The following is a 125689-nucleotide window of genomic DNA, read 5'->3' as shown; positions in this document are numbered from 1 at the left end:
GGCATAATGTGCGGTTGCCAGAACCTTCTTGCCTTCTTTCCAGTGCGCTAATAGCTCGCTGTTACATTGATTTGGTCATGGAAAAAGCCAGGGTTTCCCAGGAGACATTTTCCAACTTGACAATGCCAGGAAGCATATTGCCCGTGCTACTGTGATCAGCTGCATGACCTAAATTTGCTACCATGGCCTGCATCGTCTCCCTAATTGCCTCCCATCTGGGAAGCCTTTGGCAATTGCAAAGCAGCTGCTAGCAGTGGATCTTAATGACTTGTGTGCCTTCAGCGTGGCAGAACATTCTTCTTCATGGCGCTCGTACATGATGCTGAATGACTCAAAGTGCCTTGAAATTTTGTTACCAGTTTTTCATCATTTGCACATCATTAACAACATGTCTGGAGCCTGTGGTTTCCATAATTCCACAACTTCCAATGTTGAGCAGTGTAGATATAATTGGGCCAATTTATTGATGCTACTTTTTAGATTAACCAGTTCTACTGTAACTTGGCCCAACTTTAGTGTCTAGTCTAAGTTTGCACCATCTCTTAGCTGTAACATACCATAATGCTGCTCACTGTTGGTGTTTTGAGGACACTCGTGTTGCATGGACATCCCCTCTGGATCCACAGATGTCTCCATCCAAAACATAAAGTCCAGCAATGCAGAGACCGTGCCATAAGACTTACCTTATTTTATCCATGATGGAATAAACAGTAGCAAAACATGCAGGAGCCTTGAACTGGCCTTCATCTTCTGGCAGGTTATTCCTGTAGCTATATGTTGGCTTTTCTTCTTTAATGGGCATCACATTGTGGAGTAACTTTGCTGGATGCATCGCCATTTAGACCAGACTGAGCATGTTGAGAAATAATACAGATTTTGATAGCAATTTAAGCCAGATGTCTTACAGACAGAACTTGGTATATGATCGATCTAAGAGATGAGATGAAATGTGAGCTGTAGATTTATATTAGTAAGTACACCCACAACTAGCCTTGGCAGCATCAATACTGAGCAAGATGACGAAGGTGAAAAAAAAATTCAGCTATAATGGAAAGTCTATTGAGCATTCTGCCACATAAAAATGTCCCAAACTTTTTGCTGATTCCATAACTGCAATTCAAAGCCTGTAACCCTGAAGCTTTATGGCGAGGGTTTCCGTGATGCAGGAACTGCATGCATTAGATCAAGCGTAATGCCAAGCATCAGATGGTGGTGTAAAGCAGCCGCTGAACTCTGGAGCAGAGAAAACATGTTCTCTAGACTGACGAATCCTACATCTCTATTTGCCATATAAACCTATAAAAAAACAAGTGCACTGAAGGCCAATGTGTAAACCTTTATTAAGTCTCACGGTGGCTTATAAATTATACATACCAAAATTAGTCTCAGGAGGGAAAAAGACCAGGTAATATTGACCGTACAGAAGGTACAAGACCTGTATAATCGACAAAGGGAACAATACATCAATGATTCACAAAACAGTTGCTGACTAGTGATGAGCGAGTGTACTCGTTGCTCGGCTATTCCCGAGCACGCTCAGGTTTGTCTCCCGAGTATTTATGAATGTTCGGAGATTTAGTTTTCATCGCTGCAGCTGAATGATTTACGGCTAATAGCCAACTTGAATACATGTGAGGATTCCCTGGCAAACCCCACATGTACTTAGGTTGGCTAGTAGCCGTAAATCATTCAGCTGCTGCGATGAAAACTAAATGTTGGAACACTAACATACTCGGAGACCACCCGAGCGTGCTCGGGAAAACCGAGCAATGAGTATACTCGCTCATCACTACTGCTGACAAAATATCCCTTTAAAATTGAGTGACATGATCTCGGGGATAGGAGCGCACCAACGAGAGGACCACTTTATTGGTAACATTTACATTCATCTATGCACTTAACGGTTTGCTCTTAATACAGTACGTACCTTGCCTCACATCGGGCTATATCTATGACCAATTATTTATATTGCTTAGATTTGCACTTTATATAATATATATTTGTTCTATAGCTTGCTCAGTACATTTAGATCACTCAATTTAAAAGGGATATTTTGACAGTAACTCTTTTGTGCATCATCGATGTATTGTTCCCTTTGTGCAGTCAATACTAGTTAGGGGTATGGCCTTTTTTTCACTTTTTGAGTCTCATTTTTTAATATGCTATTGTGAGACTTGGAGGTTGTACACTACTTTTTTACCCTTCGCCACGACAGCACCCCACATGAGAGAGAGGGATCCGCCCATAGGAACAGGAAACCTACAGAATAAAAGGAGGCGGTCCCCTCTCCTCCTCAGTTTAGGTTTCCTGTTCCTACAGGGACCCGGCTTACCTACAGATGAAGAGGATCCCTGGGCCATGCACCCGCCTGCGCCGGTTTCTGTGGGAACGGCAGGGGCTGCGGTACCAGAAGCAGCGGCGGGGGAGCCCCTGCTTGCAGCCTCCCCCCTCGTCTGGCCAAACATCCACGGTCCGGGTCCGGTCACCGTAGGTCCGGCCGGCACTGTGAGGACGCGCGCGCTGCAGCGGCCGGCTTAATAGCCTCCGGCGGCCGCATGGTGAGTGAGAGCGGCGCGTCTAACCCGGAAGTCGCGGGAGCACTTCCGGGTTGGTCCGGGGAGGCAGGAGAATGGGCGGCAGTTTTAAAAATGCAGCGCTAGCGTCGGGCCGGTGTGTGTGAAATGGCTTCACCGGCCGACGAAGCGCACCTGCCCGCAGTGCAACAGCGCTCTCCCAGCAGGGAGAGAAGCACGAGGAGCAGCACAAAGAGTGGTGGCCGACCTCCAGAGAAGAGTTCTACCACCAAACGAATTCCGCCTCCAGAACCGGTACCTGTCAGCTTCACTGGGTGAGTTTTTGAAAGAGTCTCTTCCTATATGCTGATATATGTTCCTCCTGTATCCTTCCTCTAGACTAAGAAAAGGACACACAAATCTAAGCATAAAGAGTGTGCTTTATGTACGCAGCCCCTCCCGGATGATTATGCCAAAAAACTGTGTGCAGAGTGTATCATGCAAACTCTACGGCAGGAAAATATCATGACTCCCTCAGATGTCAGAGCTATTATCCGAGAAGAGATGCAGGGTTTGGCGCAGACAAGTAGCGCCAGTACCCGTCAGCCTAGCAGGTCCCGGTCTCCGGTTAGTTCGGAGTCAGAGGGTGTATGTATTTCTTCAGACGAAGAGGGATCTCAGCCGAGCTCATCCGAGACTGAAGGGGGACTTTGTCTTCCCAACAGTAATGTGGACAATTTAATAAAATCTGTCAGGAGCACGATGGGGTGCCCAGATGGGAAAGAAAAGAAATCAGCACAGGACATAATGTTTGCGGGGTTAGGACAGAGGAAACGTAGGTCCTTCCCCGTCATACAAACCATCAAAGATATTGTTAAAAAGGAGTGGGACAAGCAGAATAGAGGGTTTTTACCATCATCCTCTAAAAGGCGCTATCCCTTCAGCGATGAAGACCTAAACACCTGGTCAAAGGTGCCAAAAGTTGATGCTGCGGTAGCCTCCACAACCAAACAGTCGGTCCTACCAGTGGAGGATTCAGGGGTCCTGACAGACCCGCTGGACCGTAAAGCAGAAGCTTTACTAAAGAGGTCATGGGAAGTCAATACGGGGGCGTTCAGGCCCGCCATATCTAGTACCTGTACTGCAAGATCTCTACTAGTATGGACGGAGCAATTGGAGGAACAGATTAGAGGCAAAACTTCGAGGGAATCTATCCTGCTGAAATTGCCTCAAATTAAAGAAGCAGTAGCATTCCTAGCTGATGCCTCAGTGGACTCGCTACGTCTTGCAGCCAGGTCAGCCGGCCTAGTCAACACAGCCCGGCGTGCACTCTGGCTAAAGAATTGGAAGGGGGACGCACAAGCTAAAGCGAAACTTTGTGCGATTCCCTGTCAGGGTGAGTTCCTTTTTGGGAAGACGCTGGATGAACTCCTGAATAAAGCAGGTGAAAGGAAGAAAGGCTTCCCTAACCAGTATCTTCCATCCTACAGGAGAGCCTTCAGGAGACGCCCCTTTACTAGGAACAAGCCGCTTGAACAAAGAGAGCGATGGGAGTCGAAGGACCCAAAGCAAAAAGGTGCCTTTTTTAGCGGGTCCCATAATCCGAGACGTAAATACCGCTAACCAGGAAGTAGGCGGCAGATTAAAATTTTTTCTTCCCCAATGGGAACAGATAACATCCAGCCAGTGGATTCTGGACATTGTGCAATACGGCCTTAAATTAGAATTTGATCGAATCCCTTGGGATTCCTTCATAATAACATCTCCAAAAGGTCAGGACCAACAGAGGGCTCTAGAAATAGAGATCCTATCTCTTCTATCTAAGAAAGTCCTGATTGAAGTTCCCCAGGATCAAAAAGGGAAAGGGTTCTACTCCCCTTTATTCCTGATTAATAAACCAGATGGTTCATTTAGAACCATCATAAATCTTAAAAAATTAAATTCTTTCCTGCGTAATCATACCTTCAAAATGGAATCCATTAGTTCTACCATAAAACTCTTATTCCCTAGGTGTGTCATGGCCGGAATAGACTTAAAGGACGCCTATTACCATCTTCCCATACATGCCGAACATCAGCAGTACCTAAGGGTAGCAGTCACCCTGGAGGGAAAGGTTCGTCACTTTCAATATGTTGCAATGCCATTTGGGCTTTCTATGGCTCCCCGCGTCTTCACTAAAGTGATACTAGAAGTGATGGCTCATCTACGCCAACGAGATACCTTGATAATACCCTACCTAGATGACTTTCTAGTGGTAGGAAGCTCTGCACTTCAATGTAAAACTCGTTTATCTAATACGATCTCGTCCCTACAGGAGTTAGGTTGGATCGTCAACTTCGAAAAATCTCGGCTGAATCCAGAAACCGTTCAGACATTTCTAGGAATCCAGCTAGACTCCGTAAGTCAGAAATGCTTTCTTCCTCAGTCAAAGAGGTTGACTATACAATCAAAGGTATCAGACGCAATACGCAAACCCTACATGACACTAAGGAAGGCCATGTCCTTACTGGGGTCATTATCATCATGTATCCCTGCTGTACCTTGGGCACAATTCCATACCCGTCAATTGCAGTACGAAGTATTGTCGGCTCAGGGGAAAGACGGTTATCTAGAAAGTAGAATAACTCTTTCCAGTAATGTCTTAGAATCGCTATCCTGGTGGCTAGACATGGACCACCTATCACGGGGTGTGCCATGGATAATAGACCCGTCTAAAATAATTACCACCGACGCCAGCCCTATTGGGTGGGGAGCACATATGGAAGACAATCTGGCCCAAAATACTTGGGATCAGACAGAATTAATATGTTCCTCCAACTGGAAGGAGTTAAAAGCAATAGAATGTGCCTTATATCATTTTCTTCCGCAGATTCATGGAACAAATGTAAGAATTTACTCAGACAATTCCACCGCAGTGGCATACTTGAACCGTCAGGGTGGTACAAAGTCAGGAAGTCTGATGACCATAGCTGCAAACATCTTTCAGCTGGCAGAGGCTCATCTAACATCCTTAACAGCCCTGCACATCAAAGGTGTAGAGAACATCAGGGCAGACTACCTCAGCAGAAACGAGTTGCGTCAAGGAGAATGGACCTTAAACAAATCCATATTCAGAAGGATAACAGAAGCATGGGGGATACCACAAATCGACCTATTTGCCACAAGAGACAACCGGCAAGTACAAAGGTTCGCTTCCCTGAACACCAGGGATCACCCAGATATGTTGGACTCTCTCCACCATCCTTGGCGGTTCAGACTGGCATATGCCTTTCCTCCAATGTCTCTGATTCCTCTAGTGATCAGAAAGATCAGGAGGGAACAGGCAAGAGTAATCCTCATTGCACCATTCTGGCCGAAAAGACCATGGTTCTCTTGTCTCCAGACCATGTGCCTATGCGATCCTTGGATCCTCCCATCAGACAAGGAGCTGCTGTACCAAGGCCCCTTTTTCCACCCGCAAGTGAAAGGTCTTCACTTGACGGCGTGGAATTTGAGAGGCAACTATTAAGTTCCAGAGGGTTCTCAACAGAACTAGTAAACACCCTCTTATTGAGCAGGAAAAGATCTACCACCCTAATATATAGTAGGGTATGGAATAAATTTTTAGACTTCTACACGGTACCGTTCACTAAGCAAGTTCCACTCACACCTATCCTAGAGTTCTTGCAAAAAGGCCGAGAGTTAGGACTATCTGTAAATACCTTAAGAGTTCAGGTCTCGGCATTAGGAGCCCTATATGGATGCAATATAGCAGCTAATAGGTGGATCTCCAGATTCATAAAATCTTGTGAACGTAGTAAACCGGTCCATATTCCCCGTCTACCTCCGTGGGATTTAAATCTAGTATTAGAGGCCTTAACAAGCTCTCCATTTGAACCATTAGATTCAATACCTTTAAAAATCCTAACATATAAAGTAGCCTTACTAGTAGCCCTAACCTCAGCTAGACGGGTTAGTGACATCCAGGCCCTATCAGTAGACCCACCTTTCTTACTGATATTTCATGATCGGATAGTCCTGAAACCAGACCCCTCATACCTCCCTAAGGTAGCGTCCACCTACCACAGGTCACAAGAAATATTTCTCCCTTCCTTTTTTGATTCACCTGTAACTCCAGAACATCATAAGTTCCACACCTTAGATGTCAGAAGAGCCATCCTGACTTATATAGAAAGGTGTCAGACATGGAGGGAGAGTAGGGCTCTGTTTATCTCCTTTCAGGGCCACAAGAAAGGACATGGGGTCACGAGAGCTACCATATCTCGGTGGATCAGAGAGGCTATCTGCTTGGCCTATACGTCAAAAGGCGAGATTCCTCCAGTGGGTATAAAAGCGCACTCAACACGAGCCATGGCTTCCTCCTGGGCGGAACAAGCAGATGTACCGATCCATTTAATATGTAAGGCTGCAACTTGGTCTACACCTTCTACCTTCTACAACCATTATAGACTTGATCTGTCCACGTCTTCTGATCTGACCTTTGGTAGAGCTGTTCTTAATACAGTAATCCCACCCAAATAATGACTCTCTGAAAATCTCTCATGTGGGGTGCTGTCGTGGCGAAGGGTGAAAAGCCGGATTACGTACCGGTAATGCTCTTTTAATGAGTCCACGACAGCACCCATGTATTACCCTCCCTAAATTATGCACAGCTCTTTCCTTTAAGGTCACAAATAATGGTTGTATAGAGTTAAGAAATTTATGTGACTGAATAAGAATGAATACTAACACTTTTGCGGTTCCCCTTTTTATACTCTGTAACTAAACTGAGGAGGAGAGGGGACCGCCTCCTTTTATTCTGTAGGTTTCCTGTTCCTATGGGCGGATCCCTCTCTCTCATGTGGGGTGCTGTCGTGGACTCATTAAAAGAGCATTACCGGTACGTAATCCGGCTTATCATTGATGGCCTATCCTTAAGATTGGTCATCAATGTTTTCTCAGTCGAAGTCCGGCACCCCTGTCGATCAGTTGTTCTTTGTGTCAGCGGCCTCCGGCCAGAAGTGCTCAATTGCGTGACTACTCCATCTTCTGATAGTGGCCGCGGCCGGGTACTGCACATCCGCCTCCTATTGATTGGAATAGGATGGGTCATCAATGATAAATTAGTGGACAACCTTTTCATTGTAGGTTTAAATTTACTTTCTCCTTCGCCTCATTGGGGGACACAGGACCATGGGTGTTATGCTGCTGCCACTAGGAGGACACTAAGCAAATACACAAAAAAGTTAACTCCTCCGCAGTATACACCCTCTGCTGGCTCTCTCGTGAACCAGTTCTTGCTTAGTGTCTGTAGGAGGCACTAGGGTTTTGTTATTTTATTTTTTTGTTCGGATTGCAGGGGCGACCGGGCCTTTTTCGATCTCCCAAAATCAAAAACGTGGGAACGGGGAGTGTCGCCTCCCCGTACCCCCTCCTGCAACCTCCGCATCTGCCTGGGCTCTCATAGGGGAGATGGATCCTTTAATGGGTCCGCTCTCCGGGTGTCGCCCTCACGTACCCTCTTCCGGAGCTAGACCTTCACCCAGAAAAGCTGCCGACCGCGGCCCCTCATGCCCGGCTTCCCATCAAAGTTAGGCTAGGTTCCCATTGCGTTAATGGGACCGTGCTAACGGACAGCGTTGCATGGCGAAATTAACGCCGTGCAACGTGTCCGTTAGCGCGCCCATTAACAGCAATGGGGACGCGCATCACTAGCGTGTGCCATTTTCAGCACGCGCTAGCGATGTGCCGGTGTTTTGTGGCGTGCCGTGGACGCTGCTTGCAGCGTCCGAGGCGCGCCCGAGGTCCGTTCCCCGCTCTCGCAGATCGGAGATCTGCGAGAGCGGGGACTTTTAACGTGACCCCTTTTAAAACATTGCGTTAGCGCAATCCGCTAGCACTAGGCGCTAAATGGATTGCTCTAATGCAATCTGAACCTAGCCTTACTGCAGCGAAGGCTCCCTTGCAGCATCTATGTGCCACTGCACCACCACTGTCATAAAGCAGCTGGTGCCAGGAGGCAAATGGGCTCTCCATCTGCCTATCAAAGGGATGGTGGGTTGAGGAAGAGTGAAGTGGCACAGACCCTTCCCTTGTGGACACAGCACTCCCGACTCATTGTGAGTACCTGGAGGTGGGGGATTGCACCTCCGCCGTGGCGCACCAGCAAAATACAGCCGCTGACCGCGGCCGTCACCGCTGCCTCAACTGAAGTGACCGAGGGCAAGGTCGCCCATGTATATCCATGATCTGGCCCAGCAAAACTTCCACACTCAGATTCTATTTTAACAACCGTATCTTTACTGTTATACACTTTCCTTAACACAGCGGAACACAATAATAGACAGTACAAAATATGCCTATTCACAGAGATAACGTGTAATAACAAACTGTCCCTCACTTTCCCTATCCACACGTTACCAGTTCCTTGGTTCCAAGAGGTTATCTTCCCACGTCGCAGGCCTGTCTGTCACTGCAGGGGGACGCTCAAGCCGAAGAGAAAAACAGGGATTAAACAAAACTCCATCCTTCAGGTCCAGACTGTAGTCCTTGGGGTTCAACAGGTAAGGGTGGAATATTCGGCCTCTCAACAGAGGACCCGCTTACAGTTCATGGGCTCCAGGGTCTGTGTAGATGTCACCGTTGGGTGCTCCGCAGTGTGGGAGCTGGGAACAATCTGGATGTCAGCTTCCAAGAGATAGCGGTCATCCAAGCAATCTTCTATATCGCCTCTACAGGAGGACGCCAGCACACACCGACCTTTCTCTGCACACACCAGTTTCCCGGGCTCTCTTTTTCCCTCCCCTTCCTGTTCACATGACATCACAGGGGAAAGTTCTGCCAATACAGTTTGTTTCAATGTAATCACATTCGGCATAGGTATAACTTCTGGCCACACGGGGGCAGTGTCTGTCACAGATTCTATGTCAATGATAATAGAACAGTCACAGCCGGCCAGCTCACTACACTACTGTGCTAGTTTCCGCTACTGCAGCCATTACCGCTGGCCGCGGCCACTAATTTGGTCCCTGGCTTCTGGCTGCGGTTGGCCCAACAACCACCCATAGTCCTGGCTGGCTCCGCCCCCTTCCCTTGCGCTTCTGTCCGGGCCTGTACAAAATGGGTGGGGACTCACAATGCATATTCTTCCTGGCCTCCCCTGCCTTTTCTACGCCCACTGTCTGGTGCTTCACGCAATTCACGCGAAGCGCCAATTCTATCGGACATTACTTCATGGCGCGTCCTAGGCAGGAAGCTTATGGGGGATGCCATTACCCTCTTCAGACCTGCGGCACAAGCACTTCTCTGGGGGCACGCAGGACCTGGTTAATATAGCCACATACCGCTGCAGGTGCACGCTGCTGAACCCCTCCGCCGCAGGTTCACATTACCCATATACTGCCCACATCCCTGCAGCCTTTCAACAGCCTTTTGCAGCTTCCCTCGGAAATTTGCACTATGTCTCAATCAAAAGCTAAAGAAGGCGGATAAGACGCACACAGTGATCTATGCCTCATGTACCTCATGCAATGTTTCCCTACCTCGGAAACACCATAAACCTCTCTGTACAGACTGTGAAGCTTCAGGCTCTCAGGAGCCCCCCACTACTGTTGAACTCAATGGTGCCAGCCCCCCTGAGTGGACTTCTTCTTTGACACAGTCCATGGCTTCGTGGTTCCTCCTCAAGCCAGGGCATCCCCTTACCTCCTGTACAGAGTCCCTCAGCCGTACAAGAGTTTTCTTCAGACGGGCTGGATGGCGACGGAGGGTACATATTCCTCTAGGAAGCATACCCGTGACACATCCCCACGGAACTCCGATGCCTCTGCATCCGCTAGCTCTATGTCTCTTTCCCCTTCACCAGGGGTTTACAGAGAGCATGACTCAAAATACGAGTCATATGTGGCCCCAGACCTGGACTTGAGTTCCAGGAGTCTATAGATTCCTTCATTGAGGCAGTTAATCACGCTCTGAAATTAGGTGAAGAATCCAGTACTAGTCAGGATCACCCAGTGTCCATTAAATGAACAAAGCGGCCTCACAGGGTTTCTGCTAACCACCCTCAGTTTACGGACATTAAGAGGCATAGAAGTCACCCAGATAAAGCCGCTAGAAGCACGGTACCCTTTCGCACCTACTCTAAGACAGTAGATCCACCTATATCGAGACTCGCTTCAAAAACTCTTCTGTCTCTGGCGGACGGATCTTCCATTAAAAATCCCACTGATAGATTAACAACCTGGCCAGGTCGGCTGCCAGAGCCACGCTATTTCCTTCATTCGCCACCACTTGGGTAGCTAGAGCTATGGCAGCCTGGTCTGAGGCCATGGTAAAAACCAGTAGGGACAATAGCCTGATGCCCGATGTGTCCAATCTTGCCTACCAGATCGCCCGGGCAGGGGATTACGTAGTTCATGCCTCCCTAGATGGGGCTAATTGTGCCGCACTTGCGCCCGCCAATGCTGTGACCATCAGGAGAGCATTGTGGCTCCGAGAATGGCGGGTAGACTCTTTCAAAGAAATATTTGACTTCCCTGCCATACCAGTACGGGCGTTTGTTCGGAGATAAACTCGATCAGATTATCTCAGATGCTACTGGTGGAAAAAGCAAATTCCTCCCTCAGCGTAGGCCTAGTCACCCCTTTCGGAATCAATCCCAGGCCCGCTTCTGACCTTTTCGCAGTACAACAGATTGGTCATCCACAGCCGCTTCTGCTAGCTTGTTGCGCCACCCATGAGGGGCAGGGGTTCGCAACCTTCCTTCAGACCTTCTAGCTCCTGGAGAAACAGATCTCCCTGATCCAGACCCAAAAGTGCCCCTTCCCGCAAATTCTCTTCTCAATGACTTTTTGCCATGTCCGGAGGACACAGGCTGGGTAGGCGTCCATCTGATTTTGTTTTGCCAAGTCTGGTTAATGGTTGTTCACGACCAATGGGTCAGAGATCTCGTGTCTTCCAGATACAAGATCGAATTCCCATCCTCCCTTCAACACGTTTCTTCCAGTCTCATCTTCCAAAGTCCAAGGGGCACGCAGTCTCCTTTTACCAGGCCTTACAAGCCCTCCGCAACAGCTCAGTCATCATTCCAGTTCCTCCCACGGAAAGGTTCAATGGCTTTTACTCGAACCTGTTCATGGTCCCAAAGAAGGACGGAACCATGAGTCCCATGCTAGACCTAAAGTTGTTGAACAAATTAGTCTCAGTGCGCCACTTCAGGATGCAATCCCTCCGTTCTGTCATCGCTTCTCTGTAGAAAGGGGAATACCTTGAGTCAATCGACATCAGACACATATCTCCACATCCCAATCTTTGAAAGTCATCAAAGATTCCCACGCTTTGCGGTCGGAGACTAATATTTTCAGTTCACTGCTCTGCCCTTCGGGCTTGCCACCGCCCCCAGAGTATTCACAAAAGTCATGGCAGGGGATGATCTTGGGCACTTCCCTAGGGTTGGTAATTCTCACTCCAGAAAAGATTTCCTCTCTAACCCGGGTAACCCAATTGCTGTCTCTGGCCCACTCTTCACTCCCTGCGGTTCGCCATGCAGGTCCGAGCGATAAGGCTAGCTCTTCATCAATTCAATCAACTTTTGGCTGGATGTCCCATCTGGATCCCATCAGACAACGCCACGGCTGTGGCGTACATCAATCGCCAGGGAGGCATGCAAAGCAGAAGAGCGATGATCGAAGTGACGCACATTCTACAATGGGCCGAGACAAATCAATCACTCATCTCCGCAGTTCATATTCTGGAAGTAGAGAATTGGGTGGCGGACTTTCTCAGCTGCCAGGGCATAGCCTCAGGAGAGTGGTCTCTTCACATGGAAGTCTTTCATCAGATTTGCCAGCGTTGGGGCACTCAAGATGTGGACCTCATGGCTTCCAGGCTGAATGCCAAGGTTCCGGCATTCGTAGCCCGATCAAACGATCTGTTAGCCATCGGCTCGGATGCTCTAGTACTTCCATGGAGCCAATTTTGCCTCTCTTACATCTTTCCACCACTTCCACTGATCCCAAGGGTCATCCGGAAAATCAAAGCGGAAGGCTTTCCGGTGATCCTCGCCGCTCTAGAATGGACTCACCGAGCTTGGTATGCGGAGCTAGTACATCTAGTTGCTAATGTTCCCTGGCGGTTACTGGATCGTCTAGATCTACTCTCCCAGGGACCAATTTGCCACCAGAATTCGAGAGTCCTGAGTTTAACGGCCTGGCCATTGAATCCTGGATCTTAGCCCAGGCCGGGTTCTCGCGTCAAGTGGCATCTACCATGATCAACGCTAGGAAACCTGTTTCCATGCGTATTTACCATCGCGTTTAGAAAACGTTTTTCTCATGGTGCAAAGATGAGGGTCATTCCCTGTTGGTGTTTTCCATCCCCTCCATTGTGGAGTTTCTTCAAGCGGGATTGGATTCAGGCATAGCGCTGGCCTCTCTCAAGTGCCAGATCTCTGCTCTATCCGTCCTTTTCCAGTGACTGATAGCTTCCAAGATACAGGTTAATACCTTCATGCAGGGAGTTTCGCATCTTGTCCCTCCATATAAGATGCCTTTAGAACCTTGGGACCTTAACTTGGTCCTCAGTGCTTTACAAGAGACCCCCTTCGAGCCAATACAGGATGTTTCTCTCTCTCTCTCCTTTCATGGAAGGTTGCATTTCTTGTGGCAATAACATCCATCAGACAGGTCTCGGAACTGGTGGCTTTGTCGTGCAAACACTCCTTTTCTGATTTTCCATGAGGACAAGGTGCTCAGGATGTCCCCGTCCTTCTTGCCTAAAGTCATCTCGGCTTTTCATCTGAATGAAGACATTATTCTGCCCTCATTCTGTCTGGCTCCAGCCCAATATACTGAGAAAGCTCTTCACACTTTGGACCTGGTGAGAGCTCTCAGAAAGTACATTTCCAGAACAGCGTCTTCCTGCAAATCTGATGCCATTTTTGTGCTTTCGGAGGGACACAGAAAAGGTTTGCCTGCCTCTTAGGCCACGATAGCCAGATGGATTCGTTCAGCGATCCAAGAAGCTTACCGTGTCAAAGGTCAGCCTATTCCCGTGGGGATTAAGACACACTCCACTCGGTCAGTGGGGGCCTCCTGGCCCATTCGGCACCAGGCATCTGCACAGCAAGTGTGTAAGGCTGCAACTTGGTCCAGTCTTCACACGTTCACTAAACATTACAACATTTATTCTCAAGCCTCTTCAGATGTAGCCCTCAGCAGACATATTCTGCAATTGGCAGTTTCGCATCTGAAGGCTTCATTTAATCACTTAATCCTTTAAGCATTGGGTGCGCTAGGTTTCACCTGTTGCAATGTTTTCCCACCCAGGGATTGCTTTAGGACGTCCCATGGTCCTATGTCCCCCAATGAGGCGAAGGAGAAACAGGGATTTTTGTGTGTACTCACCATAAAATCTTTTTCTCCGAGCCAATCATTGGGGGACACAGCAACCACCCTGTTAGCCCGTTGGCTTGTAGTCTGTGTTGGTTTTGACATACTGCAATTCTGTTTTTGAGCTCCTACTGCTTTGGCACCAAATTGGTTCACGAGAGAGCCAACAGAGGGTGTATACTGCGGAGGAGGAGTTAACGTTTTTGTGTATTTGCTTAGTGTCCTCCTAGTGGCAACAGCATAACACCCATGGTCCTGTGTTCCCCAATGATTGACCCGGAGAAAAGGGTTTAACGGTGAGTACACACAAAAATCCCTGTTTTAGACTACGTTCTCATATTACGTTTTTGTGAGTTTTTCACTTTGCGTATTTTTGAAAAAAAAATGCAAGTAGCCGGTTTTACTTAATGGGTGCAGAAAATCTGCAACATCAAAAACTCACCAATTGCTCATCGTGGGAGCTTGGCCTTACACTACACACTGGGTTCACGGCACTTATTTCTACAGATTTATGTGCTTAATTACTTATTTAGAATTTTAATTTAATTTATTTTTTTTTTAAATGTGGGCATTGGTGAAGTAAATAAATACGGCTTCCGCTGCAGCTTAAACATCCTATTTTACATTACATTGAAATGTATTTTTCATTTTGAGTTCCAGTTCTAGAATTATTGATTATTTTATAGAACTGTAAAGCCGTGAATGTAGCTGATTTCTATAATTCTGCTCAGTGTCATTATAACTGTAATACTTGGGTTAGAAGCGCTTTGATGTACTGCATGCACAGCTGCGTTGGTTCCCGCCGCTGTCCTTGGTCCAGCTAGTAGCATTGAGCCACGTTTACCAACACTAGACCTGTATAAGTACAGAGTCACTTCTTCCTAAGACTCCTCTATCACTGACCCTCCTCCCTACCACCATGGCCGGACTGAATATAGTAGTAGGCTTCTTTGTTTCAGTCATCGCCTTATCTCAACTTGTTCGTTGGATAAGTAAAAAACTGCTGCCAGTCTGGATTTATGGATGCACCGTCAGTGAGTTTGCCAGTTCTCTGCAGCTATGTGCCTGCTATATGGAAGTCCGCATGCTGTCAGAGATTGGTATGTGGGGTGGTGGATTCGGCCCAGATGTGGTGTCAACACTTCTCTTCTTGCTGTTTTTGGTGCATGGATTCACTTTTGATGGGTCATCGGCCAATTCTTCCGTCTCTCTTCAGGAGTTCTTGCTGAAGGATAGCCCATTAGTAGACACAATAATCAAGTTAGTGGCTCAGATTGGGGGCATGGAGGTTGCCAGATTTTTAACCAGCCACTACTGGAGACTGGAGCTGACTGAATTTCACACAATACAGATGATGATGATGGATGATTGCAGCTCCTCTTTACAAACCACGGTGGCTCAGGGAATTTTCGTTGAAGCACTGAGCGCCTTCTGCTATCACATACTGCTACTTCACTTCCAAAACACAAGGTTGATTTACAGATCACCAATTCTTGCCCTGACTGTCACTTTACTGGCATATGCAGGTAAGTTGTCACTCACCTCTTTACTGATTTATTATTTTGATTATTGTATTGTTTAACATCAGATTATTGGAGAGAGGGGCCTATCTAGCTGCTTATAGTCCTGGCATTGCCTGATTACCCACCAACCTAAAGATCCCTTGTAACCATTATATCAAAGTCAGCAGAACCAACCAAATTCAGCAGGATCTCCTGAACTTCTGAAGAGTATATGAGTCTCCGGACTCTACCCTGTCAGATGTTGTTGGGGGTGAAAAAGACATGAAGGATGTTGAGTTTAAATGCCTGATACTTCTGTTCTTGTGTGAAATAAGACTGGAAACCCTGCACGTTACTCCACTCCTCCCCAAATAAAGTATGCACATGTACAAAGGGTCCAACACCTACCTAGCGTCTATGGCTCCTAAAGTCCATATTTGTCCACAGGATGAAAAATGGGATGAGTGTAGGAAAAGTGCCAGAGATCACAAGTTCTCATTCCTACTAATTGTCTCATTAAAATGAACGCAGTTAGTCTCATTTTCTATTAAACAGGTTGTTGGTGTCACTACTTATGAGCTGATAACTGGACATACACAGAAAAGTAGCCTAAATTGGGGAATGCATAAACCTAAAAGGAGGTTGCAGTCTTTATTAAGAGCTGTCATGAGATATCTTGGCACCATGTTGTAGAATGACATCCTAGCTTTCTAAGAAATGTGCTTTAGAGGATGAAGATTATACAAATGTTGGATTGTGATCTGCTTGAGATGTTTAGATGCATTTCGAGTTTCATATATGCTGTAGATTCCAAGTTCTTTTCTGATGACTTTTATCTATACTGTACTGATTATTTATTTATACTGCATTTTTATAGGAAGTCAAAGTTCTGATTTCCTGGTACAGAGCCCCAAATTCCCTGCAGGCAAAGGATGTTTATTTATGATAAAATTTAGGCAGTCTGCTATAGGAAAAACCTCACTGCGTATCAATTTTTATAGATTTTTATAGATAATGTTGCTGTAGAGTTCAGGTCCTCTTCCTCTCTGGAGAGGCAATTTGCATATTAAATTTCCCAGAGTAGCATTTCACGTCAAATAACATTGTCATGCCAGAGCCAGGATGTCACTCTCCACAAGGAGAAATGTTACCCCTTATCCTCGGTCCAAAGCCTCTCACCTAGCCAAATTGGTTCTCATATTTGGTACTGATGAGGGGCAACACCCAAAAAACACTGTCTGCAAATTGAGATTCTGATTTGGCTTTTGTACGAAGTCACATTTCAATGGGTCAAAAATGACGGTAAGATTGCTGCTTCCAACAAGTGGCGCTATAGAGTTCAGGTCCTCTCTGAAGAAGCAATTTGGATATCGATGACTTTGAAAGCAATATTAAGTGCATACATTTTTCATTGAATAGTCAGTCAGGGTTGCCAGCTTGACTTTATATTTTTTTCTAGACAGCTTACCATAAAATCAGACTATATTATTTTTGGACATATTAGTAAACTATATTAAATCTTTATGATTGATACATGTCTACAAGCCCATAATTCTGAGAACACATCTCTATTTTGAAACATTGTAACATATCCCACATGTTCATTCTTGGGGATGATTGGACCCTGTTAAAAACAACTTGCTTAGGTTGCTTAGGATAAAATATTTATATATCTATATCTCCATTTTCACACTGGTTACTGGGGCTGTTTTAGACTCCTACCTTGGTTCTTGAGTTATAGCCTTTTCAGAAGGCTCATTATCCATACAGTCAGGAATGCAATGACAGGTGTCACCTCTATACACAGCTGATAGCATATGATCCACCCCCCCATGCAGACAAGGATGGGAATAAGGAGCCACGCAGACAAGGATTAAGTATGAGAAGTCATGCAGATGAGGATGGGAATAAGGAGCCATGCAGGCAAGGATGGGTATAAGGGACCATGCATACTATGCTAAAACTGACCTGTCATTATGATTCTCCAGGTCGTTACGAGTTCATAGACACCAAACATGTCAAGGTTCTTTTTTATCTAAGGGTTGGAAACAAAAAATTCCAAACTTTGTTTAAAAATAATAGATAAAAATTGCGCCATTTTCCGATCCCCGTAGCTTCTCCATTTTTCATGATCTGGGCTTGGGTGAGGGCTTATTTTTTTGTATGCCGAGCTGACGTTTTTAATACCATTTCGGTGCAGACACATTCTTTTAATGGCCATTGTTGCATTTTAATGCAATGTCGCGGTGACCCAAAAAAATAATTCTGGCGTTTTGACTTTTTCTCGCTACTCCATTTAGCGATCAGGTTAATCCTTTATTTTTATTGATCGATCGGGTGATTCTGAAAGCGGCGATTCCAAATATGTGCATGGTTGATTTTTTTTTTTTTATTTGAACCTTTATTTTTTTTAGGTTTTTAAAAACTTTTTTTTTTTTTTAACTTTTGGCATGCTTCAATAGTCTCCATGGGAGACTAGAAGCTGCCATAACCCAATCGTCTCTGCTACATACAGGCGATGATCCGATCGCCTGTATGTAACAGAATTACTCACTGCTATCAGTGCCGACCACCGGGCAGCGCTCATAGCAATCCGGAAATGACAGTGTGTACTGTGTAATGGCTGTGTCTGACCGTGCAGGGACATGGTCTGATCATACCACAGCTCATGAGCTGGGGGGCCTACTGGTCTCAACCCTAACCCCTACTGGTAAAAGCTGTACACTGTGGCCCACTTGGATAATCAGCTTGTATTCATACCTGTTGGGAGTTTTTACCCCTCTTGCTGTGTCTACTTCCCCCTAACTGTAATAATTTCTTTTGTGTAAGTTAGGGTTTTACAAGGGTCACACAGGGCTAGCCTTCGGTGGGTGGGGGCACCAATTGCATTTCAAGCAAGAGTGCCAACCTTCGCAGCAAGACAGGGTTGTCCATAGGGAAAAATCAGGATGATGATAATTCTGCATTATTTTATACCTTTCCTGTCTTTTATTTACAGTTTAATTTTAATTTCGGATATTTGGGCCCATCTGATGCCCCTTTTCCTTCAGCCAGAGTGGTGTTTGTGCCCAATTGGCTAATCTACTGCACTTTTAGTTTATTTTGGATTTTAATATGTTCAATAAAAGTTAATTTTTATGGTATTAGTTTTGTGATAAGCCTTCTTTCTACTAACGCCACCTATACAAATTTTCGTTAAAGGGAACCTGTCACCCCGAAAATCGCGGGTGAGGTAAGCCCACCGGCATCAGGGGCTTATCTGCAGCATTCTGTAATGCTGTAGATAAGCCCCCGATGTTACCTGAAAAAGGAGAAAAAGACGTTATATTATACTCACCCAGGGGCGGTCCCGCTGCTGGTCAGGTCGGATGGGTGTCTCTGGTCCGCTGCGGCGCCTCCCATCTTCATTACAAGACGTCCTCTTCTGATCTTCAGCCGCGGCTCCGGCGCAGGCGTACTTTGCTCTGCCCTCTTGAGTGCAGAGGATAGTACTGCAGTGCGCAGGCGCCGGAAAGGTCAGAGGCCCGGCGCCTGCGCACTGCAGTACTTTGTCTGCCCTCAACAGGGCATAGCAAAGTACGCCTGCGCCGGAGCAGTGGCTGAAGATCAGAAGAGGACGTCTTGTAATGAAGATAGGAGGCGCTGCAGCGGACCAGAGACGCCCATCCGACCTGACCAGCAGCGGGACCGCCCCTGGGTGAGTATAATATAACGTCTTTTTGTCCTTTTTCAGGTAACATCGGGGGCTTATCTACAGCATTACAGAATGCGGCAGATAAGGCCCTGATGCCGGTGGGCTTACCTCACCCGTGATTTTCGGGGTGACAGGTTCCCTTTAAACCCAAAGAGTGATATGATTAAAGTCTAGCAGGCTTGCAAAGATGGTGGCTGGGCCACAACCCCATAATATCTGTATCACAGCTGATAATAAACGTCCTCTTAGTGAAATGGGCAGAAAATGGCGCCATTTTGAACAACCAATCTTTGAAGGCAACACCGTGGCAAAGGATCTAGAATTACTAAGATGACTGTTTTTCACTGGATTTCTTCTTTAAAAGGGGTCATTCACGGCTGAGATGGGAGTATCTGTCTTTGTGTGGCAATAACTGCAGTAAATAGCTGAGCATGCTGCGCCTACCCTATCTTTCACATCTATTGAAGTTATGGAGGAGCTCAGCCCACTTAGGTAGTCCCATCTCAGTCATGAATGGCTGCTATGGGAATAGATATATAACTGGTAAAATAATTCCTCTCACATAATGACGGTTTTATTCTTAAATAATTTACTTCTCATTGTGTTTAATTCTTTTCTTAGGTGGTCAGTACACTGCAGCTTACTTCAACCCAATCCTGGCTTATGCCTTGACCTTCAACTGTCCTGGGAGGACGTTACAGGAGTACTCTCTTGTTTATTTTGCTGGTTCTATAATTGGTGAGAAGAGGATTTTATTTTTAAAGTGTAGTTAGAAATTTAGTGACAGTGGTGATTGTGTATTTCTATGTAAGTTCCATTTATTAGAATATTTGATAACATACCGTATATTGCCTATTGGCCATAGATTGATTTCATTTATTGCGTTGAACCAGCGGTATATTTTTTTATTAAGATGCTAGTCCACCGTGGATATTACGACACAGACCATTAGACCACCAGAAATACTACATATGATTCCACTGGACCTTAAGACATATTAAACCAAGACTGGTAATTGGATGTTCATGGATGGACTCTTGATTGCTGGTGTTGGAGGCAAATATACGGGGCCACCAGAGAATAATGAGTTGATCACCTAATTTTTAGGTATGGACACTTATTACTTGAACATCCTTGGCTAGATCTACACCAGGACTCTGCCAGGGCTCTGGCAGTGCTCCTCCTGTTCCTCCTTGCACAAAGGCTGAGTTAGCGGTCCTGCTGCTGGGTTGTTGCCCTCCTGCGGCCCCCTCCACGTCTCCTGGTGTACAGGCCTGTCTCCGGGTAGCACCTCCAGCCTCTGGACACTACGCTGACAGTCACAGCAAACCTTCTTGCCACAGCTCGCATTGATGTGCCATCCTGGATGAGCTGCACTACCTGAGCCACTTGTGTGCGTTGTAGAGTCCGTCTCATGCTACCACGCGTGTGAAAGCACAACCAACATTCAAAAGTGTCCAAAACATCAGCCAGAAAGCATTGGTACTGAGATGTGGTCTGTGGTCCCCACCTGCAGAACCACTCCTTTTTTGATTGTATCTTGGTAATTGCCAGTAATTTCCATCTGTTATCTATTCCATCTGCACAACAGCATGTGAAATTGATTGTCAATCAGTGTTGCTTCCCAAGTGGACAGTTTGATTTCACAGAAGTTTGACTGACTTGGAGCTATAGTGTTGCCTTTATTTTTTTTTTAGCAGAGCAGTGTGTGTATATATATATATATATGTGTGTGTATGTATATATATATATATATATATATATATATATGTGTGTGTATATACAGTTAGGTCCATATATATTTGGACAGAGACAACATTTTTCTAATTTTGGTTATAGACATTACTACAATGAATTTTAAACAAAACAATTCAGATGCAGTTGAAGTACAGACTTCTAGCTTTCATTTGAGGGTATCCACATTAAAATTGGATGAAGGGTTTAGGAGTTTCATATCCTTAACATGTGCCACCCTGTTTTTAAAGGGACCAAAAGTAATTGGACAATTGACTCCAAGGCTATTTTATGGACAGGTGTGGGCAATCCCTTTGTTATGTCATTGTCAATTAAGCAGATAAAAGGCCTGGAATTGATTTGAGGTGTGGTGCTTGCATTTGGAAGGTTTTGCTGTGAAGTAAACATGCGGTAAAGGAGCTCTCCATGCAGGTGAAACAAGCCATCCTTAAGCTGCGAAAACAGAAAAAAACCATCAGAGATATTGCCACAATATTAGGAGTGGCAAAATCTACAGTTTGGTACATCCTGAGAAAGAAAGCACTGGTGAACTCATCAATGCAAAAAGTCCTGGGCCCCCACGGAAGACAACAGTGGTGGATGATAGCAGAATAATCTCCATGGTGAAGAGAAACCCCTTCACAACAGCCAACCAAGTGAACAACACTCTCCAGGAGGTAGGTGCATCAATATCCAAATCTACCATAAAGAGATGACTGCATGACAGTAAATACAGAGGGTTCACTGCACGGTGCAAGCCACTCATAAGCATCAAGAAGAAAAAGGCTAGACTGGACTTTGCTAAAAAACATCTAAAAAAGCCAGCACAGTCCTGGAAGAACATTTTTTGGACAGATTAAACCAACATCAACTTCTACCAGAATGATGGAAAGAGAAAAGTATGGCGAAGGCGTGGTACAGCTCATGATCCAAAGCATACCACATCATCTGTAAAACACGGCGGAGGTAGTGTGATGGCTTGGGCATGCATGGCTGCCAGTGGTACTGGGTCACTAGTGTTTATTGATGATGTGACACAGGACAGAAGCAGCCGAATGAATTCTGAGGTATTCAGAGCCATACTGTGTGCTCAGATCCAGCCAAATGCAGCCAAACTGATTGGTCGTCGTTTCATACTACAGATGGACAATGACCCAAAACATAAAGCCAAAGCAACCCAGGAGTTTATTAAAGCAAAGAAGAGGAATATTCTTGAATGGCCAAGTCAGTCACCTGATCTCAACCCAATTGAGCATGCATTTCACTTGTTAAAGACTAAACTTCAGAGAGAAAGGCCCACAAACAAACAGCAACTAAAACCACCGCAGTGAAGGCCTGGCAGATCATCAAAAAGGAGGAAGCACAGCATCTGGTGAGGTCCATGAGTTCAAGACTACAGGCAGTCATTGCCAACAAAGGGTTTTCAACCCAAGTACTAAAAATTAACATTTTATTTAAAATTATTGAATCTGTCCAATTACTTTTGGTCCCTTTAAAAACAGGGTGGCACATGTTAAGGAGCTGAAACTCCTAAACCCTTCATCCAATTTTAATGTAGATACCCTCAAATGAAAGCTGAAGGTCTGAACTTCAACTGCATCTGAATTGTTTTGTTTAAAATTCATTGTGGTAATGTCTATAACCAAAATTAGAAAAATGTTGTCTCTGTCCAAATATATATGGACCTAACTGTATACACACACACATATACATTCATTCCCAGTGAACAGCATACATTAGGCCGGTATCTGCCACTACACTATTGCCTTCAAATTCAATGGTGACGACTCCGTCACACAATCGCAGGAACCTGGTAGGTTATTGTCATGGCATTCAGGGGCCCTTCAGGTGGCCAAATTGGTTCTTTGCTGTGTGGCACATGGATTCCTATGTACACCATTAGGTATTTTTTTGCGCTACAAAGCAACAGTGTTAACGGCTTAGGCTACTTTCACACATCAGGTTTTTTCATTCTGGCTGATTCCGGCTCTTTTGTGAAAAAACTGAACCGGCGAAAATAAAAACCGGAACCGGTTTTTCCCCATTGACTTGTATTAGCGCCGGATTGCGCCGCATGGCCCAACGTTCCGTCCGGTTTTTTTTTCCGGATTCGGCGAAAATTTCGATTCCGGCGTCTGGAAAAAACGTCTGCAGTAACATTTTTTGTCTGCGGCGAAAAAGCCGAAAGGGCTGGATCTGGCTCTTCCGGCTTTTCAGCCTGATCCAGTTTTTTAATCTGAGCATGCTCAGAACCTCAGGACACCTATATAAAAAAAAATGCCATTGAGGCCCTCACTCATTTCTAGCCATACTGCAAGAGAGCCAACACCCTGCCACACCCTGCCTTCCAGCAAGAGCCTAGCCTGCCTTCTAGCTAGAGCCTGCCTGCAAGAGCCTGCCTGCCTGCAAGAGCCTGCCTGCCAGCTAGAGCCTGCCTGCCTGCCAGCAAGAGCCTAGCCTGCCTTCCTTCAAGAGCCTGCCTGCCTGCCAGCTAGTCTGCCTGCCAGCAAGAGCTTAGCCTGCCTTCCAGCAAGAGCCTAGCCTGCCTTCCAGCAAGAGCCTGCCTGCCTTCCAGCAAGAGCCTGCCTGCCTGCCTTCCAGCAAGAGCCTGCCTGCCTTCCAGCAAGAGCCTGCCTGCCTTCCAGCAAGAGCCTGCCTGCCTTCCAGCAAGAGCCTGCCTGCCTGCCAGCAAGAGCCTGCCTGCCTGCCAGCTAGAGCCTGCCCGCCTGCCAGCAAGAGCCTAGCCTGCCTTCCTGTCAGAACCTGCCTGCCAGCTAGAGCCTGCCTGCCAGCAAGAGCATGCCTGCCTGCAAGAGCCTGCCTGCCTGCTATCAGTCATGTCTTCTTCTGGGAGCTCTCCCTCTCGTCGACTGCACTGAGGTAAATATATGTTTTTTATATAATTTCTCTCTCTCTCTTGCTCTCTCGCTCTCTCTCTCGCGCTCTTGCTCTTGCTCTCTCACCCTCTCGCTCTTGCTCTCTCTGTCTAGCTCTCTTTCTGTCTAGCTCTCTCTGTCTATATAAATATATATATATATATATATATATATATCAGGGCCGGACTGGCAATTCTGGCAAATGCTAGAAGGACCTGTCTGGTTATGGGCTGCCTTGTCTGCTCCGTTGTTAACAGAATCAGTGTTCTCAAGACAGCCATACTGTTAACAGTTGTGATGGGATGGAGCACAAAGTCGCTGACTCTCTCACTTACCCCAGCAGGCCACAGGCATTATTAGAAATACTGGTCTTGTAGTAGATCTTGCTTTCCTCCATCCAGGGTAATATTAGTAATATATCCCCATCTGGTGCTTGGAAACGGGGACAACATGGGCCTGTGTGATTGCAAATGCCATGGCTGAATTTCAGTCCCAGTCCGTACCTAATATATATATTAATGTATTTCACCATCTTTCATTTTTGTAGGAAGCTGCTGCTGCAGCAGAAGAGGTTCTTCCAGAAGAAGACCGAAGGGGTGGAGAAAGACCTGGAGCGGGATCACAATTGGTATGTTTCTTTCATGCATCGCGGAACCACAAACTACACACTACACCCAACAGATAAAAACAAAAGATCCTTACAGAAAGAATAATGCACACAACACATAGAAACAGATCATTGGACACATCACTCAACATAAACAAAATGATCATTATAGATATCAAAATGTACACAACACATAAAAAGGCAAACTACAAGCACATCATTTTTATGTTATTTTTCTTCTAGAGTTCAGATTCTGGTGCTCGATCCAGAGGTCCTCCGAGTGGCTCCCAGGGTCGTCGGCATGAGAGTCGTGGCGGCCGTCATGGTTTAAGCAGCATTTTTTTTTTTAGTTTTGTTTTTAGAATTTTCTTTATGTTGTTTTGAAACTAATTTTATTTTTTTGGCCTTTTTTTAGAACCGGCTTCACAGCGTGCTCCTGATTCAGACGGTGAGGAGGTCGACCTCAATATTAACCTCCTTATTGATCTGATCCGAGACAGGGAGGCGCTGTGGAACATGGGTGACCGCCGCCATGCTGATGTCATAGTGAACCGTTGACTTTGGGAGCAAATATGCCAACAGCTTATAGAGAAGTGGGAGGACCTCGATGTTCGGGCCCAGAATCAAGAACGTAAGTATACACAGTTCAGTTATGTTGATGCATTCTAAATATTGTATCTTAACCAATTTGTGTTTCTCCTTTTTTTTTTTTTTTACAGGTGAGAGGATTGTGAAGCGGTGGTGGTCTATCAGGGATCGCTTTAAGAAGGAGTTCAACAAAGAGATGTGGGCCCCAAGTGGTTCTGGAGGATGCAAGAGCAGATACAAATATGCCCAAGCCCTGTCGTTCCTCAGGACAACGATGGTGACCCAAAGGTAAATATTACCCACTACATGTAATAACCAATGTTTTACATGTCTAACCCTCTTTTGCTGTCTCAGCCAGGGCCGTGCAATATCAGTATATTAATTATATTTTTTCTCTTTGTTCCACAGCACTGTTGGGAGCACTCAGCCTGCAGCTGAGTTGAACCCTTCTCGGGCGATCCCTCAGGAGTCCTCCACCGAGGGACACTTCGACAGTCCCGGCCCCTCTGCACCTTCCCACTCTGCACCTTCCCAGCCTTCTCACCCATCTGATCCCTCGGTCACATCCACCAACGCAGGAGCATCCTGGCCCGTTCCATTGCATGAATCTGCTGGTGAGGATATAGCTTTTCCTGTGCCCTACCCCTCTAGTGCTGCCACCTCTAGTACACCTGTGGCTTCGGGGCGCCAGCGACAGAGGGGTCGGGTACAGAGCTATGCGCCCGAGTTCTTGCACCTGAACGCATCATTTCAGAACTGTCTCAAAGTTTTGTCCGAGCAAATGGCTGCAGGTTTCAATTTAATAAATAAAAGCATACTCGAGTTGCATACACTTCTGCTAACGATGCGTTCAGAGGCAAGTCAGTCACCGAACCACACTTATTTCCGGTCGGTACTCGAGCAAATGGAGAAGCTATCTACTGATCAGCAGATGCAAGTAATGGAAGCCTGCCAGTCTACTCTAGCACTCATTGCCTCCAAAACCGCCACACTTGCCACCCCTCCTGCACCTGCCCCCCTTCAGCCACTGTCCCTCACTATAGCCACTACCATCCTCCTGACTCATACCAGCAACCTGCCCATGCCCCGTCCCAGCAACCTCACCATTACCCACATCGTGCCCCGTCCCACCATCCAGACCACTACTAGCATCCTGCCCGTGCCCCGTCCCAGCATCCAGACAACTACCAGCATCTTGTCCGTGCCCCTTCCCTCCATCCAGACCAGTATGAACATCCCTCCCCATACCAGTTCCCAACATCTTCCGCGTCTCCTCTCCGTGCCCACTACCACCAGTCTCCTTCCCCGTCATGTCCCAACCCTCTTCTCCATCCATCACCGCTTCTGCCTCCCAATCCTCCCAAACCATCAGCTACACCCCTCCATCATACTAAATTCCAAACCCAACTCCCAGTTTCCTGTCCACCCGTTCACTTGCTTTCTCCACCCCTTCACCACTACCTATTGATCCTTCACCACCACCACCACATTCCTCTCTCCACACTCCCACTGTCGAAGTCCTCATCTGACAGACCCTCCAGCATTATCTCTACCCTGACTTATTCAAACCTCTAAGTTTTTGGCGCAGCCAAATAAAGTTTATTTTTGTGTTGCCAAAGAGAAGTTTATTTTTGTTTTGTTAAAAAAAATTTGTAATAAAACTGTGTTTTTAAGGCAAATTTGTATTTTCTTTATAAGGTATAGTTAACCATTGGGTTAAACAAGGTTTATTGGTTAGAGGTAAAATACTTTTGGTAGAACCCAAACAGGTACACAAGTTGGGTAAAAGAAGGTACCGTATATACTCGAGTATAAGCCGAGATTTTCATCCCAAATTTTTGGGCTGAAAGTGCCCCTCTCGGCTTATACTCGAGTCACGGTCGGCGGTGGGGTCGGCGGGTGAGGGGGTGAGGGCGCTGAGGCATACTTACCTAGTCCCAGCGATCCTGGCGCTCCCCCTGCCGTCCCACGGTCTTCGGTGCTGCAGTTCTTCCTCTATCAGCGGTCACGTGGGACCGCTCATTAGGGAAATGAATAGGCGGCTCCACCTCACATAGGGGTGGAGCCGCCTATTCATTTCTCTAATCAGCGGTAACGGTGCCCGCTGATAGAGGAAGAAGCTGCGGCACCGAAGACAGCTGTCCGGGGGAAGGAGCCGGACGCCAGGACCAGGTAAGTATGTAATATTCACCTGTCCACGATCCAGCCGCTGGGCGCCGCTCCATCTTCCCGGCGTCTCTGCGCTCTGACTGTTCAGGTCAGAGGGCGCGATGACGCATATAGTGTGCGCACCACCCTCTGCCTGATCAGTCAGAGCGGAGACGCCGGAACGAGACGCCGGGAGCTGCAAGCAAGAGAGGTGAGTATGTGTTTTTTTTTTTTACTGCAGCAGCAGCGACAATGGCAGAGCTTTCTATGGGGCAATATGAACGGTGCAAGAGCACTATATGGGGCAGAGCTTTCTATGGGGCAGTATGAACAGTGCAAGAGCACTATATGGGGCAGAGCTTTCTATGGGGCAGTATGAACGGTGCAAGAGCACTATATGGGGCAGAGCTTTCTATGGGGCAATATGAACGGTGCAAGAGCACTATATGGGGCAGAGCTTTCTATGGGGCAATATGAACGGTGCAAGAGCACTATATGGGGCAGAGCTTTATGTGGGGCAATATGAACGGTGCAAGAGCACTATATGGGGCAGAGCTTTCTATGGGGCAATATGAACGGTGCAAGAGCACTATATGGGGCAGAGCTTTCTATGGGGCAATATGAACGGTGCAAGAGCACTATATGGGGCAGAGCTTTCTATGGGGCAATATGAACGGTGCAAAAGCACTATATGGGGCAGAGCTTTCTATGGGGCAATATGAACGGTGCAAGAGCACTATATGGGGCAGAGCTTTCTATGGGGCAATATGAACGGTGCAAGATCACTATATGGGGCAGAGCTTTCTATGGGGCAATATGAACGGTGCAAGAGCACTATATGGGGCAGAGCTATAGGGCAATAATGAACGGTGCAGAGCACTATATGGGGCACAGCTATAGGGCAATAATGAACGGTGCAGAGCACTATATGGGGCACAGCTATAGGGCAATAATGAACGGCGCAGAGCACTATATGGCACAGCTATGGGGAAATAATGATCTATTTTTATTATTGAAATTCACCGGTAGCTGCTGCATTTCCACCCTAGGCTTATACTCAAGTCAATAAGGTTTCCCAGTTTTTTGTGGCAAAATTAGGGGGGTCGTCTTATACTCGGGTCGGCTTATACTCGAGTATATACGGTAATATACTTTGGGTAGAACCCAAACAGGTACACAACTTGGGTAATTAAAGGTTTAATACTTTGGTGTGATCACAAACAGGTACACAACTTGGGAACAATATGGTAAAATACGGTTACAAGGTCAAAGACAAATTGTTCAAACGCTATCATCCTGCCAGTCTATTCTTCCTTCCGGTGAAATAAAGTATTCTGCGAATTGGTCCCTAATTCAGGAAACTGCCACAGAAATTCTATAACGTAATGTTGTTATAATCAGACAAGGTGGTTTCTTCAGAGTGGTCCTCAATGGAAATCTGTTCTTTGGATATCACATAATTGTGCAGGACAACACATGCTTTCACCACCTAGTCAACAGTGTCTGTATTCAAGTTTATAGATGTCAGTAGAACTCTCCATTTGGCAGTCAAAATCCCAAAAGCGCACTCCACCATTCTCCGTGCACGTGTGAGGCGGTAGTTAAAAATTCTTTTAGTTTCGGTTAATTCACGGCTGGAGTAGGGTTTCAAAAGATGTTTTGACAGCTGGAAGGATTCATCCCAAACACAAACAAAAGGCATTGGTGGCCCAGAGGTTTGAGGCAGTGGTTTTGGGTGTGGGGGGGGGGGAATGGGCGGGATTGAATGGTGTTTCCATAGAAATGACGCCCCATTGCAGACAGCTTGAAAACTTGGGAATCACTTGAGCGGCCATATGCCCCAATATCCACCGCTACAAATTTGTAATCCGCATCGGCGATGGCAATCAGCACAATGGAAAAGTACTTTTTATAGTTAAAATATTCTGATCCAGAACCAGCCGGTTTCACGATACAGATATGTTTCCTGTCCACTGCGCCCAAGCAATTGGGAAACTGACACACTTGGAATTTCTCAGCTACTTCCAACCAACTCTCCATTGTGAGATGTGGTATAAATTCATCGTGCAAAGAGTCCCACAGTGCACGGCAAGTTTGCTTTACAATTCCAGAGATGGTGGAAATTCCCAGTCTGAACTGGAAATGTAGTGATGCAAGGGATTCTCCAGTAGCAAGGAATCTGTGTACAAAAGCAAGGCAGAAATTACTACAAAATCAAATTACAGTCAATGAAACTGTGCTACAGGAGTACATACAATAAAAATGGCTTACCGAAGAGTGACCATCAGACGCTCAGCCGGTGAAATAGAGAATCTGCCATATGTATCACTCCTTCGGATGAGATGTTCAATTCGGTCCACCAATAGATCAAAGTTCTCCGCTTTCATCCGCACATATGAGAAAAATGTATCTCGGTCACCTCGTAGCTCCATGTACAGTGTAGAAAACACCCCACATGTCATTCTCTGTGCGGTGATGGGGTGGATCCACAAACAGCGTCGGTGCAGACGCATGATGCGTTGTCTCTTTCGCTCCTTCTCCAGAACAATTGCTTTCAAGCGATTCGCCTCCACAATGAAATCCACATTGTTCTGCAGAATATTCGCAATAACTACATCCATCTTTCTCTCCAAACACTTGCTCCTCTCCAACCTGTCACAGATGGGCTGCACGAAGACTGTATATATAGTTTTCAGGGGGCCAATCACATTTTGGAGCCTCCCACAGGCGTTCTTAAAAACCGGATCCGTCAAAAAACGGATGAAACGGATGCCAACCTGATGGGACATATCCGGTTTACCGCCGGATCCGGACATCGGATTTCACAAATTTCGCCAGTTCCGACATTGAGGCGCGATGCTGGAATCGGCATAGCGTGAAAAACCTGAAGTGCGAAAGTAGCCTTAGTCACCGAGCTGCCCTACACTGCATAAATCTGGGGCTTATAGGCATCACCACTTTTCAAACATAAATATGGCATAATATTAACAAATTCACTATAACATCTTTAATTTTGAAGCATGTGTTGACTATTTTCACACTTACTTAACTGTTTGGTTTCTGTGAATATTATACTTGATGTTTTATGAGCGTAAGATTTCTACCACAATAATGGACAATGTATTGTGACACGGACAACTACGGACGCTCTTTATATTCTAGTTCAACTCTTTTTATATGGTTCTTTTCTAGGAATGGTTTTGGCCCTTTTCCTGTATCTAGGACACATCCCGCGTCTCTTCCAAAAGAACCTGATCTACAACCAAAAGAGCAAATTCAGAACCCCAAAGGCAAAAAGTGTTAAGTCAACCGTTCCAAAGAATGTCCCGTCTTCACCAAAAGGCTCGGAGAAAAAAGCTGGAAAAAAAGTGAAGACGGTCACTAAAGAGAAGAATAACTAATCGTACTAGAATATGGAAATCTGAATTTACAATATTTTTCAAAGAGTCAAAAAATGAACAAATCTCATATAGCTACTTATATTGCAGTTCTCTGGGTAATGTAAACGTGCATGGCTACTAAAATATTTAATGCAGCACAAATGATGTGAAACTCATGGGATGGTGAACTACGGGTAACGGCTAGTAATCAGTTAGGATGGTTGCATACTTCTAGGACCCCAATGCAAATTTTGTATTTCTGTGAATGACTGCTATTCCTCCACTGCACTGCTCATTCATACCTTTGCACCTCTATAGCTACACTACTCGACTGTCTTCCTTGAGTTATGACAATCTGGGCTCTATAAGGACTTTGGGGCTTCCACAAGTTTTTCCAAGGGTCCAAAAGTAATGATTGATACTTCTGACAATTTTTCCCAAAATGATGCGGCATTAGGTTGTGGCTACACAGCGATCTTGGTTGCGACACAGATTGTGTAGCCAAACAGCACTCTGTGCCACTGCTATATTGCAGCGTAATGCAAGTGAATGTGGCAAATTATTATTATTATTATTATTATTATAGCGCCATTTATTCCATGGTGCTTTACATGTGAGGAGGGGTGTACATAGTAAAAACAAGTACAATAATCTTAAACAATACAAGTCACTCACTACTGGTACAGGAGGAGAGAGGACCCTGCCCGCGAGGGCTCACAATCTACAAATTATGATCCCAGAGACCTGTTTCATTGCCAAAGTTGCTGCGTAGCTCCAGCCTTATATAAGTTATCCCACTAGGACAACTTCTCATGCCCCATGCTTGACCCCAATAAATAAAAAATTCTATACTCCCCTCCGTGCTGGCGCCTTTACTGTGGTGTCGGCACTTGCTCTCCCCAGGGCTCCTGTGCTGTTGTTGTGACACGTGACACTGGTACCCAATCGGTGCTGGCGTCACTGTTCCCGCCTCCTATCTGATTGAACCTGAAGAGGAAGTCAGGGCTGCAGCTGATCTCAGACTTCCTGTTCATGTTCAATCCATACGAAAGCGGAGACAATGACGTTGGTGCTAATTGAGCCCCGGCATTACAACAGCACGGGAGACCCAGAGAGAGTGATTGCCGACGGGGTTGCCCAAGTAGTGAACAACCCCTTTAATGTTGCAATTTAAGAACTTGCAGGCATCAACAGTTGCACCATGCTGATCAGACCTCTAAAGATTTTATACCTTTGTAACTCACTACGTTGTCATTTTTATTTCATCCCCGACTCTACGTATAGCTTATATGATGTGTTATTAAGAAAATTAAACATGATGACATATTCTACTCTTTCGAATCATCTTTTAAAAGAGATAGAATGTTATTATCCAGTGTGACTTAAAAAAAAAAAAAAAAAGGAATCAGATTACATAATTATAAATTGTCTTAATTCCACATAAATGAACATTATAGCACAAAATAATAATGGTGAGCAACCAGTCACTCTGACCCTTTATTTTCCTATATGCCTAAAGGAGTTTTCCCACATTCAAAGTACACTATAATTAATAGATCTTAGAATAAATATAATTTCTATAACTGGATGTGTTAAAAATATTGTCCCGATGCTGAGATAATCTAATAACTGTGCACCTGCTGTGTACTGTGTAATGGCTGTGTCTGGCTGTACAGGAACATGTTCTGATCATACCACAGCTCCTGCGAAGACTTTAAAGAAAGTATACAGACAGGACAGCCGGGGATCACAGCTGACCTTTTTCTATGAAGTTAAACAAGTTTTCAAACAGGCAGGGAAATGTTTTTCCTTACACAAACCAGCAGCTGTGATTCCCTGCTGTCCTGTCTGTGTCCTCTCTTTTGCTTCTCCCCTGCCCAGGAGCTGTAGAATGATCAGACCATGTTCCTGCACAGTCAGACACGGCCATTCCACAGTACACAGCAGGGGCACATTTATAAGATTATCCCAGCACAGGAACATTTTATTTAAACACATCCAATTGTGGAACTTATTACTATTCCACGGTCTATTGATTAAAGGGTACTTTGTTAGTGGGACAACCCCTCTGAGAAAAATAGGGTATTTAATCTGGTGATCAACTCATGATTTATTTTTTGTTTTTTTTCTTCAACTTTTACAATGATATCGAAATTATTCTGGTTGAAATTGTGTGCATTTTACCAGGAAATTTGATTTGCAGCAAAATTATTCTCTACCAATTGAATTTTCCTTATTATACTGCGAGGTATCTTCAGGTCCAGAACACAAGAGTATAATAAACATAGAGTTTAAAAAATATATATATATTTTCATCTCACTGCTCACTGGTCCTGCCATCCCAGCAGGACACTCTGGGCCTATTCTTTTCCCTTTACCATATTGCAGGCATTCTCTTCAAACGCTTCACTCCAGGCCCTGGCTTTAAGTAAGCTTCGTCAGTCATTGCGCGCCGGTCTGTTACTTGGGTGATGCTCGCCATAAAGTTGTGACTTCACGGTGTCCCCCATATCATAGAGCACAAAGTGATATCAGAGGCCTAGGTGAGCTGGAAGCCAGGACCTAGAGTGAAAAGGTTGAAAGGAATGCGTGTAATGGGGAGGGAAAATGAAGAGGTACAGAGGTCGAGATAGCAGGTAAGGGAAGTGGTGAGGTATTTAGATTTTTTCTCTCTGTTTGCATGGCCCTCAATGGTTCAGCAAAATAGTGGCAGCATTTGGCCACTATTTCCGAAAAATGAATTGCAAAAAAAATCAGCGTTCTGGAAAATGCAAATTTTTGTAAAATTCAAGGAGTGTTCAAAAAAATTATTTCATCTCATTTTTAAAATAATACCTCCTAATCGATAAGCCATTTTAGCATCCTCTTCAATATTTTTATTTTTTATTAGGAACTTTGCCTGGTACTCAGTACTGTAAAAAACTGAAAACCAACACAATTTACAGATTCAAACCTCTAGGTGGATCTGTGCTTAAAATGGTTGTCGTATGATGTCTACTCCTTTTTCTAAATGAAGCTGGAATGGTGATCTGCCATGACTCTGGCTTATATTAACTGCAGCCATGAATTGTTGTAGTCTAAGGCTACTTTCACATTTGCGTTGTGTGATGTTGCGTCGGAGATGCAACGCACAACGCAAACAAAAACGCAACAAAACGCATGGTAAAACGCAGCGTTTTGCGACGCTTGCGTCCTTTTTTGCCGAATTTTGGACGCAAAAAAAATGCAACTTGCTGCGTCCTCTGCGCCCTACGCTTGCGGCAAAAAAAACGCATGCATCGCAAAATGCAGCACAACGCATGTCCATGCGCCCCCCATGTTAAATATAGGGGCGCATGACGCATGCGTCGCCGCAGTTGCGCCCGACGCAACGCAAATGTGAACGTAGCCTCAGCAAGTCGCTGCCCATAAGCATCCACATTCATCACTGCATGGTTGCAATCCATTGCTGTCTCTGCATGGATGAGCTGAGTGCATCAAGGCAGGAGAAAGGGAAACCAACCTAAATGGTAACTAGGGTATATTGGAAATAAACTAAACCACAGAAAAACAAAACCCTAAAAGCATTTTTTATTCATAAATATTTCAAAAGACCAAATGATCAACACTAGACAAATACATAAATTACCATCACCAAACTGAAATTGGGTATAAAGATAATGGTACACAAACCTAATGTGGCCCTAATAAAGTCCTACACACGCTGTACCTTCCTGGCAGTGGAGGCTGGCACCCTAAGTTCGACACGGTGCCCCCACTCCGCGACGGCTGTCCCTTCTATCCCTGAAGGCCCTGTCAGCTACCCAACCCAAAACCCACCACCATGCACATAAATAGCTAATTCCTTTGGCTATAAAAATGTATAAAATAGCCTCTCCTAAGATAGAAATAGAAATAAACCCTCTAGTATTTACTAGAGTTTATTGGGAGTTGCCAAACAGTGTCCATTCAAAGGACTACAAATTGCCCTCATATTAAAGGCTCATGCTGTAACTGTCATTAGCATGACTAAAATTGGCTCACAATTTACTAAAGAGTAGATCTGGATGTTAATTTGAAATTAGAGGACAATATATACATAGTCATTTTGGATTTACTCTTTTTGTTTTAGTCATGCTAATGACAGTTACAGCATGAGTCTTTAATAGGAGTGTCCTTTGAATGGACACTGTTTGGCAACTCCCAATAAAAATTGTTTTAACACAAGAAAACAATATGAAAAATAAGAGATCAAACTGGAACATGTGACTGCTCATCAATCATTGCTTACTGGTTTTCTTCAGTGCCCCAGAGACTTTGACTGTATTAGCATAGAGCATATGTGATCACTTGCGTCTCATAGCAGCGGTCTGCTCATTAGGGAAATGGAGGTTCAGTTCGCCTCAATATGTCAATTAGGAAGAGTCTCTGTGGTTGAAACCATTCTTCATCTAACCTTTATCACCTAAGTGGATGGGTGATAAATACCCTTTTAGTGCAGTCTTAAAAATTAAAGCCGCTACAGTCAATAACTACAACATGTCTCAACTTTCAGAGTCTTTGCCGTATCTTGTTCCTGTGTACGGCCCATTGCTGTAACTTTTCACTACGTCTATGACGTTTTTGTTGGGAAATATTTTTAGCTTTAATTGTCCTTTGCCTATTTTGCTTGATAAACAATTGTTCAGTATACTGAAGTTCTGGGGTGACCAGCCTGCGACATAAACGTTCCTCATCCTTTTGGAGTCCTGGCTTCAGATTGTAACCAAGAATTTTGTGTATTCCAGCCTGAAATGGTCTTAGGGAGTTGTCTTTTATTTTTGCTGGGTCGTCTACTTGACCCTGTAGACAGATCTCAGATTGCGCTGCTCTCCTCCTCTGAAGTTCCTGCACCTCACTCTGCATCCTGTCTTGCCCAAATTTGTCTACCATCTCCCAAAAAGACTTATTGAAGTAAACATACAGCTGCCAATCAAGCTGGTTCCAAGTTTTAACTTTATCCTGAGTCTCTTCAGAAAGGACTTTTCGGTTGGAGTCATTCCTGCTATTTAGAGGAAAAGACAGGACATCGTCAAAGCTCCAACAAAGGGCATCTTTCAAAAGAATCAATGATTCGTCAAAGTACTCTGTGATCAGGACCAAGTTAAACATGGTTTCTATAGTTTTTTGAGCCAGCTTGAAGTGTTTAGGAGTTTCAGGCTCATGTTGGTCAAGGCCAAGATCAAAGGCCATAAGGTTTTTGCCATAACCGCTGTTTCTACTTGTTTGGTTGTAATAATTGTAAGGATTATTCAAGTATTCTTGTAAGCTGTGAGCATTAACAAAAATGTCTACATTCTTGTAATATGAAAATGATGACTCCATGAGAGACACGGGATTTCTCATTAAGGTGAAATAAAAAGTGTCCTTGGGCATCACTTTTTCCACCTGTAATAAATTAAAAAATAGAGATCAGTAGAGATCAAATTGATATAGGTAGAAATTATGTATGTTGTACCCATATGGGGTGGCATGTCCCCCTTGTGAATGCCACCTAAACCATGATTTGTTGATAAGAATAGGAAGGAACTGGCATAAGGCCCAAATTGGAATACAACAGACTGTTTTTTTATAAATGGTAGTGCAGTTTTTCTTTTGCCAATTCATTGTGTCTCTTGAATTCATTCCAATGTTTATAGGTACTAGATACACCTGAAATGTGAGTTTCCAAAGTGCATCATAACCAAACTAGGTTTGTGCAGAAGAGGTGCCCAAAACAACAAACCCCTTCTCAGGCATGACAGTGTTCACTATTGTCTGAAGCTGGACAGATTTTCTGCTCTTTCCTCCTGCATTCATTCTGCACATATTATTATCAAGGTATTCACACAATTGCATTATCTATCACAAATCACAATAAATGCATACCTATTGTTAATATACAGACTATGCCCAACATAACATTTCTTTCTTGTACCTTTGTGTCTTTTTTCATATTTATATGCCCCTCTGTGCATCCAGCTTCACATAGCAGAAGGAATGTCCTATTCGTACACTGCTGAAACTCACATTTTCCAGTGGAACCCTGCTTCTCCTCAGTACTGCAAACTCCTTCCTCTGTCTCCAGGGTGTTGGTGACTAACCTCACCTCTCTGAGTTGTTGACTCGGCTGCATCCAACACAGATATTTGTAATGTTATCAAGCTAATCTAAGTGTAATATTCACTTTATTTATACGTGCACGGTGTGCTCCTGCAAACAAATCTACCTGGCCGATATTATCTTCTGCCAGCTCCATGAGTACGACTGCCTGTGTGTTTATACATCATTGTTCTGTTAGCTGTTTCTCAGCAGAGCTTGCTGTCCTGCACTCCTCCACATTGGAGCTTGTAATAATTCAGGTAATCAGAGATGACTCCAGCAGATGTCTGCCATATACATAGCAGCATTTGCAGTTTCACATCACATCTGTTGCATGCGCGTTGTGACTAGAGCTTTACACCCCCTTGACATTAACTCAAGCAGCTTCATCCTGTAGTAACCTGGTATTGCTATCCAACAGTCTTGAAGAGGTTCTAAGAGGTCCTCCTGAGCACTTGTTGAATGCTTTACATTTACTCGAAACCATTTCAATTGGGCTGTGGTCATTGTGGGGGTTATGTCATGTGACGCAGCACTTCATCACTTTCCTTCTTAGTCACATAGCTTTTACATATCCTAATTGTGTTGTTTTGGTCATTATTCCATTGTAGTACAAATGATGGCCCCACAAATGACATGCCAAACCAGATGGTATGGCATGTCATTACAGAATGCTATGGTAGCCATGCTGGAAAAGTGGACCTTGAATTTGGGATAAATCATCAACAGTGTCACTGAAAAAGAACGCCCGCAACAACAAACTTCCCCCTCAATGCTTCATGGTGGGCACCACACATATATCAGCCATCTTTTTACTTTTTTGCATCTTATAAAGGCATGACAGGTGGTACCAAAAAACTACAATTTTGAGGCTCATTTGACAGCATTTCTAATAATGCCTGTATGGACCAGTATAAACTAGAAGAACTTTGTAAGATAGCTTCAACTCGACTGAAGAGGTATGTGTGAAGATTCTAAAAGAAGTTTTATTCTCAGGCTGAATTCTTGTCTTATGTTCAATAGTAACAGCAGTAGCTGCAGCAATTGCAGTAGGTAAAAAGACAATTCTCAACCAGAGATGTAAATAGATCAACCTAGCAAGATGGACGACTAACACTGAGGAGGAAGAGGGGAGGGGTTACTTAAATCAGAGCTGGACTACAGGGAGAGAGATGGAGCAAACTTCTAAAATGCAAATCTCACTGTATAGCAGAATGCCACGAACAATGCAATGGCAATACAATGAAAATACAATATTATATGATTCTCAGTCGTGGGACATGACAATTTATGAGCGCTGTTATCTGATGGGCTACCAAATATTGGTTTCTGAGGCGGGTAACTGATTAACTTATTCTCTGCATCAAATGTAATTCTTGTTCTTCTTTTACAGGATAAGTCATCATAAGAAACAGTTTCATTATTGGAATTAATGTTTTTTTTTATAACTACACTTGAGGATGCCATCAAGGTTCTTTGCATTTTCCAGACTGACTGACCTTTATATCTTAAAGTAATGATGGACTGTTTATAATAATAATCTTTATATAGCGCTAACATTTACCGCAGCGCTTTACAGGTTGCAGACATTATCATCCTTTTGTTCGATGGGGCTCACAATCTAAATTCCCTATCAGTATGTCTTTGGAATGTGGGAGGAAACCGGAGTACCCAGAGGAAACCCACGCAAACACGGGGAGAACATACAAACTCCTTGCAGATGTTGTCCAAGGTGGGATTAGAACCCAGGAGTCCAGCGCTGCAAGGCTACAGTGCTATTTACTGAGCCACTGTGCTTAGTAGAGTGGTTCTTTCCACAGTCTGATTTAGAACAGTTGTGGAATGGGGCTCAGCAATGTATGGAACTGTGTCCCAACCATGCAAAACCCCTGGTGGTCGAAAACCCTTTCTGAAGGCAGATGATTCCACAAATAAGCTCTAGACAAGTCGTACCTGTTCATTGGAAGTCATTTCAAATGGCTACCTGATAAAGCTGCTTGAGAGAATGGCAAGGGTGTGTAAAGCAGTCATCAAAATAAAGTGGGGGCACTTTAAGGAACCCAAGGTTTAACATAAATCCTGCTTTTATTCACATGTTTCTTTAATCTATGCTTCCTTATATATGTTCGTTTGTGGTTTTTCTCCCATCAGTCTGAATCTACAATATTCACATTTCTGTAAGACCAAGTAAAACCATTGCCTGAAGAGGTTTTTCAAAGCTGTAAGTGTATACTATTAGAAGACCACATTGTTATTTTGTGAATAATGTGGAAAATATACAGTTTGTGTAGTTACTGACGTGGTGTTTATTTTTTATTTTTATATTTTTATTAAATATATTTTGTTTATGGTTTACACCTGTAAAACATATTTTTACTTTTTTTAGGTCCCACTAGGAGACTTCAGCATGTTACCACTTGCATGATATACTGCAATATTTCTGAGGTCATGGGGTAATAGAGAAAGCCTCCAATCTCTGCACACAACTCACATGCTGCCGACAGCATTGACCAATTTTTTAAGATTGAATTGGTTGAGACCATTGTCTCCTGTCCCAGATAGTATAGCAGTAACCCAGCTTTCAGTCCTTGCGGGACTCCTGAAGCAATCCCATAGGCATAGGTCTTCTGCCCCTGTAATCACCATGATGTACATGTCTGCTATTTTCTAAGACATGCATCATGTCTTTCACCATATGTCAGCAATGGGTGAAAAGGGGACATAATAAGCTGATTCCTTTGATCTTTGAGACTTAAATGGATAAATTTGTGCATCCAAGGACACTTTTATTATCATACATAATGGCTCTTTGTTTTATCAAGGGGTTAATAGATTGGAGAGTTGTCTGGTACCACAAACAACTAATTGTGGGGATACCAGGCGCTGGACCTCCACTGATCTGATATTGATGACTTATCCAAAGGATACAGTGGTGATTGAAATGCTGTGAACCTTTCACAATTTTTCATATTTCTGCATAAATTTTACCTAAATTTATAGCTGATTTTCACTACAAGTACATATACCGTATTTTTCGGACTATAAGACGCACCGGACTATAAGGCGCACCCAGGTTTTAGAGGTGGAAAATAGGGAAAAAAATATTTGAAGCTAAAAAATGTGGTAAAATATTTAATAACATAAATGACATACTATTATATGTGGTGTTATTATATATAATAGTATGTTATTATGTTGGAAGCTGCGGGACCAGTGTGGTGTCTGTAAAGCACTATATGAAGATGCTGGAGGGTGAGTATAAGAATGGAGGCACAGGGCTTATATTTAAAGCACCACTCCAGCACTGCAAAATAACACTGGAGTGCTGCTTTAAAATCCCATGGGAGAACTATAACTCCCAGCATGTCCTGCAGATCCTATGACATGCTGGGAGTTATAGTTCACCAAAGGAGTGGCAGAGTGCTTTATTGTGTTTTGTAAAGACTAACCTCTTAATTGTGGCAGCCAGCCACACTGTGGTGAGGTTAAAGCTGGAGCGTCCCATGACTGCACACAGAGCAGCTGCAGATTCTAGTGGAGACTGGAGAGCCTGAAGGACCTGTGATGATGTCAGGAAGAGGGAGGGCTCTTAGCTGCCATGTGATGCTCCAGCCCGCCCACTCCTGACATCATCACAGGTCCTCCTGCACAGAACTCAGCGTCCAGCCCAGGCATGGCAGGCAGGTATGCAGCCATCTCCTCTCTCCCTTGGCCCCTGCTGCTGCCTCCTCTCCCCCAGACACACAGACCTGCCCAGCTGCTGCAGGAATCAGCGCTGGAGAAGCCATGTGTGTCCCTGCTTAAGCATTTGCTGCTCCCGGCTCACTGCTCAGCTGATAGGTGGGCGGGGAGCCGCTAATGAATATTCACTGAACTTAATCATTGGGAGCACATGGTTTCTCCAGCTCTGATTCTGGGCAGCAGGGACATCTTGAAGTGGGATAACAGTGGGATCCCACTCACTGCTGCCCCCCTCCCCACATGCTACATCCGTACCATAAGACGCACCCACACTTTCCTCCCAAATTTGGAGGAAAAAAAGTGCGTCTTATGGTCGGAAAATACGGTACATTAGAGAACCAAATAAAGCAAACGGGTCAAAAATACTAGACTTATTTTTTTTTAAGTGTGGAAAATGATCCAATATCAAATATCTGTGAGTGGGAAAATTATGTGAACCTTTTGGATTAGCAGATAATTTGAAGCTAAATTAGATTCTGGTGTTTTCAATCAAAGGGATAGCAATCGGGTGAGTGGGTGACCTGTTTTAATTTAAAAAAAACAAGGATGTATTTAAGACTGAACTTCACAACACATTTGTGGACGTGGTTTGTGACATAAAAAGGAGATATGCAAGGACCTCAGATGAAGAGTTGTTGATGCTGTCAATGCTGTAAAAGATTACAAATTCATCTCTAAATAGATTGGACATCACCAATTTATAGTCCAACATATTGTGTACAAATGAAGGAAATTCAAGATTATTATTACATTCCCCAGGAGTGGTGGATCAACAAAGATCACTCCCAGAGCAAGTTATATAATAATCTGAAGGATCACAAAGGAACCCAAGCAATCTCTAAACAACTAATGGCCTCTCTGTCATATTGGCTGATATTAATAATCACGAGTTCACCATCAGGAAGACACTGAACAGCAATGGTGTGAATGGCAGCATTGCAAGGAGACAGCCACTACTCTCCAAAAAGAACATTGCTACCTGTCTGCAATTTGCTACAGTAAGACAAGCCTAAAAGATATTGAAACAATATTTAGTGGATGGATGAAAGCAACATAGAGCTTTTTGGTTTAAGTAATAAGTGTTATGTTTTGGAAAACACTTCATTATTGCATAAAAATCTAATACCATCTGTGAAATATCGTGATGGTAGGCAGGAAAGAAGCTGCGGCAAAATCGCAAATTTTGCTGCTTTTTTCTCATGCTACATTTGTCTCTTGTGCATGCCGATAAAGATTAGTGCAAAAAAAATCGCATTCTGTTTAATCAGGTTTTATCATGAAAAATGCTGCAAAACCTGATACCTGCATTTTTTATGTGCTTTTAAGCATTTTTTTTTCCACCACCTATTACTTTCAATAAGTGAAAATGCAGAAAAACTGCTGAAAGAAGTGACATTCTCTATTGTGCAAAAAAACATGCAAAGCACAAAATACTAATGATAGAAAAACCAAGTTGAGATTTCTGAAATCTCAATGTGTGAAATTGTGATGCGTGATGTGCGAAAAGTAAATACTGGCCAACCAAGGTGTGAAATTGAACAATACCTGATCAAGTCAAGGGCCAACCAAAGTGTGAAAGTAAGCAGTCCTACAAACTCAATGCACTGCCAGGGTCTGAGGTAAACTATTCCAAACAAATTAACCCCCCCCCCAATGATACATTTGCCATTCTGTATTTTTTCATGAACTCATGAACTTTTTTGATCAGAATAGTCACTATTTTTCAGTCATAAAAATATTTTTACACTAAATAATTTGATCAAATTGCCCTTTTTTTTCTTCCAAAAATGGTTTTATGGTTGCACATATGTCTTGCATTGGTGACCTGTGTTCATGCTTCTGTGCTGATAGCAAAGCTGAACTTTGGGATCTTGAAAAATGCAGCAAAAAAGGCAGTAAAACCTGGCTTTTTGTAAGCAGCTTTTTTACTGCCAATAGAGCAGATTTAGCCTGCAGAAAAAAGCACAACGTTCCCTATGGTCCAGTCCGGGTCATCGGGAGCGTACATGATTACCCGGAAATTCCCAGTTGTTAGTAGAACATACTATATCTGGAGCTTAGTTCATTTGTCATTATCACTATAGATTCAGAGTGAGCGTACCTCTGTGAGATGGAAGCGCATATGATGACACATTATATCGTATTTAGGCCGGGTTTTCGTTGTGTAGCCTTCCACAAAGTAAGCCGTGAAATAGTAGGGATAAAAGAGCTGGGGTTGGTAATTAGCTGGTAGAGCAAACGTTAAGTTGTGTGATTCCCCAAACCGAAAGAGAATGTTCATGATGGTGCTACTGGCTGTTTTATGGGTTTTCAGGAAAAATATGTGTGTGTGAGGCTGGCAAGATCGCTCCTCTTTTCTTTCCATCTTTAATAGTCTCTTTTCACCCTCTGGCACTTGTTCCGGTGACTGCACCACAATCTTCTGTATAACACTGACATTCTTCTCATTAACAGGACCAGTTTTCTCAGGGTACCTGTAATAAATAATGCATATTTAGTAATTTTTATATAAAGGTTCAGAAGCAGAAATTTGTGGACAGTGCCCAGTTTTGAGGCCTAAAATAACTAAAAAATAAATAATATATATATCTATATATCTATAGATCTGTATATATATATCTGTTCCATAATTAAAGTGTCTGGAGAAACTGCAAGAAAAAAGTAGGAATGCATGGCCCTGCTCAAATCAATGGGCAGATAAGCCAAGGCTTCCAGATGGAAGGCAACATTTTTTTAGCGACTCTCTTTATTTTAGCTAACAGAGGAGAGGAATTTTTTAAAATCTACTATATAATTGTCTAAGGGTCACTTCCGTCTGTCCGTCTGTCTTTCTGTCTGTCTGTCTGTCACGGATATTCATTGGTCGCGGCCTCTGTCTGTCATGGAAATCCAAGTCGCTGATTGGTCGTGGCAAAACGCCCACGACCATTGTTACAACCAATCAGCGACGGTCACAGTCCGGCAGCAAAATGGCCGCTCCTTCCTCCCCGCAGTCAGTGCCGGCTCCATACTCCCCTCCAGTCAGCCCTCACACAGGGTTAATGGCAGTGTTAATGGACCACGTTATGCCGCGGTGTAACGCACTCCATTAACGCAGCTATTAACCCTGTGTGACCAACTTTTTTACTATTGAGGCTGCTTATGCAGCCTCAATAGTAAAAAGATCTAATGTTAAAAATACTAAAAATAAAAAAAAAGGTTATTCTCACCCTCCGACGTGGCGCTGTCCTCGGCAGTGCAAGTGGCAGGTTCCGGTGCTAAGGATGCTATGTGAGAAGGACTTTCCATGACATCATGGTCATGTGACCGTAACGTCATCACAGGTCCTGCGCTCATACCAACCCTGGGACCGGAAGCTGCCGTGTGCACCACACACAGGTGCCAGGACTTTAAGGAGCCTACGGAAGGTGAGTATATGTTTGTTTTTTATTTTAAGTCTTTTTTAACCACGCATATAGTGCCCACATTGCTTTATACTACGTGGGCTGTGTTACATACTGCGTGGGCTGTGTTATATACTACATGGCTGCTATGTACTATGTGGGCAGTGTTATATACTATGTGGGCAATGTTATATACTGTGTGGGCTGCGTTATATACTACATGGCTGCTATATACTATGTGGGCAGTGTTATATACTATGTGGGCAATGTTTTATACTGTGTGGGCTGCGTTATATACTACATGGCTGCTATATACTATGTGGCCAGTGTTATATACTATGTGGGCAATGTTATATACTGCGTGGGCTGCATTATATACTACATGGCTGCTATATACTATGTGGGCAGTGTTATATACTGTGTGGACTGTGTTATATACTACATGGCTGCTATATACTACGTGGGCAGTGTTATATACTATGTGGGCAGTGTTATATACTGTGTGGGCTGCGTTATATACTACATGGCTGCTACATACTACGTCGGCAGTGTTATATACTGTGTGGGCTGCGTTATGTACTACATGGCTGCTATATACTACGTGGGAAGTGTTATATACTATGTGGGCAGTGTTATATACTGTGTGGGCTGCGTTATATACTGCATGGCTGCTATATACTACGTGGGCAGTGTTATATACTGTGTGGGCTGCATAATATACTACATGGCTGCTATATACTATGTGGACAGTGTTATATACTGTGTGGGCTGTGTTATATACTACATGTCAACTCGCACGAGTCTCACACCTCAGTACCCAACACACCGCCAATAGATATATCTATCTATCTATAGATCTATCTACCTATAGCTATATTTATCTATCGATATACCGTATATACTCGAGTATAAGCCGAGACCCCATTGAGACATAAGTAGGTTAAATGTTTTTGAATATCCATTTTTAATCAGTAGCCCTATATAATGCTCCATGCAGTTCATGATGGGCCCCATAAGATGCTCCATATAAAAATATGCCCCATATAATGCTGCACAAAGGTTAATAATGGCCCCATAAGATGCTCCATAGAATAATATGCCCCTTATAATCCTCCATAAAGGTTGATGGCCCCATAAGATGCTCCATAGCATAATATGCCCCATATGCCGCTACATAAAGGTTGATGGCCCCATAGGATGCTCCATAGCATAATATGCCCATATGCTGCTGCTGGGCGCCAAGTGCGAGGGTCCTGAGCAGGCAGGGACACCGATGCGCTATGGGGGCTAGGTCAGGAGTCACCACTGGCTCAGTCCCCCAGCACTTGCGACATTCACCTGTTCCCATTCCACCGCCATGCACCGCTGTGTCTTCCGGGTCTCTGCAGTGACTGTTCAGGCAGAGGGCACGCACTGAACATGTCATCGCACCCTCTGACCTGAACGTCACAGCCAGAGGATGTGGAAGACAGTGCGGCGGTGGAACGGGGACAGGTGAATATCGCATGGCTTACCCTCCCCCACCTACTCATCTCATCCTGGCGTGGTCTCTCTGCAGGTCCCTGCTTCTCTGCGCCTGTGTTGAGCAGTCACATTACTGCTCATTAAAGTAATGAATATGTGCACCACACCTATGGGAGTGGAGTTGCGTCCATATTCATTACTTTAATGAGTGGTACTACGTGAACGCCGAACACAGGAAGAGCTGCAGGCACCTTCTGAGAGGTAGGAAGGTGCAGAGACCGCGCCAGGAAGGTGCAGAGACCGCGCCGGGAGGGTGAGTATGATGTGACAGCTGCCACTCCTTCCGCTCCCCCTCCAACCCCTGGGACAATGACTCGAGTATAAGCCGAGAAGGGCACTTTCAGCCTAAATAAATTGGCTGAAAATCTCAGTTTATACTCGAGTATACATGGTATCTATCCATCTATAGATATATCTATCTCTAGATAGATATATCTATAGATGGCTAGATATATCTATAGATAGATGGATAGATATTAGATAGATATATCTATAGATAGATAATACCAAGGTTTTTTTTTCACCATTTAAATATTAAACAACCTATACATGTTTGGTATCTACAAACTCGTAATGACCTGGAGAATCATAATAGCAGGTCAGTTTTAGCATTTGATGAATATGGTAAAAAAAATCCAAAAACCGGCTGTGGAGTTGCAATTGTTTTGCAATTTCACCACTCTTGGAATTTTTTTCTCATTTTGAGTACATGCTATGGTAAAACCAATGGTGTTGTTCAAAAGTACAACTCATCTCACAAAACACAAGCTCTCAGAGGCCATATTGACAGAAAAATAAAAAAGTTATGGCTCTGGGAAGAAGGGGAGCGAAAAACAGAAACACAAAAAACGAAAAAGGGCTGCGGCGCGATGGGGTTAATACCCTGTCTTGACTTATTCTTGTTGCTTTTTATACCTAAAGGCGGCTTCCAAATCAAATTGAGATAAAGTGAGAAAATATACCTTGCAATAAATTCACACTGAAAAAATGTTATCAGAATATGTTTGAATGAACAATGCAATTATTAGGACCACGCAGCAAAAATAGAAAATCTGATGAGCGTGAGGTAGTAAAACATGTAGGTAGAAAAATCTTCATGAACGATATTCAGAAATAATGGTTCTCTTTTATGTGACGGCATTCTTTTTTTATTTTTTTTTCAAATAATTTTCAAAAATTAACCATAGCGCTATTTAACACCCATAGAGATGCACAACGAAAGTGAAAAGGGTTATCTGGTGAAAACGAGTTGATAAGTGATAACTTACTGATCTATTTTGGACTGAACTCTGGGACCTTCACCAATCGGCAGAACTGGGAACGTTTATCCCAGTTAGATTAGAGCGACACTGTACATGCTCTACCGCAGCTCCAATCATTTCCTATGGTGCTACCGAGCGCTGTGCTTTTTTTTTACGAAAACCAAATAGAGGATGAATGGAGCAGTGCTTTGGCATCCGACCTGCCAGTCCATTTTATAATGGGGATACAAGTCTGCCAATGGGAATAAAAAATCCTGTTCTGCAATTGGTGCAGGTCCCAGCGGTCAGACGCCACATCAATTAACAATCCATGGGATAGGTGATCATTTGTTTTTAGCAGACAACCCCTGTAACTTTGTGTTGCTTAATAACACTAGATAATACTACCGATAATAAATAATACAGCCATATGGCTGTGAAAGATCAATTATAATAGTCTAATAGATAAAACAATACATAGAAGAAGATTTTTGAAACAAAAATCATTAAATTCTCTAATCTAAATTCAATTTTCTCAAACCACTCACCTTGTCAGATTCAGGAATAAAATCACAATGGAAATAATTCCAGAGACGATAAACACAATATATAATTGCCTCAGATGTTTGATTATTCTTTTCCTGGAGGTGAGATAAAAAGTTACGGTAATTCAAATCCAAGGAAGGTAGATGACCTGATATGAGGTGGGTGGGTTACAGTGGGGCAAAAAAGTATTTAGTCAGTCAGCAATAGTGCAAGTTCCACCACTTAAAAAGATGAGAGGCGTCTGTAATTTACATCATAGGTAGACCTCAACTATGGGAGACAAACTGAGAAAAAAAATCCAGAAAATCACATTGTCTGTTTTTTTTATCATTTTTTTTGCATATTATGGTAGAAAATAAGTATTTGGTCAGAAACAAACAATCAAGATTTCTGGCTCTCACAGACCTGTAACTTCTTCTTTAAGAGTCTCCTCTTTCCTCCACTCATTACCTGTAGTAATGGCACCTGTTTAAACTTGTTATCAGTATAAAAAGACACCTGTGCACACCCTCAAACAGTCTGACTCCAAACTCCACTATGGTGAAGACCAAAGAGCTATCAAAGGACAACAGAAACAAAATTGTAGCCCTGCACCAGGCTGGGAAGACTGAATCTGCAATAGCCAACCAGCTTGGAGTGAAGAAATCAACAGTGGGAGCAATAATTAGAAAATAGAAGACATACAAGACCACTGATAATCTCCCTCGATCTGGGGCTCCACGCAAAATCCCACCCCGTGGGGTCAGAATGATCACAAGAACGGTGAGCAAAAATGCCAGAACCACGCGGGGGGACCTAGTGAATGAACTGCAGAGAGCTGGGACCAATGTAACAAGGCCTACCATAAGTAACACACTACGCCACCATGGACTCAGATCCTGCAGTGCCAGACGTGTCTCACTGCTTAAGCCAGTACATGTCCGGGCTCGTCTGAAGTTTGCTAGAGAGCATTTGGATGATCCAGAGGAGTTTTGGGAGAATGTCCTATGGTCTGATGAAACCAAACTGGAACTGTTTGGTAGAAACACAACTTGTCGTGTTTGGAGATAAAAGAATACTGAGTTGCATCCATCAAACACCATACCTACTGTAAAGCATGGTGGTGGAAACATCATGCTTTGGGGCTGTTTCTCTGCAAAGGGGCCAGGACGACTGATCCGGGTACATGAAAGAATGAATGGGGCCATGTATTGTGAGATTTTGAGTGCAAACCTCCTTCCATCAGCAAGGGCATTGAAGATGAAACGTGGCTGGGTCTTTCAACATGACAATGATCCAAAGCACACCGCCAGGGCAAAGAAGGAGTGGCTTCGTAAGAAGCATTTCAAGGTCCTGGAGTGGCCTAGCCAGTCTCCAGATCTCAACCCTATAGAAAACCTTTGGAGGGAGTTGAAAGTCCGTGTTGCCAAGTGAAAAGCCAAAAACATCACTGCTCTAGAGGAGATCTGCATGGAGGAATGGGCCAACATACCAACAACAGTGTGTGGTAACCTTGTGAAGACTTACAGAAAACGTTTGAACTCTGTCATTGCCAACAAAGGATATATTAAAAAGTATTGAGATGAAATTTTGTTTCTGACCAAATACTTATTTTCCACCATAATATGCAAATAAAATGTTAAAAAAACAGACAATGTGATTTTCTGGATTTTTTTTTCTCAGTTTGTCTCCCATAGTTGAGGTCTACCTATGATGTAAATTACAGACGCCTCTCATCTTTTTAAGTGGTGGAACTTGCACTATTGCTGACTGACTAAATACTTTTTTGCCCCACTGTATATGGTGACTGTTGGGAGCTGGATTATCTAGTGTCTAGTGGGGTATGTTTGTAATGCCGGGCGGTAGCCGTAGATGAGGTACTCCTCTTCCATGCTGCGGCATGCTACATGAAGACGGGAGTCCTGAATGGATGTTCGTGGTGGTATTACTAATGTGGACAACTTCAGGTTCAGCTCTGCCCCAATTTGTGCAGCGCCGAAACCATTTATACCCACGATGAGGAAACCAGACAAGTTTATAAAAATAAAGTCCTTTTTACTGACAATAAATCTTATGTACAGAAGTAGTAGGAAATAAGCTTGCTGTTTTCTTCTGCATACTACAGAGGCACATTCTTATCGATCCTGGATGATGGCACATTACTTGTGGTGAACATTGCAGATGATCAACAGGACAAATTAGGTAACTGCCACATGGGTCAATGTCTTTTGCTGTGACCACTGCATCCAAACTGCACTCTAGGGCCCCATGGGTCAATGTGTTTTGCTGCGGCCACTGCACTCATGTGAAACAGTGTAAGGGAGCTCTCACTAGCTACCACGTTATTGACGTACCCCAGCCTGGCTGACTCTGGCTTCCTTGATGACTTTTCTCCAGGTCTGCTAACACCACTGCTTCCTTTAGGTTTTCTAGTAGCTTAAGGTACCGTCACATTAAGCGACGCTGCAGCGATATAGACAACGAGCCGATCGCTGCAGCGTCGCTGTTTAGGTCGCTAGGAGACGTCAAACACCGGCAACAGCTGAACAATGCAGGAGCGATTCAGTGACGTAACGACGACTCGCTTATCGTTCTCGCTGGTTGTTCTCTCCATGAAAAAACATTGCAGGCATCGTTGCTTTTGCTGTCAAACATGATGAATCACACCGACCTAACGACCAAATAAAGTTCTGGACTTCTAGCTCCGACCAGCGATGTCACAGCAGGATCCTGATCGCTGCTGCGTGTCAAACACAACGAGATCGCTATCCAGGATGCTGCAACGTCACGGATCGCTGTCGTTCTCGTTGGAAAGTTGCTCAGTGTGAAGGTATCTCCAGCTTGCCTGCTATGAGAAACTGCCACCACTGAAGATCTCTTGCTGAAACTTGCTCCTTTTTCTTGTCTCTTCCCACACACACACCCAAAGATGATAGTCTTCTTCTGAGTGTGTCCTCTATTCTCTCTTGCTCATTAATGACTCGATCACCACAAGAACTAACACACGGGTCCCTATTACTTCCCCTCAACTATAGGCCGGCCCTATAGTTAACCCTGACCGCCTAGCAGGAACTTCCACCTCTAGGAGAAAAACACATACAATAGAGTAGATTTTCATATATTTAAAACAGGGGTCTTCAGAGGGGTGTTACGCCATCTTCTCCAACCTTTACAGGTTGATTAATCTTGTTGTGTTTGTTGGGAATTATTGGTAGATATTAATGTCAAAAGTTTATTCCAGCTTTGGTGACTTCTGTATCTGCAGATGACAGTGATGTCACAACTACAAATACCTTCCGGGACACACTCTACAGTTATAGTGCACTTATTATAATCACTAGAATAATACAGGAGCAGACAAGAAGAATTTCATTGAGCCATTCGCAAATCAGTTTTAAAAACAGATCTGTGTCTCCGGTTTGTGAGACTCTGAGCTTGTCCTATTCTCATCTGTTCTGATGATCAGACTCGGCCATTAAAGTCTATGAATATTCATGAGAAATGGATGACAGATTGAAGACAGACTTTGTACTTCAGTGTTACATTTGGGTTCCTTTTGTTTTTAACTGATACATTAAAAGGCAGTGAAGTAAAATATAATATATATATTATATATTACATTATTTATACTGTATAATATAAAATATAAGTCTACCTGCTTCAGTGAATAAAAGATGAACACAAAAAAAAGGAAGCAACTGTGATGACACCTCAGATCCATTTCTCTCAGATGGTAACAATCACACGGACTTGTGAATCTAAACTCAGACCGAGTGTATAAAAAAATAGTCCAACTTTGCGCGAGTCCAAAATGGAAGATGGATGTGAAAATTGTTGGCTCTCTTGCTTATTAGTCTACATACATCTGAATTAATCCTATGGATCCTCACTCAAAGAGGATCACTACTGCTAGTCTAGTGAAAAGTGGCAACAGTATAGAAAAAATGAGCAATTGTTGATAACATAATATAGTTCCGCAGTAGTCCTAAAAGGGAACCTGAATTGTTAAACAGGCAAACTGATCTGCCAGCAGCAGTTTATGTAAAGGAGGTCAGAAAATAGCAGATTAATAAAAAGTTTTGTGTAAAAAAATTCAGTAACATTTATAAAGTATTGATTGAAATCTCTGTTGATTTTTGACTTAGGAGTCCAGCGGGCGATCTTATCAGTAATTATTAGCTATCTATGAATACATGCTCACATAGTGAAGGTTGTCAATCATTGAGTGACAACGCTCATGGACTTCTTAGCCAAGAAGCAGCAGAGATTTCAAGACACTATTAATAAGTTAGGACACGTTCACATGGCAATATTGTGGATAGAAGTTAAAGCTAGGAGTTGAACAGAGAAATTTATAATGGAAAGGCTTAGTTCACACAGGTGTGTTCTTGGTCTGAGTGCCATCCGTAAATAATATTCAAGTCTTTCCATGGGCGTGGAGTGCAGTGAATATTCATTTCTCTTTAGTACAGGCGCAGGAGTTAGGAAACAGCCGCTGGCTCCTGCCTCCTGTGACCCACTCCTCCACCGCTGCCGCTCCCCCACCTCCCCACCTCATCCAGAGCAGGTACATCAGGACTATAAGATGCACCTCCCATTTTCCTAGACATTTTTGTAGGAAAAACCTGCGTCTTATAGTCCGAAAAATACGGTAGGACTAAGTGGTGGAAAATGATGTTCAACAGAGAAGATTGTCTCTGTCTGCATCATTATAGTCAATGGACTTGTTAGTGCATACGCTGTTTTCCAGGGCTTTAAACGTAGGTCCAGAAAGTGCCCCTGATGTGCAAAAAGGCTCACCAAAAATACGGAAAGGAGGATTTCAGTGAAAGGTGTGCCGCAAAAGCTTCCAAGATATTTCATTCTTGTCATTGCATAATAGAAATATGGTTTTACAAGTGAGGTACATACAATTTTTGCTAGTAGAACTGGTAAAAAAATGTGACCCTAAAGCTATGATTTCGAAAGAAACCTCTAGGGCACGAAAGCAACTCCCAATGACAACCAAAGTGAAACACATTTGACATAATACTTGATTAAAAAAAGTCTCCATGAGTCCAAGCATTATAGTTGTATCATATCAAAGCAGTCTATCAATTGTCACTGTCAAAGTTTCCCTGTAGTCACATGGAGCATTATGAGGCTCTACCATGACAGGGCAAGATCAGGGTCTGTAGGGCCCTCTCCCAATGTTGTTGACTAAAGGGGAGGAAGAATAACTCTGGAAAACTGAACATTGGAAGTGACACAGCTAAAGTACCATAACTATCCTGGTCATCACAGCAATTTTCCCACTCTCAACTCTTGCACTTTAAAGAGGATCTGTCAGTAGGATCAACCCTTCTAAGCTGTCTACATGGGCATGTAGGTCATAGGAAGCTGAATAAAATGATAGCTTAATATCTGTGATCCAGAGAAATCTGTATTTTTCTTATATGTTAATATAATTAAATTTAATTATTAGGACCAGGCGGACCTTAAAGGTACAGGCCGTCTCTTCTCTCTTCATTGATCCTATATTGTTATCTTTTGCACTTCATGCGCAATACGTGCTGCGTTATATTTTCCCTGCTTTGATTATTCATTACCATACATATTTGTTTTTACACTTTGTGCACTGTATGTGGTGCATTATATCTATTTACCTATTTTTACCTATGCACTTTAATTACCTCACTATTGTGTATATTTACCTTCTAATAACCATGTTAAGTGTTTTGTACTAACTTTGATATATATTACTTCCTCCCCCTTTTTTACTTCTATATTTTTTCATTTTTTCTTTTTCTTTTTTTCTTTTTCGCTTTTTCATACTTCACAGTCACAAGCACATATGTAGCCTTCTGGCACAATTTTCATTTTTATTTATTATGCATTCTTTATTTTTTATACCGGTATATATGTTTTTTATTGGTTTATTTCTCTAAATAAATTTAAAATTAAATGAAGAGGGGCTCTGTGTATATGATCATAAATGTATTTCATATTGTGTCGTTTATGTGATCACAATTGATTGGATATACGGTATATGTTTTTTTTTTTCCATATTTTCCCTTTTTTTGGTCTGCTACATATAATATATATATATATATATATATACATATATATATATATATACATATATATATATATATATAATCTTTTATGGGTATGTTCATAGGATATATACAGTGGGGCAAAAAAGTATTTAGTCAGTCAGCAATAGTGCAAGTTCCACCACTTAAAAAGATGAGAGGCGTCTGTAATTTACATCATAGGTAGACCTCAACTATGGGAGACAAACTGAGAAAAAAAAATCCAGACAACCACATTGTCTGTTTTTTTAACATTTTATTTGCATATTATGGTGGAAAATAAGTATTTGGTCAGAAACAAAATTTCATCTCAATACTTTGTAATATATCCTTTGTTGGCAATGACAGAGGTCAAACGTTTTCTGTAAGTCTTCACAAGGTTGCCACACACTGTTGTTGGTATGTTGGCCCATTCCTCCATGCAGATCTCCTCTAGAGCAGTGATGTTTTTGGCTTTTCGCTTGGCAACACGGACTTTCAACTCCCTCCAAAGGTTTTCTATAGGGTTGAGATCTGGAGACTGGCTAGGCCACTCCAGGACCTTGAAATGCTTCTTACGAAGCCACTCCTTCGTTGCCCTGGCAGTGTGCTTTGGATCATTGTCATGTTGAAAGACCCAGCCACGTTTCATCTACAATGCCCTTGCTGATGGAAGGAGGTTTGCACTTAAAATCTCCCGATACATGGCCCCATTCATTATTTCATGTACCCGGATCAGTCGTCCTGGCTCCTTTGCAGAGAAACAGCCCCAAAGCATGATGTTTCCACCACCATGCTTTACAGTAGGTATGGTGTTTGATGGATGCAACTCAGTATTCTTTTTCCTCCAAACACGACAAGTTGTGTTTCTACCAAACGGTTCCAGTTTGGTTTCATCAGACCATAGGACATTCTCCCAAAACTCCTCTGGATCATCCAAATGCTCTCTAGCAAACTTCAGACGGGCCCGGACATGTACTGGCTTAAGTAGTGGGACACGTCTGGCACTGCAGGATCTGAGTCCATGGTGGCGTAGTGTGTTACCTATGGTAGGCCTTGTTACATTGGTCCCAGCTCTCTGCAGTTCATTCACTAGGTCCCCCCGCGTGGTTCTGGGATTTTTGCTCACCGTTCTTGTGATCATTCTGACTCCACGGGGTGGGATTTTGCGTGGAGCCCCAGATCGAGGGAGATTATCAGTGGTCTTGTATGTCTTCCATTTTCTAATTATTGCTCCCACTGTTGATTTCTTCACTCCAAGCTGGTTGGCTATTGCAGATTCAGTCTTCCCAGCCTGGTGCAGGGCTACAATTTTGTTTCTGGTGTCCTTTGACAGCTCTTTGGTCTTCACCATAGTGGAGTTTGGAGTCAGAATGTTTGAGGGTGTGCACAGGTGTCTTTTTATACTGATAACAAGTTTAAACAGGTGCCATTACTACAGGTAATGAGTAGAGGAAAGAGGAGACTCATAAAGAAGAAGTTACAGGTCTGTGAGAGCCAGAAATCTTGATTGTTTGTTTCTGACCAAATACTTATTTTCCACCATAATATGCAAAAAAAATGATTAAAAAAACAGACAATGTGATTTTCTGGATTTTTTTTTCTCAGTTTGTCTCCCATAGTGGAGGTCTACCTATGATGTAAATTACAGACGCCTCTCATCTTTTTAAGTGGTGGAACTTGCACTATTGCTGACTGACTAAATACTTTTTTGCCCCACTGTATATTTTTTATGTGTATTCCTAATACGGGCACACTCTTTGTTATAGTACTACCGTTTGCCAAATTTTGATTAAATAAAGGCGTTTTTATTGAAATATTTATTTGTCCAGTACTTTCCATTGTCCGCTGATTTGGGTATCATTGCTTTGGTATCCATGCAAATGTGTTTGTAAGGAGACAAACTTCAATTCTGCTGTACTGTATTAGATCTGCTGTTCTGTGTTAGTTTTTACCTCCTTTCAGATCTGTGTGTGATTATGACGGCAAAGTGTCAGTCATTACATGTCACACTGATAACACCCCCTTTCTTTAAGCTCTGGAAGCAGATTCTTGTGGAGATCTGTATCTGGCCCATAGATGTTAAAGGAGTTATCAACTACTTGGACAACCCCTTTCCAGTCCCTATGTTTCCCCCCTTTTAAAATAACAACACCTATACTCATCTCTGGTGCCGGCGTTCCAGCAGTATCAGCATCGGTTGTCCTGTGGTTCGTGTGACAATGTTATATTAGGTGACCCCTGCAGCCAATCAGTGGCCGCTTCACTCTTCCCACCTTAGGTTAAATCAGGTTTTTATTTTTAGATTCTGTCTCTCACAGTTGAAGTGTATCTACGATAAAAATTACAGCCCTCTCCATTCACTGTAGGTGGGAAAACTTTCAAAATCAGCCGTGTATCAAATACTTATTGTCCCTATTGTATTTCCTTTATCCTGGTATATATGTTCCCCTATATACAGCTCTGGAAAAAATTAAGAGATGACCACATCAAATCCCTGTCATGGGTGGATCGCTCCCACGTAAGGGCACTGGGGTACTCGGTACCGGGTCCTTCTATTCCCTCAGCGAGGATGTCACGGTGGCCCGACCCGGACTGTGGCCCTATGAGGGGCGTCCAATAAAAAGGCAGAGTTCGTAGATAACGGTAGTGTTCGTGACGCCACCTGTGGTATTCGGTCAGAGTGACCGACGCTGCTCAAGGGTCCGCTGGGGTGATGTTATGGCAGCTATATGGTGTATCTTCCCACAGGTGAAGTATTTCCCCAGGGCTTCGCAGAAGTGTAGATGGTGATGGTGGATGATGTAAGGCGCGGCGAATAACGAGGACACAATGGGTGCAGTCTCTTTACCTTTACTGAAGGCTTCAGCATCCACAGTCCAGAGTGCTGGATGACAAGGTAGGCAGAGTCCGGCCGGTCTGATGGCAATTCCAGAGTCCCCTTATCCAGGCGGAAATCAGTAGCCTTCCTTCTAGCGCTCGTGCGTTGTAGTACCCCTCTGCTGAGCAACTCGGTAAGGTCCTCACAACTTTTGTGGATGTTATGTCATATCACGGTGATGGCCTGAGGCTATTTTATAGGGACCCTAGAGACGCCCCTCCTCCACAATTGCCACCGTGTCTGCTTGGGTGTTTAGGTCGGACAGCCAACTTGGAATTGACTGCCCTGCCGGTCTCTGAAGTAAAGTAGAGTCTATTACTCCCTCGGTGTTCCGGCCACCGGCCCGCGCTCCAGAAGGAGGCAGCCTCTCGTAGGACAGGACTCCTTCTGGTTTTTGTTCTCTTTTTGCTGTGACTTCGTGGCTCACTCCCTACAACACAATTCTCTTCATGTCCTTTCTTAGGATACTGCCGCATGGGTTGCAGGCGCAGCTCCATGTCTTTCTGTCTTATTGAGCCTCTGATGTTCTTCCTTTCCCCTCGGTCTGCCTGACAGGTATTCCCTGGGCCGAGCCCAGTCTGCTTCGCCTTCCTTACTCCTACTCCCTCCAGTCAGCTTCTCTCTTCTCCTAGGTGTTACTTGGGCAAAGCTCAGTCTGCTTCTCTCTAACTTCCTGCCCAACCCACCAGTTTTACCCTGATGTGAGGAGTGGCCTAGTAGATAGAACCTTTTGCTCCCCCTGGTGGACTGGAGTGCGAAGTGTGCTGTGTGTTTTGTGATATCTGGCAGGGTGAACTCCTTTGGTGCCATCAGATGTAACATCACTCCCCCTGGTGGAAGAACGACATTACTGCAACAACCTAGACTCTGGGGCGCTGCACCAACCCCCCCCATTAAATCCAGCACTCTCGGGCTGGGAAAAAAACACAACAATTACAGGTTAACAAAAGACATGCAAAATTTTTGAAATGCTATAAAACAAATTAATTTAACAGTGCTTCCCTTTATGGGAGGTGAGAACACTTGAACGTTGCAAGCCAGGACATATTTACATTGCGCATTTGACTTTTAAAGGCAAATTGAAAAACAATTACTATCTAACTATGAAACATAATTACCCATACAGGTATTCTATTCACTAAGTGCAATTACCCTCTAAGGGTATACTATCATTGACCCTTAAAGTGCAAATCAACATTTTATTTATTCTTCTTTCTACATATGCAGGACTATCTGTCTACCCCCACGGGCATACTGCATCTTTCTTACTAAAACCTCAATTTTATTTAAAGTACATCATTAAACATTCTATCACTATCTAGCTACATACTATCAGCTATATAAACATTATTACTATTTAACTTCTCAAAGCAACACTATCAAGGTGCAACAAGTAAACATTCCCTTTAAGAGGAAACTCAAATCTTCTCTGAGGTAGTGCAAACAATCAACAAGTCAGTTATAAACTTTAAGCCCATAGAAACTTTCACGTCGTCATCAGGAACAGTTTCTTCGCAAAGTCTTCTTTCTTGTAAAACCAGTAGAGAGCACCTTTAAGAAGCTGCAAACTATTTACAAGCAAGTTCTAATCATGCACAGTTCATGATTTCAATGTTCCTTTGTGTAACAGTGATGAAAACTTGAAACAATAGGGATCCCGGGTAAACAAAGGGATCCTTTTAAATGTTAACCCTGGAAGGGTTTTGAAGCAGCAGGGAAAGAACAGTTTAAAAGAACTATATACAGTTTCGGTTTTCCGAGGTTTACTCAAGTTCTGAAGGTAGCAATAGTCGAGGTAGCCCAGCCGGATACTGGCGGCTACCAGATGCTACGTAGGGGGCTCCCTCACTCCAGACGGGGGTCTGCGTACCCACAGTCTTCTGTTTAGGCACAGCTGGAGCGCAAACCATCACTGAAGTCATCTCTTTAGCCACCACAGTGGTAGTAGTGGCAACAGTACAGGTGGTGGTCCTGACAAAGGTGCACGTCGGGGTGACAATGGTGGTTTTCGTGACAGCGGACGTCTGGACACAAGGTGGCACTGTCACCACGGGAGTCGATTGGGCTGGGGCCTTGGCCTGGTGCACGACAGGGTCCCTCTTTTTATGCACGTTTAGAGCAAACCAGCCCTTCTCACCAAAGTGCCTGGTATAGGTAATGGTGTCTCCCGGGTAAAGGTCCCGATCAGGGTGTCCCTCCCGGAGATGCGACTCCACATCTCGGCGGTTAACGAATACCTCCACGTACAGTCCAGGCTCCTTAATAAAGCCCAAACCTCCAAGGAGTCTGAAAGTCACGACTTTGCCCTGCTTATGTGGGGCCTGGTGGGTGCTGCGGTCCTTGCGGGCATTGGCCTTGACTGCTAGGTCCTTCTGGTCAAAAGCCGGACGGTGGGCCTGGTATTCCACCTCCTGCTCCTCCCACTTTTGGGCAAGTTTGGCCTGGTATTCCTCCCAACTGAGGACTTCCACCATCTTCCCCTCCTGCTGTTTGGCCCCGGGGAACCCCATGAAATCTGGCCCGGGGTTCACCCAGCGGTATACAGTCCACTCTGTGTAGATCTCACCTGGCAGGGTGGTGGGCGGTAATCGGGGCCTTCAGGAAGTGCTCCATACCCGTGGCCTGGTCCCAGGGCTCTAGGCGCTGGAGGCGGTGAGTACTGCGGGAAGGTGGCGCTGCGACAGGGCCCACTAGCAGGTCCTCAGTCACCGGGGCAGGGTCAGCATCCTTACCTGCCACCTCGGTGTCCTGGGTTTCAACTGGCTCCACCGGCAGCGGACTCCGCGATGGTGTTGGCAGCGGCTCCGGTAGCGATGTGAGGAGCAATGTCAGCGCCGGTGAATCTCCTGCAGGTGCCACCAGGTATGGAGCCTCGGTCGTCACCTGCAGCTGCAGGAGTTGATCTATCAGCTCCTCCATTCCAAGCTGCAGGAAGTCAATATCCTCAGTGGAGGTTTGGCTGCGGTGCCCTTCCAGGTAGCTGGGGGAGTCCTCTACTCCGACTCCATGCTCTGGCTCCGGGGTGCTGTCTATGGCGTCCTCCATGTGGCTCACTTCCTTGTCCTTTTCCCGCTCTCTCCTCCGTGGGCGGTTCCTGCTTCGTTGTCTCCGCCCACTATTGAGGATTAGTAGGCGGATCTCGGCTGCTGACGGACACGTCCTCAAGGTACAGAAATATTTAGACTGGGCGGCCATTGTTTTTCGCACTTCTCAGTTCATTGATGCCCACAACTCCACGCCCTTCTTCTTCTTCTGCGCTCCTCGTGGCGCTGTAATGGCGGCAGTTTTGGCAGGAATTTTTGGCAGTAACTTGCAATACACAGTCCTTTCAGCAGAAGCAGTTCAAACACAATTCTGGCAAAGTTCTAAGGCATACATGACCTGATTCTTCAGGCTTAAGTAGATCCTGTTCGTGACGCCAAAGTTGGATCGCCCCCACGTAAGGGCAATGGGGTACTCGGTACCGGGTCCTTCAATTCCCTCAGCAAGGATGTCACAGTGGCCCGACCCGGACCGTGGCCCTATGAGGGGCGCCCAATAAAAAGGCAGAGTTCGTAGATAACAGTAGTGTTCGTGACGCCACCTGTGGTATTCAGTCAGAGTGACCGACACTGCTCAGGGGTCCGCTGGGGTGATGTTATGGCAGCTAGATGGTGTACCTTCCCACAGGTGAAGTATTTCCCCAGGGCTTCCCAGAAGTGTAGATGGTGATGGTGGATGATGTAAGGCGCGGCGAATAACGAGGACACAATGCAGTCTCTTTACCTTTACTGAAGGCTTCAGCATCCACAGTCCAGAGTGCCGGATGACAGGGTTGGCAGGGTCTGGCCGGTCTGATGGCAATTCCAGAGTCCCCTTATCCAGGTGAAAATCAGTAGCCTACCTTCTAGCGCTCGTGCGTTGTAGTACCCTCCTGCTGAGCAACTCGGTAAGGTCCTCACAACTTTTGTGGATGTTATGTCTTTCTCTCTCTCTGTCCCCCAGATGGATAGGACAAACCCGTATGACAGTGATGGCCTGAGGCTATTTTATAGGGACCCTAGAGACGCCCCTCCTCCACAATTGCCACCGTGTCTGCTTGGGTGTTTAGGTCGGACAGCCAACTTGGAATTGACTGCCCTGCCGGTCTCTGAAGTAAAGTAGAGTCTATTACTCCCTCGGTGTTCCGGCCACCGGCCCGCGCTCCAGAAGGAGGCAGCCTCTCGTAGGACAGGACTCCTTCTGGTTTTTGTTCTCTTTTTGCTGTGACTTCGTGGCTCACTCCCTACAACACAATTCTCTTCATGTCCTTTCTTAGGATACTGCCGCATGAGTTGCAGGCGCAGCTCCGTGTCTTTCTGTCTTACTGAGCCTCTGATGTTCTTCCTTTCCCCTCTGTCTGCCTGACAGGTATTCCCTGGGCCGAGCCCAGTCTGCTTCGCCTTCCTTACTCCTACTCCCTCCAGTCAGCTTCTCTCTTCTCCTAGGTGCTACTTGGGCAAAGCTCAGTCTGCTTCTCTCTAACTTCCTATCCAACCCACCAGTTTTACCATGATGTGAGGAGTGGCCTAGTAGATAGAACCTTTTGCTCCCCCTGGTGGACTGGAGTGCGAAGTGTGCTGTGTGTTTTGTGATATCTGGCAGGGTGAACTCCTTTGGTGCCATCAGATGTAACATCACTCCCCCTGGTGGAAGAACGACATTACTGCAACGACCAGGACTCTGGGGCGCTGCATGGGCAGCCCAATCTCCAGACCTGAACCCCATTGAAAACCAAACCTCTGGAACGTAACAAGAGGCTGATGGATAGTCACAAGCCAGCAATCAAAGAAGAACGGCTTACATTTTTGCACCAGAAGCAGTGTGAAAGGCTGGTGGAAAGCATGCCAAGACGCATGAAAGCTGTGATTAAAAATCATGGTTATTCCACAAAATATTGATTACTGATCTTTTCTTGAGTTAAAACATTAGTATAGTGTTTTTTTAAATGATTATGAACTTGTTGCGCATTTTTTAAAATTTTGACCATGTTATCAGAAGACATGTTATCAGAAGTTTATAGAATAAAATAACAATTTACATTTTACTGGAGCTGCAGGAGTTCTAAACATGTGAGTAATGATTTTTTTTATCAACTTCACTTCACTCAGACAATTTTTTTTTTTTAAATCCTGGACAGCCCCTTTATGGAATAATGCAGTGGAGCGCTCCCCTTTACCACTAACTAATGACTGCTGTGTAACTGCATGTATACTTGGAGGTCAGCAGTCACTATTGAGGGGACAGAAACATCACCCCCATAATGGCTGCAGAAGACATATAATTACGTATTCTTTGTTACTTGCTATTACACAAATGCCACAATGTTTTTTTCTGCTATTTTTTTTCTGTAATTACTAGTGTTGAGCGATACCTTCCGATATCCGAAAGTATCGGTATCGGTTTGGATCGGCCGATATTCAAAAAATATCGGATATCGCCGATACCGATACCCGATCCCAATGCAAGTCAATGGGACCAAAATATCGGAATTAAAATAAACCCTTTCTTTCCTTGTAGGTTCATTCTACATGAAGGAAAACAACTAAGAATAATGTAGGATGTATGGGGGAGGTGGCGGAGACATTAAAGGCAATGAGGATTAGTCCAATCAAATAGAATAGCATGATTTTTTTTTTTTTAAAGACGTTCGGATTGAAAAAGATATTGACTATGTAAATTTTTTTTTATTTTGTCAGATATTGATGTTTCACTATTCCACGACCTTCCCCTTCTTTTTTTTGGAGTTGGCTAACTCGACCGCACCACGACGGGGCAAGCATAGGCGTCTCAGTGAAGTTGACACAACCCGGAAACAGCTGACGGTGCTGAAACCAGGCTTGGCACGAGGGAGTACCTGTGACAAGAACACTGCCGAGAACCAGCTGGCGGTGCTGGAACCCGGATGCGTTGCCCCAGTGTGCAAGAGCCAATGGCACGACCGAGGACCAGCTGACGGTGCTGGAACCCGGTTACTAAGCTGTAGGTGCCCGCGCTTAAAAGCACTACCAAGGACCGCCTGGCGTTGGCGGAACTCGGATACCCAGGAGGAGGCACCTAAGCCAAAGGCTCGGCCCGGAAATAGCTGACGGTGCTGGAACCAGGTGGTGGACCCGAAGGCCCACAGGAGAGGAGAGAACAGCTAGGCCGCGAGGCAGCCGCAGTTACCGAACCCCAACAGTCCTACAGGGGGAGCTGGGCCTACTGGCACTACAGAACCAGCCTTGACTACCAGTTCACGCAGCCCACATAGGAAGCTCCTAAACTGGAGGCACCCTGGAGTTGGCTAACTCGACCGCACCACGACGGGGCAAGCATAGGCGTCTCAGTGAAGTTGACACAACCCGGAAACAGCTGACGGTGCTGAAACCAGGCTTGGCACGAGGGAGTACCTGTGACAAGAACACTGCCGAGAACCAGCTGGCGGTGCTGGAACCCAGATGCGTTGCCTTGCCTATTAAAGATTGTCTTCCTAGAGCCCCAACTAGCGGTGTTGGAGCAAAGGGTAAGCAGGGGGAGATGAGTGTAGGCCGAAGCCTGCACTGGAGGCAGCTTTGTGTCTGCGTTGCGTTTGCAGGACACTTTGCCGGCTGCACACTGGGGGAACAGCTGGCGTTGCTGAACCCCACTAACACAATGGCATGTGTTTTTCTCTGTGCAGCTAGCACTTGCGGGCAAAAACTAGCGATGTTAGAGCCCGTGTTGAAGCAGGAGGAGGAGGAGAGGAGCAGAGTGTAGGCCGAAGCCTAGTTGAACCAATTTCAAAGGAAACCTTTAACCCCCCCTCAGGTGTTACAAAGTACAAGAGACACACCTTGTGCAGTATTAATGCTGCACAAGTGAAAGGTTGCTCTATTAATTTGTCTACTTGCACACGCTGAATGAAAGACATACACAATTTACCCCATTCTACAGTCAAACTGTAGTGGATGCGTGACTTGGTTTTTTGATGAGATGCAGCACAGGTGTCCAAAATAACGCCTTGGTGCTTGGCGCAGCTTCCTGAGCGTTGTTATTTGCTGTACAGGAGTCTGCGCTCTTGTGTTATCCCTTGGCAATGCCCTGTTAGCGCTGCCCATCTTATGACATCATTTCATGTTGGCCGGTGCGGTTAACGATGGCCATAAATCCCAGACCCACAGTGTCTTTTCATAAAGCCACACTGCGGTGCTGGGATTCGTGGCCTTGAGCAGTAAATATTTTGGCCGCTCACACACGTCCTTACACCTGCTTCAGACTGGGCGGCCTCTGCTGATCCCTTCTCGCATGCCGCGGCCATGAGGCTGCACAGTCTGAAGAAGGTGGAAGGAGATGAGTTAAGACAGGCGAAGATATGCACTGCTCGTGCCCATCAATCACACCCTCGCAGTCAAAATAATTAAGACAACGAGGAGCATTTTATTCAGGCAGGGCGGACGAACAGGCGCAAGTAGCCAACCAATGATGTCAGAAGACGGGAAGCGCTACCAAGGGGGGTGCTGCGTATCATTAGAAAGGAAAGTCACACCTCAGGGACAGTGGAATGGTCTCAAAGAGACACATTTTGTACGTGTTGAGTTCCACGTGGGCAAGGAGAAAACATCAGCCACCTTGTACAAATGCAGCAGTACTGCTGTACAAGGTGGCTGTTATACATAGAAACACCTGGGGGTGGGGGCCAGGCTCCCTTCAATTTCAGTTCATGTGCCTGCATGGCGTTTGCAGGTCACGTTGCAAGCTACACAGCAGGGGAACAGCTGGCGTTGCTGAACCCCACTAACACATTGGCTGGCGTTTTTCTCTGTGCAGATCGCATGTCCGGGCAAAAACTGGCGGTGTTTGAGCCCAGGGTCAGCAGGAGGAGGAGAGGAGCAAAGTGTAGGCCGAAGCCTGCACTGGTGGCAGCTTTTGGTCGGTTGTGCCAGCGTGGCTTGTGCTGGACACGATGCCGGCTACACAGCGGGGGAACAGCTGGCGGTGCTGAACCCCACTAACACATTGGCTGTTGTTTTTCTCTGTGCAGCTAGCATTTCCGGGCAAAAACTAGCGGTGTTTGAGCCCAGGGTCAGCAGGAGGAGGAGAGGAGCAAAGTGTAGGCCGAAGCCTGCACTGGTGGCAGCTTTTGGTCGGTTGTGCCAGCGTGGCTTTTGCTGGACACGATGCCGGCTACACAGCGGGGGAACAGCTGGCGGTGCTGAACCCCACTAACACATTGGCTGGTGTTTTTCTCTGTGCAGCTAGCATTTCCGGGCAAAAACTAGCGTTGTTAGAGCCCAGGGTCAGCAGGAGGAGGAGAGGAGCAGAGTGTAGGCCGAAGCCTAGTTGAACCAATTTCAAAGGTTACCTTTAACCCCCCCTCAGGTGTTACAAAGTACAAGAGCCACTCCTTCTGCAGCATTAATGCTGCACAAGTAAAAGGTTGCTCTATTAATTTGTCTACTTGCACAAGCTGAATGCAACACGTACACTATTTAGCCCATTATACTGTTAAACAGTAGTGGAGGCGTGACTTGTCTTTTTAAAGAAAAGCAGCACAGGTGTCGAAAACAACACCTTTTTGCATGGGCGCAGCTTCCTGAGCGTTGTTAGTTGCTGTACAGGAGTCTGCGCTCTTGTGATCCTTTGGCCATGCGCTGTGAGCGCTTCCTGTCTTATGACCTCATTTCATGTTGGCCGTTGCGGTTAGCGGTGGACATGAATCCCAGACCCACAGTGTGTTTTCAAAAAATCACACTGCGTGGCTGGGATTCGTGGCCTTGTGCAGTAAATATGTTTGACGCTCACACATGTCCTTACACCTGCTTCAGACTGGGCGGCCTCATCTGATCCCTTATCGCCTGCCGCGGCCATGAGGACAACCAGTCTGAAGAAGGCGGAAGGAGATGAGTGAACACAGGCAAACATATGCACTGCACATGCCCATCAATCACACCCTCGCTGTCCAAAAAAATAAGACACCGAGGGGCGTTGTTTCGAGCAGGGGAGATGCACAGGCGCAGCCAGCTAACCAATGATGTCAAAAGACGGGCAGCGCTAACAAGGGTGGTGCTGCGTGTCATTACAAAGGAAAGTCACACCTCAGGGACATTGTAATGGTCTCTAATGAGACACATTTTGTACGTGTTGAGTTCCACGTGGGCAAGGAGAAAAAGTCAGCCACCTTGTACAAATGCAGCAGTACTGCTGTACAAGGTGGCTGTTATACATAGAAACACCTGGGGGTGGGGGGCAGGCTCCCTTCAATTTCAGTTCATGTGCCTGCGTGGCGTTTGCAGGTCACGTTGCAAGCTACACAGCAGGGGAACAGCTGGCGTTGCTGAACCACACTGACACATTGACTGGTGTTTTTCTCTGTGCAGATTGCATGTCCGGGCAAAAACTAGCGGTGTTAGAGCCCAGGGTCAGCAGGAGGAGGAGGAGAGGAGCAATGTGTAGGCCGAAGCCTGCACTGGTGGCAGCTTTTGGTCGGTTGTGCCAGTGTGGCTTGTGCTGGACACGATGCCGGCTACACAGCGGGGGAACAGCCGGCGGTGCTGAACCCCACTAACACATTGGCTGGTGTTTTTCTCTGTGCAGCTAGCATTTCCGGGCAAAAACTAGCGGTGTTTGAGCCCAGGGTCAGCAGGAGGAGGAGAGGAGCAAAGTGTAGGCCGAAGCCTGCACTGGTGGCAGCTTTTGGTCGGTTGTGCCAGCGTGGCTTTTGCTGGACACGATGCCGGCTACACAGCGGGGGAACAGCTGGCGGTGCTGAACACCACTAACACATTGGCTGGTGTTTTTCTCTGTGCAGCTAGCATTTCCGGGCAAAAACTAGCGTTGTTAGAGCCCAGGGTCAGCAGGAGGAGGAGAGGAGCAGAGTGTAGGCCGAAGCCTAGTTGAACCAATTTCAAAGGTTACCTTTAACCCCCCCTCAGGTGTTACAAAGTACAAGAGCCACTCCTTCTGCAGCATTAATGCTGCACAAGTAAAAGGTTGCTCTATTAATTTGTCTACTTGCACACGCTGAATGCAACACGTACACTATTTAGCCCATTATACTGTTAAACAGTAGTGGAGGCGTGACTTGTCTTTTTAAAGAAAAGCAGCACAGGTGTCGAAAACAACACCTTTTTGCATGGGCGCAGCTTCCTGAGCGTTGTTAGTTGCTGTACAGGAGTCTGCGCTCTTGTGATCCTTTGGCCATGCGCTGTGAGCGCTTCCTGTCTTATGACCTCATTTCATGTTGGCCGTTGCGGTTAGCGGTGGACATGAATCCCAGACCCACAGTGTGTTTTTAAAAAATCACACTGCGGTGCTGGGATTCGTGCCCTGGTGCACTAAATATGTTTGCCGCTCACACATGTCCTTACACCTGCTTCAGACTGGGCGGCCTCATCTGATCCCTTATCGCATGCCGCGGCCATGAGGACACCCAGTCTGAAGAAGGCGGAAGGAGGTGACTTAAAACAGGCGAACATATGCACTGCACATGCCCATCAATAACACCCTCGCATCCAAAATATGAGACAACGAGGGGCGTTGTGTCGGGCAGGGCGGACGCACAGGCACAGGCAGCCAACCAATGATGTCAGAAGACGGGCAGCGCTAACAATGGGGGTGCTGCGTGTCATTAAAAAGGAAAGTCACACCTCAGGGACATTAGCATTGGTCTCTAATGAGACACATTTTGGACGTGTTGAGTTCCACGTGGGCAAGGAGAAAACATCAGCCACCTTGTACAAATGCAGCAGTACTGCTGTACAAGGTGGCTGTTATACATAGAAACACCTGGGGGTGGGTGGCAGGCTCCCTTCAATTTCAGTTCATGTGCCTGCGTGGCGTTTGCAGGTCACGTTGCAAGCTACACAGCAGGGGAACAGCTGGCGTTGCTGAACCCCACTGACACATTGACTGGTGTTTTTCTCTGTGCAGATTGCATGTCCGGGCAAAAACTAGCGGTGTTAGAGCCCAGGGTCAGCAGGAGGAGGAGGAGAGGAGCAAAGTGTAGGCCGAAGCCTGCACTGGTGGCAGCTTTTGGTCGGTTGTGCCAGCGTGGCTTGTGCTGGACACGATGCCGGCTACACAGCGGGGGAACAGCTGGCGGTGCTGAACCCCACTAACACATTGGCTGGTGTTTTTCTCTGTGCAGCTAGCATTTCCGGGCAAAAACTAGCGGTGTTTGAGCCCAGGGTCAGCAGGAGGAGGAGAGGAGCAAAGTGTAGGCCGAAGCCTGCACTGGTGGCAGCTTTTGGTCGGTTGTGCCAGCGTGGCTTTTGCTGGACACGATGCCGGCTACACAGCGGGGGAACAGCTGGCGGTGCTGAACCCCACTAACACATTGGCTGGTGTTTTTCTCTGTGCAGCTAGCATTTCCGGGCAAAAACTAGCGTTGTTAGAGCCCAGGGTCAGCAGGAGGAGGAGAGGAGCAGAGTGTAGGCCGAAGCCTAGTTGAACCAATTTCAAAGGTTACCTTTAACCCCCCCTCAGGTGTTACAAAGTACAAGAGCCACTCCTTCTGCAGCATTAATGCTGCACAAGTAAAAGGTTGCTCTATTAATTTGTCTACTTGCACAAGCTGAATGCAACACGTACACTATTTAGCCCATTATACTGTTAAACAGTAGTGGAGGCGTGACTTGTCTTTTTAAAGAAAAGCAGCACAGGTGTCGAAAACAACACCTTTTTGCATGGGCGCAGCTTCCTGAGAGTTGTTAGTTGCTGTACAGGAGTCTGCGCTCTTGTGATCCTTTGGCCATGCGCTGTGAGCGCTTCCTGTCTTATGACCTCATTTCATGTTGGCCGTTGCGGTTAGCGGTGGACATGAATCCCAGACCCACAGTGTGTTTTCAAAAAATCACACTGCGTGGCTGGGATTCGTGGCCTTGTGCAGTAAATATGTTTGACGCTCACACATGTCCTTACACCTGCTTCAGACTGGGCGGCCTCATCTGATCCCTTATCGCCTGCCGCGGCCATGAGGACACCCAGTCTGAAGAAGGCGGAAGGAGATGAGTGAACACAGGCAAACATATGCACTGCACATGCCCATCAATCACACCCTCGCTGTCCAAAAAAATAAGACACCGAGGGGCGTTGTTTCGAGCAGGGGAGATGTACAGGCGCAGCCAGCTAACCAATGATGTCAAAAGACGGGCAGCGCTAACAAGGGTGGTGCTGCGTGTCATTACAAAGGAAAGTCACACCTCAGGGACATTGTAATGGTCTCTAATGAGACACATTTTGTACGTGTTGAGTTCCACGTGGGCAAGGAGAAAAAGTCAGCCACCTTGTACAAATGCAGCAGTACTGCTGTACAAGGTGGCTGTTATACATAGAAACACCTGGGGGTGGGGGGCAGGCTCCCTTCAATTTCAGTTCATGTGCCTGCGTGGCGTTTGCAGGTCACGTTGCAAGCTACACAGCAGGGGAACAGCTGGCGTTGCTGAACCCCACTGACACATTGACTGGTGTTTTTCTCTGTGCAGATTGCATGTCCGGGCAAAAACTAGCGGTGTTAGAGCCCAGGGTCAGCAGGACGGGAGGAGAGGAGCAAAGTGTAGGCCGAAGCCTGCACTGGTGGCAGCTTTTGGTCGGTTGTGCCAGCGTGGCTTGTGCTGGACACGATGCAAGCTACACAGCAGGGAAACAGCTGGCGTTGCTGAACCCCACTAACACATTGGCTGGTGTTTTTCTCTGTGCAGCTAGCAGTTCCGGGCAAAAACTAGCGGTGTTAGAGCCCAGGGTCAGCAGGAGGAGGAGGAGAGGAGCAAAGTGTAGGCCGAAGCCTGCACTGGTGGCAGCTTTTGGTCGGTTGTGCCAGCGTGGCTTTTGCTGGACACGATGCAAGCTACACAGCAGGGAAACAGCTGGCGTTGCTGAACCCCACTAACACATTGGCTGGCGTTTTTCTCTGTGCAGCTAGCATTTCCGGGCAAAAACTAGCGTTGTTAGAACCCAGGGTCAGCAGGAGGAGGAGAGGAGCAGAGTGTAGGCCGAAGCCTAGTTGAACCAATTTCAAAGGTTACCTTTAACCCCCCCTCAGGTGTTACAAAGTACAAGAGCCACTCCTTCTGCAGCATTAATGCTGCACAAGTAAAAGGTTGCTCTATTAATTTGTCTACTTGCACACGCTGAATGCAACACGTACACTATTTAGCCCATTATACTGTTAAACAGTAGTGGAGGCGTGACTTGTCTTTTTAAAGAAAAGCAGCACAGGTGTCGAAAACAACACCTTTTTGCATGGGCGCAGCGTCCTGAGCGTTGTTAGTTGCTGTACAGGAGTCTGCGCTCTTGTGATCCTTTGGCCATGCGCTGTGAGCGCTTCCTGTCTTATGACCTCATTTCATGTTGGCCGTTGCGGTTAGCGGTGGACATGAATCCCAGACCCACAGTGTGTTTTTAAAAAATCACACTGCGGTGCTGGGATTTGTGCCCTGGTGCACTAAATATGTTTGCCGCTCACACATGTCCTTACACCTGCTTCAGACTGGGCGGCCTCATCTGATCCCTTCTCGCATGCCGCGGCCATGAGGCTGCACAGTCTGAAGAAGGCGGAAGGAGATGAGTTAAGACAGGCGAAGATATGCACTGCTCGTGCCCATCAATCACACCCTCGCAGTCAAAATAATTAAGACAACGAGGAGCATTTTATTCAGGCAGGGCGGACGCACAGGCGCAACTAGCCAACCGATGATGTCAGAAGATGGGAAGCGCTACCAAGGGGGGTGCTGCGTATCATTAGAAAGGAAAGTCACACCTCAGGGACAGTGGAATGGTCTCAAAGAGACACATTTTGTACGTGTTGAGTTCCACGTGGGCAAGGATAAAAAGTCAGCCACCTTGTACAAATGCAGCAGTACTACTGTACAAGGTGGCTGTTATACATAGAAACACCTGGGGGAGAGGGGGCCAGGCTCCCATTAATTTCAGTTCATGTGCCTGCGTGGCGTTTGCAGGACACGTTGCCAGCTACACAGCAGGGGAACAGCTGGCGTTGCTGAACCCCACTAACACATTGGCTGGTGTTTTTCTCTGTGCAGCTAGCAGTTCCGGGCAAAAACTAGCGGTGTTTGAGCCCAGGGTCAGCAGGAGGAGGAGAGGAGCAAAGTGTAGGCCGAAGCCTGCACTGGTGGAAGCTTTTGGTCGGTTGTGCCAGCGTGGCTTGTGCTGGACACGATGCCGACTACACAGCAGGGGAACAGCTGGCGGTGCTGAACCCCACTGACACATCACCTAGTGTTTTTTCTGTGTAGACAACACTTCCAGGTGTCAACTGACAGTGTTGAAACCCAGGGAATCAAAGAGGAGCAGAGTGTAGGCCGAAGCCTGCAGTGGAGCAAGTTGAAAGGGAACCTTTAACCCCCCCCCCCCCAGGCATTTGTTGCTGAAAGAGCCATCTTGTACAGCAGTAATACTGCACATGGAAAATGGTGGCTCCGAAAATTATGCTCCTTGCAAACGCTGAAGTACACACTCATATAATGTGTCCCCTCACACCGTCAAACCATCCCGGAAGTGGGACTTTCCTTTGTAATGTGACACAGCACAGCCGTCATTCCAACCCCCTTGGTGCCGTGCGCCACCTCCTCAACGTTGTTTGGTTCTGTCACGGAGCCCGCGCTGTAATGTTATCCCTTGGCCATGCACAGTTAGCGGTGCCCGTCTTCTGACATCATTTAGGTGTCAGGCTGGCAGTGCCTGTGCGTCAAAGCTGCCCGAGATCCAACCTTGCAGTGTCATCAAATGTAATCCCACTGCGGGCCAGGGATCCATGGGCATGCGCAGTGCATATCATCGCCTCTCACTCACCTCCTTCATGCTTCTTCAGACTGTGCGGCGTCACGGCCGTGGCATGCTATTAGGGATCAGCTGACGCCGCCTAGTCTGAAGAAGCATGAAGAAGGGGAATGAGAGGGTAGTATATGCACTGCGCATGGCCATGGATACCAGGCCCACTGTGGGATCACATTAGACGACACTGCGAGGTGGGATTTCGGGCAGCGTGGACGCACAGGCGCAGCCAGGACGACAACAAATGACGTCAGAGGACGGGCAGCGCAAACTGTGCATGGCCAAGGGATAACATAACAGTGCAGGGTCCATGACGGAATCAAACAACGCTAAGGAGGCAGCGCACGGTGCCAAGGGGGTAGCAATGACGGCTGTGCTGCGTCACATTACAAAGGAAAGTCCCACCTCTGGGACGGTTGGACGGTGTGAGGGGACACATTACATGAGTGTGTAGTTCAGCGTTTCCAAGGAGCATAATTTCAAGAGCGACCTTTCCCTTGTGCAGTATTAGTGCTGCACATGGTGGCTCTTTCAGTAACAAACGCCTGGGGGGGGGAGGGGGACAGGTCCCCTTACATTTTAGTTGTGCCAGAGTGGTGGTCGCATGACACGTTGCCGGATACACAGCTGGGGATCAGCTGACGTTACTGAACCCCAATAACAGAGGAGCGACTGTTGACTGTGCACACAGCACTTCCAGGCACCAACTGGCGGTGTTAGAGCCCAGGGACAGCAGGAGGAGCAGATTGGAGGTATTACCGCACACACAGCTGGGGATCAGCTGACGTTACTGAACCCCAATAACAGAGGAGCGACTGTTGACTGTGCACACAGCACTTCCAGGCACCAACTGGCGGTGTTAGAGCCCAGGGACAGCAGGAGGAGCAGATTGGAGGTATTACCGCACACACAGCTGGGGATCAGCTGACGTTACTGAACCCCAATAACAGAGGAGCGACTGTTGACTGTGCACACAGCACTTCCAGGCACCAACTGGCGGTGTTAGAGCCCAGGGACAGCAGGAGGAGCAGATTGGAGGTATTACCGCACACACAGCTGGGGATCAGCTGACGTTACTGAACCCCAATAACAGAGGAGCGACTGTTGACTGTGCACACAGCACTTCCAGGCACCAACTGGCGGTGTTAGAGCCCAGGGACAGCAGGAGGAGCAGATTGGAGGTATTACCGCACACACAGCTGGGGATCAGCTGACGTTACTGAACCCCAATAACAGAGGAGCGACTGTTGACTGTGCACACAGCACTTCCAGGCACCAACTGGCGGTGTTAGAGCCCAGGGACAGCAGGAGGAGCAGATTGGAGGTATTACCGCACACACAGCTGGGGATCAGCTGACGTTACTGAACCCCAATAACAGAGGAGCGACTGTTGACTGTGCACACAGCACTTCCAGGCACCAACTGGCGGTGTTAGAGCCCAGGGACAGCAGGAGGAGCAGATTGGAGGTATTACCGCACACACAGCTGGGGATCAGCTGACGTTACTGAACCCCAATAACAGAGGAGCGACTGTTGACTGTGCACACAGCACTTCCAGGCACCAACTGGCGGTGTTAGAGCCCAGGGACAGCAGGAGGAGCAGAGGAACAGAGTGTAGGCCGAAGCCTGATTGGAGCAAGTTGAAAGGGAACCTTTAACCCCCCCCCCAAGACGTTTGTAGCTGAAAGAGCCATCTTGTGCAGCGCTAAGGATGCAAAAGGAAAAGGTTGCTCTTTTAATTATGCTCCTTGCAAACACAGAAGTAAACACTAAAAATGTGTCCCCTTATACCGTTAAACCGTCACGGAGGTGCGAATTTCCTTCGTAATGGGACACAGCACAGCTGTCATTCCTATCCCCTTGGTGCCATGTGCTGCCTCCTCAGCGTTGTTTTAAACTGTCACGGAGCCTGCGCTGTTCTGTTATCCCTTGGCCATGCCCAATTAGCGCTGCCTGTCTTCTGACATAATTTGGTGTCAGGCTGTCAGTGCCTGTGCGTCCACGCTGCTCCAGATCCCACCTCGCAGTCTCGTCTAACGTAATCCCACTGCGGGCCTTGGATCCATGGGCATGCACAGTGCATATCCTCGACTCTCACTCCCCTCCTTCCCTCTTCTTCAGACTGTGCGTTGTCACGGCCGTGGCATGCTATTAGGGATCAGCTGACGGCGCACAGTCTAAAGAAGGCGGAGGGAAATGAGCGAGAGCCCGAGGGGAAGATATGCACTGCGCATGCCCATGGATCCCAGGCCCGCAGTGTGACTCAATCAGAAGACACTGCGAGGCGGGATCTATGGCAGCGCGGCCGCACAGGCGCAGCCAGCCTGACACCAAATTATGTCAGAAGACAGGCAGCGCAAATAGGGCATGGCCAAGGGATAACAGAACAGCGCAGGCTCCGTGACAGCTTAAAACAACGCTGAGGAGGCAGCGCATGGCACCAAGGGGGTAGGAATGACGGCTGTGCTGCGTCACATTACGAAGGAAAGTCCCAGCTCTGGGACGGTATAATGGTATCAGTGAACACATTTTATAAGTGTTAAGTTCTGCGTGTGCAAGGAGCCCAAAAAAATAGCTACCTTTTCCTTGTGCAGCATTACTGCTGCACAAGATGGCTCTTTCAGTAACAAATGATGGGGGGGGGGGCAGGTTCCCTTACATTCAGGTTGTTGTGCCAGCGTAGCGGTCGCAGGACACATTGCCGGCTACACAGCTGGGGATCAGCTGACGTTACTGAAACCCAATAACACTGGGTCGTATGTTTTGACTGTGCAGCCTGCACTTCTGAGCCGCAACTGGCGGTGTTGGAGCCCAGGAATAGCATTTCAGGTGGTAGAAAGATGAACACAGCAGAAGACCTGGATGACACCCAATTAATTAATCAGGCAGAGGAGTGGCAAATTCCTGCGAGATCCATGCCTGGTTCATTTTCAGGAAAGTAAGCCGGTCAACGTTATCGGAGGATAGTCGCATGCGACGGTCTGTTAGTACACCACCTGCGGCACTAAAGACACGTTCCGATAAGACACTAGCCGCAGGGCAAGCCAGCACCTCCAATGCATACTGACTTAGCTCTGGCCATGTATCCAGCTTAGAGACCCAAAACTTGAACGGGGAAGAGCCGTCGGGGAGTACAGTAAGAGGGCAAGCCATGTAGTCTGTCACCATCTGACGGAACCGTTGCCTCCTGCTGACTGGAGCCGCCGGTGATGGTGTAGACATTTGGGGCGGGCACACAAAAGTGTGCCAGAGTTGTGCCATACTCGGCTTGCCTTGGGCAGAGGCACTGCTTCTGCTCCCTCTTTGGGCAGAGCCTCCCCCACTGCCTCGACGCACTGAGCTGCTTTGTAAAGCACTAGCAGCACTCCTCTCAGTTGGACAGGAGAAGATGATGGAATTCACCAGTGTGTCGTGGTACTCCCGCAATTTACGCTCCCGGGTCAACGCAGGGATGAGGTTTTGGACGTTGTCCCGGTAGCGAGGATCGAGGAGGGTGAACACCCAATAATCAGGCATGTTGAGAATGTGGTCGATGCGGCGGTCATTTCTCAGGCACTGCAGCATAAAATCCACCATGTGCTGCAGAGTGCCAACCGGCCCAGAAACGCTGTCCCCTGCTTGAGACATGATCTCTGCCCGCTCGTCATCACCCCACCCTCGCTGTACACACTGACCACTGGACAATTGTGTCGCTCCCTCCTCTGGATTGAGCTCTTCCTCGTCCATTGACTCCTCCTCATCCTCCTCACAAATTGGCCCCTGCGCACCCCTTTGTGAGGAACCACGTGGCGCTGACTCTCCAGAAGCTGATGGAAAAGGTGACTCCTCATCCTCCACCTCTTCCACCACATCATCCCTTAACCCTTGCAAAGTTTGCTGAAGCAGGCAGATAAGGGGGACAGTCATGCTGACTAGTGCATCATCTGCACTTGCCATCCGCGTGGAATAATCAAAAGGACGCAAAACCTGGCAGACGTCCTTCAGAGTGGCCCACTCTGTGGTTGTGAAGTCTGATCGGCGCTGACTGCGACTTCTTTGCGCCTGATGCAGCTGGTACTCCATAACTGCTTGCTGCTGCTCACACAACCGCTCCAACATATGTAACGTGGAATTCCACCGGGTAGGTAGGTCACATATGATGCGGTGTTCCGGAAGGCGGAATCTGCGCTGCAGAGCAGCAATGCGGGATCTGGCCAAGCTGGAACGCCGCAAGTGAGCACACTCTAGGCGGACCTTGTGCAGCAGGGCATCAAGATCCGGATAGTCCCTCAGAAAACTCTGCACAACCAAATTGAGCACATGTGCCAGACATGGGATGTGAGTGAGGTTGCCAAGGGCCAAAGCTGCCACCAGATTTCGGCCATTGTCACACACTACCATGCCTGGCTGGAGATTCGCTGGCAGTAACCACACATCGCTCTCCTGCTTGATGGCATTCCAGAGCTCCTGCGCTGTGTGGCTTCGATACCCCAATGAAACTAGTTTCAAGACGGCCTGCTGACGTTTGGCCACGGCTGTGCTCATGTCGGTCATAGGTAAACGTTCACGGGTCCATGTGGGGGTGGACTGTGACGGATCCTGCAGAGAGGAATCAGAGGAACTGGTGTAAGAGGAGGAGTCGATGCGTACAGACTGGATTCCTGCAATCCTTGGAGTGGGCAGGACACGTCCTGCGCCACTCGCACGATCTGTACCTGGCTCAACAACATTAACCCAATGGGCAGTGAGGGAAACATATCGCCCCTGTCCATGCTGACTGGTCCACGCATCGGTGGTGAGGTGGACCTTGCTACTGACGGCGTTCAGTAGCGCATTTTTTATGTTTGCCTCAACATGCCTGTGCAGGGCAGGGACAGCCTGCCTGCTGAAGTAAAAGCGGCTGGGCACCTTGTACTGTGGGACTGCCAATGCCATCAAGTCACGGAAGCTGTCAGTCTCCACCAGCCTGAACGAGAGCATTTCCAGGGACAACAGTTTGGCAATGTCTGCATTCAGAGCCTGTGCTCGGGGGTGGTTGGCCGAGAATGCCCGCCTTTTCTCCCATGCCTGTACTACCGATGGCTGTAGAGTAGACTGGGAGTGTGAGGATGACTGGGAAGGTGGTGCTGTGGGTGGAATTACACAAGGTCTCTGGGAGGAAGCCAAACCAGCTGTGCGTGAGCTGGAGGAAGAGGCAACACGAGCTGAAGAGGTGGTAGCTGCCGCTGTTGGTTGGCCTACATCTTCAGTGTGTTTCTGTAACTCCACCGCGTGCCTGGTCCGCACATGTTTCCACATATTTGTGGTATTGAGGTTGCTGACATTTTTCCCTCTTTTTACTTTATGATGACACAGCTTGCATTTGACAAAACAAATGTCATCTGCAACTGTGTCAAAAAAGGACCAGGCACTGCAAGTCTTGGGAGCGCCCTTTTTGGCTTTGGAAAGAGACAGGCTCCTAACGGGTGCCAAAGTGGAGGCTACAGGCTCCGCAGTCTTCCCCCTCCCTCTCCCTCTTTGGCCCGTAAGAGGAAGCTCTTCCTCTGAGCTGCTCCCACCACCTTCCTGTTCCTCACGCCACGATGGGTCAAGGACCTCATCATCTCCACTACCCTCTGCCACCAACTGCTCCTCCTGGGTAGTCTCAGCAGCACAGTACGCACGAGAAAGCGGCACCTGAGTTTCATCATCAGATGCGTACTGCGCTGTGGTCACCGGAGGCACTGGCCCACCTGCCTCTTCTTCTTCAGAGAGAAAAAGGTGTTGGGCATCACTGCACACTGCCTCTTCTTCCATTTCTCCAATGCTGCTTGGCTGGCCCCCTGTTTCCAAGCCAAGAGATTCAGAGAACAGAAGTAGAGACGGCTCCTGTCCTGGGCTCTCTGACTGCCTGGCCAATTTGGCAGGTGGTGAAGAGACAGATGGCTGCTCTCCAGTGCTCTGTGCCTGAGAGGATGTGGCACTAACTGAAGTCGATGCCGAGGCGTTAGCTGCCATCCACCCGACAACGGCTTCAATTTGGTCTTCACGCAGCAGCGGTGCACGGCGCTCTCCGACAAAGCTGCGCATGAAGGACTGTTCCCTGCTGAAACTGAGTGACGACGAGTCACCGGCGCCCGCAGCAGGCACAGAATCACCACGTCCTCTCCCTGCTCCTCTCCCTGCTCCGCGCCCACGCCCACGTGCCTTACTCCCTGCCCTCTTCATCTTGGTTGACAGATAAAGATAAGCAGAAAAGTACTAAGGCCTTAGTGTGCTTATTCCTGTAATGCTCCTCCTAACAGGTGTAAGAAACACTAATGTTGTAAATTGTGGACTAAACTTTATTATTTTTCAAATGTGGCCTACACAAGTGTTAAGTTGTGTTTGGTGAACTTAACTTTTTTTTTGGTGCAGATCGGGCTACAGAGCTAGTTTAAATCACACGGAGACCGTGCAGACAGCCGTAAACGGCGCTGCAGGGCCAAAAAACCCTCCTCTAGGTTATCCTATATAGTGTTTTTCCACTATTTAGCTGGATACAAGTGGAAAGACACTAATAGGAATTTTTTTTTTCAAATTTTAAACTGGCTGCACTATTTGAAAAAAAGGAAATTGTTTTTCAAGGTATGAGGCAGTAACGCACCCTGAGCTGAATCCAACCGGCTATGGCTGCACACAGACTACAGGGCGAGCTGCGCTCACACAGAGACCGTGCAGACAGCCGTAAACGGCGCTGCAAGGCCCAAAAAAAACCCTCTAGGTTATCCTATGTAGTGTTTTTCCACAATTGAGCTGGAGACTGGTGGAAAGACACTAACAGGAAATTTTTTTTTTTCACATTTTAAACAGGCTGCACTATTTCAAAAAAAGGAAAATTTTTCTCAAGGTATGAGCCAGTAACGAACCCTGAGCTGAATCCAACCGGCTATGGCTGCACACAGACTACAGGGCGAGCTGGGCTCACACGGAGACCGTGCAGACAGCCGTAAACGGCGCTGCAAGGCCAAAAAACCCTCCTCTAGGTTATCCTATATAGTGTTTTTCCACTATTTAGCTGGATACGAGTGGAAAGACACTTATAGGATTTTTTTTTTTTCAAATTTTAAACAGGCTGCACTATTTGAAAAAAAAGGAAAATTTTTCTCAAGGTATGAGCCAGTAACGAACCCTGAGCTGAATCCAATCGGCTATGGCTGCACACAGACTACAGGGCGAGCTGGGCTCACACGGAGACCGTGCAGACAGCCGTAAACGGCGCTGCAAGGCCAAAAAACCCTCCTCTAGGTTATCCTATATAGTGTTTTTCCACTATTTAGCTGGATACGAGTGGAAAGACACTAATAGGAATTTTTTTTTTCAAATTTTAAACAGGCTGCACTATTTGAAAAAAAGGAAAATTTTTCTCAAGGTATGAGCCAGTAACGAACCCTGAGCTGAATCCAACCGGCTATGGCTGCACACAGACTGCAGGGCGAGCTGGGCTCACACGGAGACCGTGCAGACAGCCGTAAACGGCGCTGCAAGGCCCTAAAAACCCCCTCTAGGTTATCCTATGTAGTGTTTTTCCACAATAGAGCTGGAGACTGGTGGAAAAACACTAATAGGAAATTTGAGAAAAAATGTGCAGCAGGCTGCACTAAGAGCAAAAAAGAACAACTGTGTGAGGCAGTGTGAACCCCCCCTGAGCTGAATACAACCGGGTATATGGCTGCACACAGACTACAGAGTGAGCTGCACACACACACACACACACAGAGACCTTGCAGAACGCTGTTAAAACAGCGCTGCAAGGCAAGAGCAAGGTGAACAGTGAAGAACACACAGCGTTTTGCTAAATTAGCCTTTGGAAAGGAAAATAAAGCAATTAGCAAGCTCAACTGGCCCTCAGTTAGAACACAGCGTCCTGTCCCTAACTGAAATCACAGCAGAGTGAGCGCAAAATGGCGGCAGCGCTTTTTTATAGTGCAGAGTGACATCATTTCAGCAGCCAATCCCAGCCTTGCCAGTACTTACATGCCCACCATGCTAAACAGGATGTGCCCACACTTTCATTCATTCCTCATTGGCTGCTGCGTTCAATTTGAATTCTGGGAACTTCCGATTCCGGTATCCGATACGCGGGAAGTATCGGAATTCGGTATCGGAATTCCGATACCGCAAATATCGGCCGATACCCGATACTTGCGGTATCGGAATGCTCAACACTAGTAATTACAGAAGTCTTTAAACACACGGGCTGATGACCGGATCATGCAGCTTTGTATGAAAATCCTTATCTACTATATAATTGTCTAAGGGTCACTTCTGTCTTTCTGTCTGTCCTTCTTTGTTTCTGTCACGGATATTCATTGGTCGCGGCCTCTGTCTGTCATGGAATCCAAGTCGCTGATTGGTTGTGGCAAAACGCCCACGACCATTGCCACGACCAATCAGCGACGGGCGCAGTCCGGAGGCAACATGGCTGCTCCTTCCTCCCCGCAGTCAGTGCCCGCTCCATACTCCCCTCCAGTCAGTGCTCACACATGGTTAATGGCAGTGCTAATGGACCGCGTTATGCCGCGGTGTAACGCACTCCATTAACTCTGCTATTAACCCTGTGCGACCAACTTTTTTACTATTGATGCTGCCTATACAGCATCAATAGTAAAAAGATCTGATGTTAATAATAATTTAAAAAAATAAAAAATCATCATATACTCACCTTCCAGCGCCTTTCCCGCTCCTTGCAACGCTCCGGTGACCGGTCCATGCATTGCGATCTCGCTAGATGATGACATAGCGGTCTCGCGAGACCGCTACGTTACAATCTCGCGAGACCGCAATGCACTCTTGAGACTGGATCCGGTGGCCAACGGAAGGTGAGTATAAAACTATTTTTTATTTAAATTCTTTTTTTTAACAGGGATACGATGCCCACATTGCTATATACTACATGGGCTGTGCAATATACTACGCTGGCTGTGCAATATACTATGCGCGCTGGGCAATATACTACGCGGGCTGTGCAATATACTACGCGGGCTGTGCAATATACTACGCGGGCTGTGCAATATACTACGCGGGCTGTGCAATATACTACACGTGCTGGGCAATATACTGCGTGGGCTGGGCAATGTACTACACGGGCTGTGCAATATACTACTTGCGCTGGGCAATATACTACGCAGGCTGGGCAATATACCATGCGGGCTGGTCAATATATTACGCGCGCTGGGCAATATACTACGCGGGCTGTGCAATATACTACACGGGTTGTGCAATATACTACGCGGGCTGTGCAATATACTACGCGACTGGGCAATATACTACGTGACTGGGCAATATACTACGTGGCTGTGCAATATACTACGTCACTTGGCAATATACTACGTGGCTGGGCAATATACTACGTGACTGGGTAATATACTAGGTGGCTGGACAATATACTACGCGGGCTGTGCAATATACTATGTGACTGGGCAATATACTACGCGGGCTGTGCAATATACTACGCGACTGGGCAATATACTATGTGGCTGGGCAATATACTACGTGACTGGGCAATATACTACGTCACTGGGCAATATACTACGTGGCTGGGCAATATACTACGTGACTGGGCAATATACTAGGTGGCTGGACAATATACTACGTGACTGGGCAATATACTATGTGGCTGGGCAATATACTATGTGGCTGGGCAATATACTACGTGACTGGGCTATATTCTCTGTGGCTGGGCAATATAGTACGTGACTGGGCAATATAGTGCGTGACTGGGCAATATACCATGTGGCTGGGCAATATACTACGTGACTGGGCAATATACTATAATTAAGTAAATAAGGCAGCACACTGCAGCGCTAGAACATACAAACTTGAAAAACGAAATTTGAACTGCATTACTGCACTAGAAATATGAAAAATGAGAGCGTTTAGCGCATAAAAATGGCCAATTTTATGTGTACCTGGTAGCCCCAGGTACACATAAAATTGGCCATTTTTATGCGCTAAACGCTCTCATTTTTCATATTTCTAGTGCAGTAATGCAGTTCAAATTTCGTTTTTCAAGTTTGTATGTTCTAGCGCTGCAGTGTGCTGCCTTATTTACTTAACTATATACGAGTTGGCAACTCTAGGTTCAGCACCTGTTCACACTGAGTCTATGTTTGGATGTGCCGGTCAGGTTTTTGAAATGTATTCTCTAGCCTTCTGATCGTGCACTCCGCCTCCTAGCCACAGGTGTTTTAATTACAGCAGGTCCAATACCCCTCCACAGAGAGAGAGAGAATTTTAGTCTAGGAAGAGGTTTCACATGTACCCATTCAGATGGAGACGTTTATTCTCAGCGAGGTAAGGCAAGTGTAGGACCTGGTATAAGAGAGATGCCGTAAAGGGGCTACCAGGTACACATAAAATTGGCCATTTTTATGCGCTAAACGCTCTCATTTTTCATATTTCTAGTGCAGTAATGCAGTTCAAATTTAGTTTTTCAAGTTTGTATGTTCTAGCGCTGCAGTGTGCTGCCTTATTTACTTAACTATATACGAGTTGGCGACTCTAGGTTCAGCACCTGTTCACACTGAGTCTATGTTTGGATGTGCCGGTCAGGTTTTTTGAAATGGGCAATATACTATGTGACTGGGCAATATACTACGTAGCTGGCCAATATACCACCCAGTCACGTAGTATATTGCCCAGTCACGTAGTACATTGCCCAGTCACGTAATATATTGCCCAGCCACATAGTATATTGCCCAGCCACGTAGTATATTGCCCAGCCACGTAGTATATAGCAGAGCCACGTAGTATATTGCCCAGCCACGTAGTATATTGCCCAGTCATGTAGTATATTGCCCAGTCACGTAGTATATTGCCCAGTCACGTAGTATATTGCCCAGTTACGTAGTATATTGCCCAGCCACATAGTATATTGCCCAGCCACGTAGTATATAGCAGCCATGTGGTATATTGCCCAGTGACGTAGTGTATAGCAGCCACGTGGTATGTAACACAGCCCACGCAGTATTTAGCAGTGTGTGCACCATATCTCTGTTAAAAAAAATAAAATAATTAAAAATAGTTATATACTCACCCCTGGGATCCAGCGAAGCTGTGTGGTGCGGCCGCCGTCTTCCGTTCTCAAGATGCATTGCGAAATTACTCAGATGACTTAGCGGTCTCGCGAGACTGCTAAATCTTCTGGGTAAGTTCGCAATGCATCTCTGGGAACGGAAGATGGCAGCTGGCGCGAGCGCATCGTCCGACGACGGAAGGTGAAAATAGCAGGTGTTTTGTTTTTTTTATTATTTCTAACATTACATCTTTTTACTATTGATGCCGCATAGGCAGCATCAATAGTAAAAACTTGGTCACACAGGGTTAATAGCAGCGGATACGGAGAGCGTTACCCGCGGCATAGCGTGGTCCGTTACCGCTGGCATTAACCCTGTGTGAGCGGTGACCGGAGGGGAGTATGGAGCGGGCACTGACTGCGGGGAGGAAGGAGCGGGCACCGGGGACACTGACTGCGGGGAGTATGGAGCGGAGCGCCGGGGACACTGACTGCGGGGAGTATGGAGCGGAACGCTGGGGACACTGACTGCGGGGAGTATGGAGCAGAGCGCCGGGGACACTGACTGCGGGGAGTATGGAGCGGGCACCGGGGACACTGACTGCGGGGAGTATGGAGTGGAGCGCCGGGGACACTGACTGCGGGGAGTATGGAGCGGAGCGCCGGGGACACTGACTGCGGGGAGTATGGAGCGGAGCGCCGGGGACACTGACTGCGGGGAGTATGGAGCAGAGCGCCGGGGACACTGACTGCGGGGAGTATGGAGCGGAGCGCCGGGTACACTGACTGAGGGGAGTATGGAGCGGGCGGCGGGGACACTGACTGCGGGGAGTATGGAGCGGAACGCCGGGGACACTGACTGCGGGGAGTATGGAGCAGAGCGCCGGGGACACTGACTGCGGGGAGTATGAAGCAGAGCGCCGGGGACACTGACTGCGGGGAGTATGGAGCGGAGCGCCGGGGACACTGACTGCGGGGAGTAAAAAAATAAAATAATTAAAAATAGTTATATACTCACCCCTGGGATCCAGCGAAGCTGTGTGGTGCGGCCGCCGTCTTCCGTTCTCAAGATGCATTGCGAAATTACTCAGATGACTTAGCGGTCTCGCGAGACTGCTAAGTCTTCTGGGTAAGTTCGCAATGCATCTCTGGGAACGGAAGATGGCAGCTGGCGCGAGCGCATCGTCCGACGACGGAAGGTGAAAATAGCAGGTGTTTTGTTTTTTTTATTATTTCTAACATTACATCTTTTTACTATTGATGCCGCATAGGCAGCATCAATAGTAAAAACTTGGTCACACAGGGTTAATAGCAGCGGATACGGAGAGCGTTACCCGCGGCATAGCGTGGTCCGTTACCGCTGGCATTAACCCTGTGTGAGCGGTGACCGGAGGGGAGTATGGAGCGGGCACTGACTGCGGGGAGGAAGGAGCGGGCACCGGGGACACTGACTGCGGGGAGTATGGAGCGGAGCGCCGGGGACACTGACTGCGGGGAGTATGGAGCGGAACGCTGGGGACACTGACTGCGGGGAGTATGGAGCAGAGCGCCGGGGACACTGACTGCGGGGAGTATGGAGCGGGCACCGGGGACACTGACTGCGGGGAGTATAGAGTGGAGCGCCGGGGACACTGACTGCGGGGAGTATGGAGCGGAGCGCCGGGGACACTGACTGCGGGGAGTATGGAGCGGAGCGCCGGGGACACTGACTGCGGGGAGTATGGAGCGGAGCGCCGGGGACACTGACTGCGGGGAGTATGGAGCAGAGCGCCGGGGACACTGACTGCGGGGAGTATGGAGCGGAGCGCCGGGTACACTGACTGAGGGGAGTATGGAGCGGGCGGCGGGGACACTGACTGCGGGGAGTATGGAGCGGAACGCCGGGGACACTGACTGCGGGGAGTATGGAGCAGAGCGCCGGGGACACTGACTGCGGGGAGTATGAAGCAGAGCGCCGGGGACACTGACTGCGGGGAGTATGGAGCGGAGCGCCGGGGACACTGACTGCGGGGAGTATGGAGCGGTCCGCCCCCGGAAGAAGCAGGAGGCGAAATGCGCGTCGGGGTGAGGGGACGCCATCTAGGCAAGGTAGGCACGGTCTCTGCCAGACTTCCTCTATTTTCTATGCTGGGTCTACCTGGACGGGTATATTGTTGGGCCAATACACTCTGGTTTCAGTTGCTGCCGCCTGTACTTTAAGCTAATTGGCTATATGGGGTTATACTAAGGCAGCATCTGTTATATTGTTGGTTGACATTTTGTTATAGGTTTAGTTATGGGTGTTGTTTTTGCCGCTGCCCTTCTTTGTACCAGCGTGGACGGTTACATGTATATTGTCTGGTGACTTATCAGTGTATATTTATTTCTATAGCCTTGTTTGTTTGGTGTCCCCTACAGTCTATTTTGCTTTTTTATTATGTTATTTTAAATTTATTTAATAAACATTGGTTTTAACCCTTATGGGATCTCTTCTTCTTTCCATATGACATTATATGGGATTATGTTGTGATATTTAGGTGAAGTGCCCTGAGATAAGTGATAGACATTTGTTGATTTAACTTATTCTGTCACTGTTGTTTCATTCATTATTTATTTCATAGGTCTGACAGCTTTTATTAGCTTATACCGAGGTTATGTACAAACAAGTCTGTTTATTTATATTATGGTGGAATCGCCGCATGTTGGGGGTTTATGGCATCATGGTGCCTTACACACCCGAGTTATTAGTAGGCTTTAATGTAGGGGGCGCGTATTTTTATGTCATGTGTTCTGTAGGACACAGGAAAAAGGACAAAATACTGGCGTCTTGTGTTGCATGGTTACCAGCTTATTGGGCGTTCAAACCTGTGACGTATGCAGTGTGATCCGTCCCACTTTGAGATAGGCAGATATAGAAATATAGCGATCTTACTTTATAGACACCGACAGACTTTAGATATGATAGGGGACACTTGTTTATTGGTGCACTGGATCTTCCCACTCTGATTGGCTGCGAGTACGCTGCCGCATTCTATCTTATACAGTTATCAGTATTTCATGGAGTGCCTGGGCGGGCTCTGTATGACACATGCGGTTTGATACCTCTTTCCAAAACCGGATTGGCCAGTTGATTGTATAAGACCTATGACTGGGCGTGCTTGTCATGACGCTTGTGATTCGACCCCTCCTCCAAAAAAACGGATTGGCCAGTCAGCTGTATAAGACCTATGAGGCTCATCGTACTGACACACCCCCAGGAAGAAGCAAAATGCGAAACGTGCATCGGGGCTGGAAGGATCAGCGGGCCACATGGCCGAGCACTTTGTGATAGACACAGAGCAGGTAATATGTATGGGGCATGGGGTGTTTTTGCTACCTATTGTATGATCACAGCAATAGTACCTCGATATTAAGTGCAGGGAGTTTTTGATTCATCTATGGTATAGGTTCTTGGTGTAAGTCCTGCCACAGTATTTGATTGCAGCAAACTACATGCGCTTTCTTTAACCCCTTCCTAGTATAGTTACAGGATTAAAGCAATTTATATATGTATAGTTTTACATCTAATAGGAAGTGCTGGGAGTTTTGATTGTCTATGGTATAGGTTCTTGGTTCAAGTCCTACCACAGCATTTAGAAGATTGCAGCAAATTGTATGCGCTTTCTCTAATCCCTGCTAGCACATTTAGAGGACTATAGCAAAGTATATGTGTATTTTGACATCCTCATGCATGTTCCCTTCAATTCCTGTCTTTGAAAATTATAAGTCTGGTTCTAGCTGACCGCATCCAATTTTGTTGGTTTGTTTTGAGGTACCGTATTGACGGTTCTTGTTTGTGTATATGTTTTTAACCATTTGTAATAAAAACTCAGTTTTAACAAAAAAAGATTTTTTGAGACACTTCTTTGAACACAGTCCATGTAACTGTGGTTCAGTATGTTTTTGGTAACAATATTGTCCAGGTCCGTAAACTGATGGTGATGCAAATCTTGAATATGATAGATTAGGCTACTTTCACACTTCCGTCTTCTGGGCTCCGTCGCAATCCGTTATTATGGGCAAAAAACACATCCTGCAAATGTGCTTGCAGGATGCGTTTTAGTCTTAGACTTGCATTAGCGACGGATCGTGACGGATGTGCATGCAGCGCCCCAGTGTCCTGGTCATTGCAGTAATGTCATTCTTCCACCAGGGGGAGTGATGTTACATCTAAAGGCAATAAAGGAGTTCACCTTACCAGGTATCACAAACCACACAACACACTTCACACTCCAGTCCACCAGGGGGAGCTATGTTCCTATTTAGTAGGGCACTCCTCACAATTAGGTAAAACTGGTGGGCTGTATAGGAAGTTAGGCAGAATCTGACTGGGCTTCACCCAGGCAGGACCTGTCAGGCAGACAGGGGGAAGGAGGAACATCACACAGCTGCAGACAGAGTGGTCCCTGACAGGGGTGGGATCCTGTCAGAGGCCTAGCCTGAGGGTTACGGAGCTGCGCCTGCCCCACGTGCGGCAGCATCCTAAGGAAGGACATAAAGAGAATTGCGTTACTGAGAGTGAGAAACGAAGTCATAGCACAAGGAGAGGAATCCAGAGGGAGTTCTGCCCTGCAATAGGCTGCGTCCCTCTGAGGCACAGAAGCCGGTAGCCAGAACACCGAGGGAGTAAGGAACTCTATGCTTTACTTCAGAGACTGGCAGGACAGTTAATTCCACGTTAGCTGCCCGACTTTACACCCAGGAGGCACGGTGGCAACTTGTGGGAGCTGGGGCGTCGTAGGGTCCCTGTAAAAAGCCTTAGGCCATCAGTCATACGGGTTTGTCCTATCCATACCATCTGGGGGACAGAGAGAAAGAGACAGAACACCTAGAACATCGACATCAGTTGTGAGGACCTCACCGAGAAGCTCAGCAGGGAAGGACTACAACACTCAGGCGCTAGAGGAAGGCTACTGATTTCCACCTGGATAAAGGGACTCTGGATTTGCTTTCAGACCGGCCAGATTCTGCCGCCCCATTATCCGGTGCTCTGGACTGTGGACGCTGAAGCCTTCAGTAAAGGTAAAGAGACTGCAACCTTGTGTCCTCGTTATTCACTGCGCCTTACAGCATTCACCATTCACCATCTACACTCTGTGAAGCCCTGGGGATATACTTCACCTGTGGGAAGGTATACCATCTAGCTGCCATCACATCACCCCGGCGGACCCCTAAGCAGGTCGGTCACCCTGACTGAATACCACAGGTGGCGTCACGAACATTTCCCTTTTAAAGACCTTTCCCCTCATTTTCAACGGACGTCCCCTAGGGCCTCGGACCGGGTCAGCCACCGTGACATCCCCACTGAGAACAGAAGAAGGGCCCGGATCCGAGTACCCCATTGCCCTACTTGGGGGCGCTCTATGCACACGTCGCATCCGTTGTGCGATGGATCAGTCGTGTTTTGGCGGACGCGACACACAAAAAAAGTTCAATGTAACTTTTTTTGTGCGACGTGTCTGCCATTTCCGACCGCGCATGCGTGGCCGGAACTCCGTCCCCTCATCACAATGGGCAGCAGATGGGTTGTAAAACTGCATCCGCTGCCCACGTTGTGCTAAATTTAGCACAACGTCCATCAGTACGTCGGGCCAACGGTTGGCGATGGCCCCGTACCGATGGAAGTGTGAAAGTAGCCTTATTCTAATAAGGAAAAGAAAAATGGCAGTGTTCGAGTCATCTGATGGCTACGGCTGCCATAATAAACCATCATATTGCCTGGTGGTGGGGTGAATGAAGACAGCGCACAAGCAACAGAAAAATCTGAATATTGTTAAATGGAGTCCTATGTAAATCTGGAAACGCTTTGACTTGTAAACCGATGAAATAAAAATCCTTTGATTTCATCCGGCCATCGAGCTTTTATCAGCAGCGCATTGAATGACACCTCCTTCCTGCTCGTCATTTTCCCTGGGTCCATATGTGACCGGTGTCCTGCAGCAGCTGTAATACATACAGTTAGGGCCAGAAATATTTGGACAGTGACACAATTTTCGCGAGTTGGGCTCTGCATGCCACCACATTGGATTTGAAATGAAACCTCTACAACAGAATTCAAGTGCAGATTGTAACGTTTAATTTGAAGGGTTGAACAAAAATATTTGATAGAAAATGTCGGAATTGTACACATTTCTTTACAAACACTCCACATTTTAGGAGGTCAAAAGTAATTGGACAAATAAACATAACCCAAACAAAATATTTTTATTTTCAATATTTTGTTGCAAATCCTTTGGAGGCAATCACTGCCTTAAGTCTGGAACCCATGGACATCACCAAACGCTGGGTTTCCTCCTTCTTAATGCTTTGCCAGGCCTTTACAGCCGCAGCCTTCAGGTCTTGCTTGTTTGTGGGTCTTTCCGTCTTAAGTCTGGATTTGAGCAAGTGAAATGCATGCTCAATTGGGTTTAGATCTGGAGATTGACTTGGCCATTGCAGAATGTTCCACTTTTTGGCACTCATGAACTCCTGGGTAGCTTTGGCTGTATGCTTGGGGTCATTGTCCATCTGTACTATGAAGCGCCGTCCAATCAACTTTGCAGCATTTGGCTGAATCTGGGCTGAAAGTATATCCCGGTACACTTCAGAATTCATCCGGCTACTCTTGTCTGCTCTTATGTCATCAATAAACACAAGTGACCCAGTGCCATTGAAAGCCATGCATGCCCATGCCATCACGTTGCCTCCACCATGTTTTACAGTGGATGTGGTGTGCCTTGGATCATGTGCCGTTCCCTTTCTTCTCCAAACTTTTTTCTTCCCATCATTCTGGTACAGGTTGATCTTTGTCTCATCTGTCCATAGAATACTTTTCCAGAACTGAGCTGGCTTCTTGAGGTGTTTTTCTGCAAATTTAACTCTGGCCTGTCTATTTTTGGTATTGATGAATGGTTTGCATCTAGATGTGAACCCTTTGTATTTACTGTCATGGAGTCTTCTCTTTACTGTTGACTTAGAGACAGATACACCTACTTCACTGAGAGTGTTCTGGACTTCAGTTGATGTTGTGAACGGGTTCTTCTTCACCAAATTAAGTATGCGGCGATCATCCACCACTGTTGTCATCCGTGGACGCCCAGGCCTTTTTGAGTTCCCAAGCTCACCAGTCAATTCCTTTTTTCTCAGAATGTACCCAACTGTTGATTTTGCTACTCCAAGCATGTCTGCTATCTCTCTGATGGATTTTTTCTTTCTTTTCAGCCTCAGGATGTTCTGCTTCACCTCAATTGAGAGTTCCTTTGACCGCATGTTGTCTGCTCACAGCAACAGCTTCCAAATGCAAAACCACACACCTGGAATCCACCCCTGACCTTTTAACTACTTCATTGATTACAGGTTAACGAGGGAGACGCCTTCAGAGTTAATTGCAGCCCTTAGAGTCCATTGTCCAATTACTTTTGGTCCCTTGAAAAAGAGGACGCTATGCATTACAGAGCTATGATTCCTAAACCCTTTCTCCGATTTGGATGTGGAAACTATCATATTGCAGCTGGGAGTGTGCACTTTCAGCCCATATTATATATATAATTGTATTTCTGAACATGTTTTTGTAAACAGCTAAAATAACAAAACTTGTGTCACTGTCCAAATATTTCTGGCCCTAACTGTACTTATCTCATGTTACTGAATTGCAACCACACCAGGTGAGTGGTCTCACGTTTTTTACTCTTCGCATCACCGGATAAGACCCGATTGTGTTCTTTTGTCTCTTAGTTTATTCCTTTCCATTTAATGAATTAACATACCGGTATTTATTTTACTCATTTATATATCGCCATTAATTCCACAAGACATTATCTTATTAAGCCTCACAGTTTCTAAAATATCTTGTACTTTGAGAATGACCTCTGGAATATTTTGCCATAATAGCTCTTCATCTTCATAAATATTAGCTTTAGATAAAGAGGCAGATACCCAAAATTATTTATTACGGGCCAACAATAATATAGTTATCTTGATCTTTTTGTTCTCAAAGTCATGTTCCTTAAAGGTGAAACTGTCAGGTTGTATACAGCTCCGAAACTGCCAGCGATATTCCACAGAGCCCCATCTCTGTGAGCTGCAAAAAGCCCACTTTGGTTTCACCAGTCATGCTGTGCTAATTAGCCAGGACCAGTTCTGCAGGGAGTGGACATTCCCTATCAAGTCCCGGCCTCGGGTGCTGTAATCATGGCCTCTCAATGTGATTAACATCTTTTTTTTTTAGTGAGCCCAGTTATAGCCTCATTGAAGGACGTTGTGCCCCTGCGCGTCTCCTCCTGCACTGAAGCTTTGACTTGGTGCAAAGCTTGAAAAAAAATAGAACTACTGAGTGACAATTTCATTATGTCTGAATGATGAGTATTAGAAATATTAGTATTTGGAATTAAAGATAATAGTACTAGTATAGTATATATAAACGACTACTAATACTACAACTACTACTGCTAGTACTACTACTACTGCTACTACTACTACTACTGCTACTACTACTACTATTACTACAAATACTGCTGCTATTACTACTAATGATGCTACTACTACTGTTATTACTACTACTGCTATTACTACTACTATTACTACAAATACTGCTGCTATTACTACTAATGCTGCTACTACTAATGCTGCTACTACTACTGCTAGAACTGCTACTACTGCTATTACTACTACTATTACTACAAATACTGCTGCTATTACTACTAATGCTGCTACTACTACTGTTATTACTACTACTGCTATTACTACTACTATTACTACAAATACTGCTGCTATTACTACTAATGCTGCTACTACTAATGCTGCTACTACTACTGCTAGAACTGCTACTACTGCTATTACTACTACTATTACTACAAATACTGCTGCTATTACTACTAATGATGCTACTACTAGTGCTAGTACTACTACTGCTAGTACTGCTACTACAGCTATTACTACTACTATTACTACAATTACTGCTGCTATTACTACTAATGCTGCTACTACTTCTACTACTTTTATTACTAATGCTACAGCTATTACCTATATTACTAGTACTGCTATTAATACTGCTACTACTGGTATTAGTAATACTAATGCTACTACCACTGTTTCTTTTAGTACTGCCGTTACTACTACTGCTATTACTACTACCACACCATACTTCTACTACCATTATTACTACTACTATTATTGCTACCACTACTATTACTAATGCTACTGCTATTACCTATATTACTACTGCTATTACTACTGCTATTACTACTAGTATTGATACAATGAAGAAGGATAACACTACTATTAATAATAGCATATTACTGTACCTATGCTAGGGCGTCTTAAACAGGGGTGTTTGGGTTGATTACAGGGGGTCAATAAAATTATGTGAAAGAGTGGTGGACAATGACTGTCTCGTTCTTTCCCCTGAATACCCCAATCACGTACTGCTAATACTACTTATACGGAGCACATTTTTTTAAGACAGGAACCAAACCTAAGGACATCATCATGAATGCAAAATTCCCTTCTATAGGATGTGCCCATTGCACTCCAAAAGGGGATCAAAGGAGGGGCCAACTCCCCTATAATATACACCTATAAATTGAAAAGAGCATAAGGCCCCATATTAGACCAAATCTAATTGAGTCAGATGGAAATATAAAATAAATAAACTTTATTAACAAAAAAATACACAACAAATACAGTAATAAGTAATAAGGATAAAGTATGTGACGACACTCAAGGACAGACACATTGGAGTACGTCCAAATGCCAAAGTATAGGCGCAGCAAGGACACATAGGGAGAATAATAAACAGCAACAACTAGTAATAAGGTGCCAAAAGTGTAAACTGGGTAATAGCACAAAGGGGAGGATTTTGCAACAACATTAGCAACCCTAGTGGGTGTATCCCCTAACCCTGAATGCGCTCACCCACATTGCAACCTGCCCATAAACTATAGCACTCAAAACATGCCCCTAGATCCGCTGATTGCTTACCCATGAACGTAACCACCAGTGTGCGCTGTCCCACCGAAAGCCCCGACGCGCGTTTCGCGATAAAAGTCACACAGCCCCCCGAGGAAGCACTTTTATCGCGAAACGCGCGTCGGGACTTTCGGTGGGACAGCGCACACTGGTGGTTACGTTCATGGGTAAGCAATCAGCGGATCTAGGGGCATGTTTTGAGTGCTATAGTTTATGGGCAGGTTGCAATGTGGGTGAGCGCATTCAGGGTTAGGGGATACACCCACTAGGGTTGCTAATGTTGTTGCAAAATCCTCCCCTTTGTGCTATTACCCAGTTTACACTTTTGGCACCTTATTACTAGTTGTTGCTGTTTATTATTCTCCCTATGTGTCCTTGCTGCGCCTATACTTTGGCATTTGGACGTACTCCAATGTGTCTGTCCTTGAGTGTCGTCACATACTTTATCCTTATTACTTATTACTGTATTTGTTGTGTATTTTTTTGTTAATAAAGTTTATTTATTTTATATTTCCATCTGACTCAATTAGATTTGGTCTAATATGGGGCCTTATGCTCTTTTCAATTTATAGGTGTATATTATACGGAGCACATTAAGCCCTTGTGGCACCAGGACTGTGATCCTATTATAGGAACATTCTATGCCAGTACTAAGACTGCAACCCTATAAGGTCTACCATATGCTATCTTGCTACAGTTATACCTATTCTCTACACGTGAATTCTGATAGGAGTAACTCCTTTACCGAACTTCATAAAAATTTTGAGGAGCTCATTACTCCAATCCTGTGTATACAATTTTACACCATATTCTTTCTGTGACAAGCAGTCGGACTGATGAAGGTCTAGATAAGACCGAAATGTTTACAGACTGCAAAAATAATAAATAATCCTTTTGCAATGACATACTAAGTTGAGTGCCAAGTTCTTTATTTTACTGCACATTGGCTTTGGTAACCTACTTGAGCACCTCACGGTAGTGCCACGCTATACTTCACATTTGTATGTATCGTGTCATGTGAATTGTAATGTATAGAGTGTGATAAGGTATTATAATGTATAGCAATGTAGGACGTAATGTAATGCATAGTGTAAGGTATAGTGATGTAAGATAGCTAGTGTCAGGTACACAAGTGGTCAAAATTGTTGGTACTCCTCGTTTAATGACAGAAAAACTCACAATGGTCACAGAAATAACTTGAATTTGACAAAAGTAATAATAAATAAAAAATCTATGAAAATGAACAAATGAAAGTCACACATTGCTTTTTAACCATGCTTCCACAGAATTTAAAAAAAATAAAACTCATCAAATAGGCCTGGACAGAAATGATGGTACCCTTAAGTTAAAATTTTGTTGCACAACCTTTTGAGGCAATCACTGGAATAAAATGATTCGTCTAATTGTCAATTAGATTTCTGCACTTCCCGACAGGTATTTTGGCCCACTTCTCGACAGGTATTTTGGCCCACTTCTCAAGAGCAAACTGCTCCAGTTGTCTCGTGTTTGAAGGTTGCCTTTTCCACACGGCATGCTTCAGCTCTTTCCAAAGATGCTTAATAGGATTTAGGTCAGGGCTCAAAGAAGGCCACTTCAGAATAGTACAAAGTTTTCCTCTTAGCCATTCTTTGGTGTTTTTAGCTGTGTGTTTTGGGTCATTATCCTGTTGCAAGATCCATGACTTGCGACTTAGTCCAAGCTTTTAGACACTGATTCTCTCTAGAATACCTTGATAGTCTTGAGGTTTCATTTTACTCTGCACAGATTCTAGACACCCTGTGCCAGATGCAGCAAAGCAGCCCCAGAACATAACAGAGCATCCTCCATGTTTCACAGTAGGGACAGTGTTCTTTTCTTGATATGCTTAATTTTTCCGTCTGTGAACATAGAGCTGATGTGCCTTGCAAAAAAGTTCAATTTTTGTGACATCTGTCCTTAGAACATTCTCCAAGAAGCTTTGTTTTTTGTCAAGATGTAGTTTGGCAAATTCCAGTCTGGCTTTTTATGATTTTTTTTCAACAATGGTGTCCTCCTTAGTCATCTCCCATGACGTCCACTTTGGCTCATACAATGAACGATGGTGCGATCTGACACTGATGGCTGACCCGGTCCGTGGCCCTAGGGGCATCCGTTGATAAAAGGGGGGGAAAGGTCTTTAAAGGGGAAATGTTCGTGACGCCACCTGTGGTATTCGGTCAGGGTGACCAACGCTACTTAGGGGTCCGCTGGGGTGATGTGATGGCAACTAGTTGGTATACCTTTCCACAGGTGAAGTATGCCCCCAGGGCTTCCCGGAGTGTAGATGGTGTGAGGTGCAGTGAAGAACGAGGACACAAGGTTGCAGTCTCTTTACCTTTTTACTGAAGGCTTCAGCGTCCTCAGACCAGATCACAGAGTAGGCAGAGTCCGGCCGGTCTGAAGGCAAATCCAGAGTCCTCTTATCCAGGTGGAAATCAGTAGCCTTCCTCTAGCGCCTGAGTGTTGTAGTCCCTCCCTGCTGAGCTTCTCGGTGAGGTCCTCACAACTATTGTAGATGTTAAGTCTCTTTCTCTCTGTCCCCCTGATGGATAGGATAGGACAAACCTGTATGACTGAAGGCCTGAGGCTTTTTACAGGGACACTATCACGCCCCAGCCTCCACAATTTGCCTCCGTGTCTCCTGGGTGTAGGTGCGGATCAGCAATGTGTAATTATCTGTCCTGCCAGTCTCTGAAGTAAAGCGTAGTGATCCTTACTCCCTTGGTATTCTGGCTACCGGATTCTGCACCTCAGAAAGAAGCAGCCTGCTCCTGGCTGGTCTCCCTCTGATATTCCTCTCCTGTGCTCTGCTTTCCTGCACACTCTCTACAATATGTTCTGCTTTTTATGTCTCTTCCCAGGAGCTATAGCACTTCATGCCACAGAGCTCCTCTTCTTCTGTCTTCCTGACAGGAACTGAACTCTGAACCCCATTTCCCTCCAGATCAGGATGTTTTATAGGGGAGTTCACCTAAAGCAGGCTTAGGCTACGTTCAGACTAGCGTTGCGCGCCGCTGCGTCGGCGACGCAACGCACGACGCACACAAAAACGCGGCAAAACGCATGCAAAAACGCTGCGTTTTGCGACGCGTGCGTCGTTTTTTGCCGAAAATCGGACGCAAGAAAAATGCAACTTGTTGCGTTTTCTTGGTCCGACGCTAGCGGCAAAAAAGACGCAAGTGTTACAAAACGCAACACACAAAAACGCATGCGTCCCCCATGTTAAACATAGGGGCGCATGACGCGTGCGTCGCCGCTGCGTCACCCGACGCTAAGGCGACGCACACTAGCAGAACGCTAGTGTGAATGTAGCCTTAGAGCTCCCCCTTCTGGTCTGGAGTGTGAACATGTTGCATGCATAGTGTTTACCTGGCAAGGAGATTTCCTTTATTGCCTTTAGACGTAACATCACTCACCCTGGAGGAAGAATTACACTACTGCAACGACCAGGACCCTGGGGCACTGCATGAGCAGAGCTGAAAAATAGTGACTCCGAGTGAACAGAGAGTAAGAAGAAGGGATAGTGTGATCTTGAAGAAAACGGGAAATAAAGAGGCAGAGTGGCCTTCCAGAGACTAGGAGAAGGCACCTAGCCCTGAGACTTTGACTTTGTAACACAAAAGTTAACAGGACTGAGACAGAGACTAGTGAAGGGTCCCGAGCAGTAGATCAAAGGTGCCAGTAGTGGAAGAAATATGATACAGAACGGCTGACCTAGGAAAGGGAATTTCTGACTCAGGACTGTGGCATTAAAGCTGGCTTGTGGTGAAGTAGGGAGAAACAGTGTGCCTTCAAAACTCTGGAGTATACTACAGAGGAAGGATGCTGTGTGGAATAATGCTTCATTCTGTAAAGGATGCATCCATAAGACTTTGTATCCACTATCCCTTGTATATAACCATTACCAAGTTACCATTCAGTAAAGAGTTTATTGTGGAGTAGTGGTCTCCCTCATTAAACTGTGCAACATCTGGTCCTGGTCAGCCCACAACAGCGGTTACATGTAGCCTGTACTGGCGTAAGACCTCCACAGCACAAATCAACACACCCAGCCAGGACCTACACTTTCATGTAACGTGTTGGGGCGCTGAAGATGAGTGCCTCGCCTACAGCCAGGGGCGTCGCTATCAGGAGGCCACTTGAGTCGGTTGCTTCAGGCGGCGCCACATGCTGATAAAAAGGGGGGCGACATCTGCGGGGAGTGTTCTTTCAGATGCCGGCTTGTGCCTGCATTTGGCCGCTCTTGTCTCCCTGATATCCTGTTATCTCCTGCTGTGCCGCTGCCCACTTCATACTGGGGGAATAGGCACTTTGATTACTGGTGTGGGGTGGCTTTTACACTCTGGGTTCAGCAACTCAGAGAGGGGAGGTGTCCTAAAGGAGAACACTGGCCAATGAAAGCTCTCACATCACTGACAGAAGAGCTGATTGGCCAGTGCTCCTGTCCTCCTGCATGGCGCGTCTTTGAAGGGAAGAACTGAGAACCAGGAAATAAGATCAGAGAGGATCCACCTGTGCTGGAAGATACAGGAGAAGCAGCTCCAATCCACAAGGTGACAGATCCCCTGCTTGGCAATCCCAGGAGAGAGCGTGGGTGTGGAGCTCAGCTGCTGTGAGCAGGGGAAGCTGCACGTGTACACCAGCCCCCACCCCTTAGCACAGAAGAGTGTAAGTGAGTGTGTGTGTGAGCGGGGGTTGTGCCGTGTGTGAGTTGTCTCTCTGTCATTGTGTCTTTCTGTGTGGTGTGTGAGTAGTGTCGTTGTGTGGGTTGTGTCTTTCTGTGTGGTGTGTGGGTTGTGTCTATATGTGTGTCTGTGTATGGTCTGTGCGGGTTGCATGTTTGTGTGTGGGTTGCGTATCTGTGTGTGGGTTGCGTCTCTGTGTGTGGGTTGCATGTCTGTGTGTGGGTTGTGTATCTGTGTGTGGGTTGCGTGTCTGTGTGTGGGTTGCCTGTCTGTGTGTGGTTTGCATGTCTGTGTGTGGGTTGTATATTTCTGTGTGGGTTGTGTCTATGTGTGTGTCTGTGTATGGTCTGTCTGTGGGTTGCATGTCTCTGTCTGCTTGTGTGTGTCAGTGTTTGTCTGCGTGTGTCTATGTGGATTGCGTGTCTGTGTGGGTTGCGTGTCTGTGTAAGTCTGTGTATGTGTCTGTGTGTGGGTTGCGTGTCTGCGTGTGTCTGTGTGGGTTGCGTGTCTCTGTAGGTCGTGTCTCTGTGTGTGTGGGTTGTGTCTATGTGTGTGTCTGTGTGTGTGTGGTCTGTGTGGGTTGTTTATCTGTGTGGGTTGCTTGTCTGTTTATGAGTTGCATCTCTGTGTTTGGGTTGTGTGTCTGCTTGTGTGGGTTGCGCGTCTGTGTGGGTTATTTGTGTGTAGGTTGTGTCTTTCTGTGTGGTGTGTGGGTTGTGTCTATGTGTGTGTCTGTGTATCGTCTGTCTGCGGGTTGCATGTCTGTGTGTGGGTTGCGTGTCTGTGTGTGGGTTGCGTGTCTGTGTGGGTTGCGTGTCTGCTTGTGTGTGGGTTGTGTGTCTGTCTGCTTGTGTGTGGGTTGCGTGTCTGTGTGTCTGCTTGTATGGGTTGTGTGTGTGTATGTCTGTGTGTGGGTTGCATGTCTGTGTGGGTTGTGTCTTTCTGTGTGGGTTGTGTCTATGTGTGTGTCTGTGTATGGTATGTCTTTGGGTTTGCTTGTCTGTGTCTGCTTGTGTGTGTCTATGTTTGCCTGTGTCTGTGTGGGTTGTGTGTGTGTGTCTGCTTGTGTGTGTCTGTGTGTGGGTTGCGTGTCTGTGTGTGGGTTGTGCCTTTCTGTGAGGGTTGTGTCTATGTGTGTGTCTGTATGGTTTGTCTGCAGGTTGCGTGTCTGTGTGTGTGGGTTGCGTATTTGTGTGTAGGTTGTGTGTCTGTGTGTGAGTTGCGTGTCTGTGTGGGTTGCGTGTCTGCTTGTGTGTGGGTTGCGTGTCTGTGTGTCTGCTTCTGTGTGTCTGTGTGGGTTGTGTGTGTGTGTCTGCTTGTGTGTATGTTTGTGTGTGGTTTGGGTATCTGTGTGTGGGTTGTATCTTTCTGTGTGGGTTGTGTCTATGTGTGTGTCTGTGTATGGTCTGTCTGTGGGTTGCGTGTCTGTGTCTGCTTGTGTGTGTCTGTGTCTGCGTGTGTCTGTGTGGATTGCGTGTCTGTGTGGGTTGCATGTCTGTGTGTCTGCTTGTGTGTGTCTGTGTACGTCTGTGTGTGGGTTGCGTGTCTGCGTGTGTCTGTGGGTTGCGTGTCTGTGTGGGTCGTGTCTCTGTGGTGTGTGGGTTGTGTCTGTGTATGTCTGCGTGTGTGTGGTCTGTGTGGGTTGCTTATCTGTGAGTTACTCGTATGTTTATGGGTTGCATCTCTGTGTGTAGGTTGTGTCTTTCTGTGTGGTGTGTGAGTAGTGTCTGTGTGTGGGTTGTGTCTTTCTGTGTGGTGTGTGGGTTGCGTCTCTGTGTGTGGGTTGCGTGTCTGTGTGTGGGTTGTGTGTCTGCTTGTGTGTGGGTTGCATGTCTGTCTGCTTGTGTGTGGGTTGCGTGTCTGTCTGTGTGTCTGCTTGTGTGGGTTGTGTGTGTATGTCTGCTTGTGTGTATGTCTGTGTGTTGTGTCTTTCTGTGTGGGTTGTGTCTGTGTGTCGGTGTATGGTCTGTCTGTGGGTTGCGTGTCTGTCTGCTTGTGCGTGTCTGTGTTTGTCTGCGTGTGTCTGTGTGGGTTGCGTGTCTGTGTGGGTTGCGTGTCTGTGTGTTTGCTTGTGTGTGGTCTGTGTGGGTTGCTTATCTGTGTGGGTTGCTTGTCTGTTTATGGGTTGCGTCTCTGTGTGTGGGTTGTGTGTCTGTGTGGGTTGTTTGTGTGTAGGTTGTGTCTTTCTGTGTGGTGTGTGGGTTGCGTGTCTGTTCGTGGGTTGTGTCTCTGTCTTTCTGTGTGGTGTGTGGGTTGTGTCTGTGTGTGTCTATGTGTGTCTGCGTGTGTGTGGGTTGTGTGTGTCTGTGTGTGTGTAGTTTGTGTCTCTGTGGTGTTTGGGTTGTTTCTGTTTGTGGGTTGTGTCTGTGGTGTGTTTGCCTGTGTGTGTAGACTGTGTCTCTCTATGGTGTGTGAGTTGTGTCTGTCTATGTGGTGAGTCTGTTGTGTGTCAGTGTGGGTTGTGTCTCTGTATTGACTGTGGGTTGTGTCTGCATGTTGTATCTCTGTGGGTGTGTGTGTGTGTGTGTGGGGGGGGGGCTGTGCATGTTTGTGTGTTTAGATATCTTGTGAGAATACTGAGGTGTGTATGTATATACACTTGTCCTGCATGCATGTTCTGTGTATATGATGTGTACCTGCTGTGCATCTGTTATATAGCATGTGTGTACTAAGGACATGTATGATGTGTGTGTCTGTGACTGTATGATGTGTATGTAATGAGCATGTGTTCTCCAGTACATGTGTGCTGTATATAATGTAATTTAATCCCTTCACCACATTTGACGTTCATATACGTTAAAGGTTGTATCCTTGCCTTTGATACAATCTCGAACATGGGCAATATAATATATGGAGGACAATGGGGGATGCATTATAATGTATTGATAACTATGGGGTGCATTATAATATATGGAGGACTATGGGGGTGAATTATACTATATGGAGGACTATGGGATGCATTATACTATATTGAGGACTATGGGGAGTGCATTATAATATATTGATGACTATGGGGTGCATTATACTATATGGAGGACTGTTATGAACAGGTGATTCAGAACCACAATGGACCTAGTTGTTAAGAGCACACAAAGTGACCTGATAGTTACTAACATAGGACGAGCTCTGAGACGTGGGAACTCTGCTGACCGCAATCCCTAATCCTATCATACCACACTAGAGGTAGCCGTGGATTGCGCCTAACGCTCCCTATGCAACTCGGCACAGCCTGAGAAACTAACTAGCCCTGAAGATAGAAAAATAAGCCTACCTTGCCTCAGAGAAATTCCCCAAAGGAAAAGGCAGCCCCCCACATATAATGACTGTGAGTTAAGATGAAAATACAAACACAGAGATGAAATAGATTTTAGCAAAGTGAGGCCCGACTTACTGAATAGACCGAGGATAGGAAAGATAGCTTTGCGGTCAGCACAAAAACCTACAAACAACCACGCAGAGGGGGCAAAAAGACCCTCCGCACCGACTAACGGTACGGAGGTGCTCCCTCTGCGTCTCAGAGCTTCCAGCAAGCAAGAAAAACCAATATAGCAAGCTGGACAGAAAATATAGCAAACAAAAGTAACACAAGCAGAACTTAGCTTATGCAGGGCAGACAGGCCACAAGAACGATCCAGGAGAGAGCCAGACCAATACTGGAACATTGACTGGAGGCCAGGAACAAAGAACTAGGTGGAGTTAAATAGAGCAGCACCTAACGACTTAACCTCGCTACCTGAAGAAGGAAACTCAGAAGCCGCAGCCCCACTCACATCCACCAGCGGAAGCTCATAGACAGAACCAGCCGAAGTACCACTCATGACCACAGGAGGGAGCTTGACCACAGAATTCACAACAGTACCCCCCCCCTTGAGGAGGGGTCACCGAACCCTCACCAGAGCCCTCAGGCCGACCAGGATGAGCCAAATGAAAGGCACGAACCAGATCGGCAGCATGAACATCAGAGGCAAAGACCCAGGAATTATCTTCCTGACCATAACCCTTCCACTTAACCAGGTACTGAAGTTTCCGTCTCGAAATACGAGAATCCAAAATCTTCTCCACTATATACTCCAACTCCCCCTCAACCAAAACCGGGGCAGGAGGATCAACGGATGGAACCACACGTGCCACGTATCTCCGCAACAATGACCTATGGAATACGTTATGGATGGAAAAAGAAGCTGGAAGGGTCAAATGAAAAGACACAGGATTAAGAACCTCAGAAATCCTATACGGACCAAAGAAACGAGGCTTAAACTTAGGAGAGGAAACTTTCATAGGAATATAACGAGATGACAACCAAACCAAATCCCCAACACGAAGTCGGGGACCCACACAGCGCCTGCGGTTAGCGAAACGTTGAGCCTTCTCCTGAGACAATGTCAAATTGTCCACCACATGAGTCCAAATCCGCTGCAACCTATCCACCACAGTATCCACACCAGGACAGTCAGAAGACTCAACCTGCCCTGAAGAGAAACGAGGATGGAAACCAGAATTGCAGAAAAACGGCGAAACCAAAGTAGCCGAGCTGGCCCGATTATTAAGGGCGAACTCAGCCAAAGGCAAAAAAGACACCCAATCATCCTGATCGGCAGAAACAAAACATCTCAGATATGTTTCCAAGGTCTGATTGGTTGGTTCAGTCTGACCATTTGTCTGAGGATGGAAAGCCGAGGAAAAAGACCAATGAATGCCCATCCTAGCACAAAAGGCTCGCCAAAACCTCGAAACAAACTGGGAACCTCTGTCAGAAACGATGTTCTCCGGAATGCCATGTAAACGAACCACATGCTGGAAGAACAATGGTACCAAATCAGAGGAGGAAGGCAATTTAGACAAGGGTACCAAATGGACCATCTTCGAGAAGCGATCACAAACAACCCAAATGACCGACATTTTTTGAGAGACGGGGAGATCCGAAATAAAATCCATAGAGATATGTGTCCAGGGCCTCTTCGGGACTGGCAAGGGCAAAAGCAACCCACTGGCACGAGAACAGCAGGGCTTAGCCCGAGCACAAATCCCACAGGACTGCACAAACGAACGCACATCCCGCGACAGAGACGGCCACCAAAAGGATCTAGCCACCAAATCTCTGGTACCAAAGATTCCAGGATGACCAGCCAACACCGAACAATGAACCTCAGAGATAACTCTACTCGTCCATTTATCAGGGACAAACAGTTTCTCCGCTGGGCAACGGTCAGGTCTATTAGCCTGAAATTTTTGCAGCACCCGCCGCAAATCAGGGGAGATGGCAGACAAAATTACCCCCTCTTTGAGAATACCCGCCGGCTCAGAAAAACCCGGAGAGTCGGGCACAAAACTCCTAGACAGGGCATCTGCCTTCACATTTTTAGAGCCCGGAAGGTACGAAACCACAAAGTCAAAACGGGAGAAAAACAGCGACCAACGAGCCTGTCTAGGATTCAACCGTTTGGCAGACTCGAGATAAGTCAAGTTCTTGTGATCAGTCAAGACCACCACGCGATGCTTAGCTCCTTCAAGCCAATGACGCCACTCCTCGAATGCCCACTTCATGGCCAGCAACTCTCGATTGCCAACATCATAATTACGCTCAGCAGGCGAAAACTTCCTGGAAAAGAAGGCGCATGGTTTCATCACCGAGCCATCAGAACTTCTTTGCGACAAAACAGCCCCTGCTCCAATCTCAGAAGCATTGTTAAATATTAATTATTCTTATTTTTATTCTGTACCGAGCACATGGTTTCTTGCTGACACTATCAAAAGCTATTTCTGTGTATGTAGCTCAGAGTATAAGTTAACTCCATATACAGAATACATGTGATCTGTAGAAACCATATAAATAACGTCTCTAAGGAGGGTGGGGGGCTTTTTGTCACGTGGGACGGTCACCTCCCTTCCTTCACCATCATTCTCCATGGACATGGGACAAGACACGAGGAACAACAGCTGTTAGCTACTCCATGCCATGATGACTTCAGACTTTCACACAGACAGATGACTTCTACCATTCAGGACCCTGGAAAGATGAGTAACAGGAGAAGCGCTGATATCTACACATGGACACTCTGTTTGTAATTGTTTCATCTACCTTTTATGTTTTTGTTGCGATGGTGGATAACTCAATAAACCACTATACTTTCTTCAGAAAATCATGACATTTTTCTTTTAAGAATAACGCACCTGGTTAAGTCTTGATGAGATATTTTTGCGCAATAATGATTTTTAACATTTGGCTCAGCCAGCCAGTTTTGATTTTTTGTGCTATTTTTGCGTGAATTTCCTTCTTCTTGCACACGGGGGAAGACAGAAGAGTTCCGCTAGATTGTGCAAGTATTCAGGAATTCCACTTCAAAATTTCAAGTCACAAAGATCTCACAAGAACCTACGAATGACGGAGACTAACAGGTGTTGTACGGATTGACAGCAAGCACTGGTAGTGCTGAAGAACAGACGTGCTAAAAATAGCCGTGCTGAAGTCCGGAGCCCAGCGTTGTACAGCAAAGGAACTACAAGCTGAGATTTCAAGGTAAGACAAATGGATTTGATAAATTCATATGCTAAATCAAGTCAGATAGAATTTGTAAGTTTATACAGATCTAGCTTAGAAATATTTTGGCATTGTTTATTTGCAGAATGCAGAATAGCAAATTTGAAATTGGATTGTAAGCTAATGTCTAAGAAAAAAGAAAAAGAGCAACTTAAAAATATTTTACATATGGTTTATGTATTTAACGAGTTTGTGACAGAGAAGTCCAAAAACACAGTGTAGAAAGAATTTCTAAGGAAACTAATGATGTTCCCAAGATTGACTGTAATGAGAAGAGTGAGAAAGATGTGACGCACGTATCTGTAATGACGATGACCACCCAAAGTGACATTGACTTTGTGACACAAGATGAAAAACAAGATGGAGGAAGTGAAGGAGACATGACAATTGACAAAGATGATCTACGAGGGACAGATGTACCATTGCCCTTAAAAATAGACGACTCAGAGGCCCAACTCCAACTTAAATCTAGGAAAATCCTGCTAAAATTATGCAAAATCATTCCTGCATATGATGACAAAATCCATGTGTGCAGAAATTCAGAGATATTTGAGAGTTTTGCTGATAAGTTTGATTTGACTAATGTGCAGAGAAATAATTTGTTTAAAATTTGGCTTCCGGTAATCTTCTCCAGAAGACTCTCACTAAAAATGCAGACTGATGAGTTCCACGAAAAGATGACTGATGTAGAAAGATTAAGAATTTTGATTTTCTGTGGATTGAAAGAAAATTATCCAGATCTTGATATTCTTCTAAAATTGAAGATTGGCCGGGAAGAATGTACGTTTACATTCATGTCCATTTTTGAAAGGACTTATAAATTGGTCTGTACGAATTTGAATCAACAATCCATGATAAATTGTTTTGTAAACAAGTTTAAATTCTTAAATCCTGTATCTCGTATAATTGCTACACAGAAAAATTCTTTATACGAATGCGCCCAATCCCTTGATTTTTCTAGAAAACACGAGAATCTTGAAAGGAAAACACATTTTACTAAGTTTTTGAAACCAGTCAGAATTCAATCTTATCAAAAGCCAAAATCAAAATCTTCAAACCTGTTCCAAAATCAAATCTATGAAGTACGAAGAAAATTACATATTTGCTACAAACCCTATGAAAAGATTCAGGAGTCTATTAAAGAAATTTCTCTGAAAGATTTAAAATCTGAAGGCTCAGATCTGTCTCTAAAGATGGCGGAAACTGACAGACGGAAGCAGGTGAGTATCCCAGGGGGTGCTCAGCTGAACACTCCATTATCACAGCAGCTCTTCAAAGAGTCCATAGGGTTAAATCTGACCTTACTAAATAAAGCATTTCAGATAATCGACAGAGAGTTACATTTTGGGATAGGAATTGGCTAAATATGTAATTATATTATATGATGAGTTATACAATGTATTATTTATTAATATGTAATTATTTTATTCAATATAATTCTGCAGTTACATATATTAATATAATATACAGTAAATACTGTAGCATATTTGTATAAGTAGAGATTATATTAACTGCATTTTTATATATATAGTGAAATAATTAAAATTTACTCCAGTAAAAAATATTTAGAATTACAATTAAATACATTTATTAAATATATACATATGTATAAGATATTTAAATTATTTTGTTTTGAAATAAATATGAAATTAACCTTTATCTTTCATTTCCCTTAGAATTTTACTTTCAAAGCGAGGATTGAACAAAAAATACCTCTTTCATGAATTTATGTCTTATTCACACAGGAAGCTATATTAACTGCATGATTTTTATATATTTAACACTTTAAAATAAATATTATATCTAACAACCTAAAAATGTGTGTACTACATGTAAATTTTCTTTCTGTAATAATCTAAAACGTGTTTTTTTTTCCTCCCACTGCATGGTGCATGACGTGACAGCTGTGAGTTAAGGAATATCATATAGCCTTGTTTTTTTTTAGTTTTAGGAATTTTCCTCAGCCTATACATTCAAATAAATTTCAAATACATTCAAATTTCTTATTTTTAGGGACTCTATAGCGACAGGGTCTGTTCCGCAGGACTGGCGCATAGCAAATGTGGTGCCAATATTCAAAAAGGGCTCTAAAAGTGAACCTGGAAATTATAGGCCAGTAAGTCTAACCTCTATTGTTGGTAAAATATTTGAAGGGTTTCTGAGGGATGTTATTCTGGATTATCTCAATGAGAATAACTGTTTAACTCCATATCAGCATGGGTTTATGAGAAATCGCTCCTGTCAAACCAATCTAATCAATTTTTATGAAGAGGTAAGCTATAGGCTGGACCACGGTGAGTCATTGGACGTGGTATATCTCGATTTTTCTAAAGCGTTTGATACCGTGCCGCACAAGAGGTTGGTACACAAAATGAGAATGCTTGGTCTGGGGGAAAATGTGTGTAAATGGGTTAGTAACTGGCTTAGTGATAGAAAGCAGAGGGTGGTTATAAATGGTATAGTCTCTAACTGGGTCGCTGTGACCAGTGGGGTACCGCAGGGGTCAGTATTGGGACCTGTTCTCTTCAACATATTCATTAATGATCTGGTAGAAGGTTTACACAGTAAAATATCGATATTTGCAGATGATACAAAACTATGTAAAGCAGTTAATACAAGAGAAGATAGTATTCTGCTACAGATGGATCTGGATAAGTTGGAAACTTGGGCTGAAAGGTGGCAGATGAGGTTTAACAATGATAAATGTAAGGTTATACACATGGGAAGAAGGAATCAATATCACCATTACACACTGAACGGGAAACCACTGGGTAAATCTGACAGGGAGAAGGACTTGGGGATCCTAGTTAATGATAAACTTACCTGGAGCAGCCAGTGCCAGGCAGCAGCTGCCAAGGCAAACAGGATCATGGGGTGCATTAAAAGAGGTCTGGATACACATGATGAGAGCATTATACTGCCTCTGTACAAATCCCTAGTTAGACCGCACATGGAGTACTGTGTCCAGTTTTGGGCACCGGTGCTCAGGAAGGATATAATGGAACTAGAGAGAGTACAAAGGAGGGCAACAAAATTAATAAAGGGGATGGGAGAACTACAATACCCAGATAGATTAGCGAAATTAGGATTATTTAGTCTAGAAAAAAGACGACTGAGGGGCGATCTAATAACCATGTATAAGTATATAAGGGGACAATACAAATATCTCGCTGAGGATCTGTTTATACCAAGGAAGGTGACGGGCACAAGGGGGCATTCTTTGCGTCTGGAGGAGAGAAGGTTTTTCCACCAACATAGAAGAGGATTCTTTACTGTTAGGGCAGTGAGAATCTGGAATTGCTTGCCTGAGGAGGTGGTGATGGCGAACTCAGTCGAGGGGTTCAAGAGAGGCCTGGATGTCTTCCTGGAGCAGAACAATATTGTATCATACAATTATTAGGTTCTGTAAAAGGACGTAGATCTGGGGATTTATTATGACGGAATATAGGCTGAACTGGATGGACAAATGTCTTTTTTCGGCCTTACTAACTATGTTACTATGTTACTATGTTAAATGGTTTCAGTAACAGGCTTGTACCGAAATAGTGTTGAAACATTCAACTTGGGTTTCTTGTAAATGGAGGAGTCCTTTCTATAGGTTAAAACATAGTGTTACATAATATTTGGGGAATATTCAAAGGAATATTAGAATACTAAATTTAATAGATTACAATGCGCATTGATTGATAATTAGGATACAATATTTTGGGTTAATATACATGTTTTTTATTCTTTGTATGTGAAATGTATTGTGAACGTCTATGTGAGTCACATGTGACAGGTGAGAGAACACATGAGCAGCTGCTGAGTGAATTTGACATGAGATGTGATGTAAGAGTGACCAGAGCGTGGTATGTGGAATGTGGAATGTGGATGCACAGTTTGACTGAGGCCTCATGATTTATGGTATGTTTGAGAAAAAAAAAAAAAAAACAACAACTTTGTGTTTAATAAATAATAAGATTCAGTTAAATTATTAGAATATTAACATATATTTAAATATTATTATGCAACATATATTTCTTTGGTGATTATTATTTAATAAGTACAATAACATTTTCCAAATTATAATTTTTTTCATATTCAGTGTTTTTTTATGGTTACATACACATCTTCAAACAAATATATGGCACAAGTTGATATGACAGTTATAAAAATAATGATTTTTCACTTGGGTTTTTACAAATTAATTTTTTCATAAAATAATATTTTTTGATATTAAGGGGGAAATGTGTTTTTGATCTTGATCACATCATCACATTTCATCAATACCTCTTCTTTACACATTTTAATAAAGAAATATTAATAAGGTATTATTGGGTATAATAACAATAAATATTATAAATGTCATTTTTTTTCCTCAATTAAGGGTATTATATGCAAAGTTGCATAATTTCAATATTTTGGTAATCCAAGGTTATGACAACATCTACATGAGGAAAATATTAAGGAAATGTGTTACTGAGAAATAATCTCAACATTTGTCATCAACATATAAAGGTCTTATTCTTATTTTTTATTCTCATTTTTGTTTTTAATTTTTCATTTTTTTCATCAACAAATGAAGGCCTTATTTTAATTTTTAATTTTTAATTTTTTCTTCAATTTTTATTTTTCATTCTTATTTTTCATCAAGGAAAAATCAATATTTAATAGAGTAATGTCTACAAGCATATTGCTTTATCAAATATAATGATCATATGGTTTCATTATATAAGAAATGTTTCAATCCTGAGTTAAATACAACAATTCTTTCACTCATTCATTCATTTATTCATATATATATTCTTATTTTGGTTCATGGCTATACATACTTACATATTATTGGTTTATTGAACATAAATTAATAAAGTTTTAATAATAAATATCAGCACTTGTTACATAAAAGACATACTGACATCTATAGGTTCAAGAAGAAATTACACCTACGACATAAAAATGTCCAATCACATGAAGAATATGGTAAATAATATATCATTTATTATTATTATTATTATTATTATTTTATTTTCTAAATATAAATTTCATATTAATATAATTTAATAATTATATGGATATTATTGATTGCTATGGTACGCTGTGATGTTATAAGTTAGGGAAAAGAACCAGATTTGGTATAGAATAGGGAATGAAGACTTCAATCAAGATACCGGAGATACGTTAATAAAGACTTTACATTTTTCTAAATTCAATTGATTCTTAAAAATTGCAAGAAGAAAAGCCGTTATCCAGAAGTTCCACAAGGTAACAATGCTATGATTTCTGAGTAATAATAGACTGTGTCAAATACAATTCATGTCACCATTCACAACTACAGCATCCATCACTGACTATGAGTACAGTATCAAAGATGAACTGTGTTATTACGTTCCAGTGGTTTCCTATCACCTATAAGACTTCCATGAAAGCTGGTGAACACTCAGGTAATTGTCAGGACGCTACAACCCTGACATGTGTCCTGTGCACTAAGGACTGGTTATGGTGCTATGTTTGGCAAGGAAGAGTCAATGTAACCCTTGCTGTGCTGACCAAAGACGTCACACCTGTCCCAACACCAGTGCAGACGATTTGAGGATTCCAGATGATTTCCAAGGCGAGCCAATGTAAGTCCAGGTCTCTACAGGTGACACTGCACAGATATTAAAGCTACATTTCATCTATGGACTTTGTTTTCTTATCAACATTTGAATTTATGGACTTTGATTGACACATGACACACAGTCTATACATATCTACATGCTATCATTTATTTCAAAAGACTTATATTAAACAAGAAGACATCAATATGAAGACCGGATGACATCAGATGACATCAGACCTGAGATGCTTCAAGTAGATATAGGAAAGTATAATATATATTTTATATGAATATTAGTCACGGCCTACCATAACATGAATTTACATATCATTATATTATTGAGAACATATAACAATATTATTATTGATATTATTTATTACATCATTTTGCCAAAGAAGAAAGAAGATTTTATTAATATTTTAATTTGAGGGTTCCAATCAATGTCTGTCACCCTCAAAAGGGGGAATTGTTAAATATTAATTATTCTTATTTTTATTCTGTACCGAGCACATGGTTTCTTGCTGACACTATCAAAAGCTATTTCTGTGTATGTAGCTCAGAGTATAAGTTAACTCCATATACAGAATACATGTGATCTGTAGAAACCATATAAATAACGTCTCTAAGGAGGGTGGGGGGCTTTTTGTCACGTGGGACGGTCACCTCCCTTCCTTCACCATCATTCTCCATGGACAAGGGACAAGACACGAGGAACAACAGCTGTTAGCTACTCCATGCCATGATGACTTCAGACTTTCACACAGACAGATGACTTCTACCATTCAGGACCCTGGAAAGATGAGTAACAGGAGAAGCGCTGATATCTACACATGGACACTCTGTTTGTAATTGTTTCATCTACCTTTTATGTTTTTGTTGCGATGGTGGATAACTCAATAAACCACTATACTTTCTTCAGAAAATCATGACATTTTTCTTTTAAGAATAACGCACCTGGTTAAGTCTTGATGAGATATTTTTGCGCAATAATGATTTTTAACAAGCATCAACCTCGACCTGGAACGGGAGCGAAACATCTGGTTGACACAACACAGGGGCAGAAGAAAAACGACGCTTCAACTCTTGAAAAGCTTCCACAGCAGCAGAAGACCAATTGACCACATCAGCACCCTTCTTGGTCAAATCAGTCAACGGTTTAGCAATACTAGAAAAATTATTGATGAAGCGACGATAAAAATTAGCAAAGCCCAGGAACTTTTGCAGACTCTTCAGAGATGTCGGCTGAGTCCAATCATAAATGGCCTGAACTTTAACAGGGTCCATCTCGATAGTAGAAGGGGAAAAATGAAACCTTCTGAACACCAAAGAGACACTTTGACCCCTTCACAAACAAAGAATTCGCACGCAGGACCTGGAACACCATTCTGACCTGCTTCACGTGAGACTCCCAATCATCCGAGAAGACCAAAATATCATCCAAGTATACAATCAGGAATTTATCCAGGTACTCTCGGAAGATGTCATGCATAAAGGACTGAAACACTGATGGAGCATTAGAAAGCCCGAATGGCATAACCAGGTACTCAAAATGGCCCTCGGGCGTATTAAATGCTGTTTTCCATTCATCGCCCTGTTTAATGCGCACAAGATTATACGCACCACGAAGATCTATCTTGGTGAACCAACTAGCCCCCTTAATCCGAGCAAACAAATCAGACAGCAGCGGCAAGGGGTACTGAAATTTGACCGTGATTTTATTTAGAAGGCGGTAATCAATACAAGGTCTCAGCGAACCATCCTTCTTGGCCACAAAAAAGAACCCTGCTCCCAATGGCGACGACGACGGGCGAATATGACCCTTCTCCAAGGATTCCTTTACGTAACTCCGCATAGCGGCGTGCTCAGGCACAGACAAATTAAACAGTCGGCCTTTAGGAAACTTACTACCAGGAATCAAATCGATAGCACAATCACAATCCCTATGCGGAGGTAGGGCACTGGACTTGGGCTCATCAAATACATCCCGGTAATCCAACAAGAACTCTGGGACCTCAGAAGGGGTGGATGATGAAATAGACAGAAATGGAACATCACCATGTACCCCCTGACAACCCCAGCTGGACACAGACATTGATTTCCAATCCAATACTGGGTTATGGACTTGTAGCCATGGCAACCCCAACACGACCACATCATGCAGATTATGCAATGGAATAGGATACTGTAAGGGCTCCAAGAAAAACCCACAGCGCCTAGCATACTCCAAGTCCATCAAATTCAGGGCAGCGCCTGAATCCACAAATGCCATGACAGAATAGGATGACAAAGAGCAGATCAAAGTAACGGACAAAAGAAATTTTGACTGTCCCGTACCAATGGTGGCAGACCTAGCGAAACGCTTAGTGCGCTTAGGACAATCGGAGATAGCATGAGTGGAATCACCACAGTAAATACACAGCCCATTCCTTCGTCTGTGTTCTTGCCGTTCAGCTCTGGTCAAAGTCCTATTGCATTGCATAGGCTCAGGTTTATGCTCAGATAATACCGCCAAGTGGTGCACAGTTTTACGCTCACGTAAGCGTCGATCGATCTGAATGGCCAAAGACATAGACTCATTCAGACCAGCAGGCATAGGAAATCCCACCATGACATCCTTAAGGGCTTCAGAGAGACCCTTTCTGAAAATTGCTGCCAGAGCACATTCATTCCATTGAGTGAGCACAGACCACTTCCTAAATTTCTGACAATATATCTCTACCTCATCCTGACCCTGACACAGAGCCAGCAAGATTTTCTCTGCTTGATCCACTGAATTAGGTTCATCATAAAGCAACCCGAGCGCCAGAAAAAACGCATCAATATCACATAATGCAGGATCTCCTGGCGCAAGGGAAAATGCCCAGTCTTGAGGGTCGCCACGTAATAAAGAAATAATGATCTTTACTTGTTGAACTGGGTCACCAGAGGAGCGGGGTTTCAAAGCCAGAAATAGTTTACAATTATTTTTGAAATTCAGAAACTCTATCTCCAGAAAATAACTCAGGAATAGGAATTTTAGGTTCTAACATAGGATTCTGAACCACTAAATCTTGAATGTTCTGAACACTTATAGCGAGATTATCCATCAAAGAGGACAGACCTTGAATGTCCATGTCTACACCTGTGTTCTGAACCACCCTGATGTAAAGGGGAAAAGAAAGACAAAACACAGTGCAAAGAAAAAAAAATGGTCTCAGAACTTCTCTTTTCCCTCTATTGAGAAGCATTAGTACTTTGGGCCTCCAGTACTGTTATGAACAGGTGATTCAGAACCACAATGGACCTAGTGGTTAAGAGCACACAAAGTGACCTGATAGTTACTAACATAGGACGAGCTCTGAGATGTGGGAACTCTGCTGACCGCAATCCCTAATCCTATCATACCACACTAGAGGTAGCCGTGGATTGCGCCTAACGCTCCCTATGCAACTCGGCACAGCCTGAGAAACTAACTAGCCCTGAAGATAGAAAAATAAGCCTACCTTGCCTCAGAGAAATTCCCCAAAGGAAAAGGCAGCCCCCCACATATAATGACTGTGAGTTAAGATGAAAATACAAACACAGAGATGAAATAGATTTTAGCAAAGTGAGGCCCGACTTACTGAATAGACCAAGGATAGGAAAGATAGCTTTGCGGTCAGCACAAAAACCTACAAACAACCACGCAGAGGGGGCAAAAAGACCCTCCGCACCGACTAACGGTACGGAGGTGCTCCCTCTGCGTCTCAGAGCTTCCAGCAAGCAAGAAAAACCAATATAGCAAGCTGGACAGAAAATATAGCAAACAAAAGTAACACAAGCAGAACTTAGCTTATGCAGGGCAGACAGGCCACAAGAACGATCCAGGAGAGAGCCAGACCAATACTGGAACATTGACTGGAGGCCAGGAACAAAGAACTAGGTGGAGTTAAATAGAGCAGCACCTAACGACTTAACCTCGCTACCTGAAGAAGGAAACTCAGAAGCCGCAGCCCCACTCACATCCACCAGCGGAAGCTAATAGACAGAACCAGCCGAAGTACCACTCATGACCACCGGAGGGAGCTTGACCACAGAATTCACAACAGAGGGCTGTGGGAGTGCATTATACTATATGGAGACATGTGGGGTGCATTATACTATATGGAAGACTATGGGGGTGCATTATACTATATGGAAGACTATGGGGGGCATTATACTATATGGAAGACGATGGATGGTGCATTATAATATATGGAGGACTATATGATGCCAATTATACTATACTAGATTGTGGCCCGATTCTAACGCATCGGGTATTCTAGAATATGCATGTCCCCGTAGTATATGGACAATGATGATTCCAGAATTCGCCGCAGACTGTGCCCATCGCTGATTGGTCGAGGCAACCTTTATGACATCATCGTTGCCATGGCAACCATTATGACATCTACGTTGATACTGTGCCCGTCGCTGAATCAGAAACGTGGGATTTCTACGTCCTTTATGACATCATCGTCGCTGTGCCCGTTGCTGATTGGTCGAGGCCTGGCGGCCTCGACCAATCAGAGACGCGGGATTTCTACGTCGATGCTGTGCCTGTCGCTGATTGGTCGAGGCCTGATGGCCTCGACCAATCAGAGAGGCGGGATTTCCAGGACAGACAGACAGACAGAAAGACAGACAGACAGACAGAAAGACAGACAGACAGACGGAAAAACCCTTAGACAATTATATATATAGACTAGATTGTGGCCCGATTCTAACGCATCGGGTATTCTAGAATATGCATGTCCCTGTAATAAATGGACAATGATGATTCCAGAATTCGCGGCAGACTGTGCCCGTCGCTGATTGGTCGAGGCAACCTTTATGACATCATCGTCGCCATGGCAACCATTATGACATCATCGTCGCTGTGCCCGTTGCTGATTGGTCGAGGCCTGGCGGCCTCGACCAATCAGAGACGCAGGATGTCTACGTCCTTTATGACATCATCGTCGCTGTGCCTGTTGCTGATTGGTCGAGGCCGCCAGGCCTTCGACCAATCAGAGACGCGGGATGTCTACGTCCTTTATGACATCATCGTCGCTGTGCCTGTTGCTGATTGGTCGAGTCCTGGCGGCCTCGACCAATCAGAGAGCCGGGATTTCCAGGACAGACAGACAGACAGACAGAAAGACAGACAGACAGACGGAAAACCCTTAGACAATTATATATATAGATGGAAGTAATTATAATATTTGGAGGGCTCTGTGGGGGGGCATGATAATACTTGAAGGGCTATGAGGAAGCCTTTATACTTTATGGAGGGCTGTTTTGGGGGGCCATTATACTGTATGTAGTTCCTTTATACATTATGGAGGGCTGTATGGGGCTCACAGCTGGGGATCATACTGTGGCAGGATAGTTGAGGGGGTACAGTAAGGTTATCATACTGTGCGTGTGGAGGAATCATTGTGGGGGGTCATAGTGTTTGCAGGGCACCTTTACTGGCATCATACTTTATGGGGCAATGAAAGAGGAATCTGGGGGCTTCAATAGGAGGAAAATTACTTTGTAATGGCAGCAAAGTTGTGAGATACTGTATGTACCTATGTGATCCAGACAAATTCTTTTTTTTTCGGGGGGGGGGGGGGGAGGGATGGGGGAACAATAAGAGCTTGTGGTTTGGGGCCCCATGATCTCTTTGTACGCCCTGGTGCTGAATGCATCGTCCTTTTCACAAACATCTCTGCTGGAGGACTGATGGCCCATAACTTACACACTATGTCCAATGCTGCCCCTCGGTACATATAGGCATTTAGCCATATTTTCCTTGAGCGTCGGTTGTGCTCGCTACCCTTCCCACTCTCACATCCCTTACTCAACCCAATAGGAAGGCCCCTGCTATTAGCTCCGGACAGCACCGTGTGCGGCGCTTGTGATTGGCTAAGCGTTTCGGGAGAAGGAGATGTGATCTATTTGGACATCTTTTTTCTATTTCTCTAAATTAAAATGTCCACTATTGTCCTCATTTTTACAGTATAGATATAAATCTGTATGAACCAGATTTATTCCTACCGATTTAAACAAATTTACTATGGGGGGGCGCCGTTCTGCACTTTGCCTCAGGCAGCACAGAGGCTACGTTCACCCCTGCCCACGGCTACCGCCCCGTGCCACATTACATATGAATGGAAGCAACAACTTTTCATACCCAAAGCAAAATCTGCAGATCTTCACATATCCCAATAGCTAAATCACTCTACATGACAAAAACGATATTAAGTCATTATTCTGAGAAAAGGACCCAAAGTGTCCATATAAAAGAGCCCACGATGTACAAAAGCTAGGAGCCACCGGCGTACAGTTTATATAGATACTAGTAAGCAAACTGCACCCAGAAATTCTAAATCTTGCCACTCCTAGAATCACCACTTATCATCGATACATTATACATAGGATATGTAAAGTATGTCTGATCGCTGGAGCACCTCTGAGACCCCTATGATTCCAAAAGCAGGAGACCCCTACCATTCACGTGAAAAAATAGGGCTCCTGGCTAAATCTGTCAGTCTAACCGGTTTTAAGTAGATTAACAATGGTAGCTGCAAATCAATTTAAACAGCGGAAGGGACCTTTGAATCATTATTAGTGGGGGTCCCAACAGTACCACCCTCCCTGCGATCAGCCCCAAACTGTCTTGCGTATGGCAAGGATCACAGACTGTTTTTCTGTAAAAATTAGACTAGATTTGAAAAGATAAGACAAGATTTATATCTGCTGACTTGGTAACATTTATCACGTTGCTTCCTATAGTATAGGAAGGTAATATAGTATAAAATACTACAAAACTCAGGATATATTTATCCCAAACCTGCACAGTTCCATTTACAAGATGCTCACGTTTCCTGTTCCCCCAGTTTGTGTACTCACCAGTACTGCCATCTCAGCACGACCATCATACTTATAGGGCCAGCAGCCCTAACCCTAAGTGCACATCGGGGATCACTGAACCACGTGTTACTTGTCTACCTGTTCTCTCCTCTGGATATTTGACTGCACGCTGCATTTAAGTTGTTCTGTGCTGTGCCCTCCCCAGTGCTCACACCACTCCTCCTGCTCCAACCAGTGTAGTAGTACAGGTGATAACTGCAGACTGGAGCAATACTGTCTCCAACTGTGCTACACCAGAGTTGGTATGAATATTCTATATATTCAGTGCATTTTACCCTGAAGGAATACCAAGTATTAGAGCAACAGAAAGGGAAAATCTGTCATTTTTTTACTTTCTTGGAAGGAAACAAGACCAACAGTGCAAACATTTTTACAGAACCAGGGTTTTATTCTTGTGAAAAATTTCATGCATCAAATAAATATCAAGAATATTATTGGTAAACCTTAAAATCTGTCCATTTTTCAGTTTTATTTTTTCCTCTTTTTCTTCCAGGAGACATAATAGACCCATTTCATTATTGTATTGCCTCTAGTGATGGGCGAACCCCACAACGTTCGTGATCGGCGGGTTCGCCCAAGTTTTTTGTAAAGTTCGAGTTCTGGGCCGGACATGACACAAACTTGCATCCGAACCCCGAACTTGGACTTTACATATATGGCATGGGGCAGGGGGGAAGCTGTAAAAAGAAAAAAACAGAAAATTAATAATAAACATTAGAATTATACTTACCTGTCCAGCGACTGGTCGTCCCGTCCCGCTGTCTCCCGACCGCCTCTGCTTCCAGGGCCGCTCATTAACTGCCGGCAGGGGTGGATTAAGGGTAGCCAGGGCCCCGGGCTGTTCACACACTGTGGGCCCCCCCGGTCATGTGACGGGGGTCATGTGACGGGGGTCATGTGACGGGGGTCATGATATACCCGAACCAGATTATTCCAGAAAAATGGCCGGGCCCTACTCTACTGTAACCTATTAAATATTTGTTAAAATCTGCAATACAATTTAGGTATATCTTGACCAATAATATCACATACAAGGAAAAAAATCCAACCGCACCGTGACCAGACCACAAATTACAACCACAGGGATCGAATAATATCACATACAAGGAACAAATACCACCGCACCATGACCAGACCACAAATTACAACCACAGAGATCGAATAATATCACATACAAGGAACAAATACCACCGCACCATGTCAAGACCACATATTACCACTTGGTGACCAAATAGCACATACAAGGGACAAATGCCACAACACCATTTCCAGACCACATATTACCACCACATACCACCAATACTGATCAGTAATAAAAAAAACAAAAAACACAATACTATCACCATAAGTGCCAGTATTCACAGGAGATCTATACTTAGTATGCAGTGTCTGTGTAGAGGTAATACAGTGATCACTGGTGACATTGTACACAGGACCGCTGTATATAGTATACAGTGTATAGTGTCAGTGTATAGGTAACACTGACTCACCAGTGATGTCTCTAGGTGAACTCCTTCATCTTTCATCCAGCACAGACTGCCATCATTTCTTCCAGCCAGGACTCGTTTCTGCAGGAAATAACACAGTTATCTCGAGCTCCACTTGCAGAACACATTACTTAATTTTTCACAACTTCTACATTACACCACATGAAGATAAAAAGGCGATATAGTGTCACTCTGCACAATAACAGGACCGCCCCCCCATTTAAAACAGTATACTCAAAAAATAAAATAAATACATCACTGCAGTAATAATATCCCTTAATTAGCCCCTATGGTAATAATATTCCCCACCCTGGCTCCGTTTATCTCATTCCTGGCTCCAGCCATATGTTCTCCCATCCTGCACTCATGAGTATCCATTCTACACCATATGATCTCCCCATCCTGCCCCATCTGTCTCCATCGTATCAATCCTGCCCCATGATCCAATCCTGCCCCATGTCTCCAATCATGCCCCGTGTCTACATTCTGCCCATGCCTCCAGTCCTGCCCCCAGTGTGTCCAGCATATTACCCCCAGTGTGTCCAGCATATTACCCCCAGTGTGTCCAGCAATCTGCCCCAGTATGTCCAGCATATTGCCCCCAGACAGTGTGTCCAGCAATCTGCCCCAGTGTGTCCAGCATATTACCACCAGTGTGTCCAGCAATCTGGCCCAGTGTCTCCAGTATTGCCCCCAGTGTGTCCTCCAATCTGCCCCAGTGTCTCCAGCATTGCCCTTAGTGTGTCCTCCAATCTGCCCCAGTGTCTCCAGCATTGCCCCCCCCCAGTGTGTCCTCCAATCTGCCTCACTGTCTCCAGCATTCTGCCCCACTGTCTCCAGCAATCTGCCCCACTGTCTCCAGCAATCTGCCCCACTGTCTCCAGCAATCTGCCCCACTGTCTCCAGCAATCTGCCCCACTGTCTCCAGCATTGCCCCCAGTGTGTCCTCCAGCATTGTTCCCCAGTGTGTCCTCCAGCAATCTGCCCCACTTTGTCCAGCAATCTGCCCCACTGTCTCCAGCAATCTGCCCCACTGTCTCCAGCAATCTGCCCCACTGTCTCCAGCAATCTGCCCCACTGTGTCCTCCAGCATTGCCCCCCCAGTGTCCTCCAATCTGCCCCACTGTCTCCAGCATTGCCCCCAGTGTGTCCTCCAATCTGCCTCACTGTCTCCAGCATTGCCCCCAGTGTGTCCTCTAATCTGCCCCAGTGTCTCCAGCATTGCCCTTAGTGTGTCCTCCAATCTGCCCCAGTGTCTCCAGCATTGCCCCCCAGTGTGTCGTCCAATCTGCCCTACTGTCTCCAGCATTGCCCCCAGTGTGTCCTCCAATCTGCCCCAGTGTCTCCAGCATTGCCCCCCAGTGTGTCCTCCAGCATTGCCCCCCAGTGTGTCCTCCAGCATTGCCCCCCAGTGTGTCCTCCAGCATTGCCCCCCAGTATGTCCTCCAGCATTGCCCCCCAGTGTGTCCTCCAGCATTACCCCCCAGTGTGTCCACCGATAACTGATCCAAAAAAAAACAAAAAAAACAAGCAGTCTCCTCACCTGTCCGCGCTCCAGGCGGCGAGCTCCCTGCAGCAGCGCACACTCGCCGGCGACTGACAATGACGTCAGACGCCGGCGACGTGTGCGCTGCGGCCGACATCAGCCGCCAGCCTCCAATTGGCTGGCGGCTGTTGTTGTTAACTATTGATGTGCGGGCGCGCGCCCGCACATCAATAGGAAACCGCCGCAGCGCCGGAAGGGGCCCGGTGAGCAGATGAGAAGGGGCCCAATGCGGACCCCCTCTCTCTGCCCACCGGGTCCGGGGGGCACATAAACGCCGCCCGGCGGGCAGTCACAGAGGATTATCAGAGGGTTGATCTGCGGTAGCCCAGGGCCCCCCCAGACCACTGGGCCCTGGGCTACCGCCCATATTGACCCTCTGATAATCCGCCCCTGACTGCCGGCAGTATTTACTGCACTCAGCAGTCTTCAGCTTTTTCCGGCAGTGTTCGTGAGGTGACGCCACTGCATGAACACCGCCGGAAAAAGCCGAAGACTGCCGAGTGCAGTGAATACCGGCAGAAGGTATTGAGCGGCCCTGGAAGCAGATGCGGCCGGGAGACAGCGGGATGGGAGGACGTATCGCTAGACAGGTAAGTATAATTCTAATGTTTATTATTCATTTTCTGTTGTTTTTTTTACAGCCCGAACTGGACCCGAACTGTAACATGGGTTTCCCATGGAAACCCGTGTTCAGGACCGTGTTTATTATTATTATTTATTTATAAAGCACCATTCATTCCATGGTGCTGTACATGAGACGGGGTTACATCAAAATACAAATATCACTTACAGTAAACAAAATTACCAATGACAGACTGTCACAGAGGGGCGAGGACCCTGCCTTTGCGGCCTTACATTCTACAGGTTTGTGGGGAAGGAGACAGTAGGTCGGGGGTTGCGGTTCATGACCGAACCCTGGTCCCGATCTTTATAGTTCGGGTTCGCCCATCGCTAATTGCCAATGTTTTTTTTTGTGAAACTTGTTTTTTTTTAGCGCTATAGTCATCTTTCCATTTTCACCTTTTTTTAATATCTATATATATAATTGTCTAAGGGGTACTTCCATCTGTTTGTCTGTCTGTCTGTCTGTCATGGAAATCCCGCGTTGCTGATTGGTCGCAGCCAGCTGGGCACGACCAATCAGTGACAGGCACAGTCCGGCCGCGAATTGACGCGGGATTTGAACCACGCTTCGCTAATTGGTCACGCTCGGCCGGCCGAATCCTGTGTATTCATTGTATTATTCTGAAATCTTCATAAATAAACTACATACATATTCTAGAATAACCAATTTCAGAGCTTTTCACCTGATATGTCATTTATGATTTTTCAAGGCGCAAAAATCTACTCCAGTGTCATCGTGGAATAATTTTTTGAATGCCAATTATTTTGGCACAATTTTTTGTGCCACTGAGGGAAAGATGCAAATTTTCAACATTTAACCTTTTTTTAGCCCAAAAAAATATTAAATGTTGAAAATAGACTCAATTCCACCTTTGCTTTTTGGGTTTTGTTTGATTACAGTGATACCAAACGTGTATAGTTTTGTTTTCTAGAGGAGTAAAAATAATTCTGACATTTATCTGGTTTGTTTCACCATTTTCTGAAGCCCTTAGCATTCTTATTTTTCTCTTGAGAGACCTGTAACAGGACTTGTTTTTTTGCATGGCAAATTGTAATTTATCTTGTTACCATTTTTGGGTACATACAACAACAACTGAATTTTTGGGAGAGGTTTGGTGACCAAGCACAATTTAAATTTTCTTTTTTCTTTACTGCATTTACCTTTAGGGTTCTTTATTTTTAGAAGGGAAAAAGGGGTTCATTTAAACTTTCACATTTTAAAAAAATCTTTTTTATTACATTTAAATGTATATTTTTAGTCCTCATGAGAACCTTGTTTCTTTTAATCGTTTGATCACTTGTTCAATATACTGCAACACACTAGTATTGCAATCTACTGCCTAAGGCCGGGGTCGCACTTGCAAGTGTGATGCGAGAAACTCGCGTGAATCTCTCGCATCAATACCCGGCACTGCCACCGGCACTCGGGACCAGAGCGTGCACCAGCATGTATTTCCCGAGTGCCGGTGGCAGTGCCGGGTATTGATGTGAGAGACTCGCGCGAGTTCCTCGTATCACACTTGCAAGTGTGACCCCGGCCTAATACAAATCATGGTCTTCTATAAAGCCTAGCCTGTGACTTAGGGAATACTGACATCAGAGCTTACATCAGAGCTGGGCTACAGGGAAAGAGGGAGGACAAACTTCAAAAAAGGGCACACAAGTACATAGCAGAGTAACAACAACAAAATAATACAATACTCTGTGATTCCCAAGTCGTTGGACAAGAAAGACTGAGATTTTACTTCTAATCAGCATTTCTGGAATAGATTTTCTGATATTATCTTTCAATATGCCAAATAATACAACACTCTCAGATATAGGAGTGGAGTTTAGCTGAGCAGGTGTTTCCGAGGCCAGTCTCTATGTAGCTTTTTAAGCCACGTGGTTGTGCACCTGGTTTCTCTATCTTGGATTAAATTATCCCTAATTTTAAAGTGGTTGTCCAGTCCACTACTCGGACAACTCCTTCTCAGTTTATTATCTTTCCATCAAGTAGAATTATAACAGCTATACTCAGCTATACATAGTGCTCCATACAGAAGAATGAGCCCCATATATTGCTTCATACAGTATTACGGGCACCACATAGTGCTCCATTCAGAATAATGAGCCCCATATATTGTTCTATTCAGAATGATGAGCCCCATATATTGCTCCATACGGAATAATGAGCCCCATATATTGTTCCAAACAGAATAATTGACCCTATATAATGTTCCATACAGAATAATGAGCCCCATATATTGCTTCATACAGTATTATGAGCCCCATATAATGCTCCATACAATATGAGCCCCGTATAATGCTACATACAGGATATGATGGACCCCATATATTGCTCCATACAGAATGGGCCTTATATAATGCTCCATACAAATTAGGCTCCCTAAGATGCTCCATATATAATTGGCCCAATATACAGCTCCCTATATAATTGGCCCCATAAGATGATCCATATATTATTGGCCCTATATACTGCTCCATATACAATTGGCCCCATATACTGCTCCATATATAATTGGCCCCATTTATTGGTCCAAACATAAAAAAAATACAAAACATACTCACCTTTCCACGTTGGCCGCTGCTCTGCTCCAGACTCCTCAGCATCTTCCAGCTGTCTGCACTGTGACTGCTCAGGCAGAGGGAACACAGTACTGATGTCATTGTGCCCTCTGACCTAAATGTCACAGTCAGAGGATGGAAGACCCCACAGCACAGGAATATGGAGAGGTGAGTATTGCAAGTATCGGGCCTTGAGCAAGTGGCGGGGGGAAGCACTGGCACACGCATCAGCGAGTGGGCCCCCGCCTGCTCAGGGCCCTGGCACTTGCTCCGGTGCACCAGATGCTGACCCTGGTGCTGCCACCACCATATTTGACAGTGTGAATGGTGTTTTCAGGGTGATGTGCTGGGTTAGTTTTTTGCCACACATAACGTTTTGCATTTAGCCCAAAATGTTCTACTTTCGTCTCATCTGACCAGAGCACCTTCTTCCACTATCTAGATGTGTCCCCTATCTGGCTTTTTGCTAACTGCAAGCAGGACTTCTTATATCTTGTTTTTTTTTAAAAAGTTTTCTTCTTGCCCCTCTTCCATAAAGGCAAGAAGAGTATATGACTAATAGTTGTCCTGTGAACAGATTCTGCCACCTAACCTTTGAATATCTGCAGCTCCTAGAGAGTGACCATGGGCCTCTTAGCTGCTTCTTTACATAGTGCTCTCCTTGTTCGAGATGTCAGTTTAGGTGGACAGCCATGTCTTGGTAGGTTTGCAACTGTGCCATATTCCTTCCTTTTTTGGATGATGGATTGAACAGTGTTGAGTAATATGTTCAGAGGTTGAGCTTTTTTTTTTTACACTTAAGTCTGCTTTACTCTTCTCTAGGGTTGAGCGAAACGGATCAGACAAATTCAAAAATCGCCGACTTTTGGCAAAGTCGGGTTTCATGAAACCCGACCCAATCCTAGTGTGGGATCAGCCATGAGGTCGGCGATCTGCGCGCAAAAGTCGCATTTCGTATGATGCTTTCAGCGCCATTTTTCAACCAATGAAGGAGGACGCAGAGTGTGGGCAGCGTGATGACATAGGTCTCGGTCCCCACCATCTTAGAGAAGGGCATGACAGTGATTGGCTTGCTTTCTGCGGCGTCACAGGGGATATAAAGGGGCGTGTGTTAAAAATCGTTATTGCGCAAAAATATCTAATCAAGACTTAACCAGGTGCGTTATTCTTAAAAGAAAAATGTCATGATATTCGGACGAAAGTATAGTGGTTTATTGAGTTATCCACCATCGCAGCAAAAACATAAAAGGTAGATGAAACAATTACAAACAGAGTGTCCATGTGTAGATATCAGCGCTTCTCCTGTTACTCATCTTTAAAAGGTAGAATGGTAAAAGTCATCTGTCTGTGTGAAGTCTGAAGTCATCACGGCATGGAGTAGCTAACAGCTGTTGTTCCTCGTGTCTTGTCCCATGTCCATGGAGAATGATGGTGAAGGAAGGGAGGTGACCGTCCCACGTGACAAAAAGCCCCCCACCCTCCTTAGAGACGTTATTTATATGGTTTCTACAGATCACGTGTCTTCTGTATATGGAGTTAACTTATACTCTGAGCTACATACACAGAAATAGCTTTTGATAGTGTCAGCAAGAAACCATGTGCTCGGTACAGAATAAAAATAAGAATAATTAATATTTAACAATTCCCCCTTTTGAGGGTGACAGACATTGATTGGAACCCTCAAATTAAAATATTAATAAAATCTTCTTTCTTCTTTGGCAAAATGATGTAATAAATAATATTATTAATAATATCGTTATATGTTCTCAATAATATAATGATATGTAAATTCATGTTATGGTAATTCATGTTATGGTAATTCATGTTATGGTAAGCCGTGACTAATATTCATATAAAATATATATTATACTTCCCTATATCTACTTGAAGCATCTCAGATCTGATGTCATCTGATGTCATCTGGTCTTCATCTTGTTTCTTCTTCTTTAATATAAGTCTTTTGAAATGGATGATAGCATGTAGATATGTAGAGACTGTGTGTCATGTGTCAATCAAAGTCCATAAATTCAAATGTTGATAAGAAAACAAAGTCCATAGATGAAATGTAGCTTTAATATCTGTGCAGTGTCACCTTTAGAGACCTGGACTTACATTGGCTCGCCTTGAAATCATCTGGAATCCTCATATCATCCACGCTGGTCTTGGGACAGGTGTGACGTCTTTGGTCAGCACAGCAAGGGTTACATTGACTCTTCCTTGCCAAACATAGCACCATAACCAGTCCTTAGTGCACAGGACACATGTCAGGGTTGTAGCGTCCTGACAATTACCTGAGTGTTCACCAGCTTTCATGGAAGTCTTATAGGTGATAGGAAACCACTGGAACGTAATAACACAGTTCATCTTTGATACTGTACTCAGTTGTCAGTGATGGATGCTGTAGTTGTTGTCAGTAGTGACATGAATTGTATTTGACACAGTCTATTATTTCTCAGAAATCAGAGCATTGTTACCTCGTGGAACTTCTGGATAACGGCTTTTCTTCTTGCAACTTTTAAGAATCAATTGAATTTAGAAAAATGAAAAGTCTTTATTAACGTATCTCCGGTATCTTGATTGAAGTCTTCATTCCCTATTCTATACCAAATCTGGTAATTTCCCTAACTTATAATATCACAGCGTACCATAGCAATCAATAATATCCATATAATTATTAAATTATATTAATATGAAATTTATATTTAGAAAATAAAATAATAATAATAATAATAATAATAAATGATATATTATTTACCATATTCTTCATGTGATTGGACATTTTTATGTCGTAGGTGTAATTTCTTCTTGAACCCATAGATGTCAGTGTGTCTTTTATGTAACAAGTGCTGATATTTATTATTAAAACTTTATTAATTTATGTTCAGTAAACCAATAATATGTAAGTATGTATAGCCATGAACCAAAATAAGAATATATATATGAATAAATGAATGAATGAGTGAAAGAATTGTTGTATTTAACTCAGGAATTGAAACATTTCTTATATAATGAAACCATATGATCACTATATTTGATAAAGCAATATGCTTGTAGACATTACTCTATTAAATATTGATTTTTCCTTGATGAAAAATAAGAATGAAAAATAAAAATTGAAAGAAAAGTGGAAAAAAAATGAAAAATAAAAATGAGAATAAAAAATAAAAATAAAAATAAGGCCTTTATATGTTGATGACAAATGCTGAGATTATGTTTCAGTAACACACTCCCTTAATACTTCCTCATGTAGATGTTGTCATAACCTTGGAACACCAAAATATTGAAATTATGCAACTTTGCATATAATACCCTTCATAAGAGAAAAAAATGATATTTATAATATTTATTGTTATTGTACCCAATAATACCTTATTAATATTTCTTCTTTATTAAAATGTGTGAAGAAGAGGTATTGATGAAATGTGATGATGTGATCAGGATCAAAAACACATTTCCCCCTTAATATCAAAAAATATTATTTTATGAAAAAATTAATTTGTAAAAACCCAAGTGAAAAATCATTATTTTTAGAACTGTCATATCAGCTTGTGCCATATATTTGTTTGAAGATGTGTATTTATCTATGTAACTATAAAAAAAAAACACTGAATATCATAAAATTATAATTTGGAAAAATTATTCTAAATGTAGGTTTTCTAGAAAAATCATATTGATGTATTATTGTACTTATTAAATAATAATCACCAAAGAAATATATGTTGCATAATAATATTTAAATATATCTTAATATTCTAATAATTTAACTGAATCCTATTATTATTATTTTTTTTAAACACACAGTTGTTGGTTTTTTTTTTCTGACATACCATAAATCATGAGGCCTCAGTCAAACTGTGCATCCACATTCCACATTCCACATACCACGCTCTGGTCACTCTTACATCACATCTCATGTCAAATTCACTCAGCAGCTGCTCATATGTTCTCTCACCTGTCACATGTGACTCACATAGACGTTCACAATACATTTCACATACAAAGAATAAAAAACATGTATATTTACCCAAAATATTGTATCCTAATTATCAATCAATGCGCATTGTAATCTATTAAATTTAGTATTCTAATATTCCTTTGAATATTCCCCAAATATTATTTAACAGTATCAGTATGTTTTAAACTATAG

The 125689-nt window shown here is 45.0% G+C and overlaps 3 protein-coding genes across 3 annotated transcripts; 2 read left to right on the top strand and 1 right to left on the bottom strand.

Annotated features, from left to right (window-relative positions):
* The first annotated feature begins 14775 nt into the window (after positions 1–14775).
* On the top strand, positions 14776–31739 carry AQP12B (aquaporin 12B). The gene is made up of 3 exons (XM_069768115.1): positions 14776–15405; positions 19697–19813; positions 30221–31739. Exons 1-3 carry the CDS (start codon positions 14799–14801, stop codon positions 30427–30429), a joined length of 933 nt encoding a protein of 310 aa, XP_069624216.1. The 5' UTR covers positions 14776–14798; the 3' UTR covers positions 30430–31739.
* LOC138680766 (uncharacterized) lies at positions 25007–26348 on the top strand. Its single transcript, XM_069768030.1, has 2 exons — positions 25007–25168; positions 25289–26348. The coding sequence occupies exons 1-2, from the start codon at positions 25077–25079 to the stop codon at positions 26346–26348; spliced, it is 1152 nt and encodes a 383-aa protein (XP_069624131.1). The 5' UTR covers positions 25007–25076.
* Positions 31740–33968: 2229 nt separating the features above from the next.
* LOC138680899 (galactose-3-O-sulfotransferase 2-like) lies at positions 33969–115431 on the bottom strand. Its single transcript, XM_069768114.1, has 4 exons — positions 115297–115431; positions 46945–47037; positions 42350–42722; positions 33969–35814 (listed from the first exon to the last, which is right to left on the bottom strand). The coding sequence occupies exons 1-4, from the start codon at positions 115323–115325 to the stop codon at positions 34939–34941; spliced, it is 1371 nt and encodes a 456-aa protein (XP_069624215.1). The 5' UTR covers positions 115326–115431; the 3' UTR covers positions 33969–34938.
* Positions 115432–125689: the final 10258 nt, after the last annotated feature.

Source organism: Ranitomeya imitator, chromosome 5 (genome assembly GCF_032444005.1).
Source record: "Ranitomeya imitator isolate aRanImi1 chromosome 5, aRanImi1.pri, whole genome shotgun sequence".
Taxonomy (NCBI): Eukaryota; Metazoa; Chordata; class Amphibia; order Anura; family Dendrobatidae; genus Ranitomeya; species Ranitomeya imitator.
The sequence above is the reverse complement of the archived record's forward strand: the minus strand, read 5'-3'. Positions and strand labels throughout refer to the sequence as shown.

Bases quoted from the DNA above. Each gene is read 5' to 3' on its own strand.
- LOC138680899 (XM_069768114.1), bottom strand. From the start codon at position 115,325: ATGATGGTCGTGCTGAGATGGCAGTACTG. The intron at 42,723-46,944 runs GTGAGTGGTTTG...TATTTATTACAG, and splicing joins TTATTCCTGAATCTGACAAG to GTACCCTGAGAAAACTGGTC. The intron at 35,815-42,349 runs GTACGCTCACTC...AATTTATTACAG, and splicing joins TGCGCTTCCATCTCACAGAG to GTGGAAAAAGTGATGCCCAA.
- LOC138680766 (XM_069768030.1), top strand. From the start codon at position 25,077: ATGTGGGCCCCAAGTGGTTCTGGAGGATGCAAGAGCAGATACAAATAT. The intron at 25,169-25,288 runs GTAAATATTACC...TTTGTTCCACAG, and splicing joins ACAACGATGGTGACCCAAAG to CACTGTTGGGAGCACTCAGC.
- AQP12B (XM_069768115.1), top strand. From the start codon at position 14,799: ATGGCCGGACTGAATATAGTAGTAGGCTTCTTTGTTTCAGTCATCGCC. The intron at 15,406-19,696 runs GTAAGTTGTCAC...TTCTTTTCTTAG, and splicing joins CACTTTACTGGCATATGCAG to GTGGTCAGTACACTGCAGCT. The intron at 19,814-30,220 runs GTGAGAAGAGGA...GTTCTTTTCTAG, and splicing joins TTTTGCTGGTTCTATAATTG to GAATGGTTTTGGCCCTTTTC.